The following is a 132,909-nucleotide window of genomic DNA, read 5'->3' as shown; positions in this document are numbered from 1 at the left end:
TCATCCTATTCTCTTTTCCCCATTATATGCTGCCCTTTCCCCTCTCTCCTCCTACATCTCTTCCCTTCATCCTCTCCCCTTCTCCCTCCAGTCAGACTTTTGCCTCTTCCCACACCTTCCATCTTTTCCTTGTTCTCCATTTCTCTTTCTGTTTGCCCCCTGTCAACATTCTTTTTCTTTCTCTATCCTATATCTTCTCTCTCCTTTTCTTTCTCCCATAATTTCTTGTCCCTCTTCAGCTCTTTTCTTTTCTCCTCTTTCCCTTTTCTTTTCCCATTTCTTAGTCTTTCCATTAGTGTATGAAAGAGCTTTTCATCATCTGGAAAATCAGGAACCTAAAATCTTTCCTCTGGTCTACCCAAGATTCTTAATTTACTTTTCTCTTTTTACAGAGGCAATTGAGGTTAAATGACTTGCCCACACAGGTAGGTGTAAAAGACTAGGACTGAGCAAATGCACTTGGATAATGGAGCACTTGAGACTAATTGCCAATTGGACAATTCTCTATTAACATGTTTGAAGGATGACCCTCCCCAACTATTTTCTGTGCTGGCTGTATCAGTGGGTGTGGACAAAGAAGGGAAAGTGACATGAGTGGGTGGAGTAGGGGGAGGAGATCGATTCATTCTCCTGGAGGTGGAGAGAGAGGAAGGACGTGTGGAGATTGCTAGATCTAATCTCCTGACCTCGACAGCAAAAGACCAAGACTTTTAATTATCCTGACTCCAGCTGATTTTAAGAGATCCAGGGTCCCAACATGTAGGAAGTGTTAAGTGTCTGAGGCTGGATCTGAACTCAGGTCATCCTGACTTCAGGATGACTGCCATTGAACTGCTTCTTCTACCCAATGACTCTTTAGCCAAGTATCTTCCCCTCTGTGAATTTATGTGAACTAGAGCAAATTATTTAATTTGTCAATTTGTATAAAACAGAGCTAATAATACTTATAAAACTTTCTAAACAAAATTTTTGGGAGAATCAAATCAATGTACATAAAGTGTTTTGCACTTTTTATAAACATATAAAGGTTATTGTTCTTGGGAGCTTTTGTTTCTGGGAGAAGCTTAAAGTTATTAAAATAAAATAATACTGCAATTTCCCAAATCAATTGTTTCTGCTTTCTTTTTCCTTTACAATTATGGACCCAGCTCTTTGTCCATTTGCAATGTATGTACAAAATATATATATTGGAGGACAAGTTTTATACATTGTATGTCCAAATACACATCACACCATATCATCATTCTTCATCTTTGAAGAGACTATGAAATTTATCTGGAAGGCTGAAATAACCTGTTACTTGAAGCAATAAAAACAAAACAGAAAATGGGGAATTGTTAAGAATGATGCCTATGTTTGAAGGAGCAGGTCAGTTCTCTGGAAAGCCCCCACAGCTGTGAATCATAAAACACCTGAAGGAATTGCAAAGCAGCCTTTACTAATTCAGATGTTGCTTGTGGATTGGACATGAAATAAATTGGAGGCAAGAGGGAAGAGGAGGCAAGTTAGAGAATGCAATTGCCTTTTAGTCTCCTTATATTGTTATCATCCATTCACATGAAAGGATCTATTCTGCTGGTCAGAAGTAGATCCCCAGCAGCTACTAACAGGAAGCTTCAGTAGCAAATGGCGCCCAAAGTGGGGCACAAGAAGCATAAGAAACAAAGAAGAATCAGCAGCAGCAGTGCTTGAGAGCTTTTCAGGAGTAGGATCCTCCCAGGAGACTTCATGCTATAGCCTGTGGGGAAGGAAAGGGAGAAGAGACCTGGTAAGACTTTTTCAGTTGGGGTAATTAAAATGGGCCAACACAACAAAGTGTTGAGCCAGGAGATTGATGAGAGACTTACAAAAAATGCCTGTTCTGACTACAGTTCTACTTCTCCATTTGTCAGAAAGTTTGCCTCCATGACATCTTACAAGATTCAATACCTGCTATTGTGTCTCATCCTGCAACCATCCAGATGAATAGGACAGAATAGACTCTGACAATCCTGTTTGCTTCCTTAGCATATGGACTCAGATAATAGCTGCTGCACAAACTTATTGATCATGCTGTTGTGGGAAAAATAATCCTGTTCCCATAAAACAAAAAATGAGTAATTATTGAGGACCATGTCTAAGTGTGAAGGGGCCAGTCATTTCTCTGAAAGCCCCCACAGCTGTGAATCATCACAGCCCTGAAGAAGTTGCAAATCAGCCTTTACTGAAAAAGTTGTTGCTTGTCATCCTCTCAGAAGCAACATCTGCATCAGTAAAGGCTGTTTTGGAATTCTTTCAAGTGTGTTATGATTCACAGTGTGAATCATAACTATTCCTCTGAATGGTTACAAGGTGAGATGCTACAGCAGGTGTTGAATTTTGTGAGATGTCATGGAGATAAACTCTCTGACAAATGGAGAAGTAGGATTGTATTTAGAGCAGGGATTTTCATAAGTCCCTCACTGTAAAGGGCTAGAACTGAGGAGATATATTTAACTCAGATGCAAGATAATCTAGCACTTGAGGCTAATCACCAATTGGACAATTCTCTATTAACTTGTTTGGAGGATGACCCTACTTAATTATTCTGGGCTGGCTGGATGGGTGGGTGTGGACAAAGAAGGGGAAGTGAGATCAGTGGGTGGAGTAGGAGGAGGAAATTCATTCTTTTGGCTGTGGTGTGAGGGGAAGGAGGCAGAGACTTTTGCTTATCCTGACTCCTGCTGATCCTAAGACATCCAGTCTCCCAGCTTTGCTCTTTGATGTATTGGTCCATTTTAATTACTCCAACTGAAAAAGTCTTACTAGGTCTCTTCTGTCTTTCCTTCTGAGCAAGTTACCAAAGGAACCTTCCTGAGAGGATCCTACTCAGGAACAGCTTTAGAGTACTACTGCTGCTGCTGCTTCTTGTACCCCATATTGGGTGCCATTTCCTACAGGAGCTTCTTGTTAGTGGCTGCTAGGGATCTAGTTCTAACCAGTAGAATAGATCCTTTCATGTGAGAACATGATAACAATACCAGGAGACAGAGAGGCAGTTGCCTTCTGTAACCCCTCTCCTCTCTTGCCTCCAATTTTTTAAATTCCCAATCCACAATTAACATCTGTGTCAGTAAAAGCTGATTTGCAATTCCTTCAGGGGTGTTATGATTCATAGCAGGGGCTTTTGGAGAATTTACTTCACACTTATCCATGGTCCTTAACAAATATAATTCCCAAGTAGAAGTTTCCAAAGTACACAGTTTGTTGCAAATCTAAGCTGGATCTCCCCCATTACTTGATGTTAAAGATCAGAGAGTCATTGAATAAGGATTCTTGCTTCCTCTTGATGAATGAATGGGAAACATCTTGTCTCTCTAGAGAGCCTTCAAGAATATTTTGCTATCCCAAATGAAATATTTTTTTTTCTATCCATATGTATATATCCATATATATTTACATGTAAAATTTTACTAAGTAATAATTAGGATCTGTATTTCCTACATACCTCACTCTATTGTAGACTATGAAAGATATGGTCAAGACTTTCTGATTGCCTTCCCTTTGTTCCCTTCTACTGCTCTCAATAAGAATGCCCAAGGGTGTGTGTGTGTGTGTGTGTGTGTGTGTGTGTGTGTGTGTATGTGTGTGTAGAATATTCTCATAAAATATTTAAATAAATAGGAAAGGAAACCTTCTGTGAGTTGGTAATGATTGATATCTTCTTTTGGTTGCTTTACTTGTAATGATATATTCTGAGAGGTTTTCTAACACTTTAAAATCTCCCCTCCCTTGGTTTCACATAGCCTGGGAACATCCTCTCAACATCTTCATGATTGGGTTGCCTCTAGTCCACATCTCTGTTTTCTTCTGTGCTGTTGCAATTTCCTTTCTTAGCACATCTGGGACTATGCTGTTAGAGGCCAGACATAGTATCTCTATTAACCTTGATAGCGAAAAGATTTAACCTGTGCCCCACACAGTGCCTTTGGGTTTTATTATTTGAGTATGGAAAACAGAGATATGCATTGGTCACCAATAACATGTCCATGAGTGTGGGGAAACATCATTACAGTGCTGTGGGATAATATCTTGTTGAATTAGAGCTCCATGACAAGAAGGCAAGTTTAACATTAGAGAAAGGAAGGGAGACTGTTGTTTTGCCTAAAATACATTTTCTCCCTTGTGTTCCCCTTTGATCTCAAGAGATATTTCCTGATACTCTTTGAAGATGTGGGGAATGGGGCAGGCAGTAGGGACTTTCTGTAATTAGGACTGTCCTGGGAGAGCTGGGACCACCAGATTGGACAACTACAGCAGTTTGAACAATCAAGACCCATGATAATGGTAGAGTAGTGGATAGAAGGTTCAGCTTTTGAAAATTCCTTTGGTCTGGAAGGAGATAGGAACATCCATCTACCACCCTCTCTTTCCACATCTTCCACTGATAATAGTTCTGTCCCTGAGGTGGGGTCTCAGACATACAACTCCCCTCCCCACTATTTCCCATAAATACACACTTGGTCTTTTCCATGACCTGCAGGGTCAGAGTATACATATTTTGAAATTGTCCCTCTGACAACTGAAAAAAAATGGCAATAACCTAGAAAAAAATAACAACAAAATTCATCTAGAAGAACAAAAAGTCAACAATTTCAAGGGAATTAATGAAAAAAAATCAAATGATGGTGGCCTAGATATACTTGATCTAAAACTATATTATAAAGCGGTGTTTACCAAAACCATTTGGTATTGGCTAAGAAATAAACTAGTTGATCAGTAGAATAGGTTAGGTTCACAGGACAAAATAGTTAATAACTACAGCAATCTAGTGTTTGGCAAACCCAAAGACCCCAACTTTTGGGATAATAATGTACTATTTGACAAAAACTGCTGGGAAAATTGGAAATTAGTATGGCAGAAACTAGGCGTTGACCTACACTTAACACCACACACCAAGATAAGATCAAAATGGGTTCATGATCTAGGCATAAAGAATGAGATTACAAATAAATTAAAAGAACATAGGATAGTTTATCTCTCAGACCTGTGGAGGAAGAAGGAATTTGTGACCAAAGAAGAACTAGAGATCTTTATTGATCAAAAGTAGAAAATTTTGATTATGTCAAGTTAAAAAGCTTTTTTTACAAATAAAACTAATGCAGACAAGATTAGAAAGGAAGCAGTAAACTGGGAAAACATCTTTACAATTAAAGGTTCTGATAAAGGCCTCATTTCCAAAACATAGAGAATTGACTCAAATTTATAAGAGATCAAGCCATTCTCCAATTGATAAATAAAATTGAGAAATCAAAAGATATGAACAATTTTCAGATGATGAAATTGAAACTATTTCTACCCATATGAAAAGGTGTTCCAAATCATTATTGTTCAGAGGAATGCATATTAAGAAAACTCTGAGATACCATATGTAGTGGTACCACTACATACCTCTCAGATTGGCTAAGGTGACAGGAAAAGATAGTGACAAATATTGGAGGGGATGTGGGGAAACTGGGATACTGATGCATTGTTGATGGAGTTGTGAATGGATCCAACCATTCTGGAGAGCAATTTGGAACTATGCTCAAAAAGTTGTCAAACTGTGCATACCTGTAATGTTCTGGTTGGTTTTCTGGAGGTCTTGGAGCAGCCTTCATTTCAGCAGATTAATCACCACAAGAATAGCCATGTATTCTTTATTATCTCCTTGCCTAGGGCCAGGGCTAGCTTGGTCTCAGTGGAGGAAATGCAGGAGGTCAGCCATCCCAGTGATGTGAGATAGAGTGAATCTCTCTCCTGGGCTCCGAGGGCTTGAGGTCCAGCCTCCAGTCCTCTGTCTTTTCGGAGTCTATCCCTGGCTAAATTTATCCCAGCTTATATGCTCTATTATAATTAGATCATTTATAGTATATGGAGTATAAACCAATCATTATGTCACTAGGGAACCATTATTTGTGGCAGTGTTATTACTGGGCTTATATCCCAAGGAAATAATACTAAAGAAGGGAAAGGTACCTGTATGTGCAAACATGTTTGTGGAAGCCGTCTTTGTAGTGGCCAGAAACTGGAAAATGAATGGATGCCAGACAGTTGCAGAATGGCTGGGTGAATTATGGTATATGAATGTTATGGAATATTATTGTTCTGTAAGAAATGACCAGCAGGATGAATAAAGAGAAGTCTGGAGAGACTTACATGAACTGATGCTGAGTGAAATGAGCAGAACCAAGAGATCATTATACACTCCAACAACAATACTATATGAGGATCAATTCTGTTAGAAGTGGCTCTCTTCAACAATGAGAGAATCCAAATCAGTTCCAATTGATCAGTAATGAACAGAATGAGCTACACCCAGCGAAAGAACACTGGGAAATGAGTGTGGACCACAACATAGCATTTATATTCTTTCTATTATTGTTTGCTTGCATTTTTGTTTTTCTTCCCAGGTCATTTTTACCCTCTTTCTAAATCTGATTTTTCTTGTGTAGTAAAACAACTATATAAATATGTATACATATAGTATTTAACATATACTTTAACATATTTAACATGTATGGGACTACCTGCCATCTAGAGGAGGGAGTGGAGGGAATGAGGGGAAAAGTTGGAACAGAAGCTTTTGCAAAGGTCAGTGTTGGAAAATTACCCATGCATATGTTTTGTCAATGAAAAGGTATAATTTTAAAAATGGCAATAAGGCAAGGAAAAGAAAGTTTAGGGATAGGTTTGGGGTTAAAATATTCCAAGCAAGCACACTGAACCCTTTTTCCTACATTTTTTTGTTATGTGGCCATAGTCTTATGAATTGAGAGAAAAGAAGTTGTTTCACCTGATAAAACTAAAGTCTAGATGAAGGGTTGGGGGACTTTGAGCTCTGTGAAGACCAATGATTTAATATTTTAATGTTTTTAATACTTCATAATCCTTTAATCTAAATTCAGAACCTAAGCAGAATAGATTTTCTTTTGGTCAATTTTGTTTTGGCTTACTTGCCCATTTGTTTAGAGGCAGACTGCTTAATGGCTTCCAGTTCAATCAGAGAAACTTCACTTCCTAAAAAGATCAAAGGATACAGACACTTTTACTCTATTGATGTCTTATTACCTTCTAACTATGACATTAAAAAGTTCAAGAGACATAGCTTCTGGGTAATTGATAATTTGATTATTGCTAGCAGATCCTTTTTTATTGATCTGAATACAAAATAAGAAAAAAACAGAATAGAAAAAGGACTGAAAAAGAAAGTAAAAACCAAAACAAAAAAATTGATGTGTCTAGTAGAGCATCAGAGAGATTCAAAATATATAATATTGAATTTCCACTTTGAGAAAACAGATATAACACTAGAAAATATTATTTTCATGAGGGTTCATATTTGCTTCCCTATAGGTTATACTTTTATTTTCTGCTGTGCACTTTTTACATTATTCTTTTTTCCCCCTTTCATTCTTCCCCATCTCCCTCAAGTAGGCTACTGTTAAGCAGATATAGATATATATATATATATATATATATATATATATTCACCCACACACATACTTACATATAGCAGCTAATTATTTAAAAGGGGTCTTTGACATTCAGGTCAGTGGCATTTCTGGTCAATGCTTGGAAAGTAGTTGTTCTTAAGGATGGCAATAGCTGATAGGTTAATAATTAATGAGATGAATTAATATTATAATGAGAGGTGGGCTTACTTTAATGAGGGAATGGGGGAACACCCTGGGAGGCCAGAAAGGGAGCCAACCAATACTTCTATGAGACTATAAAATTGTTTCCCATGGATCAGGTTATTTGTTTGGGGCTGGTTGTTTTTTGTTTTTTGTTTTTGTTTTTGTTTTTGTTTTTGTTTTTGTTTTTGTTTTGTTTTGTTTTTTAAACTGGTGTCTGTCTTCACTCTCCCTCAAGTCCCTCTGCCCCCATCCATTTCTTGGGAAAAGCAGGTCATGTGGGGCATCCTTTAGCCATGAATCCGAGGGATGTGGCGATGCGGGGTGTCACTCTACATGGATGCTCAGCTTCCTTTTGATTGCCCAGGGATAGAGACTTCTGATCCTTAGCTGCCTCCTTTCCCCAATTGGCCTCAAGTCCCAGCTCCTCCAATTTTTTTTTTTTTTTTTTTTTGGATCACTCAGACAAAAGGACTTTACTCTTATCCAAACTACCCCTGCCTAGGGCAATCTTGACAAAAGGGGGTCTGCCTCTACTCAATTTTGGCACAGAAGATTGGATTTCTTGGGACTAGAATCTCTTTGAAAGGTTTTCCTATTTGGATAAGGAAACAAATGCACCTAGACAGGATAGGTAGCCCATATTTTGGGTAAGGTCAGAAATCTCTGCAATAATTTGTTATTTAATAATCATTTTGCTCATTACCCTGTTTTCTGCCCCTTCGTTTACTTTATACTCCATCTTCCATTGATTTGATTGGGGAAGAGGAAGAACCAAATTAGTGTGTAAATACCATAGGGTCTTTGTTTTGCAAGGGAGGCAAAATGCACAAATTCCATGGACTGTCTTTTTTTTTTTTTTTTTTTTTTCATTTTTCCAAATTATCCCCTCCCTCCCTCCACTCCCTCCCCCCGATAGCAGGTAATCCCATACATTTTACATGTGTTACAATATAACCTAGATACAATATATGTGTGTAAATACCATTTTCTTGTTGCACATTAATTATTAGCTTCCGAAGGTATAAGTAACCTGGGTAGATAGACAGTAGTGCTAACAATTTACATTCACTTCCCAGTGTTCCTTCTCTGGGTGTAGTTGTTTCTGTCCATCATTGATCAACTGGAAGTGAGTTGGATCTTCTCTATGTTGAAGATTTCCACTTCCATCAGCATACATCCTCGTACAGTATCATTGTTGAAGTGTATAATGATCTTCTGGTTCTGCTCATTTCACTCAGCAACAGTTGATTTAAGTCTCTCCAAGCCTCTCTGTATTCCTCCTGCTGGTCATTTCTTACAGAGCAATAATATTCCATAACCTTCATATACCATCATTTACCCAACCGTTCTCCAATTGATGGACATCCATTCAACTTCCAGTTTCTAGCCACTACAAAAAGAGCTGCCACAAACATTTTGGCACATACAGGTCCCTTTCCACTCTTTAGTATTTCTTTGGGATATAATCCCAATAACAGCAATGCTGGGTCAAAGGATATGCACCGTTTGACAACTTTTTGGGCATAGTTCCAAATTGCTCTCCAGAATGGCTGGATTCTTTCACAACTCCACCAACAATGTATCAGTGTCCCAGTTTTCCCACAGTCCCTCCAACATTCATCATTATTTGTTCCTGTCATTTTAACCAATCTGACAGGTGTGTAGTGGTATCTCAGAGTTGTCTTAATTTGCATTTCTCTGATCAGTAGTGATTTGGAACACTCTTTCATATGAGTGGAAATAGTTTCAATTTCATCATCTGAGAATTGTCTGTTCATATCCCTTGACCATTTATCAATTGGGGAATGGTTTGGTTTCCTATAAATCAGGGTCAGTTCTCTATATATTTTGGAAATGAGACCTTTGTCAGAACCTTTACTTTTAAAAATATTTTCCCAATTTGTTACTTCCCTTCTAATCTTGTTTGCATTAGTATTGTTTGTACAGAAACTTTTTAGTTTGATGTAATCAAAATTTTCTATTTTGTGATCAATAATGATTTCTAATTCTCCTCTGGTCATAAATTCCTTCCTCCTCCACAGGTCTGAGAGGTAGACTATTCTCTGTTCCTCTAATCTATTTATGATCTCATTCTTTATGCCTAAATCATGGACCCATTTTGATCTTATCTTGGTATATGGTGTTAAGTGTGAGTCCATATCTAATTTCTGCCATACTAATTTCCAGTTTTCCCTACAGTTTCTTCCGAATAATGAATTTTTGTCCCTAATGTTGGTATCTTTGGGTTTGTCAAAGATTAGATTGCTATAGATGTACCCTTTTTTGTCCTTTGTATCTAATCTGTTCCACTGATCTACCGTTCTATTTCTTAGCCAGTACCAAATGGTTTTGGTGACTGCTGCTATATAATATAGCTTTAGATCAGGTACACTTAGACCACCTTCCTCTGACTTTTTTTTTCATTAGTTCCCTTGCAATTCTCGACCTTTTATTCTTCCATATGAATTTTGTTGTTATTTTTTCTAGGTCATTAAAATAGTTTCTTGGGAGTCTGATTGGTATAGCACTAAATAAGTAGATTAGTTTGGGGAGTATTGTCATCTTTATTATATTTGCTCGGCCTATCCAAGAGCACTGAATGTCTTTCCAATTATTTAAATCTGACTTTATTTTTGTGGCAAGTGTTTTGTAATTTTTCTCATCTAATTCCTGACTATTCTTTGGTAGATGGATTCCCAAATACTTTATACTCTCAACATTTGTTTGGAATGGAATTTCTCTTTGTATCTCTTGCTGTTGCATTTTGTTGGTGATATATAAGAATGCTGAGGATTTATGTGGATTTATTTTGTATCCTGCCACTTTGCTAAAATTCTGAATTATTTCTAATAGCTCTGTCTTCTTTTTCTAGGGAGGACATTGAATCAAGAAATCTCTTTATGTCCGATGCTCAAATACTCCAACAGGAGAACTCTTAACTTAGAAGTACTCACAGACAACTCTCCAAGTTGGCGCTACACAGATAATCTTCTCTTTATAATTCACAGAAATAGACACATGTATTGAGAGAGAGAGAGAGAGAGAGAGAGAGAGAGAGAGAGAGAGAGAGAGAGAGAGAGAGAGAGAGAGAGAGAGAGAGAGAGAGAGAAAGAGAGAGAGAGAGAAGGAAGAGAGCGAATGTGAGAGACAGAGAGAGGGAGAGAAGGAAGAGAGCGAATGTGAGAGACAGAGAGAGGGAGGGAGAGAAAGACAGAGAGAGACAGCAACAAAGAGAGACAGAGACATAGAGAGAGGGGAGAGAGAGAAACACTATAGTCTGTCTAGATTCTAGTTATGTCACGAAGGGACTCCAGCAAAAGATCATGTCTCTGGTAGCAACTCAGTATCTAAGTAAGTCCTAGTGAGTAGTAAGTTGACCCTATGGAGTTATCCTATACAGACAGAGCCATCCTATACTGATGCTGATAGTTATCTTATACAATTAGACACAATAAAGCTGTGCCCTGTGCCGTAACGTAGTGGCCATGAAAACAATAGAGACTCTCAGAGTAAGAAAAAGCAAAAAAGGATTTATTAAGATCTGGCGAGAAAGGGCAACTCCTAACTGACAAGATGTCAATTAAAGAAGTGCAAAGCCCAAACTGCAAAATACAAGATTAAATAGAACAGAAGGCCCCCTCTGGATCTTTTCTCTCATTATCTGGGAGTGTCCAGGCATATTCTCTAAACATGGAAATCTATCTCAGAAACAAAAGAATAAATTGCCTTTAAAAGAAGTACTTCAATGCTAATTAAGAGGTGATGGGAAACAGGAGGGGAATGTTCACTCCAGACAATTGAACAGCTGCAGCTTGTTAACTGTAGCTTAACTTATTGCAAAGTCTCAAATTATAATTAGGGGATAGATTGAAGCCACATTCTTATGAGAGAATCTTCACTTAGTTTATTCCATATAGACCCCTGATCTGGAGATAGTTTGAGCCCGTGAATTCATTCCAGAAGATTCTTTACTTTCATGACTTGTTGGACCTTATCCCTAAAGAATCTTCTATACAAGAGACTGGGGCTCAGGGATAGTACCCTTCTCAGTTTTCTTTGCCTCATCTACACCTTCTGGCCTCCCTTCTTTCTTCAAAAGCCAGATATAATTCTACTACAACGAGCCTTTCCCAATTCTATTTAATTTTGGTGCCTTCATTCTGATGATTTTTTTTCAAAATATTTTATTTTTCCAAATACATGGAAAGATAGTTTTTGAAATTCACCTCTGTAAAACCTTGTGTTCCATGTCTTTTTCCCTCCCCCCTCCCCCAAGCCAGTAAGTAAATCAATATAGGTTAAGCATGTTCTGCTGATTGTTTCCAATTCATCCTGAATACAGCTTGGTTTTTAGATTTGCAGTAACTTGCATCTCTTCCATTACACAGTAAATAGGAACTTTTACTTTTCTCTAGATATATAGTAGGATCTTAATAAATGTTTATTGACTAAGAGTGAGTACAAAGTTGTCTGGCACAGTATCTTTTTTGGGCATCAAGATGGTTGCCCAAAGTAGGTAGTGTGCCAGGTCTAGAATCAGGAAGACTTATTTTCCTAAGTTCAAATCTGACCTCAGAAACTTTCTAACTCAGATCTGGGCAAGTCCCTTATCTCAGAGTCTTCATCTATAAAATGAACAGGAGAAAGGATGGCAAACTGCTCCAGTATCTCTGCCCCAAAAAGCCACAAATGAAATTTCAAAGTATTGGATATGATTGAATAACAAAGTGCATTTTCGCTCATTCTTTTCATTCAAAATCCCTTTTCATCTGGAACAAGGTACACATAAAAAAATGAAAGAATCTAGAAAGCCTAGAATAGGAGGGATTTTCATAAGCTAGGAGAATAGACGATCTGCTTCAAGTTAATTAGGGAACTTTTCAAACTGATTAAGGGCTTCCTTGATCTACTCACCTCTTCTAGGCTAATTTTATTTATTTATTTTAAAGTTTTCAACATTTATTTTTATAGTATTTCAATTTCCACTTTTCTCTTCACTCTCATTTCCCTTTCCTAAGATGGCAAGCAATCTGACTTAGGTTATACATGTACATTCATATTACCTATTTCCATATTAGTCATGTTGTGAAAGAAGGCTCAGAACAAAAAGGAAAAATTATGAGAAAGAAAAAAACAACAACAAAGTGAAAATAATATGCTTGGATCTGCATTCAGACTCCATAGTTCTGAATACGGACAGCATTTTCTATCATGAGTCTTTTAGAATTGTCTTAGATCATTTTATTACTGAGAAGAGCTAAGTCAATTATATTTGATCATCATCTGATGTTGCTATTATTGTGTAAGATGTTCTCCTGGTTCTGCTCACTTCACTTAGCATCAGTTCATATTAGTCTTTCCAGGTATTTCTGAAATTTACCTCTGTGCTTATTTTAATCTCATGGAGAGCCAATTCAGGAATGATTTGTTTCTTGTTTTAGTGTGGAAGACTAGAAAATCAGAAGGTGGGTCTCTCCTTAAAAAAGAGGATGGGGTGAGGCAGAGGGAGAATGGGAGAAGGGGGGCAGTGTAACAGAAGATGTTTCGGGATGAAAAGACAGAGGGGAAGTTGGATATTTTCAGCACAAATATATGAAAAAATTCTATTTTATCCAACAATTATCATTTCCCTTTAAAAATAATCACTTTTTAAATTTTCAAAATGCATGCAAAGATAGTTTTCAACAATTACTCTTGAAAAACCCCACGTTCCAAATTTTTCTGTTTCCTTTCCCTAGACAGGTAGTAAGCCAATGTATGTTAAACATAATGTAATTCTTCCATACATATTTCCACAATTATGCTGTGCAAGAAAAAATCAAATCAAAAGGGGACAAAAATGAGAAAGAAAGAAAAAAAAAAAGGTAAACAAACAACCATGAAAAGAGTGAAAGTACTATGTTATGATCCACACTCAGTTCCCACAGTCCTTTCTCTGGGTGCAGATGGCTCTATCTATCACGTCTATTGAAACTGGCCTGAATCACCTCACTGTTGAAAAGAACCAAGTCCCTTAGAGTTTATCATAACATAACCTTGTTGCCACAGTGTACAATGCTCTCCTGGTTCTACTCATTTTACTTAGCATCAGTTCATGTAAGTCACTTCATGTCTTTCTGAAATCATCCTGCTGATCATTTCTTGTGAAATGCAGCTAGGTGGTGTAGTGGATAGAGCACCAGCCTTGAAGTCGGGAGGACCTGAGTTCAAATCAGACCTCAGAGATTTAACACTTCCTAGCTATATGACCTTGGGCAAGTCATTTAGCCCCAATTGCCTCAGGAAAAGAAAAAAGAACAATAATATTCCCTAACAAACACATACCATAACTTATTCAGCCATTCCCCAAGTGATGGGTATCCCCTCAATTTCTAGTTCCTTGCCACTATATAAAAAAAGCTGCTACAGACATCTTCGCATGTGGGTCCTTTCCCCTCTTTTATGATTTCTTTGGGATATAGACCTAATATAAAGACTGTTGGATCAAAGGGTATGTACAATTTGATAACCCTTTGGGCATAGTTCCAAATTGCTTTTCAAAATGGCTGTATCAGTTCACGATGTCACCAACAATGTATTAGTGTCCCAGTTTTCCCACATTCCCTCCAACATTTATAATTATCTTTTCCTAATTATCACTTTCCTTAAAAAAAAAAAAAAAAACTAAGAAAATCAATCTGATAACTGTGAGATTATCCTCAGAGTTGTAATTAGCATTTTTTCTAATTATTAGTCATCAGGAAGCCCTGAGTTCCAATCTAGTCTTAGAAACTTATTAGCTGTATGATACTGGGCACTTTGCTTCAGTTTCCTCATTTCTGTAAAATGATTTAGAGAAGGAAATGTCAAATCCCAAGAAAACCCCAAATGAGGTCATGGGGAAGGGTACATTAGTGAAACCCCTGAACAACAACTTATTATGGACTTTTTCATAGGATCATTTATAGCTTGCATTCTTCACTTTGAAAATGATCTATTAATACCCTTTAAAATTTGTTGAGGAAAAAATGTTGTTTACGGCTTCCCATAACCAGTGTCTTCTAGGTCTTTCCTCTAAAATAGTATTCATTGAGTGTGAGACTTCTTCTATTAGTTTTTGGACTATGTCATTCTTTATCCTGAACCACATTTCTCAATATTTTTGCCCTTCATTACAAAAGAAGGTGGCCTAGCTGTACCTAATCTAGAACTATATTATAAAGCAGCAGTCACCAAAACCATTTGGTATTGGCTAAGAAATAGACTAGTTGATCGGTGGAATAGGTTAGGTTCGCAGGACAAAATAGTCAATAACTTTAATAATCTAGTATTTGACAAACCCAAAGACCCCAGCTTTTGGGATAAGAACTCACTGCTTAACAAAAACTGCTGGGAAAATTGGAAACTAGTATGGCAGAAAGTAGGCATTGACCTACACCTAACACTGTAAACCAAGATAAGTTTGAAATGGGTTCATGATCTAGACATAAAGAATGATATAAACAAGTTAGAAGAACATAGGATAGTTTTACCTCTCAGATCTGTGGAGGAGAAAAGAATTTGTTACCAAAGAACTGGAGTTCATTATTGAACACAAAATAGATAATTTTGATTATATTAAGTTAAAAAGTTTTGTACAAAATTAATAGAAACAAAATTAGAAGGGAAGCAATAAATTGGAAAAACGTTTTTACATTCAAAAGTTTTGATAAAGCCCTCATTTCTAAAATATATAGAGAATGGACTCAAATTTATAAGAATTCAAGCCATTCTTCATTGATAAATGGTCAAAGGATATGAACAATTTTTAGATAAAGAAATTAAAACCATTTCCAGTCATGAAAAAGTGCTCTAAATCACTATTGATCAGAGAAATGCAGATTAAGACAACGCTGAATACCACTACACACCTGTCAGATTGGCTAAGATGACAGGAAAAGATAATGATGAATGTTTGGAGAGGATATTGAACTGAGAAAACTGGGACACTAATACATTGTTAGTGGGTTGTGAACTGATACAGCCATTTTGAAAAGCAATTAGGAACTATGACCAAAGGGCTATCAAATTGTGCATATCCTTTGACCCAGTTTCTACTGGACTTATTTGACAGAGAGATCTTAAAGGAAAAAAAGGGACCCATATATGCAAAAATATTTGTGGCAGCTCTTTTTTGTAGCTGAATGAATGTCCACCAATTGGAAAATGACTGAATAAGTTATGGTATGTGAATGTTATGGAATGTATTTGTTCTGTAAGAAATGACCAATAGGATGATTTTAGAGAGGCTTGGAGAGACTTACACGAACAGATGCTAAGTGAAATGAGCAGAACCCGGAAATCATTATACATGGCAACAAAAAGATTATAAGATGATCCAGACTGATGGACATGGCTCTCTTCAACTATGAGATGATTCAAACCAATTTCAATTGTTCAGTGATGAAGAGAGCCATCTACACCCAGAGAGAGGACTGTGGGAACTAAGTGTGGTTCACAACATAACGTTTTCACTCTTTGTTATTGTTGTTTGCTTGCATTTTATTTTGCTTCTCTCTTCTTGTGCAGCACAATTGTATAAACATATATACATATATTAGATTTAACATATTTCTACCATGTTTAACATATATTGGACTACTTGCCATCTGGGGAGGGCATGGGGGCAGGGGGGGATTAAAAGACAGGGTTTTGCAAGGGCTAATGTTGAAGAATTGGCTGCTGTTTTGAAAAATAAAAAGCTTTAATTAATAATAATATTTTTCCACTCTCACTTTTGCTTTGAAGTCACTGAGTTTCAGGACATATCTTGTTTTAATTTGGAAGTTTGGAGTTAATAATGAATGGGAAAGTATGTATTTGTTAAGAACTTACCTAAATGCCATGGACTATAATAAGCCAGAGGAACCAAAGATGAAAAAAAAGAGACATTTCAAATAATTCACTTTTTTCCTTTTTAAAAAAATTTTAAATAATAGCTTTTTGTTTTCAAAATGTATGCAAAATATTTTTAACATTCACCCTTGCAAAGCCTTGTGTTCCAAAATTTTTCTCCCTCCTTTCCCCCACCTCCTCCCCTAGATAGCAAGTAATCCAATATATGTTAAACATGTGCAATAAAGAATTTACTTTTTAAGAAAGCAATGACTATATGCGCATGTATGTATACTTACACATATACAGATTTGTACACCCACATACAAATATGTCTGTGTGTTTGTGTGTGTGTGTGTATGTATGAGGTGATTAGGGAAGGGAGTTTTCTTTTGAGAGTTTGAAAAGGTATAGGGGATAATTGAGCTTGTAGACAGCTCCTAGATGAGGGACAGCCCTGGAGTCAGGGGGACCTGAGTTCAAATATGACTTCAGAAACTGAACAAGTGTCTAGAATATTTAGGAAAATCTCTTTGACATCCAAGTGGATGATTATTTGGAGTGGGGAGAGACCTGAGATAGGAAGCTCAATCAGAAGGCAATCTTCCAAAGATGGGATGTTAAGGACCTGACCCAAGGCAGTGGCTTTATGAGTGGAGAAACCCAGAGACTCCAATGATGGGCAGATGCTCCAAGGTAATATTGACAAAAAGAAAGACTAGAGATAGCAAAATATTTATAGTAACACTTTTGTGTGTGTGGTAGTAACTAACTGGAAACAAAGTAAATGCTCATTGAATGGAGAATAACTAAATTGTATCAAATTATACTGATAAGGATTTTGTATCAAAGAGAGATTTCTAACCAACTAGCATAAATAGATAAGCTCCCAAAGCTGTTACAAAATAAAAAGTTATCAAAGGAAAATAGACTTCTCAAAAAGAGAGCAAACTATTAACCTAGGAAAGATTGTTTCAAGTCACTAATAATAGAGAAATACAACCATTCTCAAGTTTCACTTCATCCCAACTAACCCTAACGGGAAAAACGACAAAAATGGGAATAGGTAATAATTGAGATGTTGTGAAAAGATAAGTGTTCTAATGCATTGTTGGTGGAGCTATGAATCAACACAACTATACTGAGAGCAATTTGAAATTATACAAATAAAGTGATGAAAATGTCCGTATCCTCAAGGAAATTATTAAAAAGAAAGATTCTATATACACATATTTATATATCTATATTTACAGCATATTTACAGATGTATTTTTTGTGGTCACAAAAATCATGAAACAAAGAAGATGCTCATTGACAGGAAAATGGCTAAACAAATTGTGGTATATAAATATCATGAGTTATTACTGAATGATAAGCATTCATAAATATGAAAAGCACAGGAAGATTTATATGAACTGATTCAAAATAAATCATTTGAAGGAAGACAATACGCATAACTCTGATAACATACATGAAAGAACACCACTTAGGAAACAATAAAAAACTAATATAAAAATGTATTAAAATAATAACGTAAAAACATTATTAATAATAAATATTATAAATAATGATATTATTTAAATTTTTTAAGGAACTTGACCCCAAAAGAGATATATGACAAAAGGCTTCATTCCACCTCACCCTGTCACTCCATGGTGGGAAGTCCAGAGATGTGAAACATTACATATATTTTCAGATTTGTTCAAATATACTGGCTTTCCTTCTTCTTCCTCTTTTTCATTTTTTTTTTTTATCTTTAAGAAATGGTTCTCTGGGAGGGGTTGGTGCAGGTATACAGGGGCAATTTTTAAAAAAGCATAGCAACCAAATCTAGTGCTAAAAAGAGATTAGACAATTGTTGGAGAGGCTGCAAGAAAACAAGCACACTGGTGCACTATTGGTTGAGCTGTGAACTGGGCCAACTATTCTGACAAGGAAATTGGGATGATTCCCCCAAGTCATTTAAATAGTCTTTAAACTTGGCAATACCACTTCTAGGCCTATAACCCAAAGAGGTGGGGGGGAAAAGGAAAAAGACTCATGTTTACCCAAATATTTCTAGCAGCTTTTTATTATGATATATATATATATATATATATATATATATATATATATATATATATATATATATATACAGATTTGCACACACACATACAAAGACATTTCAAATGGAAGTGATTCCGTTTCCTGACATGGTGCTGGTAGACTGTCCAAGAACAGAAGCACTACTTAGTCAAGAGGTGGAAAGCATGCTTGATTGCATGTTCTCTGAAGACACTGATCATGGTTTTTAGGTCTTCGGAATCCAAGAAACCTAAGAAACCTAAGTGGTTTGTCTTTACAATCTTGTTGTTCTTGTAAGTACTGTACTTCTGTTTCCACTCACTTCACTCTGTATCAACTCATTCTGCCCAGGATTTTCTGCAAAACTGTCTCTCATCATTTCTTACAGTACAATAATGTTCCACTACATACATATACCATAATTTTATTCATCCATTTTCTAATTGATGATCACCTCTTCTCCTTCTGTCTCCTGCTTTTACTTTTATCCTTCATGATAGGGGAGTTTGTTTTCCTTGGTACTATTCCCTGCCTGATATTATCCTCTTTTTTAATGCCATGCTTTCATCCTTATTCTCTCCCCACTTGTCTCCTTATTGAGACACTACAGACACTATTGAGAACTACTTGTGTCTATTTGGCTTTTCCTGTATCAGATAAAAATAAGGTTCACCTAATGTCATACTCATTTCTCCATGTTTGTATATTCTCTATCTCTTAATTATGAAAAATAGTAAGCTCCATCCCTTGATTGCTCCTTTCTTGATATTCCTTTTTCCTTTTCTTTTCTCCCTTTTAAAATCCTTAAAACAGAACCAATGAACTCCCAAGAACTCTGTTTTTTCTATTTAACTCCCTCAGAGTCCTTTGAAGATATTAAAGTACTGAAGAGTCATCGGTTTCTTTTCTCCCATTTAGAATGTTAGCACTACATCATCACACAACTAATTCCAATTCCTCAAATACATTTAATTTTTTTTTCCTGAGGCTGGGGTTAAGTGACTTGCTCAGGGTCACACAGCTAGGAAGTGTTAAGTGTCTGAGACCAGATTTGAGCTCGGGTCCTCCTGAATTCAGGGCCGGTGCTCTATCCACTGTACCACCTAGCTGCCCAAATACATTTAATTTTTAAGATTTCTTTTGACTCTTGTGCTTGCACTTCAAAGTTCCTATTCAGTTCTGATCTTGTTGTTAGAAATGTTTTATAGTTCCCTTTTCCATTAAAGTTCATTTTTTTTTATCCTATAGGATAATACTCAACATTGTAGGGTAAATGATTATTTGTCATAAGTGTATAGATAACCTTTTGTAATATTGGATTTTAAGGTCTCTAGTTTATAGTACAAACTGCCAGGTCTTGTAGGATTCTATCTTGGTACATGAACTAGCTCTTTCTTGCTACTTACAACACTTTTTCTTTGATATTGAAACTCTGGATTTTTTAATGTGATACTCCTGGGACTTCTCCATTTGGAGTGATCACTAGATTATTTCTTCCTTCATCCTCTGGTTCTATTAAATCTGGGCAATTTTTGTTTTTTATGATTTCTCAAAATATAGTATTTTTTTTAAATCAGGGTTTTCAGAGTCTGGTTATCCTTAATCAGATATCTCTCCCCCCCCCCTCATTTTTCAGTCTTTTGGTTTATTCTAATACTTTTTACTGTCTCATGGAGTCATTGATTTCTGTTTCAACTCTTTTAGTTTTCAAATAGTCCATTACTAAATAAGGTTTACCCCTTTCTCTTCTAAATTTATTCTTCTTTTGACTCTTTCATGTAGAACTCTTAAAATTTTTTAACCTCTTTATTTCTTGTAAACCATATAGTGCTTGTGAGAAAATCTTCATTTACTTCCCCCCACCCTGCCACTTCTAACTTTAAGAGTTTCTGCTTGCAGTTGTTATGGAGTTATTTTCTTCTTTTGGGGGGGACTCTCTAGATTTAGAATCATTTTCAAATCTGGATGGCATCTTCTGGGATCTACTCATCTCTCCAAGTCTAGTTCCTGAAATTTTCAATGGTCAGATTTTAACTCTTACTGTGATAGTTCTGCTTGATCTCACAGTATTCCATGAGTTTCAAAGCTGACCTGTTTCTTCTGGGATTAGGTCCTCCTAGATCTTTGAGATTTAGAGCACTGCATCCATTTCAGGACTTTGAAGCCTTAGGGTACATGATCTTGGCTGTATTCATGTGGGCCTACCTTATTGTAGCTAATAGCTATTGCTTTCCAAGAGCTTCCAGAGATCTTTTGAGGGGTTATATTTTACCTGGGATTTTTTCAAAGCTATCCTTCTACTCCAGATATAGAATTCTCCAGATTATAATTGTTTCTTACCCTTCTCTCTCATGCTGGGATATTCCAGTCTTCTTTACCTGCAGTGGCTGTTTTCCTATTTCCTGTGGCCTGCTAGCTAGTTTCTTGGATTTCTGAATCATTATTTGGCTTTGTGAGAATTCCAGATTTTTGCTAGAGTAGGGATGGGGAGCTGGATGGTCTGCTTCCATTAAGGCAGCCATCTTGGCTTTGATTGGAAGTCTAATAGCCCCCTTTTAAGTATTTGAAGGACTGTCACATGAGACTCTGATCCAGTAACCCTGACTTCTTGGCTGCTCCATGAATAAGACACTGGATCTTTTCACTGTGGGCATTTTCTCTGGCTGGCTGTCCTCTATACCTGGAACGCCTTTCTTTCTCTGCTCTCCTAAGCTTCCTGTAGATCCCAGATAAATTTTTTTTCTTTCTATCTCTCTGTCTCTTTTTCTTTCCTCCCTTTCTCCTTTCTAATGTCTTTTATTTCTAGTGATTTCCCTTTATTAATTTATCATACTTAATTATGGAATTTATTAATAATTCCCTTAATTAATATACTATTAATTAATAATAGGGAATATTAATTCTCCAAATCAATAAATTAATTTATTATTAATTCATATTTATCCTGTATGTGACTTGTCTATATTTGTCTCCATGCTGTCTTCCCCCAGTTCATCGGGTAAAGGTAGGAACTATCTTTTGCCTCTTTTTGTATCCCAATGCTCAGCACAATGCCAGGCATGTAGTAGGCACTTAATAAATGTTCTTTGATTGATTAAAGTCAAGAAAGGAATAGACCCCAAATAACTGAGCCAAGAGAAATGGGTGGAAGTTGTGAAGGAGCCAACATATGAGAAAAAATTTCCTAACAATTGGAGCTGTCCCCATCAGGAATAGAATGGCTTGGAAGGTTTGAGTTCCTCCTCCTTAGAGGTCTTCAAGCAGGCAGATTTCCACTTCTTGGGTAAATTATAATAGGGATTGCTTTTTATTCATTTATTTTTTGATGGGTTGGACTAGATAGTGAGTGAGGTGTCTTTGAATTCAAGTTCTGTGATTCTGTAACATGATCTAATTGGGAAATGAGTAAGGAGGGATCAGCAAACCTGCAGATGAAAGTACAAAATGCTTTGGGGGCAGGGAGGCAGCAGAAGTGCCTGGGGAGAGGAGGAAATGGGTGGTGGCTCCTAAACTGATCTCTGGAGACAGCCAAGGAGGGGAGGAGTCTTTCTTCCTCAGTTACTCCTTTCCTCCCTTGGCTGGTCCCAATGTAATGCTTAACTTCTTAATGAGTACCCTTATCTTGAATGGCTGCCATGCTCTAGTTCCATTGCAGTGAGACAGCCACCAGTGCTTTATAGGAGCCTTCCCTGAGCTACAGTGATTGACCTCTTACATTCTCCTCAGATTTTTTTTTTTTTTTAACCCATTGTTTGAGTCTGAGTGGCAGCTCTCCAAAGCAGGGAACTCAGGTTCCCACACCATGTCTATATCTCTGACTCATTCCTGGAACCCAAGTATGTCAGACACTCCCGTTCCCACCTCCTTTCCCTTCTCCACCCCTCCCCCAACACCCAACATACAGACACTTTCTGTAGGAAAACAAAAACGAGAAATTTTTGGGAAGGTGCAATCACCCAGTGATTCAGGATTTGGTTACAGAATGAAACCTGGACCTCAGTCCTGCTCCTCCCCCTCTCTCCACTCCAAAACATTGCACTTCACTGTTTTGTTTTGTTTTGTTTTTTAATTAAAGTTTTTGTTTACCAGATATATGCATGGGTAATTTTACAGCATTGACATTTGCCAAACCTTTTGTTTCAACGTTTCCCCTCCTTCCTCCCTCCCCCTCCCCCATATGGCAGGTAGACCAATACATGTTAAATATGTTAAAGTATAAATTAAATACAATATATGTATATATGTCCAAACAGTTATTTTGCTGTACAAAAAGAATCCGACTTTGAAACAGTGTACATTTAGCCTGTGAAGGAAATAAAAAATGCAGGCGGACAAAAATAGGGGGATTGGGAATTCTATGCAGTGGTTCATAGTCGTCTCCCAGAATTCTTTCGCTGGATGTCGCTGGTTCGGTTCATTACTGCTCTATTGGAGCTGATTTGGTTCATCGCCCTGCACTATTTTTGATGGGACCCTGAGATTTTTAAGAATGTGTTGAAGACTTTGAGCTGCCATCCTGTAGGCCCGGAGCGGGTCTGCAAGGAGTGAGTTAAGAGACACCATCGGTTGTAAAAGTTTTATAAATAACAATAAATTATCATGGAAAAGAAGGGGAAGGAAATTCACTTAAAAAATAACATCTGTATCCTATTGACAGAATTATACCTCACAGAGGTGTCACAATCTACTCTTTACAAAGTACCGTATTTAGGAAACATTCTGCAAAAGTCAAGGCCCTTTCCCTATGTGCAACCTTAGGAGGTGGGCAGGATAGCGCCAATCACATTCGCAAAACCATGTCCTGGACAGAACACGTTTCTCACAACAATCTTGTGAGCTAAATACTTCAAGGATGATCTCCATGTTACAGGAGGAATGGCCGTCTGTCTGCTCGGGTAAGTGACGCAGTGTTCCGCAGTCATCACGAAGGCTGCAGACTCCAGGTCCATTTTCCTTTGCATCACATTCCGACGACTTGGTGTATCATCCCCATTTTCCAGATCGGATAATTTCTCCAAAGGGAAATCGGTAGACAATGACAAAGGCAGGATTTGAACCAAGATTTCCCGGTGGCAGGTGCCTCTCCAATTTCTACCTTTTTAAGTCCCATTTTACAACTGTGGTGATACTGAGGTCCCAGGAGATGCCGGGAATTGCCCAATGGGACCACCCGGATTTTTCTTATGAGGCAATCGGGGTTAAGTGACTTTTTTTTTTTTTTTTCTGAGGCTGGGGTTACGTGACTTGCCCAGGGTCACACAGCTAGGAAGTGTTAAGTGTCAGAGATCACTGAATTCCGGGCTGGTGCTCTATCCACTGCGCCACCTAGCTGCCCCGGGGTGAAGTGACTTTGCCGGGGTTACACAGCCAGTTCTGAGTGAAATCAGGTCCTCCTAAATCCAGGGCCTGGATTCTGTCCGCTGCGCCGCTAGCCGCCCCTCCCTCCGTGATTAGAACGTCCCCCATTCCCGCGCCCCTTACCTGGCCCCGGGCCTAGGGTTTTGAACCTGAGGCTCCGGGCCCGGCACAGATGCCCGGTCTCTCGCCGTCTGATGGTGTTCCCTGGAAATGAGCGCCGGCGAAGGCACAGCGGGGAGCCTGGCCCCCTCACTGGGCAGTTGGCGCAGGGACACAGCCTCGGACGGTGGAAAACGCCCGCGGAGCAAACCGCTTTGGAGCCCGGACTACTTAAGCTGAGGCGCAGGGCCCGGCGAGAATCGCCTTCTTCAGGTCCGACGTGAGCAGCTTGAGGAGGCCGAGAACGGTCTCCGCTTCGCGACATCGAGGACTTTCCTAGCGGAGAACGCGCGCATCTTCGCTTTTTTTCGCTTCGGGATCGCTCCCCTTCTCCTCCCCCTCCAACTTCCCCGCCCCCGATCTTCTGGCTCTCCTCCCTCCCGCCCAGGGCACTCTCACCGAGCTCGCCGCTTTATGTGTTCTTCTCTTTTTCTTGGAGCCCCGATCCACTCGGTCCAGCTTGCCGTGGCCTTGAGTGTCGAAATCTCGGGGCTGAGCCCCTCCCCCCCGTCCGGGGCGCGCGCTCTCCGAGGCCCGCGTCCCGGGCTGCGTCAGGGGGTGATTCTCCGCCAGCCGGGGTTCCGCTAAGCGGGCCGCTTCCCTGGATCTGCCCGCCCGCGCTCCGCCGTCAGCAGAGTCTGGACCGGCGGAAGACTGAGAGGGGGAGCCGAGGCTGGGCGGGCTCACACAGGCGAGCACATCGCTCCGCACGGCCCAGAGCAGCTCCAGGACCGGACCGGCGCTGGCAGCCAGAGCGGGGAGGCGCAGGTTCCGCACCACGGACTCGGCGGCGGCCAGAGCGAGCGCCACCTGACGCAGCCGGGCGCAGGGCTGGGGGAGACACACGCCACTTGGAGGGATGTCCCGGGAGCAGCCTCCCAAGGCTCCCTCCCCTCCCCCATGTCCTAGGGTCTCACCGTGACTTTCTGGGTTGCCTTTCGCCTAGAGAACGAGCAATTCCTCTTTTCCCAGCTCAGCATCTCTTGTTCCTGGGGGAGGAGGGGAGGAGGGGGAAGAGATGGTGGAAGAGGAGGAGGAGGAGGAAGAAAACCTTTAGGGAAGCAAGACTCCCGGGAGACTGGAAGGACGAGGCTGGAGTGTGCCTGAGACTCCGGGAGGCTTCGAATGTCCTAATAATAGAGCACTCAGGAATCCTGAGGCTGGGGGCTGCGGCGGCCAAGGGAGGTCAGCACTGCAGGGCCGTTTAGAGAATCACCTAGAACTCCCGGAGGTGACTTAGCCAGAGTCACCCGGCCAGGACGTGCCCCAGGTGACCCAACTCGAAGCCAGCTCGCGGCCTCCAGAGACTTCTCTGAGGCTCGCAAGGCTTTTCCCCTGTATTCTCTCCTTTGGCCTGGGCCACAACCCGGGGAGGACCGTGTCGGTCATCATCCTATTAAGGATCCTAGCCAAGGCTTATTCCACAGCTAGGCGACATCCCGGGCAGAATTCGAATACGAGTATCCCAGCATTCTCAGCGGTCTCCGCTCCACTATGCTGGCGAGCTGGCCACGTTTCCAGATACTTAAGTCCCTGAGCAGCTGGGGGCAAAAGGGGGGGAGCCTGTCTGAACCCCTGGCCTGGGAAGGGCTGGAGGGCTGGAGAAGTGGGCTTTCGGAAGTCCTGGCTCCGGGACTCACGTATAAATTGCTGAACGTTTTGACAACCGTCACTGCCTCGGGATTCAGCGAGTAATAATGCCCGAGGCTGCAGCGCCTTGGGCGCCGGACGCCGGGGTCGCCTGAGCCCCGAAGCACCCAGAGCGCCAGCATGAAGGAAATGGGGAAGCTGAGGCCCGATGGCATTGTGGAGGACAAAGCGGCTCCCTCCAGACTTCGTGCCCTGCAGTGCGAAGCCTCCTTCCCTCCTTGTCAAGTGCGATCAGGAGGTACCCAGGATCGTTTGCGCCTGGCTCCGGCCCCATGATGCTGGATTTTATCTTTTAGCGGTGAGGGGGCGGTCGGAGAGAAAACCAATAAAAACGTGCGAGGGCCAAGCCTGCCAAGACTTCCCCTGGCTTTTCAAACGGGCACGAGTCACGCTTTCACCACCAAAGCTAGGATTACGTCAGACCCCTCCCCCTCCCCCCTCTCTATCTCCTCTGTGCCGTTTCTGTCTCTTTGGGATTTTCTCTTATTGAGTTTGTTTCTTTGTCTGTTTCCCTTTCCTTTCTCTCTCCCAGCCCTCTGGGTGTATGTCATCTTCTCCTCCATCCTTCTATTTCTCCTGCAGTTCCTTTTTTCCCTTCCACCCCACCCCCACCCGACCTCTGTCCTACTGCTGTGATTTTCTGATTAAAGGATTATAGAGTTGGAAGGAAATCCGACTGGTTCAGTTTATTGGTAAGGAAACTGAGGCACAGAGAGGTGGGTTTGGGGAGAAGACAATGGGTTAAATGACTTGCCCAGGGTCACACAGCTAGCAAGTGTCCCAGATTTGATTTGAAGTCAGGTCCTCCTGCCGGAGAATCAGCATTTTAGCCACTGGTCCTCCTAACTGCCTTCACAGAGGGCTTTCTTTTTTAAGCCAAGGATGATACTTCCACCAGACTTCTAAAGGGAGTCTCAAACTTCCGAGTCTTAACAATCCACCTTGTATTTGGCTCTCTACTCCTGTGTTTCTCTTTCCTCCCATCTTCAATGACATAAGTAACCCTGTTGCCCAGTGGATAGAGCCTTGGGCCTAGAATCAGGAAGACCTTACTTCAAATCCTGCCTCTGACAATTATTAGCTGTGTGACCTTGGGCAAGTCACTTAATCCTGATCACCTCCCCCAAAAAATGTTCCTCTCTATGCCTCAGTTTCCTTGATTGTAACATGGGGTGGTAATAAGATCCATCATGCAGTTTTGTGAGGGTCAAATGAGCTATTTGTGAAATAGTAAATAAAGTGCCTGGCACATAGTAGGCACTTTATCGATGCTTCTTCCTCCCATGCCTACCCCACCTTACAGCTGGACTTCTCTGAGGGCCTCATCTGCCACCTGCAGCACAGACACCAACAAGACATCACTGTGCTCATTTTTCAGAGAGGATTCCCAGGGTCTCAAAGTGGGAGTGACAGCATTATTGAGGGACGGGTGACATTGAATTTAGAGTGTCTTTTTAGAGAAGGGGGCAGGGAGCTTGAAGGGTAAGCAATGGGGAAGTCCTTCCCAGGGGTTTTCCAATGACCTAACAGGTGACAACAACCTGTGACTTAGCTGTCTGTTGATTCTCCTGTGAGTCATTTTCTTTTTACACATTTTGTGTTTTATCGATAAAGGGATTCTCCAATCCGGGAGAACCCCGGGACTAAACAAGGGGGCGGGGCCTTTCTTCTGGGCTACGGGACAGCCACTCTGATGACAGCACAGGTGGAGAGTGGGGAGGGAGGGAAGATGGGGGCGGGGCTGGAAGGAGACTGGCAGGCTTGGCAGGCCTACAACTGTCACAATTCCCTAGGCAGGCGAGAAGGAAGTTTATCCAATTTGAGAGGGGAGGGAGTCTTTAAAGGGCTGCAAGCAGCTCTCCCACTGCTGCCCCTAAAGCTTCTTGTCCTGTTACTGGTTTAATTTCTGGATGGGCTCTCACAGGTGCAGAGACAGACACAGAAGCATAAGTAGCCCTGGGATTCCAGTCTGGATTCCCTGAATCCAAATCAAGGGCTCTGTCCACAACAGGATTCTAGATTTCAACCTGGAAGGGCTACCTAGTGCAATTCCACAATAGAATTCTAGATTTCAATCTGGAAGGGCAATCTGGAAAGGCTACCTAGTCCAATTCCACAACAAGATTCTAGATTTCAATCCGGAAGGACTACCTAGTCCAACTCTTTCATTTTACATGAGGAAACTGAAGCCCAGAGAAGTCAAATGACTTGCTTAAGGTCACACAGCTGGTATGAGATGAAAAACAGAATTTAAACTCAAGTCCTCGGACTTTAAATGCAGTGTGCTTACCTCTGAACCTCACATCTTCTCCATACCGTAGTATCACTTTTGGTGATACTTCAGAATCCTTGGACTGCTTGGGTTTGGGCACAGAAATGGCTTAAAAGAATGTCCATAATGCCTAAGTGGACCAGAATCTGGGCATGGCTTCTTTAGGAGAAAATGGTTTCAGAGTCATTGGGGGATAGGGTGAGCTGTAAACACAAAAATTCACTTTAATTCCAACTTTCCGTAAGGAGAGTATGAAGAGTTATTCCACACACTACACATTCAAAACCCCGTGTTTTGCAAAAATCCACCCTCACATTTATGCCATTGGAGTCAAGATTTATTTTCTGGCTCCTCGGAGTTTGCTCCTATCTCCCAGTCACCTTGTGGAGCCAGAGAAAAGCTCCCCAGTTAGCTGAAGCTAATGAGAAGGAAATTAGCCAATGTTGATGGAGACCTTCAGCCTTCTGGAAATCCACATTTCCAAGCACTGCCCTCTTGGCTAGTTTTGTCCTCGATCGTTAGTGTGGGGGCTTCCAAGTCCCAACTGGGACCTCTGCCAAGATGCTCTGATTTTAAAGTCAAGTAGTCTGCCTCTTGTGAAAGCGAGCCCAGTTCACAGGAGCATTCCAAGCTCTCGGTGATGGGTCCTAACCCCGCTCCCTTTCTGCCATTGTGGGCTTCACTTGGGGGTGTAGTACCTCCTCTTTGCAGTGGAGCCTACTGAGAGCTGGAGCTGGTTGGCAGAGACCTTGGGGCGTTCCAAAGTATGATTAAGGGGGCTCTGGGGAGAACCCATCAGGAGCTACTATGTCAAGTGAAAGCCTCCTTTGAATCCATCTTGGCCAAAATAACCTTTGTTGCTGCCGGCTTCCCTTTCTCTTTTAGCTGTGTTCCTCCTTTTTTTGAATCTATCTCCTTCCCTCTTTCTCTCTGCCTCCATTCTTAGCCTGACTCTCTCCCCCCAACGATTACTAGAACATTTATTGAGATGCTGTTGCCCCTGCAGGGTCTGTCTCTCCCCCTCTCCCCACCCCACTGTCTCTGTCCCTGCTTAGTTTCTCAGCCTCCCTGCTGGCCTCCCATCCCCCCTCTGCAGTCTGCAGTTGTTTCCATCCTCCCCTTCTCTCAAAGACGTCTCTGCTTCTATTTCTGTCTCTCTCCATCCCCCGCCTGCTTGGCCCCAAGGGGACATAGGGCTGGCTCTGCCCCCGGCAAACCCAGGAAACTGGGGCCTCATATATGCATCCCCAGACCAGGTAGGGAGGAGTTTTGAGTCCCTAAGGACACCCCTTCCCTGCCTCCCCTCACCATTTCTGTCTTCTGCCTTTTTGCTGATCCTTCCAGCTCTCCAAACCCTACCCTAGCTTGCCACTGCCACCAGGAGCTCTGCACCTCCTTACTGCTGGCCCCTTTACTCAGTCTGCCACTCACCTCCTCTTCCCATGTCCCCCAGCAGCAGCCCCATGGCTCTTCCCCTTCTAAAGAGGATTGTTTTCCCATGCTCCTCCGGGGATTTGCTGCCTTTCTGGGCACCATCTCTTGCCCTTTCCTGAACTCTAACCTCAATCCCTTCCCCACCCTCTCCACACACACATCACTCGGGGGCTCAGACACAGAAAAGTTTAATTCTGCTGCGACTGGAAGCCCCCGGCTAGGGGGAGGGGTGTGGATGGAAGAGGATTTGGTTTGGTTTGGGGTAGGTCCTAGTTCCAGGCCTACAAAGGGAAACCCTGAGTCCAAGGCCAGGACCAGCCCAGAATGAAGATGAGGAGGGAGAGTCAGGGGTGGGGAGGTCAGAGAGATGGGTATGATTGGGGGAGGGGGCAGAGAGATGAGGGTGATGGAAGTGACAGGGAAAGATGGGAGGACGAAGAGGAGGCAGTGTGGTGCATCGATCAGAGCCACAGCCTGGCTGTCGGGAGACCCCGATTCTAGCCCGGCTGTGCCACTAACTGGCTGTGTGTCCTCAGGCAAATCCCGTTCCCTCTCTGGGCGAGTTTCCCCGCATGTACAATGGAGCAGGGAGCACACTAGGGTGTCTCAGCCCCTTCCGGCTCGAACACTGTGATCCTTGGAGTCAGGGAGGGGATGAGTGAGGGTCCGTGGGGGCAGAGCGAGAGAGTGGCAGTGGGAGGAGGGGGATGATTACGGGGTCATGATTCGGGGAAACACGCGACAGAACAAGATCTAGTCCAGCCAGATACAATAAATAGGCCCCCCTCCCCCTCCCCACAACCCCCCTTCCCCTGCCCCGGTGGGCGCCTCCTCCCCGGAGGGCCTCCCGGAGCTGCATCCACCAGTCCCCGGTGGGGAGTGTCGTGTCTCAGTGCTGCTAAGTGTCCGCCCCGCGCTCCGCTGTGTAAGGCACCGGCTCCCGCGAGGTCCCGGAGCGCGCGTGAAGAACCCGGGGTGGGGTAGAAAAGGGAAGAGAGGAGACCCGACGCGTCCATGCTACTCCCCTCCCCCTCCAACCCAGCCCCTCCCCGCGCGTGGGCGAGGCCGGGCCGAGGAGGAGCGGGGCTTCCCTTGGGCTCCCTCCCCTCCCCTCTCCCCCCGGCCGGTCCCCCTTCTCCCCTCGGGTCCCAGGCGTCCAGATGGCCCAAGTGTCCCCCCGGAAGCCCCGGGCGTCCGCGCCTCGGGTGGAGAGGAGGGCACGCACTCCCCGCGGCTGGGGAGCGGGAGGCGCCCGCGGCCGGGCCGAGGTCCCGGGCTCCCGCTCACACGGTGCTCTCCAGCATCCACTCGGTGCTGGTGAAGGCGAGGCGGGCCCGCGCGGGGCTCAGGCCGCCCAAGCCCCCGTCCTCGTCCAGCAGGTGGGGCGTGGAGCGGTGGCGCTTTGTCCGCTTGGCCCGCCGCGGGTAGCTGTGGCTCTGGAAGAGTGCGCCATAGTCCCCGTCGAAAGAGTAGCGCTGCCGGGGGGGTCCGGCCCGGGGGAAGCGCGGGGGCTGAGGCCGGCGCCGAGGTCCCCAGGGGAGCCCCCGAGCGGCTTCGCCGCGGGCCCGCGGGTCCCAGCTGCGGCCGCCCGTCCTCCTCCGGCCCGCCCGTCGCCGCCTCGGTCCCCGAGGGCAGCAGGCAGAGCGACGTGGAGGAGCCGCCGCCGCCCAGCGGCCGGGCCGGGAGCCGCTCCGCCTCCACCGCCGCGGGCTGCGCCGCCACCGCCCCCTCGGCCTCGACCTTGACTTTCTCCTTGTCTGGCCCCGACGGCGCGGGCGCCAGCTCGTGCAGAGCCTCGTATTGGTCCAGAGCGGCGGGCGGGGGCGGGGCCGAGCCGGAGCCCGCGGCACCACCATTGGTCTGCGAGCACACGTGGCTGACGCGCGGCGGCGCCCCCTTGTGGCCAGAGCCGGCGTCGCCGCCAGCATAGACCTTGTAGCGGATCATGAGGATGACGATGAAGACGAGCACCGAGGCCACGATGACGCCGCCGATGACGATGATCATGGTGCCCCCCAGGAAGTGAGCGTGCAGCGGACGGCACGGAGTGACCTCCCCGGCCGTGGTGAACTGCACGCAGCCCACGACGCGCGTGGCGGTCAGCGCGGTCACTCCGTCGTCGTACACGGCCAGCACGCACAGGTCGTACGCCCGCCCCGCCGCCAGGTCGTTCACCAGGAACGTCTTGCTGCTCGACGGGATCATCCTGGGGTCCCGGGAGAGAGGAGGGGGGGGGGGAGAAACGGGAGTGAGCACCCGCCTCTCCCGTCCAGGAAGCCCCGCCCCTTCAAGCAAACCCCGGCTGCTCTTCCCTTCAGTCTAGACTGCACTAGGCTGTCGTAGGGCAGGCCCCGCCCCTTGACCAAACCCCAACCACCCGCCAACCAGGCCTCCTTCCCTAAACCCCGCCCCTCCGTGGAGCTGCCCAGATTCCTCCCCGCACGCCCCGCCCCTCAGTTTCAGAAGCCTTAGTCCAGGTAGTTTTCGGAACTGGCCCGGGGCCAGGCGGTCTGGGAAGCCCTGGGACCGATCCCCGACACCCCCTTGTCCGATTTCGAGCAGCGGACCTGGTTCCAAATCCGATTCCTCAGGTCTCTGCTCAAGTCCCACCTTCTCCAAGGCTTCCCTCTGAATCCCAGGGAGACAGTCTCGTGTCTCTGGCTCTACCCGCCACATCAGCCATCAGTGCCTCAGTGTCCTCTTCTGCAAAAGCGGGGCCTGGGCCTCTAAGGTCCCTTCGGGCCCTACATCTTCAACTGAGGAAACGCTAACCTCTTCAGGCTCTGGATCCCGGCCTTAGCCTTAATGAGTCCTCTGGCGGCTGGATGGAGCCGGGCCTCGGGGGTTCCTCCTGCCTCCCTCAGGACCCTCCCCTCCCACCTAGCTCGGGGCCTCAGGATGACAGCGCTTTATGGCTTCTTTCCAAATGCTTTGCGCGCAACAATCACCCTGTGGGGACAGGTATTGTCATGCGCAGGATCTGGATCTACCGCGTAACAGCGGGAGAGAGATTTCTTGACAAGGGAAATAAGTGCCCGAGGCAGCGATTTGAACCCCAGGCTTCCTGCCTCCAGGCGCAGCATTCTTTGCCCTACTCCCCGCGGCTCCTCCAGCCGGCCTCCCGAAACCGTGGCCATGGCGGGCAGCCTCCCTCAAACCCTGACCTTTCCCCACCGCCATGGGCCCGAAATACACTCAACGTGGAACCTCCTGTAAGTCCGTTAACCCCTAAACCACCAGGGGGCGTCCTCACTCCGAAAACCTGGCGCCCAGGTATCTGAGATTCCCTCTCTAATTCCCTTAATTCCTTTTGCTTTTCTCACGGCTAAAGCCAACGTGTCTAGCGCAAGGCTGAGTAATAGCGGTCATTATGGGCATCCTTGTTTCACCTTATCTGAGATTCTAAACCAGGCGGGGCGCCTCGGGTCGTGGTCCCCAGAGTCCGGGCCCAAGAATTAAGGGAAGAAAAGCACTTTGCAAACTCGAAAGTGCAATTAAAAGGCCATTACTATCATTGTGGCAATTATCATCCTTAAGGAGCTCGCTTTCCTTTATTCTGGCCTGAGGGGCTTCCCGCTCCTTCCCAAGGCCAACGTGTACCCCCAGGCGGCGAGGGCGACCCTAACCTGGACAGACAGCCACACTCCGCATCCGCCACGCCCCAGAAGCCTTCGCCTTCTCACAATACAGGGCCCTCCCCCTCTCTCCAAGAAATGTCAAATGCGAGAAACCCCGCCCACCGCTCTTCCTAAGCCCCGCCCCTCTCCCGGCCCCAGCCCTCTCTCCGCCCCACCTTCCCTGAAAGCCCCCTCGTCCAGGCGCGGGCTCTAAAGGGAAAGTCTTCCTCAGCCTCCAGATCGCCACTGAACTCCCTCCCCGAAACTTCGGGGATTCTTTCGGAATTAATCCGTCCGATTGGGCCCCCGGGCTCTTTAAAGACCCCTCCAGGCCCAAGAAGATCTGATTGGTCAGGAGCTTGCAGCCTGGAGTAAAAGATGGCTTCTGGTTGGGTGAGACCTCAGCCCATCTAGGCAGGCTTACAAATTAACCCTCACAGCACTGGGAGGGGGTGCTGGGGGAATCAGTGGGAGGGAAGGGAGGGTTTCAGCTGGTTCCCCACTTTATCATTCCTTGAAGGAACTGGAATTAGACCCATCCGCCCATTCTTGGTCCCAAGGGGGCTGGAGGAAGATGTGGGGGCGGGTTATTTTTGCACCCCAAACATGGCAGGGATATGGGAAGAGACAGAGACAGAAGAGATGGACTTTTCAATTTGGGGAGTCTTCCCGGTGTGACCAACAGAGCCCCGTCCCCTCCCTTGGTATCCATAAACCGAGGGGACGCCATGTCCCTTTTTTGTTCTGAGACTTCAGGAGACTAGGGAGGGGCGAAAGGGTCAAAGGGCCGTGCAGAGACAGAGACTGAGAAAGAAAGAAAAAGGGAACAAAAAACAGAGGTGGAGGGGGCAGCTGGGTGGATAGAGCATCAGTCCTGAAGTCAGGAGGACCTGAATTTAAATCTGACCTCAGAAACTTAACACTTCCTGGCTGTGTGACCCCAACTGCCTCAGCAACAAAAATAAAATTAAAAAAAAAAAAGAAAGAAAGAAAAAGGTGGAAGAGGAAGAAATGGAGAGACGGAGATGAAGAGACACAGAGTGAGAGTGGAAGAGAAAACGGATGATGGAGACAGAAAAAGAGACTTGGGTCCCAGCTGGAGGAACAGGTTCAGGTGCCCCGGAGGGGGTGAGCTCAGCACAAACTCACCTGTAGACCAGCGAGTCATCAGCAGAGCTGTTGTACTGCACCTGATACATGCGGATGCCGGGCACAGGCCTCTGGGCAGGCCAGCGAATGACCACCGAGCTGGAGGTGAGCTCCGCGGCCACCAGTCTCCGCTCGGCCCCGGCAGAGCCAGTCTCATTGGCCCCCGGCCGCCCCGGTGTGGCAATGTCCGAGGACCCGGGCTCACTGAGGGGGGGCGGCGCAGCAGGGGGCGGCGCCATGAGCGGCAGAGGCACCACGCACACCTCCACAGGGGCCGTGGCCTCCCCGGCCGCATTGGAGGCTATGCAAGTGAAGATGCCGCTGTCTCGGAGGGTGGTGATGGTCACTTCGAGGGTCCCGTCCCCCCGAACTCGAGTGCGGCTAGAGTTGCCCAGCAGCCGCCCGTCGGGGGCCACCCAGTGCACCACAGGCTCGGGGTCACCCACCGCCTTGCAGCGCAGGCTCACGGCCTGGCCTTCCACCACGAGGGCACGGCCGGCCGCCTGGCGTGTGATGAGGGGCGGCTCACAAAGAAATTCCTCCTCCGGGATGGACCAGAAGTAGCGGTCAGTCAGGTGCTCGGGTGTGGCGCACGTCTCCAGGTCATCCTCCCGGGTCAGCCTCCTCAGCCAGAGAAGTTCACAGTTGCAGTGCAGAGGGTTCCCCCCAAAGCTGACCGTCAGCGTGGACGGTGGCTTGGGGCCCGAGGCCTGAGCGCGCAGGAAGAGCCCGTCGGGGGGCAGCTTGTGCAGCCGGTTGGAGGTCATGTCCAGCCGGACCAGTTTGTGGAGCTGGACAAAGGTGCCCTCGGCGATGTGGTCGATGAGGTTGTGGTCCAGGGTGAGAGTGTTGAGGTTGACCATCTGGCCCACGGCCTCCCAGGGCAGAGACTCCAAGTTGTTGTAGGACAGGTCCAGGTCTTCCACGGTACCCAGAAAGGCATCGAAGGCGGCCGGCTCCACCCAGCGGATCTGGTTGTTGCCCAGGATGAGGTGTCTCAGGTTCACCAAGCCCCGCAGGTGGTCGCCCCGCACCTCCCCAAGGCGATTGCTGTCCAGATGGAGGGCGCGGAGGGTCCGGAGGTCGGCAAAGGCACCAGGGGCCACTTGGCCGATGGTGTTGCGGGACAGGGTGAGGTGGACCAGACTGGTCATGTTGGCGAAATCCCTGCGGCGCACGGCGGCGATGAAGTTGTCGGTCAGCCGTAACTCAACTACCCGGCGGTCGATGGCCGGTGGGACGAAAAGCAGGCCAGTCTTGGCACACAACATGGTCAGAGTCGGGGATACATTTTGGCAGATGCAACGGCCTGGGCAGGGCTGCCCAGTGGATGGGGGTGCCCCAGCCCACAGGAGGAGAAGGAGGGGCAGGGCTGGAGATGGAGGAGATGATGATGAAGAAGATCCTGGGGCCATGGTGGAGAACCTCAGTGACTGGTCCTAGAGGAGGAGGAGAAGAGAAAGCATTTGCGGTGTGGAAGGAGGGAGGGTCTCTCTGTCCTCCACTCTAATACAGCTGCCCTTCCCAGGAGTGTGGACTCCCCTTGCTCCCTCTTCCTCAACCCCTCCTCCTCAGGAGTAGAGGGGGCAGGCTTGGAGCATGTGCCACTGGCACACCAGGAAGTCAGAAACTGGGCCCTGGAGCTTGTGGATTGTGGGTAGTCTCTGTTGGTGTCTAACCTCCAACCCTCCCACTGCAGTGTCAGCCTACGGCTCTAATTGTGGGAATGCCTGCTCAGTCACAGACACACACACACACACACAGAGCCCCCCACTTGCTCCCGGCAAACTTTTCGTCTGGGAATCCCCCTGCGGCAGCTCCAGCCCACGGTGTGTCAGCTCCCATCACAACAGGGCCCGAGGAGGAGTGTGGAGGGAATGGGGAGAGATGGGGGGGGCATCCATATTCCACTTTACCTCATGTTCCCCACCCCGTGAGCCAGGGCTTTCCCAGGAAACGAGCACCCAAGAGGCCAGCAGGGCAAAGTTCCTGGCCCCTTTTTAGCCCCCTGGGAACCCTCCATGTCTTCACTTTACCTCTCTCTGTCTGTCTCTCTGTCTTTCTCCGTCTCTCTTTTCTCTTTCTCTCAGTTCTGTGTCTGTGTCTCTGTGTCTCCCAGTACTTCTATCTGTGTATGTCTGTCTCCCTATATCTGTCCGCCTCTATCTCTCCCTATGTCTGTCTCTTATCTCCGTCTCCCTCTCAGGTTTCTATGTCTGTTTGTCTCTGTGTGTCTGTCTCCCGGTGTCTGTTTCTCTCTGTCTCCCTCTCAGTTTTAAGTGTCTCTCTCTGTGTGTCTGTCTCCTTTCAGCTCCTGTGTCTGTCTCCCGATGTCCTCCTCTTCTCCCTTCCCCACCTCTGTTTCTGGCCCCTGTCTGGGAAGTCCCTGTGTCTCTCGGAATCTCCCAGTTCTTCTATCTCTGTTTTGGTCTCTGCTTCCGCCTGTCTCAGAGTCTCCATCTCTGTCTCTGACTCTTTCCTCTGGTTGTCTCCTGAACTTCAGTCCCCTTTGCTGGTTTCTCTCTCGGAGTTTGGACCAGCAGGGGTGAGACCGGGCCTCATGGTGCCCATTGCCTAGGAGGGAGGGAGCGGGCCCTTCGCTCACCACCTCCATAGTGTGGTGACCCCCAATCCCATCTCCCTGGAACTGGCCATCCATCACACAGCATGGATCCCGATCCCATTCCCTCTCCCCACCGCCTTCCCCGGGCCCACCTCTGTCTCTCCTTCCTCCCTTCACTTCATCATGAAGTTCCTAGTAGGGCTCTCCTTTGCACTGCCATAAGTGGCCATCCATGTGGTGAAAGATGACACCTGCCCCCCTCCCACTTCTCCAACCCTCCCCCTTCACATCCAGTCTAAGCTCCACCCTTCCCCCCAGACATGCTCCTCCCTGCCCCCCCCCCCCCAGCAGAGCATTGACCCAGGGCTCCTGAGGTTTAAACAAAATCCAAGCTGCCCCCTCCACAGCACCTGACTCCTCGCTCACCTCTCCTCACGAAATCATGGCCGGCACCACCTGGAAAGACAGCAACATTCTCCCATCAGCCCCACCTGGGGACTGGGAAAGTCCCCCCTGGGGTCCGCCTCTCAGCCCTCATGCTTCAGTTCCCCAGGCCCAGGGCTTCGGATCCCAGGCCCTCGGGAACAACTACTGCCTTTGATGGCCCCTCACAAGAGCCAGCATCCGAGTCTCACAAAGTCCTTTGGGGAGACACTGCCTGTCATTCCCCCCCACCCCAATTTTGCAAATGGTGAAACTGGGAATCGGTTGAATGGCTGGCCAGTGGTTTCAAGGCTAGGCTAGGAAGTGTCAGAGGCAGAATTTGCACACAGGACTCTGGGATCCAGGCTCAGCTCTACCTCCCCTGCCTCAAGCTGCCCCTCAGAAGGGGGTGAGTACCCCAAGCTCAGGCCCCCCAGGACTTCCGTGCCCACTGAGGAAGGAGGAGGGAAGTCCAGGGATGGGACGTCTTGGCTGACATGCAGCCCCCAGCACATGCTCGGACATGCTCCCCCAGGCCACCATTCCCAGTCCCCTGGGAAGGCCTGCCAGGCCTGCCCCGGGGACACACCTGGGTTTGTTCATACTCTGATACACACACACTCAACATGCGTCCCCCACGCGCACAGCAGGTGACAAAGAGCCCAGCCACTGAAAATGTGCTGGGACCTTGACACACAGAGACACAAAAAGCTGTGGAAAGGAGGAGACTGGCTGGTGGCACATGGTTCCTTACACACACACACACACACACACACACACACACACACACACTCACACTCACACCATCCCGGAGACACAGACCCTCGCCAGCCAGTACCCAGCACACACTCGCATCCCAGGATCTCGAGCTCCAGCCTCCACCTCACCTTGGTCCAGTACTCACCACCCCCAGGGGACGGTCTGGGCCAAACCCCAGCAGGGAGAGAGGCCCCGGGAATCTGGGCCTCTGGGAATCAAGAGTTAAGGAGCAGAGATGAGGGGTCAGAAGGTCAAGGCTCCTGAGATGGAAGTGGGGCAGGTAGGGCTGGGGCTGGGAAGGAGGGGGAGGGAGGGGGGGATGTCTGGGTTTGGGGAGGATGGGCTCCAGGGCGCTCTTACGGCTTCTCTCCAGGCCCAATCCCCAAACACTGAAATGTGCTGGGGGGTGGGGGGGAGGGAGGAGAGAATCCTGCAAAGAAAATCAGACCTGGGCCTGTGGCAGGGTCCCTCGGGCCCCCCTCCCTCTGGAGGCCTAGAGGATCCCAATGGATCCGGGCAGATTCTGAAGGATCCTGGGAGATCTGCTAGGAGGGGCAGGGTTGGGCAGGCCTCCCCTTGGCAAGGGGGGGGTAGTCTCCCGCGATTCCACCTTTCTCCCCGGGAGTCCGGGGCCATGTGTCCAGCCCCCGGCCCCCACTCAGCCCGGGGCCGCTCCCGGCCAGGGAGGAAATGACAGGGGGGGAAGCCCCAGGGACCCAGGCCCACGGTGCCCCCCCTCCCCTCCCCTCCACCCATCCCCCTCCCAAGGGCTTAAGGTAGGAGCTGTCCCCAGACACCTGGACACCCACGGAGGCACATGGACGGGTCGGAGCGCCGGGGAGACGTCCGGGCCGCGGGCGGACACACACGGCCCCTCACACGCAGACACACGGCAACACACAGATGCAGACAGACACACACGGACACACCAACGGGCGGACACATCCGCGGACACGCCGGAGCCCGCACGCTCCCACGAGCACCAGGCGCCGGGCACGCCAGACACCCGGGCCGGCGCGGCCGCGGACCCCCCGCCCTCCGCCCCCACCACCCGGCCCCCCCACGCGCACACAGACACACCCGGACACCCGGACCGGGGCGCCGCAGCGGCGCGGACACGCGCGCACACACATCCCACAGCGCACACATCCCACCGCCCCGGCGCCCGGCACCCAGCACACACGCTCCCGTCCCCCGCTTTCCCCACCCCGGGCCCCGAGCTCACCTCCGGGGGGGCCCGGCCCCGGCCCCGGCCCGGCCCCGGGCTCTGGCTCTGGCTCCGGCCGCCGCCGCCTCGGTCCGCGCCATGGCGGGGGGAGGGGAGGGGAGGGGACGGAGAGGGAAGGGGGATGGGGACGGAGGAGGGAGGGAGGGAAGGAGGGAGGGGGGCCGGGGCCGGGAGGGCTGGGGGGAGGGGGCGGGGGGGGCGCGGTACAGCCGGAGCTCGGCGCGCGGCTCCTCCCTCCGCACAGCGCGGGGCGCGTGCGCCCGATCTGCAAAGGGGGGGAGGGGAGCGGAAGGGAGGGGCGAGGGGGCGGGGAGGCGGGCGCGCCTGGGTCCCTCCCCTGCTCCCGGCCCCGGGAGCCGGAGCACGGCGGACCCCTCCCCACCCAGGCCCCCAGCCTAGTCGCAGCGCCCCCAACCATGGCGGTCGGGCTTTGGCCCCCTCTTCTCTCCGCAGAGGGAGGGGCCGTGCCAGGTCCGGGACCCTGGGATGTCAGGATACCTGGGTCCCCTGCCTACGGGGACCAGATGGACACACGTGGGGGCGAGATTCTGCTGCAGGAGGAGGAGGGCCCCGGTGGAGCGGGGAAGAGGGGGAAGAGATTGGGCCAGAGATGGAAGAGGAAGGCCCCAGGAAGAGCCAGGGAGCCCTGGAGGCTGAACCGGGAGGGACCCTGACCCCACCGACTGGCAGAGGGCACCCAGACAAAGCCAGGGAACGCCTGGGCCAGAGACAGCTATGGCTAGCAGCCCTTGTACACAGGAGGTGCTCAATAACTGTAGACAGGGAAAGGACATTTGGGGCTCCATCTTTGTGGTCTACCTCCCTGGCCCTCCTGGCCTCGCCCAAACCAACAGCCTTCTTTCCATAGTCTACCCGTCAGGCCTGCCGATTGGTCTATTTATGATAGGATGATTCAGTTCTTTCTTGAACACCCCCAAGAAGACCCCCACCTGGACTGAGCCTAAAAAGGATGGGATAGCCGGGGAGGAACAAAACCTGGAAAGCCAGGGCTCTGAGTCTGGTTCGGCAGAGGGGTGAGAAAGGGAGGAGGGAAGGTATACTTAGAACAGACTTCAGCCCACTCATCCCTCCCCAAGGCCTCTCTGCAATCCTGCTGCTCAGCATCCCCAGTCCCCCAAAAGCCTTTCACAGCATCCTCTCCATCTCCTGCTTCATCTGGTGGCTGCTCTAGTCCATTGCTCCAAGACACCCTCCAGGCTTGAGAGAATCTCAGAAGGAACCTTAAGGATGATAGGGGCACACCTGTAAGCCAAAAGGGGGCTAGGTCACCTGGGCCAAGCCTTCCCATTCAACTGAGTCGGAAGCTAAGGGACAAAGTAACAAGGTGATTGGACAGAACCCTTCGAGTGGCCTTGAGCGAGCCATCAGGAGAGGAGTCCTGTACTTTTGCTCTGTACTGGCCATTCCTGAGCAGAAGCCTACTCGGTACCTTTTCCAACTGGTCCTCAGATCACACCCTGCTCTACTCAACCTGGATTGGACAAAAGCCTCTGAAATGTCTCTTCTGATTAGTCATTCTACCATCCGATTGGCCCTGCCCAGTTCGGGTTCCTTTCTTACACCCTTGTCTAAAGGACTCCAAGTACATGGGAAGGGGCAAGTTACCCCAAGCCTCCAGGGGCAGAGAAATCGAAAGGTACTCCATGAGCATTCCTTTTCCCTCCTAAAATCCATCAAGAATCCGATTTTTCTTTCTAAGGTGGTGGTTTTTACTAAGTCATGGAAAACTTTTTCTCTGGAAGGCCTTAAGCCTTCCATCTCTGGCCTTCAGAGTCTCTCAGTCCAACACCCTGACACCTTTGCCCAGCAAGAAATCAGAAAAAAATCGATGAGATCACAGAACATTAAAACATGCCCATTTTCGGGTTCAGGAAGCTGGGACCCAATGAAGGTGGACAGTCCACCCTGTGATCAGGGAAATGGTTTCATGTGGAGGGGAGGAAAACTGAGTCTGCCTCTGTGCTCCATCACAAGACTTCTGTCCTTTGAAGAGAGCCCCAGTACTAACATCTCCATCCTGGCTTTCTCTCTCCTTACTTTGTGAGGATGAGATGGAAGAGTTAAGAAGGGAAGGAAGGGAAGGAAAGGGAAGGGAAGGGAAGGGGGAGGAGGGAAGGACCGGGTTGGAAACTCTTGCCCCTCCTCTGTGAAACCTCAATCAATGGTGAAATGGTGAAAAGGTGGCTGGGGGCCCAAGGTCACTGTCATTATTTCCATGGCAACGGCCACCAGGTCCCTTCCAGTAATGAAGGGGCTTTCCTGGCACTAGAGACTCAGAGAAGGTTAACACTGGGATCCTTTGGTTCTCTTTCCCCAACTGTGGTTTTCCAGGCTTCTTTGTCATGGGGTCCACTTGGACCCCATCCTCCTTTCAGGCAAGGTGGGTAATCTTGGAAGATCAGTCCCCTCCCCTCCCTCTAATTTCCCCATTCCCTGAAGCAATTAAATTGTTTGGTGACTTTACTGCTTTAATCTCCTCCTGCTGCCACCTCCTCCTTTGCATGCTAATTCTCAGATTGACAAGTCCTGCTTCTAGTAGGCGAGTGCTTCCTTCTGCCTGCCCCCCCCCCAAGTTTGGGGAATAATAGAGGTCATAGGAACTCTCTTTAACCAAGGAAGGGAAGAAAGGAGGATGTGAGGTAGGGATGGAGGTCACCTTTGGAGGAAAATGGGGAGAGCTCTGCTTCAGTCTCCCCTCTTTTCTTCCCCCCCATCAAGATTTAGGGATTGCTTCTGTGAGTGGGGACAGGTAGGTTTATACCCAACAAAGAGAGAATTTGAGTTCCTTTCTTGCCCCTGGGTCCCAGGGTGGAGTCCCCTCATCTGGAGCTTGGAGACACAGTTCTCTGGCCTGGAGACCTGGGGATGGTAGCTGGTTGCCATGGCAACATGGCCTCAGCTTCAGCAGCAGCAGCATGTTCTGGACCAGGGTGTACCTTGCTCTCTGAGGGGGGTGGGGCACAGACCTGGCCCCTGCACTATGGCCTCCAGGTTCTTCCCTTGCTGCCTCCCTTCTCCCTCCTCCTCCTCCCTCTGCTCCTCCCCCCCCCCTAAAGTGGACTTGTGAAAGGAGGGAGTAGAAGGCAGCCCCCGACCCCAAGGACAGCGGCTGGAGGGCAGGAAGCACTTCCAGGGGGCTCTACTCCCTCTCTGATGGCTGGTTTTGAGTCTCCTTCCATATCTCCCCAAGATCTTTCCCTGAGTGTCAGTTCCCATACTGAGTCCTTCCTTGAAGGAAAAGGAAAAGTTTAAAAGGACTGGCAGGCTCTTCCAAAAATATCTCCCCCTCCCTACAGCCTCCTTTTCTAGGGAACCCAGGGGTCCTGCCTCCCAGATCTCCAGGATTGCCGGGCCTCTGCCCTTTAACACCCAAGTGGCTCATCCTTCGGCGCTCTCCCCTTTCAGGGTAGTCAGTGTCCTTTCCCCAAGCCTCTCGGAGTGGGACCCGGATGCCCTGTGCTCCGCCTCCCCTTCTGCGATCGCTGACTGACCTCTGCTGGCCACCGGGAGCCCTGCAGAGCTGCGTGGGTGGAGTCGTGCTAACCAAGGGGACCAGTCCAGATTCCCTGGTTTATTTGTCTCAGGATATTGAATTTCCCAGGGCCCCCCGGTGTCCCGCCTCTGGATCCTTGGACAGCTGGATCCCCCCAGCTCCAGACACCCCCAGCTAACGGAAGAAGGCCAATTTCTCCTGAAGCCAAGTCTCTGTCAGGTCATCCGTGGTGCGGATCTCAAACACCTAATGAGAGATGGAGAAAACGACCTGGAGATCGAGGGTGCCCAGGGGAGGGTCAGCCATCTGTCTTCATGTATCTCCAATGCCCTCGATTGGAAGGAAAATTACCCCTGTGACCCCAGAGCAGGAAGAGGGGGAAGTTACAAAGAGGCCGAAGGGAAACCTCCTGAACCCCTCAAACTGCCCCAAGAGCAGTAGTGAGCTGCCTGCTTAGGGAGGACTCTGGACAGAGAGGCCTCTGAGGGTCTGGCCCCCAAACCCCACAGATTCCCCCCCCCCATACACCCAATCCCCTTTCTGAACCCAAGGCTCCTGACCTTGGTAAGCTCAGCAGTCTGTACCAGCCGGTTTTTGCTTCCTGCATACATCATCTGCTGCTCAGGCTTACAGCCTGGTACGGGTTAATGGGAGAAAGGTTAGGTGAGAAGGTATTACTGGGAACAGGACTGTTAGAATCAGGAATTAGGAAGGACGGTGGATCAGCGGAGTCGGTGTTGGGGTTCTGAGAGCTCCCGGGGATGGGAGTGGGTATCAAATGAGGAGGCTTTACCTACGGGGCTCGAGAAGATGAAGCAGAGTGGATAGGACACTCGTCCATCTTCGTGGAGCCATTTGTAGCTGTAAACTATGAACCTGGTGCAAGGAAAACGAAAGCTTGAGACAGAGCTCCGAAGGGAAAGATGGACCCCCTCAGCACCTCCCTCTTGTTCTTTCCCCAGGCCTGATCCTCCCTTCAAGACCGGTTTCTTCTAGGGGATGAGGGGGGGAATAGTTGCTGGCTCCTGGGGTACCTGGGCTGTCTCTCAGGCAGCTCATCCCTCAGTTCCTCAGGGGAAATATTCTATGGATATCAAGGAAAACAGCAGTAAATTGGGGGCCTCCTCCCTGTCTGGCCCCAGCCCAGGCCTTCCCCTACCACTCCCTCCACCTTGTTACCTGAAATTCTTCCTCCATCACCACCATTTGCCGGTCTTTGTCCACCTTCACTGGAGGAATCCCAGGGGGAAGGACAGAGAAACTATTAGACTTCCCGCCTGCCCAGGAAATCTAAATTTCTTAGAGGTTTCCGTCTCCAATTTTGGGGAGGACAGGCTACCCTTGAGTTTCTCCTTCTCCATAGTGAGGCTGGAAGACCTGCCATCACAATCCCCCAGGGGACGGGGACCACTCACTGATGATGGCCGCGTTGGTCGTGTCTTTCCGGAAGCGGAACCTTCGGAGTTTCTCCTTCAGCTCTGGGTCTACCTCACACACCACCAAGGAGTCTGCCTGAATCCAGAATGAACGACAGTGGAGAGAGGTGGGGCGCCAGGGAGGCAGCTGGTGACAAGGCCCCTCTTGCCATCCCAGGGCCTAGAGGGCACCCTGTGGGCTTTTAGCCGGGGGCTGCTGTCTCCATCTACTTATTAAGGAGAATGTGGCAACCCTGGGGAAGAACTGGCCTCCTCAAAATGAGGGTCCCAAATGGAAGTCAGCAATCTAGAAGGACAGGGGGACAACACTGACTCTCAAACCTTCAGGAGTCCTTCCTGCCCATGCACCCCCGGGGTGGGAAGAGGGCCAGTTAGGGTCTCAGGGAAGCTTGGGCCCGTCTCCTCATAGCATCCTTTGCTTCCAGTCTCGCCCCACTCTATAAGTGTACAATGTCCTTCCTTTTTCTTTCCTCCATGACTGTCCCCCTTCGTGGAGCCCTCCCCCATCTCTTTGCTTCTCCTCCCCTTTCTCCAATCCTCCAGCGTCTGCCCTGTCCTGTCCTCCCTCCCTCCATCTCTCCTCCCCTCCCCTTCCATCTTTCTCCCCCCTCCATCTCTCTCTCCTCCCCCCTGCACCTACCCTTTCATTTTTTGACCTCTTCTACTTCTCCCCAACCCCACAGCTGTGTCCCAGTATCTGTCTCTTGAGTCCCCTAGTCTTGTCCTTCCCTCACGCCTGTCCCCAGGCCTTCTGGGACCTTCTCCGCCGTTTCCTCCCCCCATCCCCGAATACTCTAACCATGGTCCCAAGGATGTCTCCCTTGGGTTGATTCCTGCCTTCCGAGGAGGAGGGAAAGTCTGCTCTGATACCACATCCTGTTTATATCAGTCCTGGGGTAACTGTTGCCTGAGCCCCTCCTCTTCCCTTATGCCCCGTCATACTTCCTCTTCCCATACTTCCTCCCCATCCCCAAACTTCTGTACTCCAGGCCTTATTTTCAGGCCTCCAATGTCCATTCTGTCCTGACTTCTTCCAGGAAGTCCTCCCAGATCCACTGACTCTTCCAGGCTCTAAATCAAAGGAGTCTTAGGATTCATGATGAAGGGATCTGGGAATTTGGATGGAAAAAAAAAATACTTCTTTAGTTCAATCCAATTGCTTTTGCTTTTTAATCCAGTTTCATTTTGTAATTTAAAAACAGGATTCTGAGGAGTCCAGACATACACAGCCCTGCTCCAGATTGTCTCCAGGACTACAATTCTAAGGTTAATAAGGGACCTTGGACTTCACTTCTCAGTCTGCCTAAAGGGAAACTAAGGGCTTGGGAGGTCTAGGCAGGGTCCTCCAGGAAGCCAGAGCACCCCCATCTCTCTGGACAAGAACACTGTAACACCTGTGGCCCACACCCGCCCCACTTTCTTTATCCTGTCTCCCACTTCTCGTGGCACACACCCGAGTTCTGCTTCCCTTGCTCCCACGTCTCCACATCCTTAAATGAAGGGTTGTGGGTCAGGTGGGCTGAGAGAGGAGGCTGGGGAGGGGGCAGCCTGACGGAAGGAGGACAAGCGGCACTGGAAGGGCTGCTAAGGGTTTTACGGGGATGGAGAGAGAAGGGGTCTGGGGGAAAGGATGTCAGGTAGTTTAAAGGTAACATGGAAAGAGACAGGGAGGCAGAGGTTTGGGGAAAATGTATTGAAAAGAAGACTCGGAGACAGGGGAGGAGAACACATGGGATAACGCCGGGGGATCTGGGGTGGACAAGAACTCAAGGAGGTTCTCAAGAGACGGGGGTCAGAGGCACTGACAGGATGGGGGGCACGGGGGCTTCTGGAAGCGCGGATTTGAGGAGGAAGAGTAGGGAGGGTTTGGGTAAGCGCGGGCTGAAGGAGATGAGGGTGTGGCCCGGGGTGTGAGGACGGAGCTGGGGGGGGGGGGGATTTCTGAGAGGGGATGGAGGAGGATTGGAAGGAAGGCTTTGAGCAGAGGAGATGGAGAGAATTGGAGGCTGGGATCTGGGAGGGATCGGAGGAGACGCGGAAGAAGGGACCGAGGGAAGGGGAACAGAAGAGGGGCGAGCATTTTAGAGGAGGGGGAGTAGGGAGACTGGAGCACTGAGAAGGGGAAGAGGGAGGATAAGAGGGAGGCCGCGGGATTGGCCGGAGGGATGGGAAGAGTGGAGGAATCTCAGAGAAGGGAGGGGGGAGACGAGCTAGAAACGTGGGGAGGGGCGAACAGGGACTTGGGTAAAGGGAGTTAGGGGGGGATTAGAAAATCATAGATTTGTCCCTAGGAGGGTCTCCACGGGTCCGGAGGGTTCATTTTACTGACTCAAAGGAGTGAAGTGTTTGTGAAAGTGACAGAAGTGGGGGCCAGGTTAAAAAGGAAGGGCCTAAGGGAGGAGGAGGCCCAGAGGAAGGGGGAGGGGGCCCGGCTGGAAGAGGGGCGGGGCCTGCCCAAGGGGAGGGTCTGGCAGGGGGCAGGGGCCGGCTGAAGGGGGCCCGGCTGAGGGCGGGGAGGTCCGTGCAGAGGGAGGGGAGCCGCGGACCGGGGAGGCTCCGTGTGGGAGAAAGGGATTTGTCGAGGGAGGAGGGAACGTGAGAGGAGAGGGGTTTAATAAAGGAGGAGGGGGAGAGGCGAGGGGAGTCCAGAAGATGGGGTGTGGAGCGCTGAGCCGGCGGGGGAAGCGTCGATCTGAGCCCGCCTCCTGCAGGGCGGAGGCCCGAAGCCCAGTACAGCCCGAGCCGTTGGCATGGCAACGCTCCAGACAGCGCGGTCCTGCCTCCCTCCCTTCTTTTCCCCAGTCCTCCGCCTTTCCCTTTCCGTCTGCCAATCATGCGACGTCCAGCCTATCCTCGCCCGGATCTGGAGGCGGGCCCTTCCCCGCCGGCGCTTCAGCTAACCCCGTGGCGTTCTTCTCCTCACCCTTTCTCGGTTTCCGACCCCTGCGGCACCCATTGGTTGAAAGGCCGTCCATCCGCAAAGCACTACCCAATGAGAGGGCGCGCCGAGTAGGAGGCGGCGGTGAGGGCGGAACGACGGCGCGAGCTGGGCGGAGAGGGAGGAGGGGTGACGCAGCGGCGCGGTGACGCAGCGTGGCGGCGGCGACGGCGGCGGCAGCGGCGGCGTCGGTCGGTGTGAGGAGAGAGGGAGGGAAGGCGGAGAGAGCGAGGCGAGTGAGGGCGGCGGTGGCGCGGGCCCGAGGCGGTGAGTCCCGAGTGACCTGAAGAGGCCTCCCCACTTCGGGGAGCGGGCGGGAGGAAGGGAGGGACGGACGGGCAGCTACCCACCCTCTCCTCACCGCGGCGCAGCTCCGGGGAGAAGGGAGGGAGAGGCGCGAGGCCGCCCGGCCCCGCCCCCCCGCGCGCGTGCGCGGCGCGAGCCCGACCCCCCAGCCGCGCGGCCCCGCCCCTCGGGGACCCCCGGCCGCCGGGCCGCGGCCCGTACCCCGCCCCCAAGAGGACCCCCCGGCCCTCCCGCAAGAGGCCCCACCTCCCTAGAAGTTCCCCCAGCCTGTCCCCAATCCCCTTCAGAAGGTCCTACAAGCCCCCCACTTTCCTTGGTGGCCCCCATCAGCCTGTTGTTCTTCCCTTTCAGAGAGTACCACGCTCCCCTTAGTAATGCCCCTCAGCTTGTTTCTCCCCCCTCCTCCCCTTTAGTGACCCCCCCCCAGCCTGTCCCAGTCCCCGTCCGAGGGTCCTACAAACCCAGTTCCGTTGGTGACCTCCATTAGCCTGTTCTTTTTCTCCTTCAGAGGGTCCTACCCGATCCCATTCCCCTTAGTAAAGTCCCTCAGGTTGTTTCTTCCCCCAAGAGGGTCCTGCAGGCCCTCTCCTCCCTTTTGTGACCCCCCCCAGCCTGTCCCCAATCCCCTGCAGGGGGGCCTGTGGGACCCTCCCACTTCCATTGGTGACGCCCATCAGCCTGTCCCCATTCCTCTTCAGAGGGTCCTACACAACCCCCACTCCCCTAAGTAATGCCCCTCAGGCTGTCTCTTCCCCTTAAAGAAGGTCCTACAGGCCCCCCTCCCTTTAGTGACCCCCAGCCTGCCCTGTGCCCCTTTCACAGGGTCCTACAGGTCCCCCACTCCCCTTAGTGACTCCCCTCAGCCTGTTTACTCCCCCTTTTAGTAATGTCCTTCGGCTTGTCTCTTTCCCCTTTGAGGGTCCTGCAGGCCCCCATTCCCTCTTCTCCAGTCAGCTTCCTTGTTGTTGTCCATGGACCTTTCACAGCCCTGGGGGCGGGGTGTCCCTTTTGCCAGTCTTTCCAGATCGCTCCCTAGAGTCCTTGATGTCGGTGTGCTTGTCCTCCCCTGTTTCCCATCCTTCCCAGCTCTCTTTCAGGCCCCATCTTCGGTTCCCAAGTCTCCATCCCTGACAAACTCATTCTAAAAAATGAGCCCGCACTATCGTCCTCCCCCGAGACCTTTGGGAGAGCACTGCCCCAGACCTTCTTTCCTAAAGAGACTCAGGTTGTATCTTTACTTAGGTCCTTTTGTCCCAGACCAGCCTTCCGTCTCTCCCTCCCAAAGCCTTTACTACCTCTCTGCTTCAGAGCTTTGACCGCCTTTCCTCCTGCTCCTGTCCATCTTCTCAAGGTTGGGATTCCACTCCTGGTCTTGCTCTCTGTCCTCCCTTCAATTCAGCAAACATTTATTAGGCACTGATGATGGACAGAGCACTTGGACATTCCCTGAGGAAAGAGGAAAACGAGCTTTTAGCCTCAAGGAGCTTTTGTTCTAATGGAGTGATAAAACAGGTGCCCAAACTGGCACAGTCCAAGGAAAATGGAGGGGAGGAGTGCATGCTTGCAAGAAGGTGGAATTAAAGAAGGCTTTCCAGAAGAGAGGAGCTGAGGTTCAGTGGAAGACTGAGCTTCAGACTAATGGGCGTGAGGAAGGATGACGCCCTAGGCATGAGGAACGGTTGATGTGGGAGCCGAGAGAGGGCAGATTCTAGAGTTTGGGGTATGCTCATAGTCTGGAGAATGAATGACTGGATCAGAGTATTAGGAAGTAGTGCTGGAAAGTTAGGTGGGAGTCAGATTATGGAGGGATTTCATTGCCCATCTAATGTACATATGGGACCTCGGGAAGCTTTTTTGATCAGGGAAGTGGCCAGCACTAGGTTTTAAGATTATTTTGGCAACCAAGTGAAAGATGGTTTGGAGAAAGAAGAGACAAGAAATGAGGTTAATGAAGACTAAATAGTCTAGGCAGGACTTTCTGAAACCTAATTTAGGAGGGATAGAAAGGGAAAGAGGAATGTGGGAAGGTAAAAGTTTTTTCCTCATTTCCTTATCATCCTCCACCCTCCAGCAGACACCACTTGCCATTTCTTTTCCCCATCTCATCAGCCTTTATTGGTCCCTTAGAGAGACCTCTCTTCTAGACCAGGGATTCTCAAACTAAGGTTTCTGAACTTTTTTCCCTCCACTCTTTGGTAACTATACTTCTACATAAGTGATTTCCTTTATAATCCTATGTATTTTGTTTTATCCATTTAAAAACATGCTGAAGGAGTCTATGGACTTTTCCAGACATGAGACAGAAAAGATTTTAGAACTTTCTAGTCTAGTCCTATTAATTCTTTGCCAGGGCTTCTTCCCCCACTTCTGCCCTCTGACCATTTCTCAAGTTAATTTAAAGTCTTCACTCTTCCCTTAAAATTATTCACAACTTCCATACTTTTGCCTCCCCTCATCACCTTGGTTTCTTAATCCATTGAATTCTACTCTTAAGCTGTACCCCTTTGAACACTCACAACTTTTTCTAAAGTTCCTTTTCATTGGTGCAGCTCTGTTCCCCTTTCTGTGTATGTCCTCTTCTTCCTTTAAATCTTTTCTCTCTGATTTCTCCTTACCTCCATCAGGCCTTCTCCAGCACTTTAAGAGAACTTATCCTCTACCGTGTTCTTACCAATACCTGTTTTTTGTTTTGTTTTGTTTTGTTTTTTCCCTTTGTGCCACACTGTTCTGCCCATAGAAGCCAGGAGCTCCCTGCCCTTGGACATCCTTTCTGCTCCTCCAGCCCTGTCTCCTCTGAGGGTTGGGCCAGAGTAGTCCAGGTCAGGCAGACCCCTGGGCCTCCAAGGAGAGAAGGATTTTCTTATGGGACCTTGACATTGGAAAGGGATTTGAGAGATTACCTGGTCCATTCTTCTCAGTGTAAGGATCCCCTCTTCCACGTGTTTGAGAAGGAACACCCCTGCTTGAATATAGCACAGAATGAGGAGCCCTTGGTCTGATGAGATTTCTCATGATTACTTTAGTTGAGCAGAAGCCTGCTTCCTTTTGGTCTCCAGTCACTGGGCTCATAACTGCCCTGTAGAAGCAAGTGAGAGTTGGCTCCCATTTCTGTGTGACAGGCACTCGGGGATTCTAGGCATCAGTGAGGAGATCCCCTAAATCCTTACTCCCGGGACCTAAACACCTCTCATTCCTTCAGCCATTTCTCCTCTGAGATGATTTCTAAACCCTGGCTCCACCCTGGCTAGTTCTCCAGTTTGATAGTATCTTTGTCAAAACGTGCTATCGAGAAATGAACCCCAGAATCTTTCTGCACTCTTAACTTGGGCAGGCACTTCCCTTGATATCCGTTAATGTATCCTAAACTTCTCACCCTGCCACTTCTCCAGAATTATAATTTTTCCCACCCTAGTGGGAAGGAGGAAAGAGGGTCTTTTTCATGTCTAACTTCCCTTGTCCTTTCCTGTCCTCACTGCCCAACATCTGGAGTGTTTCTTCCTCATCCTGTCAGTTCTCTTTTTAAACACTAGAGTCTTTAGTTCATTTCTCATTCCAGAGGAATTGGAGTAGATGACCTTCCAACCAGTGATTCTTAATCAGGACCACAATGGGCAGAGGTACCTAATGTCTTTAGATTCTTTGTATGCTCCAGATTATCCCTTTACCCTTTCTGTGCCTCATTTTCTTTTCCTCACTCTGAAAGAATCCTTTCTGAACATTCCTGTTGAATAGTGAAACATGAGAGGGAATAAACTGTACAGTGCTTTGAGCTCTCTTGCCCATAGATGAGAAGTCTGTACATGGATCCTAGATAGCCAACACGTTATTTTAAACAAGAAAGGGGAATGGAATAGGAGAAAGGCTATCCTTAGTAGTCATTGTATCATTTAGTTTTGTTGAAAATCCTGTCTTGGCCAAGACCTTCATCACTGTCCATTGGTCTCAACTTGTTGGTTGAGCTGGGAATCTGGAGCTGTTCAGTACATAGTTCTTCTTCATTTGCTTTTCTGAACTCTTCCTAGAATACTTGCTGTTGAAAAGCCACACCAACTCTTAGTGCTTAATTAAAAGAAAGAGGTTGGGCTTCACATCTTGGGAGTATAGAAGTAGGACCAGAGGGCACCTTGTGCAGGTGAGGAGAGCCAGGAGGTGGAATGACTTGTCCAGAGTCATACGGGTAATAGGAGCAGAGTAGGTCTTTGGATGAAATGCAAGCCTCTTTTTCACTGTGGAATTCTGTCTCCCAACTTAACCTCTTGGACCCAGCTTCCTTTGCTCTTGATTTGGGGAAACAATATCTGTAGGACCCACAGCACAAGTCTGCTGTGAGATCAGAGGGGATGACGGAATTGCTAGCTGTGTTGGCTAACTTGACTGATTGAACCATCATGGCCTTTTCTCCAGGCTTAAAGAAGAGCTGAATGAAGAGTCCATTCTGGTGGGAGCATCATCCATAGCCAGCATTCCTGGTGCCCAGCCATTCTTTCTTCACTCTTAGGTTGGGCTCCGTGATTTCTCTGACATTCTCTCAGTATAATCACTTGGGCTCAGAGTAGTGGATGGACTAGAGGAAGATCTCTGTAGGTGGAATAAAGTGTTGATTTTTTTTTTTTTTTTAACTGTCAGGTTTCTGTGCAGTGGACTCTTTCAGAGGTTGAGTAATATATAAAATAGTAATTGAGCAGAAAGCTTATGGTGGGGACTACAAGAGGTCAGGAATGCCAGGAAACTCTTGAAGACAAACCAGATTAACATGTTATTGGGACACATGTAGGAAAGTAAATAAGAATACAGTGCAGCATAGAGAATGTGAATTTGTAGTTTTCTGAGCAGCCTTTCATTTCTCTTTGAGTTTGACATCATTGAGCAGAGGATAGAAAAGTTGAATCGAGAGTTCGCTAGCCACTGGATAGATTCTGAGCTCAGAAGAAACATGTGTTGATATCATTTTACAAGGAAGCCTTGCAGGAATGGGAGTGATGAACAGTGGAAATGGCATTTGGAGATGATCCTCGAGACGGAGGACCTTCCTTCATCATTGCTATTCCTCTTAGGCATGGGTGAGCTAGGATGACAAGTATGGTTAAGTGCCTGTCTTCAGGGGACTTGAATTACATAGTAAGTTAACACATGGCCAGAAAAAAATAATAGTATATGCTAGCTTATTATGGAAGGAGAGATGAGTGGTACAGATCAATGTATGCTATAGCCATTCAGAGGAAAAATGACATTGCTGTGGCCACAGAAGGTTTTATGGAGGAAGTGGAGTTAAAATGAGCATGATTCAGGTAAACTAAAAGGATTTCAGCTGGGCAGGGGTCTGGTGTAAGCAAAGGGCAGAGCTGGCAGTTTGTGAGGTGCTTTCTATGTGAGGGTGTTAGAGCATCAGTTTGGCTGGAGCAATGGAGATTGGATAGTTTGGGTTAGGTGAGCGATTAAGAATTTCTCTTTCAGGCAGTACGAAGCCATTTTTGATTTTGGGACAGGGGAGTCACATAATGAAAATGGTGTTTTAGAAAAATGACTCCAGCAGCCAAGTGTACTGTGGTTTCAAGGAGGGAGAAAAATGGGACTGTTTAGACCAGCTGAGTAGGCTTGGTGTGAAGTGGTGAGAATGTGGTCTTGGGGCGGTGAGGAAGGAAGAGTTGTTATGTTGAATGGATATGGGGGGAAGGGTTCCAGGGAGAGAGAAGGTATATCAGGAATGAATGGGACCCCAGAGTTCCTCTGATCTAATCTGTACTTAACGAAAATCCCCTCTGCAACATACTTGATGAGCCAGCATTCAGCTTCCTTAGATGGGGAGTTTGCTATTTATGGAGGAAGCCCCTTCCATTTCTGGACGGCTTTAGTCATCAGGTAGTTTTTTTTTTTTTTTTTTTCCCTATACAGTAACCTCTCTTTCTTTGCAGCTTAACTCATTGCTCTTAATTCAGGACAGTGGCCAAGATACAAAAGGCACTTCCAATCTGAAGAGAACTAGCTTTTCTTTCCTCAGTTCTCTTTTCTGTAGCTAAAAATCCCAAGTCCTTTAGTTCATCTTTATATGTCACGGTCTTATGTTCTCCTCACATGCTCCAGTTTGTTAGTTTCCTTCTTAAAAGTGACCAAACTAAACACAGAACAACAAATGGTTCTCACTTTATGTAAGTGTGAAGCAATTTTTGTGTAATGTGAATTTACTTATAGACATGGGGAAGGGAGGGAGGGAGGCAGAAAGGGGACAGCGTATCCATGAAGGAAGGGGACTGGTTTAAGGATATTTGGGGACTAGAGATGGACAAGAGAGAGTTGGAGGAAGAATAAGCAGGGCCCAGACACGGACACAGACAGGAGAAGACACTTGGTACCTGAGGGCTGACAGAAAACAGACATGCTGGTGGTAGAGCAGGGCAAAGGGGTCTCTTCTCTCAAGTCAAGTCTGTTATTCACTATGGTGACAGTGGTGGTCTCATATGCTTTCACTTGAAGGGGATTGTTTTATGGGGGAGACCTAGGAGTGCTGAGCCAAGAAGCAGCAGTAGGGAGGGAGAGAGCGAACTTGGGAGCATGGACACAGTACTGTACAGCAAAGTTAACATAGGTTTTTTGGAATGCAGATTTCTTTCAAAATTCTTTATGTAAAGTCAAATTTGTGTAAGATGAGAACTGAGAACTATCTGTATTCCAAACGTATTCTAATCAGAGCAGAATACAACAGAACTATTCATGTCAATAAGCATTGATGGGTACCTAATACTGTGCTAGGACTGGGTTTACAAAGAAAGGCAGAAACAGTCCTTGCTCTTCAAGGAGCTTTCAGTCAAATGGGGACAACTGGTAAGGAAGAGAGAGATATGGGTAGTACACAACTTTAAATTTAAACTGTATTCTTAACTTTTTCTGTATCTCTTTCTTAAATCTAGACAATCAGAAAAACAAACAAGCCTTGATTTTCAGTGTTTGTTGATTTCCATTGTGTAAATGCTCATACTGAAAATGGCTTTCATGATCAAGCTGGCTCTAGCAAATTCCTGGACAGCATGCAGACAGCCATGCACAAATGAGACTTTGCAGGCTAAAATGGCAATGTTTTCAGAAGGCACTGGCATCAAGGGGGTCGGGAAAGACTTCTTGAACAAGGGAGGATTTTAGCATTGATTCAAAGAAAGCCAGGAGGCAGTGGTGAGGAAGGAGAGAATTGCCGGGCCAGTCAGTGAAAACCACAGTCAGGAGATGAAGGGTCTTGTTCACAGAATAGCCAAGATACCAGGTTTACTGGATTGAAGAGTATGGGCGAGGGAGCACCCTGGAAGAAGTCTAGAAGAGTAGGAGGGGAGGACAAGATAATGAAGAGTTTTGAACTCCAAGCAGAGGATTTTATATTTGATCCTGAAAGTAATGAGAAGCCAACTGGAAGTTCTTGAAAGACTGGGGTGTGTGAAGTGAGGGGTGGCCATGGTCAGACTTGTGTTTTAGGATACCTCTGACAGCTGAGTGATGGTTGGGATGAAACAGGAAGAGCCCAACTTAGCAGGTCAGTGAGGACCTGCATGATAGGCCTGAACGTGAATCGGAAATTCCAAGTCTGGGTGCTGGGAGAATGGGGATCCCACTGTGACAGAAAAGAGATGTTATGTAGAGAAGCCAATTTGAGGGTAAGACAACGAGAGTACTGTTAGTCATAACTACTAAATGTTTATTGCCTGACATGTTAAAGTTGAAGTACAGATGATATGTTCCACTAGCAGGCATCTGGAATTAAAAACAAGGGTTGGAGAGTCTGGGGGCTCATAAAGGAGGTATCTGCCCCATGAGAAAGAACGGGCTTCCCAAGAGAGCAAGTGTGTGATAGAGAAGAGCTGAATCTGCAGCACAGAGCTTTAGGAGCCATTTGCTCATGGCAGGTAGGACCCAAGAGGAACCAGCGCTGTTTGCTCTCTTTCAAGGATTTCCAAGGAATTCCTGTGCTCTGGTCATTTCCCAAGAAGCTCTGCTCATCTCTTATTTTTTACCCTTATGATAATTTCCCTCCCTGTAGCAAGATCTTCCTTTTCTCATGGCAAGTCTGTGCCCTTTAGAAATGCCTAGCAAAAAAATCACATTTCAGTACTGCTCAAGACCTGGAGTTGTTTCCTTGGCTTTGGTTTTCACTTGATGATTGCTTTCTTCTGTTAGGATAGGCAGCTGCCTTCAGTTACTGACCTGTTAATACGTAAGAGGCAGTAAGGGTGAGGGGAGGCATCCGTGCCACCTTGTTTGTTCAGGTGGTGTTGGCGTACGTGGGGTATGAGACTGCCAGTAGGAGCCAGGAAAATGAGCAGCACTCTGGATCCTCTTTGGCCTCTTCTCTTGGAACAGGGCCCTCTTGTCTTCTCTGTAAGAGTTATGAAGAAAAAAACATCTCAGGATCACCTGTTGGTCTGACTAGGTGATTTCCTGGATAATCCCTCTGACCTTCACTTTTGGGATTAGCAAGTACCTCCTCAGTGTCAAGCTCCTTGTTTACGCACAGATATTGGCGGGGAGCTTGATGAATTCTCTTGAGAGGACTTTTACCTTAAGGATTCCCTGTGATGCCTGTTCATCTGTGACATCCAAGGATTCTGTTCTGGCCATGTTTGAAGCTAAGGCAGCTTTTGTCCTCATGCCAAGCAGGCTGTCCTTCCCAGTGGCCGCAGAGTAGCTAGGACTGGGTGAGCATCAGGTTGTAGCAGGGAATGAATCCCCCGTGATGAGGGATCTCATCATTTGGTTGTGTTCCAAACATTTAGATAGCCCTCAACTCCTGAAAGGAGCTGCAGATTTCCTCATTAGATGAAGTTTTAATATTGCTGATTTTAAAACTACCTTTTTCCCCAAAGTCTGTTTGCAGATGACGGTCAGGCCCTCTTGCATTATTCCGGACTTTTCTTAGCTAATCCTTCCTCCATTTCTCCTGTTTTCCTTTACTGTTGGAGATTTTTTTTTTTTTTTTTTTTGGCCTTGTTGATGGCAGCATAACCCCTAAAAATCATCTAGACCAATCCCCTCATTTTATAGATGGGGAAACTGAGGCTTAGGAGGAGGAATTTTGCCCATGGTTATAGGTATTTATAACAGAGATCTGGGAAGAGAGGCTTTTCCCTTTTTCCATTCCTGGATGAAGCTTGTCCTTTTTGTTCATTGGGTTTTCTGTTAATGGAGACGAAGAAACAAATTTGTTTCTTGTTCTTGAAAATCTTTTGGTGGTTTGAAGAAATGATTGGGTCATCTATCTTCCCCTATTTAAGAACTTTCTCCATTTTTCTACCTCCAGTTTTCTCAACTGTGTTTCATAGTTTCTAGATTCACTTTTCCTTTCTGTGGACACTTATGTCATGCCCATTGATATCTGTACGTTGCTTTATTTGCAGAGTGTTTTGCATTCATCTTATCTGAGCCTTATAACAATACTATGAAGTAGATATTACAGATATTATTGTCCTCGTTTTTATAGAGAATGGTATCACACACAGTAAGCATGGGAATTTGAACCCAGGTCTTTCCAACATTACTACTTAAAAATCTTGATTTTCCCCAAATCCCATTAAATAAGCAAAGAACTGTACCTGCTCCCACCCCCTCAGGGGTACAAGGAATATTACTAGTTAGATCACATTGTTCCATCCAAAAGAGCTACAAGGTAATTTCCCCCTTCCCACCTGTAGGCATTAGCTTGCTGAGCAAGCTGTGACCACTTTGAATTTCTAGCAAGGGCCAGGCACATCAAACTCAGTGAAGTTGGTGTTAGCTTTTCTGACTCCAGTCTTCAGTCATTAACAAGGGGACCCAAGAGCCTGGCCCCTTTGACCTTTTGCCAATCATTCATGTGTGCCTGGTACTGTACTGGGTGCTGGAGTGCAACAAATAATGTCGGGATTGATCTCTGTGCCCCCAAAATTGAACATTTAAGGGGAAGCACAAGGGCATAGGACAAACACAAAATTAATATAAGTTTGGAAGGGAGGGTATAATAGAGTTGAGGAAAGATCTCATATAGAAGATAGTTTTGGGGCCAACTCTTGAAAAAAGAGATTCTAGAAAGAAGAAGGAAGTAGGGATGAGTGCCAGGCCTTGATTTCAGGCCATGTGGTCAGTTGAAAAAATTCGAAGGTGGCGGAGACTTAAGGGGCATAATGTTTGTCTTCAGGTGGGCTTCTCTTTTGGAAAAGGCTATATATAGCTATGTCCTGCTTGGCCCTAAAGGAAAGAGCCAGGAGCTTTTCCTGTAGACAGTGCTTCAGTAGGGAGACCTGGTTGACCTCTTGGATGTTGCATGGGACTTTTTTTTTTCAGCTCCTGGTTGGACCAGGTAGCCACTGAATATTCTTATTGGAGAGGAGGCTGTATGTGACAATCCAGGAATTTGTAGGTAACTGGTTAGCATGGTGCCCAGACTGGAGTTAAGATCTAAGTTTACAGCTAGCCTCAGATGCGTCCCAGATTTGAGACCCTGGACAACTTCCTTATGCTCTCTGTTCCTATTTCCTTAGGTGTAAAAGGGTTAAACTAATAGTATTTACCTTGCAGGGATATTGTTTGTCCTTCCATTCCTTTCCAAGAGGACTCTGACATCAGGGAGGGTCTGCCATGACCTGCAATTGGATTTAAGTGAGGGAGGGCTGTGCAAGATCGCCAGCCTTTGACTGAGGCTGTACCCATTGAGTGATTCAGTGCTAGATAGCAACTGAGGCAAAGAATCTGCTCTTTCACTTAGTCCCCCCCCCAAAAAAAAAAAACCCTATTTAAATAGATGAATCTGGGAAGTGAAGGGTTCTTGTGAGAAACAAATGAAATAATATTTGCAAAGCACTGAGTACAGTGTCAAGCATGTAGTAGGTGCTTAATAAATGGTTTTTCCTTTCTGCCTTCCCTGCCTGAAATCAGAGAGTCAGGGAAGTGGACTCACCCCTGAAGGAAGTTATAAGTCTCTCTACTCAGCAGTCTCTCAGAGTGGCCCAAATCTAGAAAGAAAGAATATTTTACAAAGGCAAAAGATGCTTTTTATGAAAGCTCTCTGAAGAGATCATTCAGTTTGTCCTCTTGCTTTGGGACAGGAGCTCATCTTGAGATAAACCTCTCATGTTCTTCAGGACCCCCTTTGAGGGACCTTTCAGAGGCTCTTACTCATGGGATTAGAGAACTTTACAGATAGTATTTAAGCCAAAAAGGGTTAAAGAGATTGTCTCCTTCAGGCAGGTTAGGTATGAGGCAGCTAAAATCCAGGCAGTTAGGGAAGTGACACCCCAGGTTGCAAAATCAGTCACTTGTGAGCCAGAACTCGGGTGACCTGCTTCCTGGTGGAATGCTCTGGCATTTCTGCCCTCCTGGATGGCCGAGGCTTTTTGAAAGCTCTTGGGTCAGCCAGACCGTGTGTGTCTTACTGCATTTTGAGCTTGGTTCTTCAGAATGTGAATGAGTGGGTCAGCATTCTCATGTGGCAGTATGGGAGTGGCCAGTTAAGTCAACTCTTTTGGCCTAGGGGACCTGGGGACACAGTTAAGGGGACATCCGTTCCGCTTTCTTTCTTCCCGGCAGCTCAGCTGCTGACTTGGCTCTGCATGCTGAGACACCAAGGCCTCCGAAGCTCTTGGACTGGGTCTGATACCCTCTTTTCTCTCTTCTAGGAGCCCATGGAAACCTCCCTGATGTGAGCAGGCCTCTGCCCCCGCTGCCCCTCCCGGGATTTTCTAAGCACCCTGATCCCCTGGGGAGAGACCACAAGATTCTGGAGCCGAGACCATGTGACAGCGTTGCCCTGCCCCACCATTCCCCCACCCCCGGCCTCTGCCGGTGCCAAGCCCAGGCCCTGGCCACGGCACCATGATGTTCCGAGACCAGGTTGGCATCCTTGCCGGCTGGTTCAAGGGCTGGAATGAGTGTGAGCAGACGGTGGCCTTGCTGTCCCTGTTGAAGCGGGTCACCCGAACCCAGGCCCGATTTCTGCAGCTTTGCCTGGAGCACTCCTTGGCAGATTGTAACGACATCCACCTTCTGGAGTCAGAGGCCAACAGTGCTGGTGAGTCTGTGGCCCTCTCAGACCAAGGTCTGCCCCAGAGCCGGGAGGCAGAGAGCTTCCTTGACATTATCCTCCTCCTGTCTCCCATTTCTGGGATTTTCATATTGTGTGTCAAGTAGCGAAGTCATGAAAAAGGTCTCGATTCTTGGGTGTGTGGTCAGAGTCTAGGAGGGGAAAGCTGTCTTTGTGCACTGTCATGGCCCAGCAGCAGTTCAGTGAGATCCACATTAAGTGCCTTTGGTAAACACTCACCCTAGGCCTTGATTATGATTTCTAGGATAATCAGACAATCAGACTCAGGCTAGAAATGAGGCACATAAGCACAAAATGGAATCATAGACTCCAGAACTGGAACAGACAATTGGGGTCTGTCATGCGACTCATGAAGAGCATGGCGAGGTGTCCTTAGGCCTGTGCACCAACTTCCAAGCCACCACTGAGGTGCCTGCCAGGACTTCTACCAGTTAGGACAAGTGCTTGAGGAAGATTGGAGCACAAAGAGGTCCCAAGGCTCAGGGCATGTGGAGGCCGGGTACCAGTGGAGATTTCTTTTATGGTCATGGAAGGCAATAGGGGCTGAGGGGGAAGAACTTTACCCGAGGAAGTGGCTGGTAACAATACCTGGTCATCCTGACCTCAGTCCCGAAATTGAATCATCCTTTCTCTTGCCACCTTGCAAATATTTGGCCCCAGAAAGGGGCTCCTAGCTCTCTTCAGTCTTCCCTCTCCCTGTTTCCCCTTGGATCCACCCCACCCCAGCCCCCTCATTGCTGGGCTCTGGATGCTGGAGTATTTGGGCTTTTTAATCTGTGGTTATGGAAAAGGAAAGCGGACAGAAAGTCCCAGTCAGATCAGCTTCTAGCTGAAATGTGGAGGGATGTCATCCAGCCCTGCCCAGCTAACTCAAGGGCCAGGTCTGGAGGCAAGGAGAGTGCTCTGAGAGAAAATTCTGCCCTGCTGTGTTAGCAACTCATTCATCCTCTCTTTTCACATCAGTGATAAAATGGGGACAATGAGGAGTCATGAAAAGTCTCTGTCCCTGGGGGTTTGGGGGTATTAGAAGGGATATTGGGTATGAAGCCCTTTGTGAGCCTTAGAGGGCTCAGTCACTGTCTGCTTCCCCTCTGGAGCCGAATACAGAACACTGGGCATGGAGGAAGGAAGACTCATCTCACTGAGTTCTAACACAGCTTCAGACTTATTAGCTGGGTGAGCCTGGGCAAGTCATTGCCTCATCTGTAAAATGTGCTGGAGAAGGAAATGGCCAACCCTTCCAGTATCTGCTGAGAAAACCGGAATGGGGCTGCAGAGAAGCGTCGGAAGAGACTGAACAACCACGAAACCTCCGTCCGGGGCATCTTCTAACTTAGCCAAATGCCTATGGCTGCAAAGGGATAACCAAAAGAATATCTTATTGGGAAGTCAGGACTCCTTCAAAAAAAGGTAGCAGATCAGCTGGCCTGTTTAGTTAAGTCAAAGGCCTCGAGCATGTTCAGCCCAGTGCAGTAAAGAGCAGAGAGGGCCTCGGGGGGTGGGCTAGTCCAGAAGGAGAAAGAGAAAGGAAGAGACTGGGATGGCTGTCATCTAAGACAGGGCAGTCCAGGCCTGCATATAAGTCACCCATAGAGAAAAGGGTGCAAGTCTGAGAAGGTAGTTAGATTGTTGAAGGGCCTAGAATGTCAACCTCAGGAAGTAAATGAGACTGTGTCCTTGCTCTGGACACAGGGGTCCTTAGGCTAAACACAAGAACCCCATGTTCCTTTCGTTGTGGTGCTGGGGAATATGTTGGTGAAGTCCATGAGGACCTGCCCAGGATTTCATGAAGGTGGTCAGAATGGAGTTTGTCTTTTTGTACACAGAGCCTATGGGTGTTCTTCCTCCATCAGAGGATTCCCAGACCCTCCAAGTTTATACCCTAAAACTGGAGCTGTTGCTATAGTGCTCTGGCATTCCCCTGGCACAGGCGGAGGGCACTGTTGGGTAGAATCCAGGGTGCTTCCTTCATAGGAACAAAGTGGGGGTGTTATGTGATCAACTCGGGAATGAAGAACGTTCCTGTCCAACCTTTGCTCTGTGTCAAGACGTCCCCTTTGGCAGTTAAGTGAAACCCGTGGATCCATTATCATCAGAATGGAAGGAAAGCGGAAGGAATAAGCTTTTATTAGCACCTACCATATGCTGAGAACAGTGCTAAGAGTTTTACAAATATTATTTCATTTGATTCTGACAACAGTCCTAAGAGGTAGGAGCATTTAATAGTCCCACTTATAAAAGAGGAAACTGAGGCAGGCAGAGGTGAATCAACTTAGCCAGCGTCACACGGCTAAATGTCTGGGGCTGCATTTGTACCCAAATCTTGACTTCAAGCCCATAGCTCTGGTTCACTGCTACCTTTAAGCATAATATAAAATCCCTAAGATTTCAAAGGTAACAGTTATCCAGTATTTAAAAAAAAAAAAAAAAAAGGTGTTCATGGGCCTCAGACTGAGTCCATTTGGTGATCTATCTGTGTGAGAGTTTGTACCTAGAAAGAAGGATTCCCACTAAGGCAGCTTGAGAGACTGCACCTTGCTCTGGGGTCCAGGGCAATTGGCAGAGGGTCGTCTCCCTTTCCCTTGAGAATCTGAGGAAACTTTGGCCAACTTCCTATTTTGCCCTGGGAATGAGAGCTGGTTTCATAGCATCTTCATGGAGGTATCTCGATATCAAGAAGTGGGAAGATACAGATGGTCTGAGGATCTGGGAGTTAGTAGCTTCATCCCTTTTCCTTTTCCTTCTCTACTCCCATTCTGTCTTCCTAGCTATGATCCAGCTGTGAGCAAATGACATAAATTTAGGCCTCCTTGGAAGGTCAGAGCCAGGCAGACTTGGACGGGGTTGTCTCTGGCTCCGGGATGGGGGAGGAGCCTGGGGAGAGATGAACTGGACTCCATTTCTTGCCCCTAAAGTTCCCTGAGCAACACTCCCAGTATGCCTCCTGCCTGTATTGAGTTCTGTGAATCAGAGACTGTCCTCTCCCTGCCCTCCCTTCCCCAGTCCCTCTCTGAAAACAAACAAACAAACAAATCTACCTCTAGCTTAGGATTGTTCTATTTACCTTCCTTTCTGCCTTGCTGTTCTGCTTCACTCTAGCTCAGTCTGGGTGGGGAAACTGAGGTCAGGAAAGGGACAGTGAGTCACTAGATCAGGCACCTGATCCCCGGCCAGATCATCACCCCCACATACACCATACACCCTGGGGTGGAGCTTAGGGAAACCTCATCTTTCTCCTTTTCCCGTCAGAGTGAGCCCAGCAATGCTGTTCTTTCATGAGTTCCTTCAGTCCACTTCATTATACAAAAATGTGAGCCTCCCTCTTGTCCTATTTCCCCTCACTCCTCCCCCTTCTCCCCCAGACAGCAATGGCTGGAGCATGGGGAATGGGCAGTTGTTCTCAGCCAAACCTCAGCCCCTCTGGCAGCTGCCCAGCATGATTGCAACAGTAAGGGATATAAAAATGGGTTTGGCTTCATCAGAGCCTCAAAGATATATTTGGCCCCCGAAAGCTGCCAAGCCTCAGGGTCGTGCCCTACTTAGCTCTAGTTGGCCCTCTTCTTGCTGTTGCCACCTCCATATGGGGCCTGCCCACTCGCCACCCCTGCCAGGAGCAGCCCTTCTCCCTGTCCAAACCCTGCCTCCACCCCCTTCCTCATCAGTACTTGTGGCTTCATGAAAGATGGAGACGGAACATGGTGCTCCATTCTCCCCTCCTCCCTCTGTACCCCTGGAGTCGTCTGCCTTTAGAGGACCCCCAAAATAACACATTTGTGAGCGAGATCCAAGTTGGCTCATCATTCTCGGATGGGGAAGGGACCAGGTATGTTATGTTCCCCACAAGGTCTCCCACCCTGCTTTTTGGATGGGTGAGGGTTCTCCCAGAATAAGGGGTGAGGTCCCAGAATGCATTACCCTCCTAGGTAAGCCCCCACTATTGTGGACAGCCTGCTGAATGCCTAGTTTTGTTATAGGTGACCCCGAAAGAACAATTCCCACCCATTATCCATCGTCTCAATGGGGGTGGCTTCTCGAGGGCCCCCCCCCATTCAAGTTCCTTGGAGGAGTTCCTCCACCATCTTGCTGTTTCGGGGAGGGAGGGAGGCAGAGAGGCTTGGGGATGGCCCCTCCCAGGATTCCATGAGGGAGTATGGTTTGACCGAGTCTCAAGATCAGGTATAAGGACTGAAGTGGGAGGAAGGGTGAGGAGCTCAGGACAGAGATTGGGAGGGAAACAAAGCCTTCTTCCCTTTATCCTAAACCAGGGGGCATCTTTGCCCAGCTCCTGTGTCCAGGGGCTTGTCATTTTCTCAGAGGTTTGTGTCCACAAGCTTGGGGGGGAGGGAGATTGACAAGCTGAAAGGTTGAAGCTTTTGGGAAGACAAGAGGTTGAGCAGAAAGAGCTGGGCTTCAGGAGAGTTCGGGTGGGAAGGCCTCTCAGTGTGAGCCCATGCTGTGGACTTGGCACACTCGTTTTGTCTGATCAATTGTTGGAATCCCAGGTGCTAAAATTAGGCTTTGCCTCCACTTCACAATTGGGTCAAGGGTTAAGTAGGCTTAGGCCAAATAAAAGCACCTCATTAATCCAGGGAGGGGGTAGAGGTTCTGGGAGATTGGAGCTTCCTTCCATTCCCTCTCTCCCTCCCTGGCCATGTAACCCCAGGCAAGTCATTGAACTTCCTCTGCCTCAGCACTAGGAGACCAGATGGGGTCCCGAGTAAGGAGCTTTTTGGGTGACTGTGGAGTGGGGCTCAGTCCAGGAAGACCTTGCTGCTGCTCAATATATAGCGCCAGGCTCTCCGATTACCTCTGAGGTCCCTTCTAAGCTCTAAATCTGTTATCTGCCCTGTATTAGCTATCCCCAAGAGATAGCTGAAGAATCTGGGAGTTCAGGAAGAATTCAGCTCTATTTCTGAATGACCCCGAAGCTGGGATTGAGGAAAGCTTGTGGTATTTGGGGATGTCCCAGGCCATTTGTTCCCCTTTGAGAGATTGCAGGCCCGAGGCCAACGTGGAGTGTTTTTGGGGTCATGTGAGGTCCAGGCAGTGGATGCTGTCCATGGCTGATGGGCAGGAAGGAGGGAGAGGACAGGAATGGGGAATGGGGAGGCAAGGCAAGAAGCAAGTTGGGGGGGGAAAGCTCCTTTTGAGAATTTACTGTGGGGGTGGGGGGTTTGGAGCCTCATTGGGAAGACCAGCAGGATATGGGACTATTTGGGATTCCCAGAGGCCGGGGCACTTTGCTGCTTCAGATGCTGGCCTCCTGTTGTAATTGGCGAGATCCCATTCCCTTTCTGTGCTTGCACACTCAGCGTGCAAATTTGATGCGCCTCTTGGGTCGGCCTGTTTCTTTGTGAATGGAAGACAGTTGTTAACTTGGGGAGGGTGGGGAACGGTACGGGGGAAAGGCAGGGTTATGGTTCTGCTCAGAGACACTTAACTCTGTGTCTAGGAGGTCAGGGCGGCAGGTACATTCCCCTGGCCCTCCTTGGTTTGCAGTATTTCTGAATTAGTACCAGAGTACAGCTGCTTGGGAAGTGCTGTAGATGTGCCTGGAGCCCTTGAGAGTTGCAGGCCCAGATCGACAGTTTTCCGGGCTCTCGTCTCTGCTTTCTGAAAAATACCAATGATGTTGCCAGTGAAATGGCATTTGTCCCCTTTTCTGAGGGGGACTCTATTTGCTAAGTTTGGCTAAAAGGAAATGACAAAAAAACTGAAAGGAAGCCTGAGATCTGTAGCCCTCTTTCCCTAAGGAGCTCACTCTCCAAGTGAGGAGATGGGTCACACTATGGAGAAGTGGGGAGGCTGGACTCTGGATAAGAGCTGCTTGTTTCAGTTGCTCAGAGAAGGTTGGGGTCACTGTGGACAAGGATGATTGGAGAAAACTTCTGGCAGAGGTGAGATATGCGGAGGGAAAGAGCTCCTAGATCAGTGCTTTAGGAAATGCTGAGCTGCCTCCTCTGGGGCTTCCAATGGGGGGCAGTGGGAAAGAAGCCTGGGATCCCGGGCTTGAGAATGTGTGGTCGGGACTGACCGTGGCGTCCATGACAGAGCAAAGAGAAGGGCACCCCACAGCTGTCTGAGGAGGACCCTCTGCCAGGTGAATCGGGAGAGGAAGGCAAGCCCAGGGATGCAGGGAAGATGCAGGGGTGGATTTGGAGTCAGAGAAGCTGCTTCTGTGCCCTGCTCTCCTCTTCAGATTGAGGAGGTGGGATGGGAAAGCAGTGATCTAGTAGTAAGAGTCCTGTGGCTGGGAGGGGGAGGCCTAGCCTAGTGTAGAAGGGTTAGAGGAGGGGGCTGTGGGAGGATAGGATTTTGTGGGGAGGAGAAGCCCAGCTCAGGCTGTGGGGATGAGAGGCTCGGAGATGGAGCCAGAATCCAGAAGTTAGCAGACTTCCCATCGCCTTTCCCAGGATCCTTCACCATGAGCCCTTCACCTACTCCTCTGTTTGCCTTTTCTCCTCAGCCATCATCAACCAATGGCAGCAAGAGTCCAAAGAGAAGGTAGTCTCCCTCTTGTTGTCCCATCTGCCCCTGCTCCAGCCCGGCAACACAGAGGCCAAGTCCGAGTACATGAAGCTGCTGCAGAAGGTGCTGGCCTATTCCATAGAGAACAACGCCTTCATTGAGGAGAGTCGGCAGTTGCTGTCCTACGCCCTCATCCACCCGGCCACCACGCTGGAGGACCGAAACTCGCTAGCTCTCTGGCTCAGCCACCTCGAGGAACGGCTGGCTGGGGGCTTCCGGACCCGCGCGGAGACGGCCTACCACTCCCGCCAGGGCTCAGATGAGTGGGGTGGCCCCGGGGAGGCTGGCCCTGGCGAGCTCGGGCCGGGCTGGCAGGACAAGCCGCCGCGAGAAAACGGACATGTGCCCTTCCACCCTTCTGGTGCGGTGCCATCCACCATCAACAGTATTGGGAGCAACGCAAATGCAGGTGAGGCCCGGCCCATGGCCATCCCTTAGCAGCTGTGGGTCCAGGGCCTGAGCCCGAACTTGGTAGGGAGCCCTTCAGATGCAGCGCCAGCTCCCAGACCTAGAACACTGGAACAAAGGCATCCCAGACTGGTAGCAGGAGATGGAGTTGTAGAGATCTTGAGGCCTGTCTTTTACCTTCCAAATGAGAAACTGGGGAGCAGTGCTTTGCCTGCAGGCACACAGTGGTGGCCGTGCGGGTCACCTGGTCTTGTTAAGGGCCGGGGGCGTGCCTAGGAGCAGTCTGAGAAGACTTCCTGGAAGGATTGGAGGAATGGGTGCAGTGGGAAGGAGAGGGGAAGGCTTGATGGAGAGAGGAGGTGGAGGCAAAAATGAGTAGAGGGCTTCCTTGGGGAACAGAAGGCTGCATTAGGTAGATTGAGGGCCAGGCTTTAATGGTTAGGAGGAGCAAGTTTGTCTTGATGCAGCAGGAAATTAGAATCTTCCATGGTTTCTTGAGCAGAGGAGTAATGTAGTAAAAGCAGTATTTAAGGAAAATTATCCTGTCAGATGTGCGGGATAAACTGGAGGTGGGAAACAGACAGGAGTTTGATGAAAAGTTTAAAGCTCTCAGTGAGAGGATTCGTATTCTTTTTATTCTGTGGTCACTCTTAGGTCTTGTGTAGGGACAGAATGTTCACTCCCATCTCTCCCTTCCATCCGGCCTCACTGCTCTGGCCTTCCTTTCTTTGTCCTCCCCACCCCTAAATGGTCCTGGGATCTGGGGAGGGAGATGGGGAGGGGTCCGTGTTCATGGGGGCAGAGGAGACTGAACACCACAGGCAGGTGGAAGATGGGGCTGAAGGGTGTCACGACTTGGTTCTGAAGAGAGTTTTCCCTGCCAGTGTCAAGCATCTTCTCCCATGTTCCCATTCCGCTCCATTCAAGATCCTGGAAACCTTGCCCTCCCCTGGCCTGGGATCTGTCTAGCATCTTCCTCTTTGAGAACTCATTATGCCTGAGGGGGCAGAAGCCGGGAATAGGGGAGCCTGGACTTCAGGGTTCTCCTGCAGAGAAGGAAGATACAAAGGATGAGATGAAAGGGCCTGGAAAAAGGAGGCAAGGTTAGAATTTTATTCATAAAGTGAAAAGCCAGCAGCAGGTGTCTAGCGACTACTCAGGCCTCTGAGTTAGCATCAGGTTAGTGCTTCCATCTGCAGAGATGCTTGAGCACAGTCCTCTGTGTGAGAGTATTCAGAGCCAGGCCTCGCAGTGCCCCTGGCCCCCAGAGCTGAGCAACCCCAGGGGCTCTTGGGGATTAGGTCTGCCTGCACATGGCTTCTGGGAGCTCTGCTGAGCTGGGAGTTAGAAGATGTGGGGTTCAATCTTCCCTCTATCTTAGGCAAGTCAACTTTCTGTGTCTCAGTTTCCTTGTTTGGGAGAAGGGTATAATAATACTTGGCCAACCTGCAACTCGCAGGCTCCTGTGAAGGTCAAAGGTGATGATGGATGGGAGAGGACTGAACTGGAATAGCACTGCTAGCCCTGTAGGGTAATTGCCTGTGATGGTGGCTGGGCTTCCCGGCACCCAAGCTCTAGGAGGCTGACCCCCTTCTTCTCCCCCCTGCACTTCTTCCCTAGGCCTCCCCTGCCAAATCCACCCAAGCCCGCTGAAGCGGTCCATGTCGCTCATCCCCACGAGCCCACAGGGCCCTGGTGAATGGCTGAACCCAGAGGAACTGGGGGCAAGAGCCGCCTTTGCCCCACCCGACCACGCGCCCCTCTCACCCCAGAGCAGTGTGGCTTCCTCAGGCAGCGAGCAGACGGAGGAGCAGGGCTCCAGCCGGAACACTTTTCAGGAGGACGGTAGTGGTATGAAAGGTGAGCTGGGGAGTCTGGGATGGGAAGCACTCTACCCTTGCTGGTTCCAGGAAAAGGAAATGGAGTAGGCCGCCTTCCTTTAGCCGGCCTGGCCCCTTGGCAGGCAGGATAGCCAGAGCCATGGAATTCTTAGAGAAAGCCGGGGAAATGCCAGCCTGCTCATGGAAGCAGAGACTGGGCTCTTCAGAGGACGTGGCCTTCGGAAAGACTGGGCCCCTGTATATTGGGGATGGGGGTGGGGGAGACCTCGCTCAGAGATAGGCTCTCCTAGCCCTGCCTCTCCTACCCTGCAGACTCCCAAAGCAAAGCATGTAGTGGCAAAGAACCTCATCTTCAGTCACTTAGGATGTCCTTCCTGGGTCCCAGGCTCCATCCTCAGCTCTGGGGGTACACAGACAAAGCTAAAACAGCGCCTGCCCGCACTTGATTGGGGAGCCAGCCACGTGCTTCCCTCTGTGTATGCAAAGATAAAAACAAAGGGGTGAATTTGAGGGGAGGACGAGGGCCGTCATAAAGCAAAGCAGGGAGGGTCTTCTTGACGTAGGGGGTCAGCTGGCGCAAAGGGACCACCCACAGGAGATGGGACCCCTCGTCTTCCCTCCACAGATGTGCCATTGTGGCTCAAGAGTCTTCGCTTACATAAGTACGCAGCCCTCTTCTCCCAGATGAGCTACGAGGAGATGATGACCCTGACAGAGCAGCATCTGGAATCTCAGGTGAGCCCCCACTTTTTTCTGCCAGCGCCAGAGGGATCCCGAAGTGGCCTCTCCTATGCTACCCTGAAGGCCCTGGGCCTCGGTCCGGCCTCTGGCAGGACATCTGAAGGCATTTCAGGGGAACCCGGCCCATTCCAGACCCTCCTCCTCAACTCTGGCTCTGCTGGAGCCTGGGAGGCCCTCTCTGGGTTCCTCTGAGACTTCCTTCTCCCTACACAGAACGTGACCAAAGGTGCCCGTCACAAGATTGCCCTGAGCATTCAGAAGCTGCGTGAGAGGCAGAGTGTCCTCAAGTCCCTGGAGAAGGTGACGACTCGGAGTGGGGGCGGGGCACCTGAAGGCCAAGCCAGGTTGGGTACTTAGATCGTCAGACTCAGCACTTTTGGCTTTAAAGTTCAGGACCCTAGGAGCCCAAGAGCCCTGCAGGGAGCACCCGAGAGACCGCCCACCTGAGATGTTATTAAGCCCCTAGCGGTCCGGGTCAGGCTACGTCTGTGGGGGAGAGAAAGGAAGAGTGGGCTCAGAGTCACAGGTTTTAGACAGGCAAGGAAGAGGAGGCCCTCGTATGCCCCCTGCGACCCAGGGATCCTTGGATTTCTTTCTGTCTCGCCCCGGGCTCTCATGTGTCTTCTGACGCTCTTTCTACCCATCATCAGGATGTCCTGGAAGGTGGGAACCTGAGGAATGCATTACAGGAGCTCCAGCAGATCATCGTTACACCTATCAAGGCCTACAGCATCCTGCAGGCAGCTGTGGTGGCTGCAGCCAAGGAGGGGGGAAGGGGGGAGCCGCCGCTGGGCGCCGAGCCCCCCCCAGCTCGCCCCGGCCCGGAGAAAACCCCGGAGACCAAGGATTCCCCAGCAGAAAGCTATCCCCCCCAGCCGGCCCCCGCCCCCAGTGACGGCAGCGAGCCGGCCACAGCCCCCGTCGCCGATGGAGACCTCCCTAGCCAGTTTACCCGAGTGATGGGCAAAGGTGAGAATGCCTTCCTGGATACCACCTAAGCCATCAGCCTTCCCAAGCACAGGGCCTGAGGCCAGGAGTGAGGGAACAGAGATGAAAACTGGGGCCCTGCTGCCTGCCCCCTTGACTCAGGTTACTGAATCTAGAGCAGGGCCAAGGATGCTTCAGGGGCAGGGCTAGATCAGCCCCTTCCCGCACAGGGTCCTTTGTACTTTCAGTACTTCCCCTGTGCCCTCTGCTTTGTTTGTCTGGGCTCGTCTTCCCCGGTACATGGGGAGCTCCCTGAGGTCAGGGGCTCACTTCCTCTTTGCTTTGGTAGTGACCACTTAGGGTGGAGGTGATTGGATCACCTTGTGCTATTGAATGGAGAGCAAGTAGAGTCCTGAGGTGGGGGCTCTCAGACACGAGGCCAGGAGTTTCTGTCTTAGGGGCCACGGAGGGGCGGGGATGAATGCTCCAGGAACTGAGAGTTGCCCAGAGCCTGGAGCATGGCTGGAGCTTCCTCCCGGAGTAAATGTCTCTGGCCCGCTCCCCTGCCGTCCTGCTGCAGAGCCATGTGCCAGCATGAGTCTCCTGGAGTGCGCTCCCCTTGAACCCCAGTGCAGACAGGGCCCCCGCTCAGTTCTTCCCCTTCCTCCTTCTCTGAGCAGTGTGCACCCAGCTGCTGGTGTCCCGGCCAGATGAGGAAAACATTACCAGTTACCTCCAGCTCATCGAAAAGTGCCTGACACATGAGGTGAGGCTTCCCAGCGTCCCCCTGGGGCTCCTCCCCAGCTCCTGGCCAGCCCGCTCACCTGCTCCCTTCCCCCCAGGCTTTCACCGAGACACAGAAGAAACGCCTGCTGTCCTGGAAGCAGCAGGTCCTCAAGCTGCTCCGAACCTTTCCCAGAAAAGCTGCCCTAGAGATGCAGAACTACCGGCAGCAGCAGAAGGGGTAAGAGACGAGCAGGGGCAGCCCCGGCCCAGCTCCCAGCGTGCCCCTTGCACGAGAGCACTGATGACTGCCAACATAGACTGCTGCGGGTGGCCAAGAGCTCCCAGCTGTACTTTTAACTTGTGGCCTTGGCTGGGGGTGCATTCAATCGCAGCCCCTTCCTGCTGAGCCTCCCAAACGGTGGGCCACACGGCCCTCTTCAGGGTGGGAAGCAGGACAAGGAGGGATGGTCATCCCCCCTTACCTCCTCGCCCTTCTGTTTTGGCAGCTGGGCTTTTGGCTCCAACTCGCTCCCCATAGCTGGTTCTGTGGGGATGGGAGTGACCCGACGGGCCCAGCGCCAATTCCAGATGCCCCCTCGGGCCCTGCCGCCTAGCCGAATGGGTATCCTGAGCCCTGCGGGCATTGGGGGCGTCTCACCTCGGCATGCCCTCACCAGCCCTAGTCTCGGGGGACAAGGACGACAGGTATGGCTAGGTCAGGGCGGGAGTTCAGGGAGGTATCCCCTTTGCGTCAGGTGGGGAGTGCTCCAGAGAGGGAGGTCCTCCCCACCCTTTTCACCCGTCTCTCTGCGCCCAATATCTCACCTACAGAACCTGTGGTTTGCCAACCCTGGAGGCAGTAACAGCATGCCCAGCCAGAGCCGGAGCTCCGTGCAGCGCACCCACTCCCTCCCTGTGCATTCCTCCCCCCAGGCTCTCCTCATGTTCCCACCAGGTGAGCCTCTCTCTTCGTGGGCCTGGGCTCTGGCGCGCTTCTTCTCAAGTTCAGGGATTGATTCCTCTCCCTGTTCTTTTCTTCTCTGCCTCTTTCCTTCCTCTTTTTCTTGTTTTCTCTTTGCCTCATGGCATTTTGAGATCTCATGTTTTCATTGTGCCTTAATCTTTTCAAGTTCATCTTTGCTTCTGCATGTCAGGTTAAAACTCGCATGTCATTGCTGTAGATTGAGGTGTGGATTTCGTGACCTCAGAGGTCCCTTTTTGACCTGAGATTCTGTGACTACATTTAAAGGACAAGTAGATATGTGGACAAAAGGAAAGTAAATGGGATGTCATCAAAAGCCGTTAGCAGAGTTTCACTTGCTGAGAGACATCTTTTTTTAATGTTTCATCTGGAATTAGGGAGGTGCGGGCTGTTTGTCATAATAATTGATTGGTTTTTGAAACAGAAAAGAAAGAGGGGAAAGAAAAGGCCACTTCTCTGGTTAGAGTAGACTGTGAGGTCTCAGTTAAGACTTGGAGACTCGGAGCAGTGCTGGGATGATCCTGTTGGTGTTCCATGGTTTCCACTCTTTGTGACTCCGTGGACGTTTTCACCTAAGCCACTACTGGCCGTGAATTTCTCTTGATTCAGGCAGTAGAATGATTTACCAGTTTCTTCCTCAGTGGATTAAAGCAGTCAGAAGTGAAAGCACTCATTCCAGCTCTGGTGCTCTAACCCTTGAACCACTCGGCCGCCTGAATAAACAAAAGATCTAGAAATTATATAGTCAGGTGGAGTCTCCTAAGCTTATAAGTGATGTTCATGGAGTTAAATGCCAGTCCATTGCTCATAAAATACAGGGATATTCACAAGCCTGAATGGAGAGGAAAAGTAACTTGAATTTCCCAGCACACAAGTTTGACCTCATGCAATTAGGGACTGCCTTTTCCCTCTTTTTGTGTCTGCAGAGCTGAGCACAGCACCTAGCATACAGCTAAATATATATTATAATAATATATTAATAATCAGTATATTATATATTTTATAATAATAAATATGAATAATAAATGAAAATAAATATAAATAAATGGTGGTTGGCTTTGGATTATGCTTGTGAAATGCACAGTGCTGGTTATCTATGTTCATATGAAAAGAAGGTGCTCTAGAGAAATGCAAGTTAAGACAACTCTGAGATACCATACACACCTGTCTGATTGGCTAAGACGACAGGAAAGGACAATGACGAATGTCGGAGGGGATGTGGGAAAATGGGGACACTGATGCATTGTTGGTGGAGTTGTGAACAGATCCAGGTATTCTGGAGAGCAATAGGGTACTATGCCCAAAGGGCTACCACACTGTGCATGCTCTTTGATGCTGCAGTGTCTCTGCTGGGGCCTATATCCCAAAGAGATCAAGGAGAGAAAAGGACCCACATGTGCAAAAATGCTTGTGGCGCCCCTTTTTTAAAGTAATGGTATGTGAATGTTACGGAATATTACTGTTCCATAAGAAACGATCCACAGGATGATTTTAGAAAAAGGTGGAAAGACTGACGTGAACTGGTGCTGAGAGAAGGGAGCATTGTACATGGTCAGCTGGGGTGGGTTTAGCTCTTCTCAGCAATTCCGTGATCCAAGGCAATCCCTGAGAAACTTTCTTGGAAAATGCCAGCTGCATCCAGAGAGAGATGGATTCAGATGGAGACTGAATGTGGATCGCCGTGTACTATTTTCATCGTTTTCTTTCTTCTGTTCCTTTTTCTCTCTGGGGTTTTCCCTTCTGATTTTTCTCTCCCAACATGATGATTCATGGAAATATGTGCAAATGTCCTGTATCATCATGTATGTACGTAGATGTGCTGGAGTCAACCCCACGCTGGAGTCTCTCTGCCTCAGCATGACGGAGCACGCCTTGGGTGGTGAGAGCTCTTCCCCTTTCTCCAGAATATTCCCTGGATCTTCCCCTGGTGGCAGCCCCCTGGGCAGGAGGCCCAAGTCCCAGGGAGGCTGGGAGGGCGGGAGGCCCGCATCTCCGCTTCAGCTCCTGACTTCCCTCCTCTCTCTCTCTCTCTCTCTCTCTCTCACACACACACGGCAGATGGGACAGACAAAACCTCCACGATCTGATGTGACTGAGAGCCCAGCGGACACGTCGTCCCCTTGGGATGGGGAGAGGGGCCGCCTATCCCCTCAGTGACAGAGGGGTGGTGTTGGCTCAGTTATATGTTCTAATATTTTTCTACTTTATTATCCCTTTAACTCTGGTTTAATATTGATATACACCATTCGCCCCCCTCCCCCGGAAGCCCACGTTGCTATGACGCAGGGTATAGAGGGGGATCTCTGCTGAGGGCCAGGGCATGGTAGGGAGGGGAGCCAGGGCAATTGCCCTGGGCACCTCCTCTTTCCCCTGCGTCCGTTCCGGACGATGGCCACCCCTCCCCAGGGAAACTGACTCCAAAGGAGCTCACCAGATTCCCCCCACCCCCCTTGGGGGGGGCCTGCCTGAGAGCAGTGGGGGGTGACAGAGCACAGATCTGCCTGCTCTGGTCAACACTTTGTGGGAGGAGACAAAAGTCTTGTTTTCTTCCATCATTCTCCCCCTTTCTCACAGACACACACACCTTCCCCCAAGGATCGGGGGACCACCTCCCTCTTTCTCTCTCCCTCTTTCTCCCTCTTTCTTTCTTTCTCACTTTCTTTCTCTCTCTCTCTTTCTCTCTCTCTCTCTTTCTCTCTCTCTCCTCTCTCTCTCTCTCTCTCTCTCTCTCTCTCTCTCTCTCTCTCTCTTTCTCTCTCTCTATCTCTCTCTCTCTCCCCCCTCTCCCTCTGCCTCTCTCTCTCTCTCTCTCTCTCTCTCCTTCCCAGAGTTTCCGTACGATTAATTTCTTAGGCCTATTTAAGACATATATTTATATAGTTCTTAGCGGTTTCTCTGTCTCTCTTTCAATCACACTCTCCCTTCCTCTCATTTTTAATCTCTTCATCGGGTCTCTCTGAGCCATGATGTGTGGAGGGAGGGCGACAGGGGAGGCTGAGGGTTTGGGGGATGGAACCAGGGCAGAAGGCAGCGCCTTCTTGCCCCCATCCTCCTTCCACCCTGCCCCCCAGACTCCCCTCTACCCCCTGCCTAGCTCCTGGAGGCCCCCGGGGGGGAGGTAGGGCAGGGCAAATAGGTGGGGGAGCGGCCAGTGGGGTCAGAAAGTCTGTTGCCTTAATGCCCCCTCCCTTCACACACACCCCTTCTGTAGCCCCACCCAAAGCAGGTGAGAGACTGGGGGTGGGCAGTGGAAGGGCTTCTCTTTAAGTTTTTTTGTTTTCTTCTAACCCTCTCCCTGCTCTGTCGTGACCTCACTGAAGTGGAACACTACATCATAGCCTAGAGTCCCACCCCCGGCCCCTTGGGGGGGGAGAGAGCGGGGGCGCCGGAGGAGAGCCGGCGGAGCCCCGGCCCTCTCCTCCCCCGCCCCAAGGTGGGCCTCTTCTTGGTACAGAAGCCTTTCCCACCCTCCCCCCTTCCTGCTGGGACTCTCTCAAGCTTTTCACACAGAAAAGGAAAAAAAATGTTATTTTTAGATACATTTTATGAATAACTTTTGTTATGACTATGGCTGGTAACCATTACGTATGTTATTAAAGAAACAAAATGTTGGAAAAAAAAAAAAACCAAAAATCCCCCCCACCCCAGACCTCCTGGCCCCTCCCTTCCCAACAGCCACCAGTCTGGTGCCCCTGGCTCCGCTTCCCCTTCTCGGCTCCTGGTCCCTTCCCCCTTCCTGCCCTCCTTTTTTGCCCAGGGAGGGAGGGGGCAGGGAATCCCAGGGGCCTCATCTCCAGGGGGGCCTCCCCACACCCTGGCTGGGGGGAGGGGTGGGGAGGGGCTCGGGTTTATTTATGTACCTCTTGCACTCATCAACCTATGCAAGCCCCTCTCCCCCATCCCCTCCATATTGCTGTGCCTTTGCCTGTCCCCCGTCTCCTGGGGATCCTCACCCCAAGGGGGGGACAGGGGACACCACGATTTGGAATCAGCAGAATGGTGTTTTGTGGGGTAGGGGTTCCTGTCCACTCTAGGTTACCCCCCCTGCCCCCTCCCCAGCCGGGTCCCATCCCATCAAACTGTTAGGCATGAGCCGGCTCAGTCTAGCAGCGAGGACCTCCCTATTGGAAGGGGGTGGGGACCCCCAGAGAGGAGAAAACCATCCTCTCGCCACCCTCCAGCCTGACACCAGAGTGTGGGACGCAGGCGGCCCCCACCCCGACGGGCAGGACCCAGTCCCCCGTCCCCTCTCTCCCCTCCCTCCCGGGCCCTCCATGGTTTCAGCACCCCCATCTTTCCCCAGCCCCACTGGCAGAAGCAGCTTTGAGTAACTGTACACAGTTTTTCTCTCTGTTGGAGAAAACACATTTGTTGGAGTTTCACTTGTTTAATGGTCCGGGCTTATTTTGGAAAAAAAAAATTCTGACCTTTGTTATAATACATTTAATGAAAACCCAAAATTACTCTGACCCGATCTTTGGCCGCCTTCTTCTTGGGATAGGGCCCCATAGTGTGGAGTGGGGGAATGTGTGTATGTGGTGGGGGTGAGTCCCCTTTCCCCTCTGTCTGCAAAGAGGGAAGGGATGGGGATGGCCATCCCAGCATCCTTTGTGGGAGAAAGGGAGAAGTGTGTTGGGATAAAGGGAACAAATGGGATTCCTGGCTTTCAACTTGTAAACACATCGCTTTTATTGACAGCAAAAGTTTAAAAAAAAAAGAATAGGTATTTTCTGTTTGTCCTGAGAATGGTGCCTGAGCTGGAGAGGCCCAGCCCCTCCGGGCCTGCTTGGCGGCCTCAGTCACTGTCGCTGGCCTCCTCGCTGGAGTCTGAGGCGCCCCCTTCGCTGCCATCCTCCTGGGCCGAGTGGTCGCTGGCACTGAGGAAGGAGGGGCTGGGACTGCGGCTGCGCCGCCCAGGCCCAGCTTCACTGCCGCTCTCTTCCTCCTCCTCCTCCTCCTCCCCACTGCCCCTGGCCCGGCCTCCCCCATCGTCGTCCTCCTCTTCCTCTTCTTCCTCCTCCTCGTCTTCCGAATCTGCGTCACTGCCGAAGATCTCCTCCTTGTCTCGCGCAGCGCGGGCCTCGTCCTCGCTGCTCTCCTCCTCAGCCTCGTCTTCCCCGCTGCCGCTCTTGTCACTCTCCTCCTTCTCCTCCTCTCCCCGGTCACTCTCGCTCCCTGAGCGCTCCTCCTCCTCCTCCTCCTCCTCACTGGCTTCCTTTTCACTGCCGCTCCCCTTTTCCCGATCTTCATCTGAGGAGAGGAGGAGGAGGAGTTTGGTGCCCTGCTTCCCTCCCTAGCTTCTGCTGGGTATACCAGCAGGCCCCCGGAGCACTTACCAGAGCCTGGGGCTTCCTTGTCCAGCTCCAGCTCTTCTTCCTCCTCCTCTTCTGGCTCATGGTTCTCAAGCTGGGCCTTTCTAGCTTCCTGAGGTGGGAAAGGACCAAAAGCTCAGGAAATTGCTTCCCCTCCCCCTTCCTGGTCACACCTGGATGCCCAGCACCTTTACCTGCGCTTCCAGCTCCTTCTCATTCATGTCCCGGTGTTTGACCACCAGCAAGGCATTGGTGCCGGACTGCACTCCGGCCTTGGCCCGACGTTTGCTGAGACGGACCCTACGGGGAGGACAGAAGGAGGTCAGGGAGCCCTACTGCTGCCGAGCCTGAGCTCTGGGGGGCCGGGCTGACACCCCCTGCACACCTGGTTTCCAGTTCGTTGTAGTAGACACCATCACCTTCTCGGAAGATGAAGAAGTAGTTTTCTTCATAGCCCTTGCTAGCCTTGTTCTTGACGTTCCAGTTGTACTCCCTGGCAATCTTGTAATCGTAGCTGGGGAAGGAAGGCCAAAGTGTGGTCAACTCTCCTCCGGCTCCTGCCCTCCGGCCCGGTGACCCTCCGTCCCCTCCAACTTACACGTCATCTGGCGCATAGTCCATCTCTTCTTCCTGATCCCGCTTGCGCTTCCTCATAGTCTCTTCCACTGGCAGAAAGTAGGCCACAAACTGGTTGCCCTCCTCGTCCATCATTCCCCTGGAAGGTGGAGGGAGGGTGTTGGAAGGGAAGGAGCCACAGCCTGGAGGGCACGGCACCATTTCTCCCGACTTGCCTGATCATGGCTTGAGACATCATCTCTAGGGCCGCAGGGCCACTGGTATCCTTGGGGGCTGGGTCCGAGTCAAAGATCACTTGGGCACACGGATTGATCCACATCTGAGAAGAGCCGGGAGAGGGGGCTCAGAAAAGGCCAGGGAACCGCTGCTTCCCTCCCACCTCCGGATTCTCTGAGACTGACCTTGAAGTCTGGGAAAACGGGCATCACCTCCACCGGAGTGACCCTAGGCTTGCTGTAGTGTTGAGAAATCTGAGGAGCAGAAGAATCCATAAAAATGGGGCTCCCAGGCCCTCCCCCGCTCTGAGGCGGCTCCCGGCCTTCACCCCGCCATTACCGACTTCTGGGCATCCTCAAAAGTCTTCTCGATGGCCGTGATCTGGCTGTCTCGATCCTTGTAGATCTCCTCCTCGGTGAACTGCTGCTTCACAGACACCCCGATCCTAGGGGAGAGAAAGGAGTAGGGATGGCGGCCTGGGAGCCGGACGGCACGGACCCCCTGCCCGCAGCCGCTCCTTCCCCCGGCCCCGCTCACTTGACTTCGGGCTTCTCATTAGAGACTCCGTAACGGTTGAACTCCGTGGAGATATATTCTGTCTTTCTCATCCAGGGTACCACTTTGGCATGCTGCTGGGACCTGGAGGCAGGAGGAAGGAGCGGCTTGAGCTCCAGGACTTCCTCAGGCCTGCAGCCGCCCCTTCCCTTGACAGCTCCCCTCCCAGTCACCTTTTAGAACTGGTTGGGGCCTGGATCTCCTCTTCCAGTAACTTCTCATCTGCCGGATCTAGAAGAACTGGAGCAGGTGGTGGTGTGAGGAAGTGGAGGGGGGCAGCCTGAGCGGGCTCCTCCCAGTCTTTGCCCATCTCCCCTGGGGGCCTCACCGTTAGGGTCGATCCGGTAGGTATCGGGGTTAATGAGATCAATGGTGACGCCCAGGTCTGGCTCCGTGAGCAGATCATGTTTGTGCTGCTTTTCTAGAGAGGTCGCCTTGTACTGGACAAACCTGGGGGGGGAGGGGTAAGAGAGCTTCCTGGAGGAAGGGCCTGCCATCTTTTGTGCCCGGTGCCCCCCCCCAGCCGCCCTGGTCCTTCTCAGACGCGGTGTCAGGAACTTCCTCTTCGTCCCTCCCCCTTGCAGAGCAGGAGAGGTGGGGGCGAGACCTGGAGGCGCCAAGCTTGGAAGCCTGGAGGGCCGGGCCAGAGCTCACCTGTTCTGGTCGAAGGGGTAGGTGATGAACTTGGGATCAAAAGGGATGTCTGGAAGACTGTTGCAGTACTTAACTCGACAGACCACGCCGGACCTAAGAGCAAACGACTCAGAACAGGGGCGCTCCCCTGCGGCCCCCCTCCCACATGCACCTCGGACTCTGCTGTACCTCTGGTACTCAGGCACTCAGCCCTCCTCTGCTGCCCCAGGGATCCCCACTCCCCCACAGTATACATGATGCGCAGAACCTCCTCTGCACATGCTGGTCAGCCCCACATCTGCTGCCCCGCGGGGGGGGGGGGGGGGGGGGCGGGGGGTCCTGACTCCTCCCCACTACACATGCAGGTCAGAGCCGCACTCACCTCTCCGGCAGAGTCCTGTGAGAGTTGGGTCTGGGGGGGGACACAAGGATTCGGGTCATTCTTGCCCCGTGCGGGACGGCCCCTCCCCCCACGCCCCCCCCCCTGAGTTGGAGCCCCTCTACAGGGAGTCCGAGGATGCGATCTCAAAGCGTAGAATGAAGCACCCAAGGGTGAGAGGGGGGTCGCAAAGCGTTGACTGGGCTAGAGCCTCCGGAGGCCTCCCGAGCGAGGAAGAGGAAAGAAACCCGGGATTCCAAATGGGGAAAGGGGGTAGCAACCCAGGATGGAGCTCGGTGACGTCACCCAGAACCAGGGGTGCGCGGACGTCACGGGGAGGGCCAGTGACGTCGGCCGCGCACTGCCGGCCCGGCGCAGCGAGGCTCCCGGGCTGGGGGCGGTTCCTAAAAGGAGGGGGGGGGGGGGACGCAGCGCTCTCTCACCTGTGGCCGTCCTCCCGCTGGGCCTGGGTCTGGATGGTGGGCGCCATGACGACGACGAAGACTGCTAGTCACGAAAGGGCCAGCCCCGGCCCGCGAGCCACGCAGGCGGCTCTCCAGGCAACCCTGTGAGCCGCTCCGCCTCCCGGCCTCCCAGTCGGCGGCGGCAGCGAGGACCCCGCGGGACTCCAGGGCCAAACTATCTACCGCCTATAAAATGCTTTCTGGGAAACGTAGTTCGGATTAGGTCTTTTTTTTTTTTTTTTTTTTTTTTAATCGGGACGGATTGGCCACAGTGGAAGGAGGCGGGTTTTTGAGGAAGGAGAGTTTCGTGATTGGGCGGACGTGCACAGACGGGAATGATGACGAGGGAAGAGGCGGTCCCAATGCAACCTCGGAGTTTGGGATTGATCGGTTCGCTAAGGCTAGGCCTAAAAGTGACGCATATCCGCGGTCGCCTTGAGTGATTGAGGCTGTGACCAACTGGCGGCGGCGCATATAAGGAAGAAAAGATGGCGGCACCGCCACCAGCGCAGGGGGCCCCGCAGCCTCCGCCACCACCTACGGCCGGCGTGTCCGGCCCGGGATCCGCTGGTGCCTCTGTTCCGGGGGCTCAGCAGCCTCAGGCGCCGCAGCAGCAACAGCCTTCCTCTGCACAGCTTGTAGCAGCCTCACAAATTCAGGCCGCACAGAACAGCCTCCTGCAGCAGCAACAACAAGATTTCGACCCGGTACAGCGTTACAAGCTGCTGATTCCGCAGCTCAAAGAGAGCCTCCAGGTGATTGGCCCACAGCCCCGATCCGGCACTAGGCGGGGATGGCAATTGGTGGGTGGGCTTCTGAGGGGGCGTGATTCGATAAAGAGCCTAGTCTGTGTGTTTGAGGACGCTAACCCTGGGATTGACCCTGAACACGGGAGAAGGCGGGACCAGGAGAGCGCTGGAGTGTGCGCATGCGGACTGGGGGAGGTAGTGAAGAGTCGGTGGGAGCCCGTCGGCCGTGTGTTGTGAAGGTGGAGCTAGGCTGATGATGGGGTCGAGGATTGGCTCGATAGTTAGAAAAGAGGCGGTGCTTGAAGGTCAGAGTTTGACCTGCCATTGGCGGGGAGGGAGAGTTGGGCCCGCCTTGGGCGTGGTTTTCCGGACGTGACCCCGCCTTTTTCATTCCATCCCAGAACCTGATGAAGGTGGCCGCCCAGAACCTGGTGCAGAATACCAACATCGACAACGGACAGTGAGTAGCCCTCCCTTGCTCAGGGCCCCGAGGCGCCTCTGGGAGATCCCTGGAAGCCCGGGCTTCCCTCTCTGAGCCACTTTCTCTGTTCCATCCCAGGAAGAGCAGCGAAGGCGGGCTGCAGCGCTTCGACAAGAGCCTGGAGGAGTTCTATGCCCTCTGTGACCAGCTGGAGCTCTGCCTGGTAAGAGGAGGCTGGAGGTAGTCCCCTTCCCTGGGGTCAAAGGCCCCCAGGGGGGCCCCCAAGCCCGAGGGTACGAAAGGGGCTGCTCTCTAAGACCAAGACCCTTTGTAGTGGGCTTCCGAGGCCCGGGCCAGCGGAGTGATTCAGGATTGGAAGGGAGGATGAGATCAGGCCCGCCAAAGCCAGGATGATGAGATCTTAGTTTTCCAAGGAGCTCCAGAGCCCCCCCCCCCCCCCCCCCCCCCCCCCCCCCGTGCAGCCCCGTTTTGCAGAGGCGAAAATTGAGGCTGGGAGAAAGCCTATGTTTGCTCCATATAACATGCAGTAAATGACGAGGCTGGGTTTTGAATCCAGGGCATTTCCAAATCCACTGCCCCAGAGAACCAGGACTGAGGCGTGTCACTGGGGAACGAGTCCAGGCTTGGGTTGAGGTGGAGTGGACTCTGGAGGAGAAGACTGCCAGGGCCATTGAAGGATGAGGCGGCACAAAGGGCGCCTCAGGGGCCGCAGCACCCCCATTCAGGGCTTCGCCAGTTTTAAGTTGGCCTTTGCTATGCTGGTGTGGAGAAGTCCTCCTGTCAGTGACAGCATTTTCTCTGCAGCATAAGAGACTTAGAGAATGGAAAGTCTTCAATTAGCCACTTTCATAATGATTCTCTGCTCTATTTGTTTCCCGCGACTTCCCTTCCCATCACCAGGGGCTGCCACCTCTACTGAACAGCTTAAACATTCACCACATCCAAAGCCAAACAGTCATCTTGTCCCACTTTCCATGCGCCCCCGTTACCGTCCAGACCCTGCCATTCTCCCAGACTCAAAAGAAAAGGATCCTCCATGAGCACTGCTCCCTTGCTCTCAATCCCCCCATCCAAACACTTGCCAAGACCTGTCACTTCAGCTTCCCCGGCATCTGGCCAGCAGCCCCCTTGTCTCCAGTGACACCGCTGTAGTTCATCATGGCTTCATTCTTGGGCTTTTGCGGTGACCGGTGGGGGGTCTGCCTGTCTCTCCCCTCTCCACTCAGCTACAGAAACGGTCTTCCTAAATCACCCCTCTTTTCTGTAACCTCCAGGATTAATAAGCTCTGCCTCGGCTTGGCTTTTAAAGCTCTTTTTTACCGGCCCCCCTTCAACCCTTCTGCTGTCCTTACACTCGAACACAAACTCGGTGATCGAGCTGCACCGGCCTCCTTGCTGCTCCTCTGTCAGATGCTCCACTTCCAGGCTCCAGGCATTTCTTTGGCTGCCAAACCGCCCTCCCTCACAGATAAAATCCCTTTTCCTTTAGGAGAATCTTTCCTGATCTCCTTTAAAGTTTGCCCTTCCCCTTGGGCCTGCTCTCTTTGCCTCCTTTTTCCAGTGTCAGGTTCATAGTAAGAGCTTAATCAATGCTGGGTGACTGGAATTGGCTACCCCAGGGACACACAGACACAGGGGTGAATCTGAGGCAGGTCATCCTGCCAGCATGGTCAGTGGGGGGAGCCTCCAATGGCCAGCAAGCAGCAGGCTGTTCAGTCATTTGTCACTTGACCCCTTGTTGGGACTTTCTTGGCAAAGGCTATTTCCTTTTCTAGTTCATTTTACAGATGAGGAAACTGAGACAGACAGGATCACCTGACTATGAAGTGTCTTGTGGCTGGATTTGAATCTTCCACTCTTTATTGCGGCGCCCCCTAGCGAGTCGTTTGACCTGGTGTAAATCCCTTGGCCTCTCTCCCTGGGTTTTACCACTTGTAAAGTTAAAGAGGTAGAATCAGTGACTCCCCCTTCAGCTCTCAGGTCCCCACTTCGTCTTTAAGACTCAGACCATTTTGTCCTAACTCTGCTTGTCCGGTCATTCCTAGCCAACTCTGAGTTCCTCTCCAAGCCTGGGAACTTGCCTCCCTTTGGCTCTGTTTCCAGAAACAGCTTTTCTTTTCAAATTTTTCATCTTCCTTCCCTCTTTGCTCTTAGAAAACAGGACTTCAGGCCATTCACCTGAAAGGTTTTGTTCTAATATTTACTAAGCGTTCTCACTGTCAGGTCCTGTGCCAAAAGCAGCTGGAAAATCAAACCCCAGCACAGACTCCTGAGGAGTTCTAGGGACGACGAGGGGGAGCCAGGCCTTGGCCCATCTTTTCAGTCACCAGTTCCTAGATGTAAATACTGAGATGGTGAGGGAGGCAAGGGTCACTGGTCACTTCCTCCATCTGCCTCAGTTTCCTCCTCTGTAAAATGAGCTGAGGAAGGAAATGGCAAGCCCCTCCAGTATCTCTGCTATGAAAGCCCAAAGGGGGTCTGGGAGAGCTGGACATGAGTGAGCTACCGCTGAAGGATATTGGCCCAGCCTGAGGCTCTTTGGGGACCAAGGGCTAGGCCTGGCTTCCCACCGGGGTAGCTGCTTAGAGGCCTACTCCTGAAAAGCTGGCTGAATTTCCCTGTTCTCACCTTTTTGGGCAGTTCTAGCACTAGTTCTAGCCGCCTTCTATTGGGATGCAAGATTCCTGGGGCTGCCTTTCTTTGGGAACAGAAGGGCTCTTTGAGGGGAGGTATGATAAGTTTACTTGACTGACAAGACTTTGTCTCTCCCCCTCCCCCCTTCTCTCCTCCTGTGTCTCCTCCTCTCCTTCCCCCTGTTCTCTTTCTTTGCCCTTTCACTCTCCTTGTCTTTCTCCCTCCCCCTCTGCTCCTTCTTTGCCCCTCCTCTCCCCCCTTCTGTGCCTCTCTCCCCCTCCCCTTTCCTCTCTTTGCCCTCCCCCATCTCTTTCTCTGTCCCTGTGTCCCCTCCCCCCAGCGCCTGGCCTATGAGTGTTTGTCCCAGAGCTACGACAGCGCCAAGCACTCCCCGACGCTGGTGCCCACGGCCACGAAACCGGACGCGGTGCAGGCCGAGAGCCTGCCCTACCCGCAGTACTTGAGCATGATCAAAGCCCAGATCGGCTGTGCTAAGGACATCCACAACGCCTTGCTGGAGTGCTCCAACAAGGTCACGGGCAAGCTGCCGGCCCCGGGAGGCCTCTGACCCCGGGAAACCCACGGCGAGCCGGGGAGGGGGGGAGGGGGGAGATTTAAAGGATGGGGTTAGATTTTTTTTTTTTTTTTTTATTAAAAGTTCCTGAGTCAAGGCTCTTTCTCCTCTCTGGGGTTGGACCTTCAGGACCGGGGGCAGGGAAAGGGGTGACCCGCCCGGGTCTGGGAGAAGGGCAGCCCCGCTTCTTGCAGCAGGGGGCGCCAGAGGACGACCATCTGTTGGGTGGCCCCGCCCATCTGGCGTCTGCATCTGCGCCTGCGCCTCCTCCCAGGGGCAAAAAGGTGGGAGGGAGGAGAGAGCCTGGAACCCTTGTCAGTTACGCCCGACTCGTTCTCCCCTCCCCCCCTTCCCGTCCCTCTTCCCGGAACCGAGTCATTTCCCCTGGATCTCTGTGCTGGGACTCTCTTTGGGGCTCTCTCTCTTCCCGGGCCGCGGGATTCTGGCCGGCCGCTCTGCCGGCGCTCTCTCTAACTGGACCTCGCTCTCCTTCCTGCCTTTGCCGGGGACTGCCCCTGGCTGGGGCCCTGTGACCGCCCGCCGGCCTCTGGCCGGGGCGCTCTGTCTCTGCAGGAGGCCCCGGACCTCCGCCCTGCCCCCGCCCCTTCTGTCTCCTTTCACCAGGAAACTTGGGACATGGAGGAGTGAAGAGCTCTGGGGTGAAAGCCTGGGTCCCCGACAGGGGAAGGAAGAGGAGGGGGAGGGGCGGGAGCTTGGGTCCTGGCCAGGCCAGCTCTGCTGACACAGCTCCTGACTCACCCGGCTCCCAGGAGGAGGAAATCCCCCAGTTATATAATCACAGCTCCAGCGCCCCCCAGCGCCCGCGCCTCCACCTCGGGCTGGATCCCGGGGGGCTCCTCCGGGGAGCCGGAGTGCAGGCGCTACGAAGCCTGGGTTTGGGGGCCCTGGGCCAGACGCCACCTTCCTCTCACTGAGGGCCGGGTCTGGTTGACCTCTTGAGATCCCCTTTAGGGCCTCTGACCCCAGGAGCCTGAAAAGAGGAAGGATGGCCCAGCCTGGGGCAGGGGGGGTTTGGAGAAGTCCCTGGGGGGGGGGGGCTGTGACGCTAATTCCTAGTCAGCCGCCCCGAGCTCCCAGTTTAGGGGAAGCCTCAGTGCCTGCTTTGGGGAAAGGGAACCAGGACTGGGAAGTGAGGGCTGGGGCCCGAGCCGGGTAGGCAGGGATCACGGAGTTACTCTTCCTCTTCCCCAGATTTCTCCCCACGCTGGCCTTCACCAGCGGCCTTGGGGGCTGGGGGGAGTCTCAGGCCCCTCCTAGGCCTGCCTGCGTCACCCGCTGATTGTGCAAGGGGGGTGGGGCCCGGGCGCCGGGGTCGGGAGTATTTTTAGCCCCAAAGGAGAAGTGAGAAGGGCGGAGCAGTGTCCTGCAACTGTGCCCACTGCTGGGGAGGGGGGTGTCCTGACCCAGCTTCTCCGGGAACATCTGGGAGCCAGCTGTGGCCGCCCCTACGGGAGGGTCCCTGCCCTTCTGCCAGGCCTGGGAAATTCCTCTGGCCCCTTAGCCAGGGGGAGGGAGGACACGCAGCTTAGGACAAAGTGTCCTCTCCCCCCGCCTGTGGGGGGGGGCACATGCGGTCATGAGGCGAGGTGTCACTGGGCCCCACCAGAGGCCCTCAAAGGCAGACGCCCCGAGGACCCCCCTCTGTGTAACTGAGCAACCCCTCCCCCCTCCTCCCAGTTCAGCCCATCTCACCCGAAAGGTACAGTGAGGCACAGACACACGCTCTGGCCCGGCCTGTGGCCTGTGTGTGTGAGCTGTCTGACACTTGAGGGCTGCAGTCACCCCCTCCCTCTCAACCTTCCTCTGTCTCCTTCCCTCTCCTCTCTCCGTCTCTCTCTTCTCTCCCGTCTCTGCCTGTCGGTCTGTCTCTTTCTCAATCTCTCATTCTCTCAGGCCTTGGCGGTTTCCGGTCCTGGCCTCCCTCTCCCTTGTTGTTCTGGAAACTCTGCCCACCTTCTGGGCCGGAAACTTGATGATATTTTTAGATCCGACAATTTCCGCCCCCTCCCCAACCCCTCCCCCATCCCAGGGCCCTGGCCCCCAGTCCCACCCTTTCCCCAACCTCATTCCAGAGGGGATTCCCATCAGCTCCTAGAGCCAGACTTCCCAAATCGGGACTTTCCCTCTTAACATCTCCAGGCACCTCACTTCCTGGGCCAGGGACCGGAGGCTACCTGGAGTGTTCACGGGCCAGAGGAAGCCAGTGTTGCTGAAGAGAACGTGAGCTAAGTCCAACCCAGAACAAGCATATGCCGTGTGCTAAGGGAAAGGACAAAAAGCGCTTAATCCTAGATCCTCCAAAGGAGGTGATGCTGTCCCCAATTCAATAATTTATTAAGTGCTTACTGTATGTAAATTCCTACGAGGGAACCCAAGGGCTGGCTTTGAGTATGGGGAGGCCCCCCCACCAAGGATTCCACGGAGGGATTCTGGGAGATCCCGGAAAATGAGATCTGATCTGGCCCTAAAGGCTAGGTAGTGGCTGATGGGTAAGAAGGATACCCGAGGGGTCAGAGGCTGGGGATCTGGCACCTGTAACTGTCAAGGGGTTGGGGAGAAGGGGAGAAGACCCTGAAATCTTAGAAACTTGGGAGGCTTTAGAATTTCAGGAGTTCCGCAGGTTGGGCTAGCGTCGGAGGAGGGGACCCAAATTTGGAAGGAGAGTGAAACCCTTTCTATGGGCCTCAGAAGGAGGAAACTGTAAAATGTCCACTCTGTGCAGGTCTTGGTGCTAGCACTAGAAATAGAAGGATTCCTGAGGCGGGAGAAATCTGAGCCTAAGGCTGCAGATGCCAGGCTGAAAACTTGGGACCCCAAGAAGTCGGGCCGGATGGCGGAACGGGCTTCTCAGAACATAGCTTTAGAGCAGGAGGGGAGCTTGGCATGGCCCCGCTCTGGTGCCATCCTAACCCATAGGACTGAAAACCTGAAGGGAATTCGTTTGACTTTCAGAAAAGGAAACAGACTAGGAAGGCTGTTGGATTAGCTTGAGGTCATCCGGCTAATAAGTGTGTGAGGTACAATTTCAATCCAGGTCTTTGTATGTTTACTCATACTCCAAACCAAGCTGCCAGAAGCCTTGAAATTAAATATCCATATATATATATAAATTTACATGTGTGTGTGTGTGTATATACATACATATATTATATATATGTATGTATACACACACACACACACACACACACACACACACATTTTATGCAGGAGGGCAAAGAGAGCCTGGATCCCTGAGCACAGCAGCCAGGTGTGATCTTTGATTGAGACAAATTCAGTGGGAGTCACAGACCGGCCCTCTGCACCTTGCCTCCGTAAAGCTGGGCCTAGACCCAGGCGTCCTAGTGCTGAGGCACGGTGAGGAAAGGCTCTGGGTTAGGGGGTGGAGCATGGGGAGCTCAGAGCATAGCTAGAATGAGTCAGGATGCTGGAATGTACCCACAAGCTCCGATCCCAAGAGCAAGACAAACCAATCCTGCTCGAGGCTGACTGGGAAGTGGGGAAGGGGCTTGGCAAAGGAGCTTCCTTCAGGACCTTGGGGAACCTCTGGGTGAAGGGAGTGGGGGCGGGCCATTCCATCTTGCCTGTCAGGGGGCAGTGGCCTTGTCTTTGAGTCAGTGTCACCTGCTTTTTGAGATGGAATCGAGGCTCAGATCTAAAGAGCACCCTGAGGAACTGGGTCCCTCAGCTCTGTTTACAAAGAGAGAGGAACCCCAACATAGACCAGGCCCCCCTCCCTGCCCTTACGTCACCTGATTCCAGGAAGGGCCCCCACACATAACACACCCTGCGGTGGGTGAGTCACTGTGGAGCGTGAGAGCCAGCCACTCGACTGGCAGGTGAAACTTAAAGACCACAGGCTCACGGGACCCAGGGAGACTTGGGGAGGTCCCAGCTCCTGGGAAGGTCCCTCCTGGCCAACCCCTCTTCCCCAGAGAAGCTTCCCATAAGCTCCCAGGTCTCCAGCCTAACCCAAGTCTCCGTTCTGTTGGAGGAAAAGTCTTCATCTGGGAAAATGAAAGATTTCTGTTAGGTGAAAAGTTCAGATCAAAGACAGACCCCAGCACAGGCTTAGAATCGGACAGTTCCCCACTGGAGAGGCGAGCTCCCCAAAAAACTCCCTCAGAAAGGTGGAGCTTACCCCGAGAACTCTGGGCTTCAGTCCTGACACTGCCCAGATCCCTGACCTCAGTTTCCTTTTCTTTTTGGAAAAGTTAAGCCTGTCTCCCGGCTCTCTCTCCTGGCTGGGGTTAGATGATAAACTGGCTTTGGGGCGCTCTCTTTGGGTGTCTCCCGCTGGGCTCGGGTTTGACTTTCAGGACTTAGTATCTCAGTCTTTTGGTTCTGGCTCCAACACTCTAACGGGGGTTTCCACTTCTGACCTTTAGCTCACCCCTCAGATAAAAGAGGGAGTTTGGCCCTTTCTGGGTCTCAGGTTCCCCTCCTGGGGAAAAAAAAAAAAAAAAAAAAAGGTTGGAAGCCGAGCGAGTTCCCTTCAGGTTTTCAGCCCTATGGGTTACTAGGCAGTAACTGGGAGGGACCTGTTAGGGCCAGCTTTTCGCCCAGACTAAGGTGCTGGGCCTCCCCCGCCCCGCCCGGGGCTCTCAGTCCGGGAATCGCCCCTCCCCCGAGTCCTCCCTCGGCCCCGCCCTTTCCCGGTTCCCCGCCTCCCTCTCCCCCCAGTTCTCTCTAGCTCCTGGAGCTCCCCTGATGGTGGGTTCTGGGCGGCACCGGGAGGCCCCGCCCCCAAACCCGTCCCTTCAAGAAGAGCGCGCCGGCCACCCTCCCCACAGTCCTGGATACGCTCACGGCCAAAGCACCTACGGATGGACGCAAGCGCCGCCGCAGGCGGGAAGCCCAAGTCCGCGGGCATGGATCTGTGTACCCTGTACGAGGTGAGCCGCCCCGCTCCGTGCCCCACCTTTCTTTGCCTCCCTCCTTCCCTCTCTAGGGCTACGACCTCTGGCACCGGCCGCCTCCGCCTGCGGTCTCGTGGCGGCGGCGGTCACGGCCAGCTTCTGCCCTTTTCTTTTCTGGGGCGGGAGTCCGGGCGCTGGGGTCCGCGTGCCCTTCTTGGGTCACTTAAGTTGGTGGCTAGGAAACTGGGGGCCCCCGGGTCAGAGAACGCCCCTCGGGACGGGAGTCCAAGCTTTGGCGGGGGGCTGCTTCCTCAGCGGAGGTGTGAGTGCGTGTCAGTGTCAGTGCGTGTGCGTGCGCGCGCGTGGGGGGTGTCGGGGCTAAGAGCCGGGGTTCTTTAAGTTGAGGTGTTGAGAGAAACTTAGGATTCCACTTTCGTAGCTGCCTGGGTGGAGTCCTGTGGGGGCAAAGCTCGCCTGGGTCCGGGCCCGCAGCCCCCCCATTTTGGGGTGGGGCTGGGTTTGGGGGAGCCCTCCCGAGCCAGGACGGAACTTTGTCGGGCTCCGAAGTGGAGCTGGGTGGGCTCGGCGCGGCGACCTTGGGTTCGACGGTCGCTCGGTCCCTGAGCCTGTCCTCGCCCTTCTCCCACAGAGGCTCCTGTCGCTGAGTCCGGACCTGGCGCTGGCGGCGCGTGGGGAGCTGGAGCCCGAGCTGGGCTGGGGCTCCCGGAGCCCCTGGAGTCCCAGCCTCGCAGACCTGGAGTCGCCCTCCCCGCCGCGGGCCTCGGCGCCCTTGGCCCCTCGGCTCCCCGGCCGCTCTACCAGCCTGGTGGAGAGCCGCGCCTGGGTCCCCCCGCCGCCGGGCTTTGAGCCCCTGCCGCCCAGGGCCGCGCCGGCCGCCGGCGCCGCGCCCTCGGAAGGCGCTCCCGGCTGCGGCTCCCCGGGCGGGGCGGCCTCCTCGTCCAGATACAAGACGGAGCTGTGCCGGACCTTCTCGGAGAGCGGCAAGTGCCGCTACGGCTCCAAGTGCCAGTTCGCCCACGGGCCCGCGGAGCTGCGGCCCGCCAGCCGCCACCCCAAGTACAAGACGGAGCTGTGCCGCAAGTTCTTGCTCCTGGGCGCTTGTCCGTACGGCGCCCGCTGCCATTTCATCCACGCCCCGTACGACGTCCTGGCGGCGGGGTCGGCGCACCCTCCCCTGCTCCGGCAGAGCCTCAGCTTCTCCGGAATGCCGTCCGCCCGGCGCCGGGGCTCCCCCACCCTGAGCCCCCCGGGGCTGCCGGACCTGTCCTCCCCCTCGGGTTTCTTCTCCCCTCCTTCTTCTCCGCCCCCACTGGCCGCCGCCCCCGGCGAGGTCCCGTTCTCCCCCTCGGCCTTCTCGGCCGCCCCCGGCCCGGTGCCCCGGGGAGCCACGGCGGGAGAAGTCTGCTGCCCCTCCTGCCGCCAGACCGCGGGCTCATGGGGGCCCACCAGGGATGGCCTGGGCCTGGGGCTGGGGCTAGGGCTGGGGCTGGCCCGAAGCCCTTCCGCTCACTCCCTGGGCTCGGAGCCCGACGACCAGGCCAGCAGTGGGGGAAGCAGCCTGGGGGGCTCGGATTCCCCGGTGTTCGAGGTGTCAGTGGGGGGCGCCTTCGCCCCCTCCAGCGCTCAGCTCCTGACCCCGGTGACCCCCCGGCGCCTCCCCATCTTCAATCGGCTCTCCGTGTCCGACTGAACACCCTGTGCCTCCAAGCTTAGAGACGGGCTTCAGGAATCTTCCTCCCCCTTGCCAGTCGTGCCCAGACGTGGGGCGCTCTCACCTGCTTAGCCCCCAGAGCATTAAGCCAATGTCTAGACTCCCCGGGGCAGGTCCCCATGGAGAGCAAAACCCTCAAAAAGGTGTTCTGGGGGTGGTTCTTTTTTCAAATGTAGCATACTGAAACGACCTATATATGTACAGCGTGTCCCAAAAGTCTTAATGCAGTTGGAAGCATTATTAGGTTAAAATTGTACTGTCTTTGAGACACCCTGTTATGGGGGGGAGGTCCGGATAAAATTCTCCCCCCCTTTTCTTCATGCTGTGAACAGGCTTCCCCAAGTCTCCCCTGGATGGGGCTCTCCCCAATCCTGGTGCTCAAACCCCCCACCTAACCAGACCAAATCCAAGTTTCCCAGCCTCCCCTCGGGGCCCCTTTATTTATGGTGACGACGTTATTTATTCCGACGGGTTTTATAGTATTTATATATGCAGTCGTCCCTTCTCCCTTTTGGTTAATATTGGGAGATTGCTGCCACTATAATATATATTTGAAATATATTATAAATATATATATATTGTTAGCTAAACAAAAAAGAAATCTCTATTTTTGTCTTTGGTGGAGTTTTTTTTTTTTTAATTAAAACTAATACAATACACAAAAGAGGACTCTCGGGCGTGTTGGTGTCTGTCTCCTGGGGTGCAGGGCGGGGAGGGCTATCCCGGGACCTCGGCGGCCGGTCTAGCTGGTTCCTGACTCCCCTGGCTCCGGGGTAGGGCGGGTCCAGGTGAACTCACCGGGGAGGGGAGGGCGCTCCCCCTTCACCTGAGGAGGCGGCTCGGGTGAGGTCACCGGGAAGGACTGCGCTCGGGTTTCCTGAAGCTCCGAACGGGTTACTCCGCCGGCCGGCTTTCAAAGTGGGTGGTGCTGGGGCGGCCGGGCTGGGCCCCTCCACACTCCTCAACCCTTCTCCCTTTCTCTGGCCTGCTCTCCACACTTCCTGTGTCGTCTCTCCCCCTCCCGCCCCCCCTTATCTGGAGTGTCCTCGGCCTTCCGAATCGGCGACTACGAGCTCGCTTTCTTCTCAACCTTGGGAGGGTGGGGGTGGGGGCGGGGCCGGAGGAATGTCTGTCTCCTCCGGGTCTCTGCCTTGCCCTCCCTCCGAGCCTTATCCTAGAAATCCCCAGCCTCCCGAAGTTTTCCCTCCTCTCACTGCCTCTGGGGAATCCGTGTCTCGGCCTCCCTCCCCCCGGGGTGATTCCGGAGCCTCCACAATCCAGTGAGAGGTTTGTAAAGCGATTAGCCCGGCGCCCGGTACTCAGTAGGCTCTTAATAAAGGCTTCTTCTCTTTCCTGTAACTCGTCCTTCCCTGCCAATCTCTGCTTCCACTTCCTTGTTTCTTAAAGTTGTTCTCGCCTTTCCACGTCACTCGGCAGACATTAAGCGCCTACTGCGTGCACGGTCCTGAAAGGCCAAGATAGACCATGGCCTCAAGAGGCTCCCAGTCTACCACGCCACCCACTCGGGACAAACGAGCTGCCCCAAGTAAAGGGCTGCGGGTCTCTGCGGCCGTGGGTGGGGACGGGAAGTTTCCGTCTCGCGGGCCGCTGGGGAAGGAGGAGGGGGCGGAGACGGAATGTGCCCCAGCCCTGGCTGGGAGGGAGGCGACGTGTCAGTGACGCGGTGGGTGCGTGTGTTTGTGCGCGCGTGTGCCCCGGAGACTCCGCCCTCACAAGGCGGGGGGGGGGGGAGGGGGTGCTCCGTCCCGGGGCCGCCTGGACCTCTAATGCCCATGTAAGGCCAGGAGGCCTCCCCGGGGGCGGGGTCTCGGCGTCAGCACGACTCGGAGGCTGGAGCCCCGACCCTTCTCTGGGCCTCCGGTGACCTTCGGTCTCTTCTTCTGGGAAGGAGGGCAAGGATGGAGGGAGTCCTAGAAACTCTGGGATCTAGAAGGAGATCGGATGAGACGGAACTGAGGGACACTGACCAAGGGGGAGGGGTGCAGAGACGGGGGGGGGGGCGGGGGGAGGCGGGAGCAGAGACCCGGGACAGACCATCACAGAGGCAGAAGAAGCAGTGAGAGGCGAAATGTCACAGCGGGAGGCGGAGCTCCCGGGACCGAAAGGAAGGGGCGGGGATGGGCCGGGAACCGAGGCCTGCCCTGCGTCCGACTCGCGCGCCCCCAGCCTCGATTCCCGGAACCTGGCGGGCACACGAGTCTTTTAATTTTAAAATATTAAAGTGAAAAGAAAAAAAAAAAATCTGTGCTCCAGGTGAGGATCGAACTCACAACCTCGGCATCGCTACGGCCGCACTGCTGTATAAGTACCGCGCGCTAACCGATTGCGCCACTGGAGCTTCGGCCGCGCTTCCGCGGAGCGGGCCCCTTCAGGCTTAGCCACGTGACCCTTATCCGGTGTTCTCTTCGTCTCTCGTTTCTTGCGCCTGCGTGACACCGCCCGTGACGTCCCTTAGATTCTTCACGGGACATTTCACCATCGCGCGTAGGTGCTCCGGAGACGCATGCGCATACCCACCCCACTTTCGCCTTGCACATATTACAGAACGCCCCTGCCCCCTGGTGGCCAGTGAGAAAAACACTCTTCGGTGCCCTGTCTCCATTGGCTGACAACAAACCAGGGGTGGGGTTCGGGAGAAAAGATTGGTCCTGGGATTTCGGGGTTTAGGAGGCTGAGTGAGTGCTCTAACGCCTTTTCCGCGGGTTAACTAGTAAATGGGAGTTAGGGTTGCTTGAGGGCAGGTTGCTCCCAGACCCCACCTAGATAGGAGCGCTTGGGAACACTCTCCCTTCTTATCTAGGCTGTCATTTCACATTCCCCGGGTTGAGCAACCGCCACGTGGCTGTCCCGGGTACCCTTTGGGGTTCTGACCTCCGAATCTGAAGAAAACGAAACGCACGAGACTTAGGCCCCCCTCCCCCTTCCGATTAGCGTTCTTTCTGAATAAGTGAGTCATTCTCGCCCAGACATAGCTCCGCCCCTCAATGCCGGCTCCGGGAGGGTTGGCACCTATATGCTTTGTTCTTTGCAGCCTCCCACAGTACCCCTTAGCCGGGTGCTGAGCGTTCAGTTACCGGCCGCCAGTGGGACGGACGGAGCTAATGCCGGAGGCTCTTTGTAAATTCCTGGTGAAACCAGAAGTTTCCCTTTCCGGCCCACGGGGCAGTAAGGGAGAGACCCTGGCTGGCCTCGGGATGGTTCCAGCCTTATCTCCAAAATTACTTCGTCCTTCCTTATCTGTTGACCTTTATTCCCCCACAGCCTCACCCTTCCCCTCACGAATGGAGTGTTTTATGGGGTCAGATCTTTGTGGAACCAGTGACCACCACGGCGGGGTTAATTAGTCCAAACGGGGCAGATCGATGGCACAGTGCCCTGAAGTCAAGAGGACCCGAGTTCAAATCTGGTCTCAGACACTTCACACTTCCTAGCTGTGTGACCCTGGGCAAGTCACTTAACCCCAACTACCTGGGGGGGGGGGGAAACAACTCTATACGAATAGACTTCTTAATAGTCTATTAATATAGGCCGGTCCCTGATCTATTCTGATTATGAAGAGGGAAAAAAATCCCTGTCCCCGAGAAGCTTACACTCTAATCGCGAGACTAGCGAGCACCAACCCGGCACCCACGAGTACATCCGGGACAAATAGGAAGGGACAAAGTTTGGCCTTATGGGAAAGGGTCGCAAGTGGGACCCTTCCGTCGGGCCATTGCCCTCCATCCGGTTTTAGGGTTACAAAGTCAGTCCCGGCTGATGGCGGTGAAAGAAAAGCACGCCCGGAGGACGCGGTTGATCTCTGAAGTGGGAGAATTGGGAAGTCAAAGGTTAAAACCGGCGTAATTCTCCAGAGCTGATCTTGGTTCCGAGCCGTCATCTCTGGCACAATCGTCCTCGGCTCTGAAACTTAGAAGCCCGGAGCTCAGGCCGACCTGAGTGCCGGAGGCGTGATCGTGGCCTAGTCACTTAAAGTGCCGCAAGCGTTCATGGGAAGAGAGCTTTGTAGAGGCTGACAGCGAAGGGAGACAGACACCAGGGAGCCACAAAGAGACCAGTCAGAGGCGCTCCGGAGGGAAAGCGCACGCAGCAGGAGCTCGGGCCGGACCGCTCCGGGAGCCCCAGGCCCCTCCTCCTCCTGTTCCCACGCTCCCGGCCCGGACCCAGGGTTTTAAAAGGGAAACTTCCAGGTGTGAAGAGAGAGGGAGCCAGAGGCCGGTCTGGGGCTCCCCACAGCCCAAGAAAGGGGGAGGGTGTGCCGGACCGGTGGGCCCCCTCCCGGCGGGACTCGGCCGGGCCGGGGAAGTGGGCGAGGGCTTCCCTCGTGAATATTCATAAGGCACGTTCCCCGCCGGCGGTCCGGCTCCGTTTAACCCCACCCTCTCCCCAGTCCCCCGCTGGCGGGAACAGGATGTCTGGGCGGGAGGGGGCGGGGATGGAGGGGAGGAGCCAGGCCCCCTGCCTGCCTGCCCGCCCGCCCGCCTAGTCCCCTCCTCCCGGCCCACAGCTGGAGCCGGCCCCCCTCCCCAGATGTGGCGCCGCCGCCGCCCCCCGGCCCGGCCCGGCCCCGCGCCCAGGGACTGACGGACCCGAGGAGGCAGACAGACAGACGGACAGACCGACCGCTGGCCGCCCGGCCCGACCCTGGGCTGCCACCGGAGCCTGCTCGGACCTCCGGCCAGAGTCGGCCCCGCCGGGCCCCTCGGCTGCTGCGGGACGGACGCGCCGGCCCCCTCGGCCGGCCCCGCTCCAACTCCACTTGCGGACACTCCCGGAGCGGGACACGCGCTGCCGGCTGCTGCAAGCTCCGGCCCCGCAGGGGTCCCGGGGTCTGGGCCTCGCCAGCCCCCCAGGAGGAGGTGAGATCCGGGGGGCAGCAGGGGAGAGGCGGCCGGAGGAGGAGGAGGGGGAGGCTGAGAGGGGAAGCGGAGGGAAGCGGGGGAGGGGCGGCTCCGGCCCGGGAACAATGAACAGGGGGCGAGCGGGCGGGCGGGGAGGGGGCGGGGCCGGCGCCGGACCCAGGAGAGCCCCGCTCCCCCTTCCTCTGGCTGCCTTCCTCCGCGGCCCCCTCCCTCCTCTCCTCCCTGAGCCGAGAGACGGCTCGGGAGTCGCCCCGATCCCTGCGTCCCTTGGGTGGGCGTGGGGACTAGACTCTCAATGCTGCTGCGATTCAGACCCCGCAGCGCCGTTGCGCGCCCGAGGGGACCTTTGTGCGGAGCCGGAGCCCGGACGCGCCCCTCTCCCTCCAGATCCGGCTCCCGGCGCGCCGGCTCCCTCGGCTGGTCCCGGGGCTCGCAGGGGCGGACGCAGGAAGTCCCTCAGCCGGGCCTTGGGAGGAATGGTGGGCTCATCGGCCCGGGGGTGACTGCGCTCCCCGCCCCGAGGTAACGCACTGCTGGGGCGGGCCAACTTTAGCCCCGGGAGATGGGTCACTTCTCACAGTCCAGAAGTAGACAGGAGGGGACACCGAGGCAGCGGCGGGCAGGCAGAAACAGCGAGGGTGGGAGGGGGAAGGCTCAGCTGGGACCCTGGCATCCGGCCTCCCAGCCTCCTTCTCCTTTCCCCTGGGGACCCTCGGAGGCTCACGCCCCCGCAACCTTTCCCAGCCCCTCCCCTCAGACCCACTTCGCCTCCCTCCTCCCGCTTCTTTCTCTTTTGCTCTCTTCTCTCTCTCCCTTCCCTTCTCCTTCAAGGGACAGCAAGACAGAAAACAAATCTTTTGCTGTCTCTGTCTCTTTCATTTTCCCTTTCTTTTTCCTTCACTCTATCTTTCTCTTTCTCTTTTCCTCTTTTTTCTCTCTCCCTTCTCTTCTCATATCCCTCTTCTTCAAGGGGCCACAAGCCAGAAAACAGGAGTCTTTCGCTGTCTCTCAGTCACATTTTCCCTTTGTTTTTCCATCTCTGGCGCTCCCTCTTTCCCTCAGACTCTGCTTCTCTTGGTCTCTCCAGTCCCCTCCTTCCGCCGGACAGATTTCTCCCTCGCCAAGGCCGGCCAGTCCTGGCTCTGGGGGAGCCCCTGGCTGGGAGGCGAGTGTGTGTGGGTCCCCAAGCCCGTGGGGGTTTCCAACCGTCCCTGCCACTGCCCCTGACTTTCCCCACACGCCAGCGGCCTCTCTCCTTCTGCTGCCCCCAGGACGGTGCTTTGAGATCTGCCAGTCATGCCTGAGGGAGCCCACCGCCTGAGCCTCAGCAAACCCAGCCCGACCCCCAGCCCCGGGTGTAGCCATCGAGGTGACTGAAGGTGTTTGTGCTCCGGCTGGGACGGGAGGGGCCGAGGGGACCCTGCTGCTGAGCCTCGCCTGGTCTCTCCTTCCCACAGGACTTCCCCCGGCCCTGCCCATGGCCTCCCCCCGAGGATCTGGGAGCTCTACATCCCTGAGTACTGTGGGCTCTGAGGGGGAGCCTCATGCAGGCCCCAGCCCAGGCCCCAGCTCCAGCCAGGCCTGTCCTGTGCCGACCTTGGAGCCCCCACCGGGCCCCCCCATTCGTCTGCACCTGACTCCCGTGGGGCCTCGAGGGGAGCCAGGGCAAGGGACCAAGAAGCCCTCACACCTGGAGCGTGTGGTCCGGGAAATCGTGGAGACCGAGCGGGCTTACGTGAGGGACCTGAGGAGCATTGTGGAGGTGAGGAGGCCCTTCCTCAGCCTCCCCAAATCTAGTGCCCATCCGCGTCCCCCAGAAATCTCTTCTGATTTAGCTCTCCCAGGACCTCTCAGTCCCATGCCCCCCAACCCCCTGCTTTCCATCGCCTCCAGTTCCTGCCCCCGCTCGCAGGCTGAGCTTGGGGACGAGGGCTTGGGAGACCTGAGTATCTTCCCCGCAGGATTACCTGGGCTGTCTGGTGGCCAATGGCCCCCCCGGGCTGAATCCAGAACATCTCGGGACCCTCTTCTCCAACATCGAAGATATCTACGAGTTTAGCAGGTCAGAAGGGACCCGGTTGGCTTGGAATTGTGGGGCATCCTCTCCTCCCCTTAGCCACTCTGTAGTCCGTTCTCCCTCTCCCCACGTAGCGGTGCCGCGAAGCCAGATCCCACACTAGATCCCAAATCCTGCTGCATTTCGCAGATGAGAAAACTGGCTCCCAGACAGTCACTGGTTGGCTTGGGATCTCCCAGCTGCTAAATGTCTGAGGCAGGATTTGAACGCAAATCTTTCTAGTTTTATTCTACACTCGAGCCACCATGCTGGGGGGGAAAGGGGAGCTCAATCAGGGCCCTTATAGATGGCCTTCCCATAGCCCCCCCTTCCCCGGAATCTTCATCAGCTCTGAAAACTGAATTTCCGGGCCCGGGATCTGGGGGAGTGGTATCATTGACCCTTGATGCAGCCTGCCAGGGTGGGATCTGAGGCCTGGATATACACTGAATATGGGGGTACTGAGGTCTCCTGGACTTAAGGAGAGAAGGCTAAGGGGGCCTCTCTTCAAGATGAGGATCTTGTGTCCCAACATGGAGGTTCCTGTTGTGACTGGCCCTTTCCTGTCCCTGCCCCCTGCCCTACAGTGAACTCTTGGAAGACCTGGAGAGCAGCAGCAGCGCCCATGGCATCGCAGATTGCTTTGTGCAAAGGGTGAGTGTCGGCCAAGTGCCAGGGATCCCCTCACTAGAGTCAGGGCGCTGCTGGGGGCCCGGAGCCCTTGGGGGGGGAAGGGCAGCCAGACATCTGGGTGCCCTGCTGACACACTCATTGCCCACAGAGCGAAGAGTTTGACATCTATACCCTCTACTGTATGAACTACCCAAGGTACGCCCATTCTCCCTCCCCCTCCGGCTCCTTCTGGGCCTCCTTCATCTCCAACTGCCGGGATTTTTCCTTCCCTGACCCTGCATGACACGTAATTGTTGCTGTTGAAAAGCCAGCCTCCCCCATGATCTAGTCCCCCAAAAGACTCCCCAGTCATCCCCCCAGACCCCCATCTCCCTTTGTAACTCCTCTGACTTCTGCCCCTTCCCAGCTCCATGGCCTTACTTCGGGACCTTTCCCTCTCCCCTCCTGTGGCCCAGTGGCTCCAGGAGCGCCAGGCCCAGCTTCGTCATTCGCTGCCCCTGCAGAGCTTCCTCCTCAAACCCGTCCAGCGAATCTTGAAGTATCACCTCTTGCTGCAGGTGCAAACTTGGGACCGGGGATGGCGAGGGGCTGAGGGGCCCCCTGTCACGAGGGGAGAATCGGGCAGCTCCGGGGAGCAGGGGTTGGGGAGAGAACCCAAGTGAAGGGTGGGGGGCGGCCATTGGAGGGTGGTCTGATCAGAGAGATTTCATTCTATAAGACCCCCGTGGACAGGGCCCATGACCGGGGTTAGGGAAGGGAAACCCCAAACCTTGGCAGACTGGCGGGCTAGCCTTGGAACTGGAGTCGCTGGAGAAGCCTGGAACCAGGAGTCCAGAGCCAGGGACACGTAGAGACTGAAGCAGAGGGAGACAAGCGAGCAGATGGGGGCTGAGGAGAGCTTCTGCAGCTCATTTCCTTCCTTCCTCCCCCTCCCCCTATGACCTCAGGAGCTGGGCAAACACTGGCCGGAGGGAGCCGGGCCCGAGCAAGGGCCCGGGGGCCGAGAGGTGGTGGAAGACGCCATTGTGTCCATGACAGCTGTGGCTTGGTACATCAATGACATGAAGAGGAAACAGGAGCACGCGGCCCGTCTGCAGGTGGGCCTGGGGGTTGGGGGGCCGGGCAGGGTGCACACCCCAGGGACCTGAGGCCAGAGCCGCCTCCGACGGCCGCTGCTGTTCCTGGTGGACCGCCTCTCAGTGCATGCCCGTGTGTGTCTCCATGTACTGCAGGAAGTGCAGCGGCGGTTGGGAGGCTGGGGGGGCCCGGAGCTGAGTGCCTTTGGGGAGCTGGTCCTGGAGGGCGTGTTCCGAGGCGGAGGCGGCCCCCGGCTTCGAGGGGGCCAGCGCCTCCTGTTCCTCTTCTCTCGAATGCTCCTGGTGGCCAAAAGACGAGGGCCCGGCTATAATTACAAGGGGCACATCTTTGTGAGTCTGGGGCTTCCCCGGGCTGGTGGGGGATGCGGGGACTAGGGAGGAAGGGTGTCCCAGCAGGCTGGAGCTGAGGCCCTGAAGGGTGGGGAGCCCAGAGACCCAGACATCTTTGGGTTAGGAGGCTGGAAGGAGGTGAGCCATTCTCAGGGGTGGGAAGCTAAGAGCTTTAGGACAAGAGAAGGGATTAGACACTTGGGGGGCTGGGGGCCTGGAGGCTAGCTCTGGGAGCCAGGCTTCCTTCCATCACCCTTCCCCTAACCCTCCAGTGCTGTAACCTGTCGGTGAGCGAGAGTCCCAAAGATCCTCTGAGCTTTAAGGTGGCAGATGTGACCATCCCGAAGCACCAGCACCTGCTGCAGGTAACCAGAAACCTCAGGGCCGGGTGCTGGGCCCGGCTCCTCCCAGAGCCCCAGCCCTTATCTGTCTCTCTTCCCTTTAACTTCACACCCCAGGCCAAGAACCATGAGGAGAAACGCCTGTGGCTCCATTACCTGCAGCGCTTAATAGTGGAAAACCACCCGGCGTCCATCCCTGCTAAGGTGAGACGGTCCCCAGCCCAGCCAGCCCCTGGCTCTGCCCGGAGACCCCGGGGAGCCCCCCTTGCAGCCACTTCTCTCGGTCTCTTTCAGGCAAAGCAAGTCCTCTTGGAAAACACTTTCCACTGTGAGTGAGAAACTTGACTCTCCCCAATCCCCCCGGAGGAGGAGGGTGAGGAGGGGATAAAGGAGACCTGTGTGGGATACGATGAGGCCCTGACTCCCAGCTGCCTCTGCAGGTGCCCCAGAAGGCCAGCCTAGCTGTGAGCCTCTGACTCCCCCGCTCGGATCCCCCCGCCTCCCCGAAGGCCGAAACTTCAGCGGACGAAGGAAAACAGGTAGAGAGCACTTGGGCGGCTCGCCCCACCAGCCTTCCCCCAGCAGCACTTGGCCCCACCCTGGTCTCCCCCGGACCCGAGGCCCTGGCCCCCCGTCCTCCAATGGGCCCGTTCCTCCGCTGGGACCTAATTAAGGGGGGGAGGGGAGAGCAGTAAGGAGAAGGTAGAAGACTAGCAGCTCCTTCTTCTCCACAGACCCCTCCCCGTCTCTGACCAGCCCCGCGGGGGCCTCCCCGGGCCGCAGAGGCCGGAGGCAGTCCGGTAAGTGGGGGGCCCGGACAAGCGGGGTTGGGCGGGGATAGGGACTGTGGGGGCGCAGCTAGCCCCCAGTCACTTATCTCACCCCACCCACCCCCACAGAGCCAGCAAAGGAATGTCACCTCATGTTTTCGAAGATCGGTCAGTGTCCCCCACCCGGGGCCTCCTCTGGGGCTGGTTCCTATGTGTCCGTGTGTGATTGTGAGTGTGTGTCTATGTGTGATTGTGTTTTTGTGTCTGTGTGTGATTATGTGTGAGTGTGATTGTGTCTGTCCCTTGTCCCTACTTCTAGGGGGGCTGGGTTTGGGCCTGAGCAGTCATCCAGGAGCTTCCTAACCTTTTTGTTCTCTTCTCGCTCCCCTCCAGCTGGATCCAGGCTCAAGGTAAGAGAAGCAGCTGTTCCAGGGACGCAGTCTCCCGACTCTGGGGGGTGGGGGGCTGGGCCCTGGCTGTGGCCCCGTGGTCTCACTGTTCACCCCTGTAGCACGCCGGCAGCGAGGGGGAGTTGTTCCCGATGTCGCAGTCCCTCTGCAAGGCCCCGACCCCAGAGCCGGCCCTGGCCTCAGGAGCCCCTGAAGACGTAGAGGAGCCAGCTCCCCCCACCCTGGGCCCCCCAGGGCTCTCGATCACCGAGGAGATCATGGAGCTGTTGACGCAGAGAGGTCTCCAGGAACCCGGGGTGAGCCCATGGCAGCCCCTGGGTCCTTGCCGGGGCTGGTGGTGTCAGAGACGACCCGGATTCGGGACCCATTCCGTCCAAAGATCAGCTGCCCGGCCCTGATCTTTTTCCTCTCCTTCCTCCAGCTTTCTCCTGTGGAAGTTCCTGAAGCTCCCAGATTCCGGGAGGAGCCCGCGTCTCCAAATCAGACTGGGAACGTTGGCCCTGAGACCCCAGCCCCATTAAGCGGGGAGTCCTCTGAAGAAGAGGAGGGGAAAAGGCCGAAAGACCAACAGTCGTCCCCACTCCACGTCCTTGAGAGGCTGGACGACACGGACGTTTGTGGCAGCTCTGAAATCCCCGGAACTGTAGCAGTTTCTGACACTCCCGGGCTTCCAGACACTCCCCCAATTCCCAGCTGTGAGCCCAGTCCCAGGATCCCTGAGCCCCCCTCGGAACAAGGGGAGCCCTGCGCCAAGGCCTCGGCTCAAGAGGAGGATTTGGAGGCTGCTTCGTCAGCGATGGCAGTCTCGTTGGAAAAAGTGGACGATGGAGCCCAGTCCAGACAGGAGAGCCAGTCCTCTTGGACAGAGGAAGAGGAGGAAGAGGAGGAGGAGGAGGAGGAGGAGGAGGCCGAAGAGTCCGAAGGACAGCCATCTCCCAGCTCTCCCACCAAGCCTGAGAGTTTAGAGACTGCCGAGTTCCACTCGTGCTCAGAGATCCGGAGAGCTTGGCAGGCCCTGGAGGCGAGGGGCTCCCAGGGCACCCTTCTGGAGCCCTTGCTCATCCTGGAAGAGTCCGATTTCAGGGCAAGCTGCCAAGTAGGCTCCCTGTCCCAGCTCCTGGTGGGTGGCGAAGGGAGCAGGAATGGGGACGGCCCCGGGGGAGCCGCTGGCTCGGAGAGAGTGGCTACTCGGGTGCGCGAGTTAGCCCGGATGTACAGTGACCGCATTGAGAGACTCCAGAGGGCCGGGAACCAGGCGGCTGGCGCCGGCTCCCGGAGGAGAGCCCGGGGCCTGGTGCATTCCCGCCAGCTCCTGGTCCCCCCAGAGGAGGAAGAGGAACTTCAGCCCGGTAAGCCCCCTGGGGACCAAGGAGCCTTGGGTGGGAGCGCAAGCCAAGGCCAAGGTGGGCAGAGGGAGGTGGAGGAAACGGGGAAGGTGACTCTTGCTCTGGCTCTCTCCCTCCAGGGCCTCTCCCTGCTTTTGGTCACATTCTAGTCCGGGAGGCGAACTTACCCATGGCCTGCGCTCAGGCTTCTGTGGCTCTGGTCCCTGCGCTGCGATCCCATGCTCCCGCCCCTTTGGCCACTCAGAGGCCTGAGCCTCCCCCCGTTGGAAAGCATCACCCCACCGAGGCCGATGGACTCCTAGAGGCCGAGGCCCCCGAGGAGGAAGCCTGGAACCCTCCTGTTCCAGAGGCTGTTCAGCCAGCCCCCGAAGCCCTGCCCCCTCCCCTGGCCCCAAGCCTACCTCCTCAGGGACGCCAGCTCTTAGGGTCAAGTGCAGCCGCCTTGTCCAGGTATCTGGCCGCTTCTTGTATCAGCCAGAGTCTGGCAAGGAGAGGGGCGGGGATCCCAGAAGGGGAGACTCCTGCGGCCTGGAGGCCTTCCACAGCCCGGGGGCCCTGGGCCTCGGCCCCCTCTTCCCGAGCCCCATCACCACCCCCTGTGGCTCGGCCCAGCTACTCTACCACTGTCAGCATCCGAGTGGGGGGAGGGGGGAGGCTGGGTCCGACTAAGGCCCAGGTCCGCCTGAATCACGCCCCTCTGCTGGCCTCCCTGGATCTCCCAGGCCAGCGGCGGGTGCAGGGTGCTGCTGAGGGCACCCCTAGAACGTGAGCTGAGGCAGGTTCGGGGCTCTCCAAAAAAGACTTGAAGATATCAAAGGGCCTGTGAGGATCTGAACATTCGGGGCCCGCTCTGGAGCGGACTCGGTGCCTCGGGTTCCTGGACCCTCCCCATGTGTCCATACAGAGGTCTGCTGGGCCCATCAAGTGCTTTGAAAACCCACAGGGGGCTGCCTTTAATGTAATTAATAATTAATGTTATTTTCTATGTTTGCACATGGGGGCGTTTTCTATTGTACAGCTCCATCCAAATACTGTCCACCCCACCGCCTCCCCCAAAACTCTGCGGGAAGGGGATTCTCCGAAGGGCATGGGGGCTTGGGGATCTGGGTAAGGAAATGCCCCGTATTTCACCTAACCTTGAAGGGGGAGTGCTCCCTAACTCCCAAGCCCCCTCTTTATCCCAGCACTGACCCCAGCCCCTCACTTCCTTTCCAGAACACAAGATCCCCACCCCCCCAATAAATGGATTTAAGCTCTTTCATTCTTAGTGGCTGGATATGGCCCCCCCCCCCCATGTGCTTTGGGGAAGCTTCTGGTCCCAGGGCAGACACAAGCCTCCTGGGAGCCTGAAACCTGGTCTAGTGGGAAGAGCTGGACGTGGGCCAGAGACCTTGTAGGTTTAAAGCCTATGAGCAATTCAGGAGCTGGAGTGTTCTCCCTATCTTTGAAGATCAGTGCCTTGGAGCCTTCGGAATCCAGAGGAGCAAAGCCAGGGGCTCTGACTTCAAAACAAGCACTCCTGTTGCTTCATCAAACAGGCTTCCAGAGCTCAGGGAGATTTGATTCTTTCAGTCCAGAATGTCCCCCTTGAATGGCCTTCCTTTCCTTCTAGAGTGTATGTAGCTAGATTTCAAGTAGCGCCCCTGACACTTGTTAGCTACCTGACCCCCAAGTCTCGTCACTTGCCAGTTTCCTATCTGTAAAATGGACCTATTTCACCCGGTGGTGTGGATGAAATGAGAAACAGGGAGCGAGCCGCCCATGGGCAGCAGCTTTCTGAGAAGTACTCAGGGGAACTTCAGCCAGGGCCCTGGCCCCTGTGCTCCGGGACCCCCAGCTTCCCAGGCCTAAGGGTGGAGTGCTGCTCAGCAGTCCCTACTCTGACCCTGGAGTCCAAGCCACTTTGCCAGTCCCTCTGCTTCAGGCTGGGTCAAGTGGGCTGAGCCCTGGCACTGACTGGTACATCTGACCCAGGATGGGCAATCCTGAGCTTGTCTTAGGGCTTCTCCGCCTGCAGGTCCTGCCTACCTCAAACCCACAGGCGGGGACGTGGACAATCTGGGCCTTCTCTGGACTCTCCAGCCAGCCCAGCTGCAGGATTAGAAGCTCCCACCCACGGTGCTCTGTGGGTGATGGGCTCCCTCTGCAGCTAGGGGGGAGGGAAGGCTTGGCCTAGGGACCGACCGTATAAGGGCTATTCCCAGGCCATGCTTCTCCCGCCCCCGGCTTTCCAGGATGCCATCCAAGGGAAGGAAGGAAAATTCCCAGCCAACGCTCCCAGTCAGGAGCATTCCCAGCATTCCACTCCCCCCCTTCAACTAAGGCAAGTAGGAGGGGGGGAATTCTGTTTTGCATCTTCCTCCTCCCCTTAGGGGGAAGAGGGTGGGGCATACAGGCAGTCATTCAGCCCCAGATGCATCCCAGCTGTTCCTGGTGAGGGAAGAGGCAAGACATCCCTCTAAAACTCAGAGCCACAGGGAGGCCCAGATGTCTAGTTTGAGGTTGGAAGGAACCTGGTCAGAGGCCAAGACCTCTATCTGAGGAAAGGTGTGGCAAGTGAGAAAATAGGGGCTTCCCTTGGAGGATTCCTACCCACAAGCCGGCTCCCTGGGAAATCTAGTTCAAGTCATTTAAGGCACATCAGGTGCCTGAACTCTTCCAGTTTCTGTTCTCTCATAAAACCTCTTTCATTTCTGGGTAGGAAAGTGCTCATTTGTCATTTCCGCCCCCTCTGCAATCTGGCTCCTGTCCCTGTTCTGGATCGGCTAAATAACAATTCTTCCCAAACCCAATAGCCCAAATCCAAATAATGGCTGTGGCAATGAAGTCCAGACATTTCAGAGCTAGGACTTGGTAAGTGAACACATCGGAGGGTGATGGTGCTGAGGGGCTGGACCCTCAGCCAAGCAAGAAGGCAAATGCTCTCAGAGCTCTCTCCCTGGAGCTTTTAGGACCCAAACTTCAGAGGTGGAAGGGATGTCAGCTGGTCCCACTTATTCTAAAGAGGAAATGTCTGAGGCTACTTGTCCAGGGCCACCTGCCCCCACAAGATCTTTGGCTCCATCCTTTGCTCTCCCATTCAAATTTCTAGCCCTGGGAGGGTTGATTCTCCTCCCTCAAAAAAAAAAAAAAAAAAAAAAAAAAAAAAAAAAAAAAAAAAATCAATCCTCAAGGGATTGTCTTCCCAGGCCTATCACATAACCTACCCAAGCCAGGCCAGGCCCTGGCTTAACTGACACCCTTCAGACCCTGCACTCTGACAATCTCAAGAGGCTTCATCCAAAAGCCATTAGTGGTCTCCACTCCTGTCCTGTTTCCAGAGGGCAAGTGTATCCTCATTTTTCTTGGGTCAGTGCCAGATGTGGCCTGCAGCCAGTGCCGGAGCCCTGATCTTTCCTGAAGGACCCTCAGGCCCATCACCAATCCCGTCTTCTAACCTTGCCCTGCAAGGCCTTCCAGGATCATTCCATCCTTCTATATGGAACGGAATTGTCCATTTCTGCATCATTTCCCATCTCTCCTGACTAATCCTGCCCCTTGTCCCTGACTCCCTGGGAGTCAACAGAATCAAGAGAGGAAGATGTGATAAATAGGACTGAACAAGCAATTTCCTAAGTGATGGCTTCCTGAGGGCAAGGACCTGGACCTTTGGCTTTTAAGGCCTAAGGGAAAGGACTCAAACCCACATGTAGAAGGTGACTATGGAAAACAACTGCTACTTCAGATTGGAGCCTCCACATGGGTAGGGTCAGAGATCCAGGGTTCAGCTCTAGTACTGTCCTCTTAGAACAGAGATCCCATCCACATTCAAACTTCTTAAACCTCAAAAGGTTTATACCAAATTTATTGCAAAAAACCCCACAATGGTAGCAGTTGCCTTAACGATAGGATTTCTGGTAGCGAGCCCGGGCCCCAGGTCCACCAAACTTCTTGGACTCGCAGCGCCGAGGATCAGCCACCAGCAGAGTGCGGTCATACTGGATAAGGATGTCTTTGATTTCCTTCTTGGAGGCCTCATCCACATCTGGAAGGAGGGAAGAGGGCAGACTGTGACTGCATGACCGCTTGGCCAGCACATTTAGGTTCACCCTTATTTGTCCCCAAGTACAAACACTGTATTAGAGGCAGTTGCCAAGGGACCCAGAGTAAATCCTGATCTCTCAGATTTCCTCACCTCCAAACGGAGTCAAAAATCGCACCTACCAACCCACAGGTTGTGATGGCCAAACGAGGTTAAATCCCAACCAGTTTACCTGCCCTCGCTATAGAAAGCATTCCAGGGAATCACCCACCAACCACACTCCCTAAAGAGGAATTAATGGGCCAATTTCAAACCATACTTTTTCAAGACATGACCCCCAGAGCCCAACAGTGGTACAGAGGAATCAGGTGGTTATGGAAATGAATTTCAGTCACTCAGCCTTCACTTACATTTCTGGTAATAGGCCACCAGGGCTTTGGAAATGGACTGCCGGATAGCTGTAGGGAAAGGAGGAGGCAGAGGGGGAAGTTAGCAATTATTATACATACTCCCAGCCCCATCAGCCTGTTGGCTTGCAGAAAAATTCCAAGGCTCCTCCTTCCACTTAAACTCACCATAAATCTGGGCGACATGACCTCCTCCTTTTACACGGACCCGGATATCTACACCAGCAAAACGTTCTTTGCCCAGTAGAAGGACAGGCTCCAGCAGCTGCAAGACAGGAGAACCCCAAATCAGGAGCTGGCCAGTATCAGCAGTCTCTCCTTGGATACCACAGGAGTGAAAGTGACCAGTGAAATGATCTGCTCTCCTACTATGATGGCCTTCCACTCAAAGAAGACTCAAATGAGTCTTAAAATCAAATCCTGCCTTAAAAGGGACCCCTGGACACTATTTTGTGACACAATTGTACCAACTACAAACAAGACATGGTGCCTGAATGACAAAGGTAAATGGAAATAGCCCCAGTTCTTGAAGAGATAACACTTGGTGATGAGAACCTGTAAAGAATCAGTTATGTAATGATTGACAGAAAGAGGGCTTAGAGTCCCTTTCAACATCTGTAAAAGCCTGAACCTGCCTGGAATCACACAAGCCGTCCTCCCTAGCCTTAGCTACCTTCTGATTCTGGAATATCTCCTATCCCTTGGGCCCTCCTTTTTTTGGGGGGTGGGGGGGAGGGCTTAAAGCAGCCATCCTTCCTGAGGTTTCAGGATCTCCTCATCCCTCTCTTATGTGTTGTCTTCTCTCATAGGTTCTGGACAGCCAGGGCTTTCTTGCTTGTACCTCTACTTCCAAAGCACAAGCTTAATAAATGCTTGCCAGCCAAATATAGGGGGGGGGTCAGTATATAAGACACCATCTGAAGATTCAGACAATTTTTGTAGTTTCTTCCAAAGGTCATGAGTAAGTGGAAGAATGATACCTTCTGCTGATTAGCTCATAATCAGAGGACCACCTTGCTTTAGCTCAATGTCTTAACAGAAGGAACAGCTGCTCCCCCCTCACTCTAAGGAAGCTGGGATTGCCTTTGCCTTTTCTCTTCCCAAAAGAGAGCTAAAGGAGTCAGGCAGATGTGGAGGATGTTCGGGTTAGGGCGATGGCAGCCAGTCCAGGTACCTTGTACTGTAGAGTGCGAGGCTCAATCATCTCCAGTGGTCTCCCATTCACCTTGATCAGCCCATTGCCTCTCTTGCAGTGGGCCACAGCGGTGGCAGTTTTCTGGGAAGAAAAACAACTCGTATTTCTATGTGGCTTTAAGGACTAAAGTCCTTTTCTCACAATAACAATAAAAGTTGGGTTCTAAAAGTAGTCTCTCCATTTTCTAGACCCAAAATGTGGTAGCCTGCTCAGCACTGCTGAAGGGCCAACATCAGAAGTCCCTTTATTGTGTTTTTTTGGACAGATTTTCCCTATGTAGTGTTTAAAATGTGCTAAGAGCACCTTTTGGGAAAACCCAGCAAGGTAGGCAGGAATATTATACCCATTTTAAAGATATAGAAACAGGCAAAACGCCAGAGATTCAGTTATACAGATAGGAGGAATGCAAACTCACCAAGTCTCACAGTTAAACATTTAAAAGCTTTAGTTTTTAAAAGTTCCCAATCAAAACCCTTCATTTCACTGAGGAAAATGGGCCAAGGCCTTGTGGAGGAGTGTGGCATAGCACAACACCCCACAGCACCGAGAATTCAGGAAAACAGGATTCGCCCTGCCCTGGATGCTACTTAGTGACTGCTGAATGTAACACACACAAGGCCTGTAACTTACAGGTTTGAAGGCATACATAGCGCTCTTCCCCCTCCTCTGACCTCACTTTTGCCACTAAGAAAAAAGGGGCCATTAGACCCCTGCCAGGCCAACGTCCTTCAGTGCTGAGACGGACAAATAGTCACCATGCCTGGGAGGGCCGGGGAGCCGCCAGGCGCGAGGAAGGCTCTAGAACTAGCACTGGGAGAAGAGCCGCCGTCAAGCTGGGGGAGGGTCCGGTGTGAGTGAGACACAACGGCCCCCATCTGGCAGGTGACTATTTCCCTGCAAGAGGGGGGATGGTCCGCAGACATGCCCCACAAGGGGGCCCCATCAATCTCTTGCGAAGTTGAAGTTGGGGGGAGATTAGGGGGCACGGGGGTCTGCAAACTTCGATGATATATCCGCATACGCGTGCGCGCACATGTGCACGTGGGAGGTAGGGGAAGCCAGAGGCCCTGGGCAGGTTACGGGGAAGGAGGTGCCTGAGAGCAAAGGCGGGCCCGATTCCACAGCTTTCGCCTCTAGGGTTCTCCTAGAGCTTCGTCCCAGTTTTCCACGGAGCCGCGCTCCTTTCCCAGCAGTCCCCAGTCACGCCACTACATCCCCCACCCCAAGGAGTGAACACGAACGGACCGGAGCGTCAAAGGCGAGCTCAGAAGCGCCCCGGCGACCCCCCCAGGAGCAAACACGTGGGCCCGGGCCCGGCGGAACCGGAAGTCCCTCTCCCCCCTCCCCCACCGCGCGGACCTCGCGTCTACCTTTCGTCCGAAGACCTGGACGGACTGGAGCGGCCCCTTGGACGGCATGCTGTTGATTGGCGACGCGGGCGCAGAGCAGAGATGGAGGTGGCGGAGGCGGCGGCGGCGGCGGCGGCGACAGAAGCCGAAGACGTGAGCTCCTCACCCGCGCGGCGCCGAAGCACGAAAGGAACGGGCGGCGATGCGAGGGCTGTTTTCCAGAGTTTGCGCAGGCGCAGACGCTCTGTAAAGCCGCTCGGCGGAGAAAGAGGGCTGGACCTTGGAAGTACGACGGTGGCACTTTACGGTAGGGGCGGAGCAGAGCCTTTCTGTACGAGGGAGAGACCAATAACCCAGCCGCAGGAAGTGATGTCGGTCCTTATTGGCTGAGTCTCCTGTCATTTACATGGTCACCTCTTGAGCCCGCCCCCTACCTTTCCAATCCTGGCCCTTCCTCCCAGACTCCCATCTCTCTCCAGACTCCTGCCTGTCTCTCTTTCCTCTCCCCAACTTCCCCCGTGAAGATTCCTTTACCCCCCCCCGACCTCCGACCCGCCCCCAACCCCAAGAGTTCTGCCTCCAGATTCTCCTCCCGAGACCCCCTCCAACCCTCCCAGGCCCCTCCCCCTCCGGACCCTCTCCACTTTAAGCTTCTCCTTCTTCCTTCATCTCCTCTCTTGTGGAGATCCTCGGGTCCACCCCAGACCCTTCTCCCCAAACTCTCCGCAAGCCCCCAGCCCCCCCCCGGAAGCCAGCCCTTCCCATCCCTGTTGCTCAGTTGGGGGAGGGGCCCCTCTTCCTTTGAGCCACCTCAGTTTCCCCAGCTTCCCCTTCTCCCCGGGGAGGTCAAAGGTAGGAGGGGGCGTGTCCATGTGTCCCGACACCCCGAAGACCTCTGGCACTTTACCTTCTCTGGCTGCCCGGCCGGAGGGGAAGGGGCCGCCTCCCAGTCCAGCCAGAAAGCTCCCTCGGGTCACTCCTAGCTGAAGCCGAGCAGAGGATCCCCCTAGATGAAGGATGAGTGAGTGATGGGGGGAGGGGAGAGAAAGGGGCCCGCGCGGGCCCCGCTCCTGCCTCGGGAGACCCGCTCCTGACAGAGGCCCCAGATCCAGAGAGTCGGCCCGCGGGAAGGTTTGCAAAGCACTGCACGAGTAGGACCCCCCCCTCCGTGAAAGGAGGAAACTGAGGCAGGCAAGTGCTCCCGCTGGGGAGGAAGTGCTCCCCGCTGCCTAAGTCAGTGCCAACATGGGGCAGCCTGCATGGGGGGGGGCTGGGCCCCCTCCCCCACCCCCAGGCTGGGAGGGCACTGGGAGCCTCCCCAAAGTTTGGGTTCTGGGGTTTCTGTGCACAGCACTCAGAACGCTGCCCTTCCCCCCTGCACTCTAACCCCTGCCCCTCCCACCATCTGTCTCCTGCAGGCGCCTGAGTCTCCGCTCCGCAGGCCAGGGAGATGGGTCCCAGCGGCCCTCCCCTCACCGCCGCCGCCCATGTGGCTCTTCTGGGCCTTGCTTGTGTTGACCCACTCCGCGGGGGGCCCCAGCTGCCCTTGGGAGCCCTTCGAGGGACTTGTAGCTCTCATGGAGGCCCTAGTGAGTGGCAGGCTGGGGGGGTGGGGTGGTGGGCACGGGTCGGCAGGGCACGTTGGCAAAGAAGCCTGGGCATTCCGGTGGCCAGCTCTTGCCCCTCCAATCCCAGGGCAGTGGAAATGATGGGACCCTTTATACTCCGGACAGCCTCTCTGTGAGTACACTCTCCTTACCAGCCGGTCCCGAGGGGGCCGTGCTTCTCTTTGCTGTTTGGAGGGGAGGAGAAAGTCAGGGGCAAACCTGCCGGCCCGGACCTGAGGCAAGTGCCCCCCCAGCCGCTCCCCTTGGATTTCCCTCTGGGGAGGGGGCGTGCCTCAAGTTGGCGGTTTGGGTCTTGGGGGCGCATTTTGAGGAGCCGCTGCTCGCGCCCTGGCAGGACCCCTTGGGGGGTGTGGTTAGTCTCCATTAGCCTCCGTTCTTCCAGGGATGGAGTTTAGGGCATCTCTGCCAGGGCTCCCGCAGGGCAGGACGGAGGCAGTGGGCCCGCAATGGCACGTCAAGCCGGGGAATGCCAGGGGCTGGGACTGGGTCCAGTTCTGTGCCCGGGGAGCCCCAGGGCAGGATGGAAATGCGGTCTCTGTAGGTGTGCCCCATGGAGAGTCTGCACTGCTTTGTCCTGGAGCTGTCTGTGATTGGCTACGAGGAGGCTCCGCTGACAGGGAGGATCGTGAGCCGGCTGCAGCGCTCCTTGAAAGCCCTGGGGCCCCACCTGTGGGGAGTCAGGGGGGGAGCTGTCTCGGGGCCCTGCCCCATCTGCGAAGGACACCCTGAGAGGCCTGTCCCCCAATTCTTGGCCAAACTTCTGGAGTTACTGCAGGCTGCCTGTGCTGGAGCCCATCAGGCTGGGTGAGGGGCGATGGCCAAGGTACCCGCCCTCCAGATCCCAGGAGAGGCCCCAGGTATCCCTCAGGGAAGGAGGGTGGGGAGGAAAGGGCTCCCTTAATCCAGTCTTGACACCGAATTTTTACCTCCGCCCTTGCCTTTGGGCTCTAGAAGCCCCCCTTACCACTTCTACATCTGGAATGCCAGTAGGCCTGAGGGTGGGGAGGAACTAGGGAAGACCCATCCCTACAGGGAGGGCCTGAGTAGGAGCTCAGGTGCCAGGGGCTCCTTCCCATGGGAGAAGGAGGAGTGGGCTTGAGGTCAGAGCCCGGCCCTGTCTGTGACTGCCATCGCCCTTTCCTTCCACCTTCGGTCTAGGATTCCCCAGTGCCCCTTTCTGCCCGCTCTTCACAAGCCCCCAGCGCTTGGTGAGGCACTGAGTTGGCACTTAAGTGTTCATAAGGAGTGATCACCTGTTAACTCCCGAGACCCTCCTTTGCCCTCGATCCTTTCTGGTCCCATCTCTTCGCTCCAGCCCCGAGCACCTCTTACCTCCCCAAAGAGGGTGCCAGGGTTCCCGGCCTCAGCTTCCCTCCTCCTAGAATGACCCCCGCTAACTTCACTCTCCCTGTCCACATCCCACCCCCTCGTCCTTCAAAGCCATCGTGTTGGAGTGGAAAGAAGGCTGAGCTTCTGGGATCAGCTGAGGGACCCTGGGCAAGTCCTCCTGTGACCGTCCTTGAGGGGCTGCCTTCTCCCGGGCCTTGGCTAAGGTTACCACCCATGGGTGGTTCCTCCCGTCCTGCCTCCTGGACTCTGGTTGGAGGCCGGGCCTAACTGTGACTGACCCAGCAAACATAGACACGTGGAAAGAGGAACGGTTCAATCACATTTAGGGGATCTTATAAAGCATTTCTGAGGCCCACACAAGTTGTCTGGACGCCCCCCCCCCTGATTCCACAGTTTAAATGACCGCAAAGCAATTATTTTTCCTCCTAGTTATTATTATTCTTCCAAATTGACCAGTTTCAAAACACTGTTCACAGGGGACAAAAGTCACCAGGATCCTGGAATTATTGCCCAAGACTTTTGGGGGTGGGGAGGATGGGACTCTGCCTTACATGTGTGGTGGAGAGAGGAGCAAGACTGATGGGGCCACCCAGTTTTAGGGGCTGTCTCTGATACTTTGGAGAGGCCAGATCAAGGGGCCCTAGGATAGCAATGAGCAGTAAGGAAGGAGGTGGAGGAAGGGTCACCTGCCCTTGCCCCTGTCTGAAGTGCCAAGCCCTGTGCTGGGACATAAAGGAGCCCCAAGGGCCGCCCTTCTAGAACCCACTGTGGATGTTTACCTTGATCAATCCTTGCCCGACAGGGAGGAGACAACCAGTTCACATAAGTAGCTAGTCACTGTCATGTCCTAGTACTTTTGCCAGATGCCCCTGAAGGTAGCCTGGAAAGGTCATGCCATCCTCCCCAGTACCAGGTTCCAAAGGTGGAGTCCCTGTCCAGAGTCCGGGTCTCTACCCAGATGGATGGTGATTCCATCTAATTGCTCTTAGAATCATTACACTTTCTAACCTTGTCATTCCATGAATAAATATGTATTAAGCACCTACTAAGTGCCTCACTCTAAGTACTAAGCCCTGGGAATGCAGATAGGAAAAAAAACATTGTCCCTGAGTTTTGGGAACTGACACTACTAAGACTGGGTGGGACTGGGTGGAGAGCTCTTTTTACAGATGTGAAAACTGAAGTGGCTTGCCCTGGTCACACAACTATTTAGTGCCAGGGCCAGATTTGAACCCCGGAAGATGGCTTGGGTTTCTGCTTTGGGTACTGATGAGCACGGTCAAGCTGTGAATGGCACCGAAGGGGTAAAAAAAAAGACCAGAAGCGATAACATGAAGTATATTTGGGAGAGCGTAAAGATTCAATCTACACAAGGAATTATGTCATAAGCGTCCATCACGGGTTACAAAGATTTACTACTTTTATGTGAAATAGCTTCATGGGCTCAAGCAAGAACAAATGGGAAAGGCAGCCATACTCAATGAGCAATTTGTTTTATAGCTTTATAGCTCAGGGGGAGCAGGATCCGGAAGTAACAGATGTGTATTGAGATGTTGAGTTTGTCCCAAAGATACTCTGAAAAAAACGAAGTTCCTTTTGTTTTATCTGAAAGACACTGACTAGATGGTCTCAAAAAGGCCCTTTGGGTCGGGGAGTAAGCCCACCACTTCCCCAGCTGCAAGCTCATGCGGGAGCACTCCTTTAGGGTGACTCTCCCAGGGAGACACATTGAATGTAGGAGCCAGCAAGCCACCCTTCAAGGCCCAGATTACAAAATTACCCTTGGCCGGATTTGCACCTTTACGCACCCTGTATTCACCCTAGTCTGTGTAGGCCCAGGCCCTTTTGTCAGGAACTGTTGCTTAGCCAGTTCACAGACTCGCCTGGTGATCATTTGGAGATCTCTCCACCAGATACTTCACCCTCCATCCTGTTTTGACAATATTTGTGAAGACCTAACTTCTCATACAATGCATGACAGCCTCTGAGACCATGATTTAATCAAGTATTTCTGCTTCATATGACTGAGAGAATGAAGACTGAATCCTGATTAACAGTTTCTGCCTCTCATTCTATGCCCTGAGACAGTCTGGGAGAACTGACCTGAGGATAAGTTAGGAAGTTTCACATCACTATCACTCAAGGAAGGCCCAACCTCCTCATCATTTCTTCCCTTTTCACCTCCATTTCCCCACGTAGGATTAGAGCTTCTGGGAAGGGCTTTGACAAAGTGACTCAATTCATCAATGATCAATTTATTTATGGCTCTGTGCAGGATGAAGGTGGTACTTTGACTCATGCTCTCACGCAAAGTTAATAACACAATGACAAATTTTCTTCAGTAAATTAGGGCAAATGAATTAAAAATCAATTGGGAACCAAAGAATTTGTGAGTTAAAGAGCAAACCGTGGAAATGATTTATCATTTCATTACCACTCTGGGACAATATATCAATGTTGCTAGGATACAGATAAAGCTGCCCTGTGGGGAAAATATATCTTTCTAAACACAGATCAACAAAAGGAAGGACAGTTGAATAAATGGGCATGCAAGTAAAACAAATCTTAGAAAATCACCGAATTTAATGAGCCCAATTTAGCTCCAAAATAAAAATTCCAGAGATCAAAGAGAATAAAATTGACAGCAAAACCCCATTGAATTACTAAAATCAGCACTCAAGTTAAAGTCACTGGAATAAAAACCTCATCGAAATTTTTAATTGGAAAATCAAATTTCCAGTAACTAAAATGATAAAGGAAAGTACTTGTAAAAAAGAAAGGAAATTATTTGGAAGTATTTTGCCCCAATATATGTCAAGAAAACTGACAATTGAATTGATATGGATAATTACAAAAATATAAAGTGCTCAGACTAACAGAATAAGTAGAGAATATAAATGATGTAAATAATCTTGGAAAAACAAATTAAACAGACTTCATTCCCCTCTCCTCCCATGGAAGCTGTGGCCTGTCAAGTTCTCTTCTGACACTGCCACTCCCCTAGTGCTGACCCTCTTTAACTCACACCTGGATTATTGCCATTGCTACTTGGGGGACGGGTGTCTCTCCCCACTCCAATCTACTCATTCAGCCACCAGTGATTTTCCTAAAGCACAGGCCTGATTAAGCCATCACCCCCACTCAATAAACTCCTGGGGCTCCCTTTTGCTTCTAGTATCAAATACAAACTATTTGGCCTTCAAAGCCTCTCATAATCTGATCCCTCCTGCCTTTACAGACTTCTTAGACTTTACTCTCAACTCCCCCCCTCCCCCCACATTGGATCTCAATCCAATGACACTCAAGGGAAAAAACAAAACAAAACAAGACTTCATTTGCAGACTCTAGGCATTCTTTCTAGCTATGTACCCTGACCCCCAATTCCAATCCAGGTCTGGAATACCAGGTGATCTACCTGCCTACTGACCTCCTGGTTTCCCTTAAGTCCCAACTAAAATCCCACCTTCTATAGAAAGCCCTCCCTTAAAAATGACCACCAGGATGATTTCAGAGAGGCCTGGAAAGACAGAACTGATGCTGAGTGAAGTGAGTAGAACTGGGAGATCATTATACACGGCAACAACAAGACTATACCATGATCAATTCTGATAGACGCGGATCTTTTCAACAATGAGATGAACCAAATCAATTCCAATTATTCAATGATGAAGAAGAGAGCCAGCTACACCCAGAGAGAGGATAGTGGGAACCTTGTGTGGATCCCAACATAACATTCTTACTCTTTCTGTTGTTGTTCATTTGCATTTTGTTTTTTCTCATTTTTTTCCTTTCTGATTTGATTTTTCTTTTGTAGCAAGATAACTGTTTAAATATGTAAAAATATATTGGATTTAACATATATTTAACATCTTTAGCATGTATTGGAGGGGATGGGGAGGAAGGAGGGGAAAAATTGGACAAAAGGTTTTGCAAGGATTGATGTTGAAAAATTACCTATGCATATGTTTTGTAAATAAAAAGCTTTAATAATAATAAAAAAGGAAAGCCTTCCCTAACATCTCCTATGCTCCAGTACCTTCCTTCAGTTAATTTTAATTTCCTATTTATCGTGTATATACCTTATTTTGCATATATCTCCATTATTGATAAGCTCCCCAAGGCCAAGGACTGATTGGCCTTTTTTGTTATCCCCTATGTTTTAACATCAAGCTTGGTACCTGAGACTAATAGTTGCTTAATAAATATTTACTGATTGATTCAAAAAATTCAAAATATATTTATAATATTAATAGTATGGGAAAATATGAGATACTAAACAAATGCCTTCTACTAGACAAGTGTGTGTGGTCTTGATGCCTAAATCAGGGAGAGTCAAAACAGAGAAAGTTAATTATAGGCGACTTCCTAATGAATATAGATGCAAAATTTGGAAGAAAACATTGACAGAGGCTTCAATGTCATATTAGAAAGGATAGACATTCTGTTGTGTTTCTACTGTAAGTACAGTATTTCTTCACTAGTAGGAAAACTTAAAATAACAGACCATATGAAGAATAAGAAAAAACAAATCATACTACTATAGCAATAGATGCAGAAAAGAAGAGCTTTTGACAAAATACAACACCCATTTCTGTTAAAAATACTAAAAAATATAGGAATAAATGTATTCATCTTTAATATGGTAAATAGCATCTTGCTGTCCCCAAGAGTTAATATTATATGTGATGAAAATAAACTTGAGGCTTTTCTAGTAAGATCAGGGATAAAGTCTATTATCAACCCTCTTACTTGATATTTTTTAGAAATTTCAGCCCAGAGTCAGGTAATTTCATCTTCCTGAGTTCAAACCCAGCCTCAGATACTGATTAGCTATATGATGTTGGGCAACTCACTTTACCTTGTTTGCCTCAGTTTTCTCATCTGTAAAATGAGCAGGAAAAAGAAATGGCAAACCATGCCAGTGTCCTTGCCAAGAAAATTCCCAAATGGGATCATGAAGAGTTGGATACCACTGAACAACATTGGGATAATAATTATAGACTTAAAATTTGGGAAAAGATACTGGCAAAACTGGAAGTTTGCCAGAAACTAGACTTAGTTAGACTCACAATTCACACTATGTATCAAAGTAAACAAACACTAAATGGATTCATATGTTAAATAGAAAATGTCACATTATAAACAAATTGGGAGAGCAAGGAAAAAATTTGCTTTCAGATCTGGGGAAAGAGTTTTATGATCAAATGTGGATAGAAAAAATTTTAAAATGAAGATAAAGAGATGAAACAAAATAAGATAAAAAGGGAAATTTAATTACATAAAATGAAATAATTTTTGCACAAACAAAACCAATCCAGTGAAGGTTATAAGGGAAAGTTATTTGGGGAAAAATCTTTGCATAAAATTGATCTGATGTCATTTCCAAGATATACAAGGAATTAATTTAAATCGATGAGAGCAAGAGCTATTCTCCCATAGAGAAGTGGTTAAAGGATGTGAAACTCAATTTTCAAGGGGAAAAAAAAAATCCAGGTTATTAAAAAAAATTTTTTTTGGAAAAATAAATGCTCCAAATTTCTAATTAAGAAGTTTAACTTTGCCCATCCTCAGCAGATTGGCAACGTAAGCCATAAGAAATGACGAAACTAGGGGCAGCTAGGTGGCGCAGTGGATAGAGCACCAGCCCTGAATTCAGGAGGACCCGAGTTCAAATTTGATCTCAGACACTTAACACTTCCTAGCTGTGTGAACCTGGGCAAGTCACTTAACCCTAGCCTCAGAAAAAGAAAAAAAAAAAAATTACGAAACTGAGAGTTTCTGAGAAAGGATTGAACAAATGAAGAATTAAATGGAAATATCAATTTACATGGTGATAAACAGCAGCATAGAGACAAAGTTTCTCATAGACTGCCCAACCTCGTGACCGGACATTCAGGACTTGCCATAGGGAGACGTACTTTTTTCGGTTTTTTAGGCAATCTAGCTGAGGTGACTTGCTCCGGGTTCTATGTAGAGTGTCAGCGTGTAGTTTGGATCTCTTGGCCTCGGGACTTCGGAGCTTTATGGGCTGAACCACCTAGATGTCGGCTAGACACACCCCTTTGTTCTGATTTTTTTTTTTTTCCACTACGTGACTACGTAGCAATGTTTAAGATAATTATGCATGCATAACATACACCAGATTGCGTGCAGGGGGGAGGGGAGAGAAAAAACTTTGGACTCAAAATCTTATAAAAATGCAAAGTTGAAGACTAGTTTTATACATACTTGGAAAAGCAAAATACTGTTTTTAAAAGCAGACATTTTTGACCCCGACATTGCAAGATTTTGTTCTTCTTGAGTAGGAAAGTGTGTTCCAATTTTTTTTCCAATGCAAGGGAAGGGAGACAAAAAATGCTGGCTAGAGAAAAATGTAAAACATAACCAAAAAACCACCCCCAAAGCCACGGGCTGCGAGGAGCGGAAAGGTCCCCATTGGCCGAAGTCACACTCTCGGCCTCAGTTTCCTTTTTTGTAAAATGTAGGATGAAATAATGATGCCATTTTCCTTGGCCCGGAGGTAGGAACGAGGGGCAAGAGCGTTTTGAGAAAGGAAAGGCAAACAGCGTCTCGGCAAGCGGTGACGCACAAAAGGAGGGCTCCGCCATCCCGGACGCGGAACGCGAAGAAGCACTCCAGGCCCTTAGGCTCCCCCCGGAGTTTGGCCCTTCTGTGACGTCACAGGAACCCCTCCCCCCTCGCTCCAGAGCCCACGTGCGCTCCTCGCACGTCAGACGTCCTCTTTTTCTCTTCGGCTCCAGCCTGCCCCCACGCTCTTCCGTCTTTCCCCGCCTCCTTCTTTGCGTCACGTCCGGTCTCCTGTGCCTCTCCTAAGATGGCGCCCCTCGGCCGGAAGTCGGTGTTGTTTTCTTGCCTCTCCCAAGGTGGCCGTCGCGGTTCCGGTTCTCGCGAATTCTCGAGAGATAAGCCGCCCCAGTCACCGCCGCCGCCGTCGCCGTCGCCGCCGCTTCGTCTGACGTCGCGTCCGCCGGAGCCGGAGCCGAAGCCGCGCAACCCGGGAGTGGGCGAAGCTGACCCGCCCGGGGGTAAGGCCCGCGGCTGGAGGGACCGGGAGGAGCTGTGCGTGTGCCTGTGAGGGGCGAGTGGGGCCTGGCGACCCCGGGAGGGCGGGGGGGAGGGGGAGGTGTTCGGCGAAGTGTGAAAATAAGTGTGTCGGGGCGCCCCGCGGGGGCGACTGCGCGAGGATGAGCGTGTCCGGGGAGGGCGGGGGAGGGAGAGAAGTGTGTCAGGGAGACCCCGCGGGGGCCCTTGCGCGAGGACGTCCGGGGTAGTGTAAACATTAGTGTGTCGGAGGCCTGAGGGCGAGTGTGTCAGGGGAGGCTCCGCGAGCGTGTGTGGGGAGGAGACGAGTACTAGGGATCCCCGAGGACGGGAGGGGGGGCTGTTAGGATGCGATGGGGAGCGGCCAGAGGAAGGCCACAGGAAGAGCAAGTGTGTGCAGTTTGTGTGTGTGTGGGGGGGCGGCTGTCACGGCCTGTGGCCCTGGTGTGTGTGTGTGTGCAGGGGGGCGGGCGTGTGAGGCAGGATGCCGGCCCAGGAGGGTCCCTGGGAAGAAGGGGAACTGGGGGGGCATGGCCCCTCCCCCCCCTGGAGGGGATGCACCCTTGACCCAACCCCCCTATCGTAGGGTCCCCGGTCCTTTTCACCTTGATTAATCAACCCCAGTTTGGGACCCCCAAAGGCTCCCCTCCCCCTTCTGGACAGCCTTTGCTGATTGGCCCAGTTGTCAACACCCCTCCCCCACATATTGGGGTTACTTTGTGTTTATTTTTGCTCTCACTGTGTCTGGCTGCTGTATTGCATTTGGAACTCAGAGCTCAGAATGGGAGGGGTGCGCCTCGAGCCTGGGGGAAGAGGAGTTGTGTATGGGGGGGGCAGGGCGGTCCTCAATGGCTCCTTTGTGTGTTTGGAGGCAGAAACTGGGGGTTTGTGGGTAATGGGAGCAGAGGGGGCGTGAGGATTGGCCCCCTGGGGGCCCTCTTGGTGTGAGAAATGAGAGGGGTGGGGAGCCCTTGGCCCTGACTCAGACCCTCTCCCTCCAGTCTGACCTAAAAACCCAGAAGATGTCTGACAGTGATGACAGCAACTTCTCTGAGGAGGAGGAGGAGGACAGTGAGCGGAGCAGCGAGGAGGCAGAGGAGGTGGAGGTGAGGGTTGGGGAGGTGGGGGGCCCCACCTTTGGAGGTGCTCGCCAGCCCCCTCTGCTGGCTTCCGGAAGCTTCTGCTGCTCAGAGCATCCTGGGAAGGACCCCCCCTGCACCTGCAGCCCTTTGGCCCAGGCCTGGGCCTGTGATTGGTGGAGGAAGGGAGGAAGGGGGGGGGCTCAAATAGAGAGAGGACTTTGGAGGCAGCTAGGAGGAGCAGTGGATGGAGCACTAGCCCTGAAGTCAGGAGGACCTGAGTTCAAATCCAACCTCAGACACTTAATACTTCCTAGCTGTGTGACCCTGGGCAAGTCACTTAACCCCAACTGCCTCAGGGGAAAAAATTAAAACAAAAACAAAGGTGGGGCTTTGGCTGTAGGATCAGCTCCAACCTCTGGCTCTGAGATCCCAGGCCCTCTGAAGATCCTCCCAGCTCCGGGATTCTATGTACGGACACCTTGGCCGTAGTCCCAAGGAGTAGAGGTGGGCCTCAGGGGGTCGTCTGGATACGCTTTTCTTCTGTCTCCCCAATCATCACCTCCATCCTTCTAGCAGGTAGAGGAGGAGCGAAGGAGTGTGGCGGGCAGTGAAAAGGAGGAGGAGCCTGAGGAGGAAGAGGAGGAGGAGGAAGAAGAGGAGTATGATGAAGAGGAAGAGGAAGAAGATGATGACCGTCCCCCTAAAAAGCCAAGACATGGGGGGTTCATCCTGGATGAAGCTGGTGAGTTGAGGCGTGGGCCGCACTGGGGAGCAGGCCTGCGCTCTGCGCACATGCCTGGAAAATGTTGGATTTGGGGAGATGAGGTCCATGGACACTGCCCAGGACCCAGATGTCTCCAGCTCGTTTCTTTGCCCCTTTTGCTAAGGTTGACGCTCTGAACCTCTTGTATGTGCACGTTTTTTAAAAAACATTTGACTTTTTCTGTATTTCCATAGAATTGGTAGTTTTCCATATTTTATGCAAGTAGCAAGTAGTAGCTTTTCCCAGACTGCTGAGGGGTCCACAGTGCAGCAGGAGCCTTTTGCTCCCAGGGCCTAGGCTCAGGAAAAGCCCTTCAGCCCCTTTCTTCTCCTGGCTCTCAGTGGGCTGGGCTTTTTGGGGGTGGGCTATAAAGCACCCCCATCTCAGTTCCCTTCCTTCTGGGGCCTTTTCAGATGTGGATGATGAGTATGAAGATGAAGACCAGTGGGAAGATGGAGCGGAGGACATTCTGGAGAAGGGTAAGTGGCAAAAAGAGGCCAGCCTGCTGTGTCCCCCAGCTCTGCTGGTCCTGGGGGGTTTGGGGAGGCCCCCGGATTGGGGCTCAGCTGGGCAGGGTGGGGATCTTAAGCTGGCCTCTACTTCCTGGACAGGCCGAGGAAGAAGGGGAAGGAAAGGGGGGGGGGGGGGCGGGAAGATGGAGCATCTGAGATTCTAAGACAGGGCCCTTCGGGGGAGGAAAGCCTAGAGCCTCTCTCCCCTTGTTCTGCATCCCCCTCCTTGAACACCCTGCTTCTTTCTGCTGCTACATGAGAGACAGCTCTCATACCCATTTCTTTTAGGCACGTGAATGGGGGGGGCCTTAGGAGTGGGTATATTGGGGAACTTTGGGAATACTGACCTCCTAGAGAGGTGTGTCATTTGGGGATTGGGGGTGGGTCCTGCCCTCTCTGGGTTTCTCTTCTCTTCCTGTGCCCTTTGGCCCACCTCAAGCTGCCCCCCCGCCCCTCCCCTTGTTTTCTCGTGCTGTGCGATTCATACATTTCGGCTTTCCCTGTGCCTCGCCTTCAATTTTGATTTTTGTCCTTCCTATGTTCCTTTACCCATTATTCCCGGTCCCTTCCCTGGCCTGATCCCACCCCACCTTGGTTGATTTTGCTGATATAATTTGGCTCATATTGTGTCTGCTCACGCCCTCCACCACCACCACCACCACCACCACCACCACCACCTCCACCTCCACCTCCTCCGAGTAGAAGAGATTGAAGGTAAGAGTCTGGGGTGTTTCACCCCCCAACCCTTCCCCTTCCTCCTGCTGTCCCCTCTACAGCGTAGCCTCCTGATGGCAGGGGAGGGAGGAGGACCCTGGTCTGGGGCTCATCGGTACCAGGGAAAAATCTGTTTGCAGTTTAGGATTCTGGGATGTTCGTGTGTATTTACTGAGGGGCGTGCATCAGTGACAAGCACGGTCCAGCTAGCTGGCCCATGGGTCTCTGCTCTAGGTACCCATGGGCTGGACAGGTCAGGGCTGGCCAGGCTCAAGGCACTTCTTAGCCTTGATTATCATCCAGGTTTTCTCACCCCCTTCCCCAATTGGGAGCCGCTGTGCTTTGGCCAGCTCCTTCCCCTGGCCAAGCTCAGCGGCCATTTGCAGGGATGCAGGTCATCCTGTTCTCCCGTCCCCTGTCCCGCTCACTACCACGCCGAGCTTCTGTCCCACTGGCTCTTGGTCTCTCTTGCAGCATCCAACATTGACAATGTCGTTCTGGATGAGGACCGCTCTGGGGCCCGGCGCCTACAGAATCTCTGGAGGTAACTGGGGTGCATGGGGCAGGCCTTTAGCTTTTAGAGACCGGTCTCAGTTCTGCCATACTGGGAGACCGTGGCAGGTCTTTTCTGTAAAACGCAGCTACTGATGGTTTCTGGTCCAGTCTCAGTCCTGCAATTTGTAGGTAATGTTTGCCTTGCCGTCACAGGGACCAGCGAGAGGAGGAACTGGGCGAGTATTACATGAAGAAATATGCTAAATCATCTGTGGGAGAAACGTAAGTGGGGCAAGGCCGGGGGTCAAGGAGGTGGGATGCTGGGGGGCAGACTTGGGGATTCCTGAGTTTGACCTCTTCTCTCTCCTCACAGTGTGTATGGAGGGTCGGATGAGCTCTCAGATGACATCACTCAACAACAGCTGCTGCCTGGGGTCAAGTACGTGGGGTTGGAAGGAAGGGATGGTGGAGGGGATCTCAGGGATCCAGGCTGGGGACCCGTGGCCCTGAGAGACAAGCCAGCTGGAAGGGCCCTGTTGGGCCAGGCTGAGGGTATGGGGGCAGTGACTTCTGGGATGCCGACTGGTTGTGAGAGGATCAGGAAGGGGGTGGCTTTGGGGCTGGGTCCTTAGGGGAAAGGAGAAGCTTCCTCTAGAATTTTCCAGGTAGGGAGGTGATAGAGGGAGCTCTACTGTGGGGGGGTTGGACCTCAGGAATGGCCTCCTTTCTTTTTTCTCAGGGACCCCAATCTGTGGACTGTGAAATGTAAGGTGAGTCTTCTGGCCTGGGGAATGGTATTGAGCCATAGGGTGGGCTGAGACAGGCCCATTTTTTCTCGACCTTGTCTTACTTTGGACTGTCTTTCCTAGATTGGGGAGGAACGAGCCACGGCAATCGCCCTCATGAGAAAGTTCATTGCCTACCAGTTCACAGACACAGTAAGTGGTGGTTGCTGGGAAGAGCCAGGAGGATGTTCCTGGTAGGGATGGTCAGTAATGGAGGATGGGCAGGGAGCCTGCCCCTTCCATCCTTCTGAATGGAACCCCAAAATGGGGGAATCTGGATCAGGGTACAGAGAGTGAGATTCCCCTTCCTCAAAAGAAGTTGTTTCTGCTCCTGGAAGGTCCCCTGTGACTCTCCCCCAGGTTTGGGGTAATAGTGAATAGTTAGGCTTTAGTGGGGAGGCTACCTGCTGCTGCGCTGAGGTGGGAGAGGCCTTCAGGAGCTCTGACATGCAGTGCCCTCCTGGTTGCAGCCTGGGAGAACTCGCTTTCCCCCCATCTGACCAATGGGGCCGGCCTTCTTGCTTTCCTCCCATGAGGTGTCCGAGGAGCTTATTCAGATTTGGCTTTCCAGAGGACTGTACCCTTTCTGGAGAGCAGTTGTGTCTGAATGCCTGCCCTGTACCCAGGCTTCCAAGGCTATGATTAGCTAGATTGACCGATTTGGTGACTCTCAAGAGTTGAAAGGGGCCTTGAGTAAACATGGATGGGGGGTTGAGGGGCTTGTCCTTGGAGGGTCCCCTGGCCCAGGCAGGCAAGGACAGCCCCCTCCTGGGCTGCCATCTCATGGGAGGCATTTCCTCTCACAGCCATTACAGATCAAGTCAGTGGTGGCTCCAGAACATGTCAAGGGTTACATCTACGTGGAGGCCTACAAGCAAACCCACGTGAAGCAGGCCATCGAGGGGGTGGGCAACCTGCGCCTGGGCTACTGGAACCAGCAGATGGTGCCCATCAAGGAAATGACGGATGTGCTCAAAGTGGTTAAGGAGGTCACCAACCTCAAGCCCAAGTCCTGGGTCCGCCTCAAGAGGGGCATCTACAAAGACGACATCGCCCAGGTATCGAGGCTAGGGAGGGGCCTCCCTGGGAGTGCCCCCTAAGCTGGCTCGGTCAGAAGACGCCTGTGCCAGGGGTTGGGCCTGCGTGGTGGTGACCCTACATTCTGCTGGTGCATGGGGGGGAGGGTGGACTGGAAGTGCACGGAAAGTGACCGTAGTCTGACCTGAGCTCTGCCACGAGGCCGTTTCCCTGGACTTGGGTAAATTAAACATCTTTCCATCTTCTTCTTTGGGTCTTGTAGCAAACTTGTGGTGGGGGAAAATGTAGGAAAAATGAGCCCATTCTACAGATTAGGAAACTGGGGCTCCCTGAAGTGACTTGCCCAGAATCACATAGTCTTCCAGTGTTGGATGCCAGAAATCCAGACTCCCCCGTGTCCCAGGCAGCTTGAAGGCAGCCCTGGGTGCCTCCTTGACGTGCCTCCCCCTCCTTCCAGGTGGATTACGTAGAGCCCAGCCAGAATACCATCTCCCTCAAGATGATTCCTCGCATTGACTATGACCGCATCAAAGCCCGAATGAGTCTGGTAGGGAGGCTGAGGTGGGCCTGAGGGGGGTTCTGCCGTGGGGCTCTCTCACACTCAGAATTGGTGCTCAGCGTCCTTCCCTCTTCCTACATCCTCACAGAAAGACTGGTTTGCCAAGAGGAAGAAGTTCAAGAGACCCCCACAGCGATTGTTTGATGCTGAAAAAATACGGTAAAATTCATCTGGGAACTGATTGTGGGCTGCCCCTTGACTTCCTGCTTCTGCCCCCTCCTGCCATCTTTGCAGGGCGCCGTGGCCTTGGAGGGAGGCTCTCCAGGTTGCTCCTCGGTGAGGGCTGCCATGCTCCCCTGAGGAACTCTTGGGGGTTTCCCCTCATTTTCTGTCACCTCATGGTCTTCCCATTCTAGTTCCCTGGGAGGAGATGTGGCTTCTGATGGAGATTTCCTGATCTTTGAAGGGAACCGTTACAGCCGAAAAGGCTTCCTATTCAAAAGCTTCGCGATGTCAGCAGTGGTGAGTGTCTGCGGGGGCTGCCAGGCTCTTGTGGCAAAATTGCTCTCTCAGGCCCGGGCTATCGGGGCCCAGGACGCTTCTAGGCTGCTTCTGCGGCCTGGCTTCTGGAGCTTGGGCCCATGAGCACTTGCATGTCCCCAGCCTCCTTTCTGGAGGACACAGGAGGGGTCACGTTCTTGTGCGCTCTGCACCCCTCTTCCTGTGGCTCCCTGGGGTGAGGACGCACTGGCAGTCGCGGGCCCTCTTCGATTATCCCCTGTCCCTCTCTTCTCCTTAGATCACAGAGGGTGTGAAGCCCACACTTTCAGAGCTGGAAAAGTTTGAGGACCAGCCAGAGGGAATTGACTTGGAGGTGGTGACTGAGAGCACAGGTAGGAGCCTTGTCCCTGGGCCGCAGGAAACCCCCACTCGCAGGAGACCCCAGCCCCCGCTGCTGTCCTCACACCCCTCCCTCTCCACTCTAGGGAAGGAACGGGAACACAACTTCCAGCCTGGGGACAACGTGGAGGTGTGCGAAGGCGAGCTGATCAATCTCCAGGGCAAGATCCTGAGTGTGGATGGCAACAAGATCACCATCATGCCCAAGCATGAGGACCTGAAGGTGGGCTGGTTGGCCCGGGAGGGGGGGGCTCCCAGGGCAGGGAGCAGCAGCCCTCACGAGCCTTTGGCCAACTTTCCCAGGACATGCTCGAGTTCCCAGCCCAGGAGCTGCGGAAATACTTCAAGATGGGGGACCACGTGAAAGTGATTGCTGGGCGATTCGAGGGCGACACGGGCCTCATTGTGCGCGTCGAGGAGAACTTTGTGATCCTCTTCTCCGACCTCACCATGCATGAGGTAGGGGCGGCCTGTGGTGTGGGGGGAGGGAGGGTCTGGCCAGGGGCGCCTCCTTCATGCCTCATCTCTCCTCACAGCTGAAAGTGCTTCCCAGGGACCTGCAGCTCTGTTCTGAGACAGCCTCGGGCGTGGATGTGGGGGGCCAGCACGAGTGGGGAGAGCTGGTGCAGCTAGATCCCCAGACTGTGGGAGTCATCGTTCGGCTGGAGCGGGAGACCTTCCAGGTAGGTGAGGGGAGGCCGAAGGGGGAGCCCCAGGATGCTCTGGGCGCTCACCCCAGCCCTCTGGCCCCTCTAGGTCCTGAACATGTACGGGAAGGTGGTGACGGTGCGGCACCAGGCAGTGACTCGCAAGAAGGACAACCGCTTTGCCGTGGCCTTGGACTCTGAGCAGAACAACATCCACGTCAAAGACATCGTGAAGGTCATTGACGGCCCCCATTCGGTAAGGATGGGGCCGGACGCCTGAGGGAAGCGGGGGAGGCCCAGGGCCACATTGACTCTGGTTGTCTTCTCAGGGCAGAGAGGGAGAGATCAGGCATCTGTTCCGGGGATTTGCATTTCTCCACTGCAAGAAGCTGGTGGAAAATGGCGGCATGTTCGTCTGCAAGACCCGCCACTTGGTGTTGGCAGGAGGCTCCAAGGTAGGGGGGGGCTGGAGACCATCTTGGAGGAGTAACTAGGGTGGCCCTCATGCCATAGAGATTTTGAAAGTGGGGGAGGAGGATGGGAAAGGACACCCCAACTCCTGCCCTCCATCTTTCTCGCCTAGCCTCGAGACGTCACCAACTTCACCGTGGGGGGCTTTGCCCCTATGAGCCCTCGGATCAGCAGTCCCATGCACCCTAGTGCTGGAGGTGAGTGGAGTGGGGGGGCCAAGATGGGTGGAAGCAGTGGAGCAGCGTGGGCAGAAAATAGACGAATCTCTGGTCATCCCCTCTCCTAGGTCAGCGGGGAGGATTTGGCAACGCCGGCGGCGGGGGGATGAGCCGGGGCCGAGGCCGGAGAGATAATGACCTGATAGGACAGACTGTGCGCATCTCTCAGGGGCCTTATAAAGGTGAGACTCAGTGGGGGTTGGGGGGTGGGGGATCCTGATTGGCTCTTGAAGATGCAGAGCACGGACAAGCCCCAATCCCTCCTGCTCCTTCCTCACCCAGGTTACATCGGGGTGGTGAAGGACGCCACGGAGTCGACGGCCCGAGTTGAGCTTCACTCGACCTGCCAGACCATCTCTGTGGATCGTCAGCGACTCACCACTGTGTCAGTAGGAGGGGGTGGGTCTGGGCTTGGGAGGAGTCCCTTGTGTTCCCTTTTCGGGGGCCCTGACCCCTTTGTCCATCAACTGTACATCTCCTCACGCCACCTTCCTGTGTTTGCCCACAGTGGCTCCAGGCGTCCAGGGGGCATGACTTCTGCCTATGGACGGACCCCGATGTATGGCTCTCAGACGCCCATGTATGTCCAAGGTTCCCGGACCCCCATGTACAGTTCACAGACCCCTCTACATGATGGTAAGACCCCTCATCCTGGGGCTGTCAGAGGGCTGGGAAAAAGAAGGGGGGTGAATGTGTCAGCACAGTCGCCTGCCCTCGAGGCTGATGTGAGCACAGGGGGGCTGGGGTGGGATCTGAAGGACCCTTTGCTCCCCACGCAGGCAGTCGCACTCCACATTACGGTTCCCAGACGCCCCTTCATGATGGCAGCCGCACGCCAGCCCAGAGCGGTGCTTGGGACCCCAACAACCCCAACACGCCATCCAGGTAAGGTGTGGTCTGGGCGGGGGGCTCCGGAGCTGCTGTGGGGGCGTGTGAAGGGGCAAGAACGCTTCCCCTTACCAACCTTCCTTTTCTCCCCATGCAGGGCAGAGGAGGAGTATGAGTATGCCTTTGATGATGAGCCCACACCATCCCCCCAGGCCTATGGTGGGACCCCCAACCCACAGACACCAGGCTATCCAGACCCTTCATCCCCACAGGTCAACGCGCAGTATAACCCCCAGACTCCTGGAACTCCCGCCATGTAAGTAAGCAGGCCCACCCACCCACTTTTCCACTTTCCCCAGATCTCTCCGACCTTCAGGTTCTTTGTCTTGGGGCCTCCCCATCTTTGACCCTTGTCCAGGCTTTTCAGCCTTTACTATTGGCAGGGCACAGTCTTAGCAAATGTTTAACAACCCAGCTGAAAGCCCAGGAGGGGAGTTATGGGAAGTGGTCCCATCCGGCCGCTGCCCACCCCCTCCTCCCTGGGCCGCTGGCTGAGTTGGGGCTTCCTTCTGGCTTCTCCCTAGGTACAACACGGACCAGTTCTCACCCTATGCAGCCCCCTCACCACAAGGGTCCTACCAGCCCAGCCCCCAGAGTTACCATCAGGTGGCACCGAGTCCTGCTGGCTACCAGAACACCCACTCACCGGCCAGCTACCACCCCACGCCCTCGCCCATGGCGTACCAGGTGCTGACCAGAGACCTCTGGGGAGAACAAGAGCCAAGTGGGAATGGGCCGAGATCCCTGAGGGACTTGGTGCACAGTAGGTGCTTCATGATGTTTATTGAATCAAACGATAGACCATAGCTGGACTAACTGGGGCATCCTTCTTTCCTTTCTGACTCCAGGCTAGTCCTAGCCCTAGTCCAGTGGGCTACAGTCCAATGACCCCTGGGGCTCCATCCCCTGGTGGCTACAACCCTCACACACCAGGCTCTGGTATTGAGCAGAACTCCAGCGACTGGGTGACCACAGACATCCAGGTGAAGGTCCGAGACACCTACTTGGACAGCCAGGTGGTGGGACAGACAGGCGTCATCCGCAGCGTCACGGTAAGGAGCAGTCCCAGGCGGCCGCTTGAGGGGGCGCTTATTTCTGGGGAGTAGTTGAAGGGGGGGGCAGTGGGAGTGGGCTTCCTGAGGTTGGGCCTCGGGCCTGCAGGGGGACTGATTGTCAGATGCTGTTTCTCCCCCCCAGGGTGGCATGTGCTCCGTGTATTTGAAAGACAGTGAGAAGGTGGTCAGCATCTCTAGTGAACACCTGGAGCCCATCACTCCCACGAAGAGCAATAAGGTGAGGGCATGGGGCCCTGAGGGCGGCGGCACAGCCCGGCCGGCAGCCCTTTGCCTCCTTTCCCAAAAAGGCAGGCCCCCTTCCCCCCTCCCAGTGGGGTCTAGCTCCTTGTGCTTTTCTGCAGGTGAAGGTGATCTTGGGAGAGGACCGGGAAGCCACTGGAGACCTGTTGAGCATTGACGGGGAGGACGGGATCGTGCGCATGGACCTGGACGAGCAGCTCAAGATCCTCAATCTGCGCTTCCTCGGGAAGCTCCTGGAAGCCTAGGGGAGCCAGACGCCCCCCAGCCAGCTGCCCTGGGAGACCCAGCCCCCCACTATTTTTGTTTATCCCTTTTTGGAGAGTCTCTGCCCACCTCCCACTGCCCAAAACAGGGCCGGAGCCTCCCAGGCAGCCCCCCACCCAGCTGGCCCCCTCTGTGCTCTGAATAAAAGATGGTTTGATCACTACTGTCCTCATGAGTCTGTGGGGATTGGGGGGGGGGTTAAGGGGATGGGGGGCATGGGAGGGGTTAAGGGGATGAGGGGGAGATTGGGAGTCCCCTCCCCGGGATCTCGCTGCCCCATCCCCTCTCCATGAGGTCCCTCTCCTGCCTCTTGTGGCCCCTGGGAGGAACTCTTAGAACACTGGCCCCAGGCCGCCCTCCCGGCCCTGTCGGTGAATCCCCCTTGTGATATCCTTGTCCAGTTAAGTCCCACATCAGCCTCCTGCTCCCAGAGCCCCCACCTGCAGACTTCATCCGGGAGTCTCACCCAGGGGCTCCCACGCCTTCAGCGCCCAATGGGAGCTCCCCCCAGAGGTCAAGGCCCTTCCTATCCCCCCAGCCCCCACCCCGCCTTCCCCGGGACGGGCTAAGTCTCCTCCCTTTTGGCTTCCTGCCCCCTCCGAGGTCATTCATCGAGGCCCCGTGCTGGGCAGCGCCGAGGTCGGGACTCCCGCAGCCCAGGCGGGGGGAAGAGCCTTATCTGGGCTCCGACACCCCGGGAACGCGTGAACTTGCCCGCTTCGGCCGCCCGAAGCTCTTTTGGTCCTCTCTGGGTCCCGTCGCGACCAACTTCGCACTCCCAGCACGCAGGTGTTTAGGGGCGGGAGAAGAAAGGTCCGAATTAGGGGGAGGGGGAGAAATGTAGAAGACGAAGGCCTCTCATTGGCGGAAACCGCGGCCCTTTCCCAGAGTCCATTGGCTGTTCGTGAGGGGGCGGGAAAAAGGGGATTGTGTTTCTTCATTGGTCAAAGTGCGGGGCCCGCTCCGTGCGCTCATTGGTTGGTCCCCCTGAGAGAGGATCGGACGGGGCGGGGCCTGGAGGCGGCGGCGGTAGCGTCCGAGCAAGATGGCGGCCTCGGTGGCGGCGGTGGCGCTGCCCTCACGCCTGCTGAGCGGGCACTGGCTGCGGCTGCGGTTGCGGCTGCGGCCCCAGCTCGGTCTCGTGCCCTTGCCCCGGTCCTTGTGGCGCGCGGATGGTGACCGCGCCGCGCGGCCCAGGACAGGTGAGCACTGCGCGTGCGCGCGGGAAGCGGGCAAAGGGGCGCGAGGAGGGAGGAGGAGGTGCGGCGCGAGCCCGGGTTGGGTTCTAGGTTGGCCAGGTTCTAAGCCTAGTCCGCCGGCCCCCCACGCCACCGCGTGGCTGGCTCCCACGTGGAACCTAGGACCTGCTGGGCCCCGCCCCTAGGTGTCTATTGCCAGGATCCCCCGCTGTCCTGACCACCACCACCCCCCCCCCCCGTCTTTCCCTCCCCCAGTGTCCCTGGCGTCCTGGCCCCCGGTGCCCCCCTTCCCCAGTGTCCCTGGCGTCCTGGCCCCCGGCTTTCCCTCCCCCGGTGTCCCTGGCGTCCTGGCTCCCGGTGCCCCCCTCCCCCAGTGTCCCTGGCGTCCTGGCCCCCGGTGCCCCCCTTCCCCAGTGTCCCTGGCGTCCTGGCCCCCGGCTTTCCCTCCCCCAGTGTCCCTGGCGTCCTGACCCCCGGTGCCCCTCCCCCAGTGTCCCTGGCGTCCTGGCCCCCGGTGCCCCTCCCCCGGTGTCCCTGGCGTCCTGACCCCCGGTGCCCCTCCCCCGGTGTCCCTGGCGTCCTGACCCCCGGTGCCCCTCCCCCAGTGTCCCTGGCGTCCTGGCCCCCGGTGCCCCCCTCCCCCGGTGTCCCTGGCGTCCTGACCCCCGGTGCCCCTCCCCCAGTGTCCCTCGCGTCCTGACCCCCGGTGCCCCCCTCCCCCAGTGTCCCTGGCGTCCTGGCCCCCGGTGCCCCCCTCCCCCAGTGTCCCTGGCGTCCTGACCCCCGGCTTTCCCTCCCCCGGTGTCCCTGGCGTCCTGGCCCCCGGTGCCCCCCTCCCCCAGTGTCCCTGGCGTCCTGACCCCCGGCTTTCCCTCCCCCGGTGTCCCTGGCGTCCTGGCCCCCGGTGTCCCTGGCGTCCTGACCCCCGGCTTTCCCTCCCCCGGTGTCCCTGGCGTCCTGGCCCCCGGTGCCCCCCTCCCCCAGTGTCCCTGGCGTCCTGATTTCCCAGCGTCCCCTCCCCCAGCGCCCCAATCTATTTTCCCAAACCTTTCAGGAACTCTGGCCGCCCCCCAGGCCTGAGCGCCCCCCAGGGTGCACATATTGATAGGCCCAGGAGGGGTCTTTGGGGGGGCAGGTGTGGGAGGCTGCCGGCCAGGTGAGCCCCCCCAGCCCTCCCGGTCCCTCCGGCGGAGACCATAGAGGCCTCAGTGTGTCCTCTGTAAAGAGGGGGAATTAAGCTGTTAAAATGCTTAGGATGGAGCCCGGTACACAGCAGGCGTTTAATAAGTGCCATAAACACGCACCAGGCAGTCTGGCTCCCAGCTGCGCCGCGGTTCAGGTTCCCCGGGGCCTGCTGGGGACGGTTCGGGGCCGTTGGGTTACTTCCGTGGCGGCTGGGGGGGGGGGCACGGCCTGCCCAGGTCACAGGAGACCCCCTGGCTCCCCCGCAGGGTTTGTTTCCAGTTCTCTGCTTTTCCACAAGGTGGCCCCGGCCCCGGGCCCTCCCCAGTTACGGGTGACCTGCCTGGCCCCGG

General features: G+C 52.6%; 12 protein-coding genes and 1 non-coding gene across 40 annotated transcripts in view; 7 read left to right on the top strand and 6 right to left on the bottom strand.

Annotated features, from left to right (window-relative positions):
- Positions 1-22,709: 22,709 nt before the first annotated feature.
- LOC141562583 (interferon lambda-4-like) lies at positions 22,710-25,876 on the bottom strand. Its single transcript, XM_074302587.1, has 3 exons — positions 25,712-25,876; positions 24,471-25,013; positions 22,710-24,347 (listed from the first exon to the last, which is right to left on the bottom strand). Exons 1-3 carry the CDS (start codon positions 25,874-25,876, stop codon positions 24,243-24,245), a joined length of 813 nt encoding a protein of 270 aa, XP_074158688.1. The 3' UTR covers positions 22,710-24,242.
- Positions 25,877-30,568: 4,692 nt separating this feature from the next.
- On the bottom strand, positions 30,569-39,385 carry LRFN1 (leucine rich repeat and fibronectin type III domain containing 1). Its single transcript, XM_074306865.1, is given in 5 exon segments — positions 30,569-30,912; positions 30,914-31,633; positions 34,194-35,632; positions 37,183-37,212; positions 39,164-39,385. Coding segments are annotated over 3 exon segments (2,337 nt in total). The 5' UTR covers positions 35,609-35,632; positions 37,183-37,212; positions 39,164-39,385; the 3' UTR covers positions 30,569-30,710.
- A 3,342-nt stretch (positions 39,386-42,727) lies between these two features.
- Positions 42,728-47,218, bottom strand: GMFG (glia maturation factor gamma). 9 transcript variants are annotated; one of them, XM_074306856.1, is made up of 8 exons: positions 44,916-45,020; positions 44,438-44,553; positions 44,096-44,192; positions 43,860-43,909; positions 43,715-43,764; positions 43,474-43,556; positions 43,241-43,314; positions 42,728-42,926 (listed from the first exon to the last, which is right to left on the bottom strand). In XM_074306856.1, exons 1-8 carry the CDS (start codon positions 44,989-44,991, stop codon positions 42,855-42,857), a joined length of 618 nt encoding a protein of 205 aa, XP_074162957.1. In that variant the 5' UTR covers positions 44,992-45,020; the 3' UTR covers positions 42,728-42,854. The 9 variants fall into 9 exon arrangements, with proteins under 9 accessions (XP_074162957.1, XP_074162961.1, XP_074162960.1 ...); XM_074306860.1 differs by lacking the exons at positions 44,438-44,553; positions 44,916-45,020 and adding an exon at positions 47,040-47,218; XM_074306859.1 differs by lacking the exons at positions 44,438-44,553; positions 44,916-45,020 and adding an exon at positions 45,570-46,859.
- Positions 47,204-76,025, top strand: SAMD4B (sterile alpha motif domain containing 4B). 2 transcript variants are annotated; one of them, XM_074306849.1, is made up of 13 exons: positions 47,204-47,321; positions 58,988-59,379; positions 65,879-66,349; positions 67,969-68,208; positions 68,815-68,924; positions 69,144-69,230; positions 69,581-69,899; positions 70,538-70,623; positions 70,700-70,821; positions 71,090-71,288; positions 71,415-71,538; positions 73,380-73,444; positions 73,624-76,025. In XM_074306849.1, exons 2-12 carry the CDS (start codon positions 59,184-59,186, stop codon positions 73,424-73,426), a joined length of 2,001 nt encoding a protein of 666 aa, XP_074162950.1. In that variant the 5' UTR covers positions 47,204-47,321; positions 58,988-59,183; the 3' UTR covers positions 73,427-73,444; positions 73,624-76,025. The 2 variants fall into 2 exon arrangements, with proteins under 2 accessions (XP_074162950.1, XP_074162949.1); XM_074306848.1 differs by lacking the exons at positions 73,380-73,444; positions 73,624-76,025 and having other exon boundaries at positions 71,415-72,499.
- Positions 75,994-79,887, bottom strand: PAF1 (PAF1 homolog, Paf1/RNA polymerase II complex component). 2 transcript variants are annotated; one of them, XM_074306850.1, is made up of 14 exons: positions 79,680-79,886; positions 79,240-79,269; positions 78,879-78,971; positions 78,553-78,674; positions 78,398-78,464; positions 78,207-78,308; positions 78,009-78,114; positions 77,855-77,923; positions 77,669-77,772; positions 77,476-77,592; positions 77,263-77,391; positions 77,072-77,177; positions 76,898-76,989; positions 75,994-76,510 (listed from the first exon to the last, which is right to left on the bottom strand). In XM_074306850.1, exons 1-14 carry the CDS (start codon positions 79,724-79,726, stop codon positions 76,009-76,011), a joined length of 1,686 nt encoding a protein of 561 aa, XP_074162951.1. In that variant the 5' UTR covers positions 79,727-79,886; the 3' UTR covers positions 75,994-76,008. The 2 variants fall into 2 exon arrangements, with proteins under 2 accessions (XP_074162951.1, XP_074162952.1); XM_074306851.1 differs by having other exon boundaries at positions 76,230-76,815; positions 76,902-76,989; positions 79,680-79,887.
- A 145-nt stretch (positions 79,888-80,032) lies between these two features.
- On the top strand, positions 80,033-86,465 carry MED29 (mediator complex subunit 29). 2 transcript variants are annotated; one of them, XM_074306854.1, is made up of 5 exons: positions 80,034-80,455; positions 80,851-80,909; positions 81,009-81,093; positions 83,866-84,057; positions 86,260-86,465. In XM_074306854.1, exons 1-5 carry the CDS (start codon positions 80,189-80,191, stop codon positions 86,347-86,349), a joined length of 693 nt encoding a protein of 230 aa, XP_074162955.1. In that variant the 5' UTR covers positions 80,034-80,188; the 3' UTR covers positions 86,350-86,465. The 2 variants fall into 2 exon arrangements, with proteins under 2 accessions (XP_074162956.1, XP_074162955.1); XM_074306855.1 differs by lacking the exon at positions 86,260-86,465 and having other exon boundaries at positions 80,033-80,455; positions 83,866-84,195.
- Positions 86,466-88,881: 2,416 nt separating this feature from the next.
- On the top strand, positions 88,882-94,209 carry ZFP36 (ZFP36 ring finger protein). The gene is made up of 3 exons (XM_074306852.1): positions 88,882-89,012; positions 89,626-92,254; positions 93,991-94,209. Exons 1-2 carry the CDS (start codon positions 88,944-88,946, stop codon positions 90,685-90,687), a joined length of 1,131 nt encoding a protein of 376 aa, XP_074162953.1. The 5' UTR covers positions 88,882-88,943; the 3' UTR covers positions 90,688-92,254; positions 93,991-94,209.
- Positions 88,916-103,832, top strand: PLEKHG2 (pleckstrin homology and RhoGEF domain containing G2). 5 transcript variants are annotated; one of them, XM_074306843.1, is made up of 21 exons: positions 94,354-94,916; positions 95,234-95,585; positions 95,901-96,110; positions 96,860-96,957; positions 97,046-97,350; positions 97,550-97,650; positions 98,232-98,298; positions 98,426-98,472; positions 98,684-98,834; positions 99,225-99,374; positions 99,510-99,704; positions 99,977-100,069; positions 100,163-100,249; positions 100,340-100,373; positions 100,486-100,584; positions 100,780-100,845; positions 100,945-100,983; positions 101,209-101,225; positions 101,327-101,521; positions 101,647-102,574; positions 102,691-103,832. In XM_074306843.1, exons 4-21 carry the CDS (start codon positions 96,885-96,887, stop codon positions 103,338-103,340), a joined length of 3,297 nt encoding a protein of 1,098 aa, XP_074162944.1. In that variant the 5' UTR covers positions 94,354-94,916; positions 95,234-95,585; positions 95,901-96,110; positions 96,860-96,884; the 3' UTR covers positions 103,341-103,832. The 5 variants fall into 5 exon arrangements, with proteins under 5 accessions (XP_074162947.1, XP_074162944.1, XP_074162945.1 ...); XM_074306844.1 differs by lacking the exon at positions 94,354-94,916 and having other exon boundaries at positions 95,168-95,585; positions 95,976-96,110; XM_074306846.1 differs by lacking the exons at positions 94,354-94,916; positions 95,234-95,585; positions 95,901-96,110 and adding an exon at positions 88,916-89,012.
- Positions 92,975-93,067, bottom strand: TRNAI-UAU (transfer RNA isoleucine (anticodon UAU)). Its single transcript is given in 2 exon segments — positions 92,975-93,010; positions 93,030-93,067. It is a non-coding gene; the product is annotated as a tRNA-Ile (tRNA).
- A 2,552-nt stretch (positions 103,833-106,384) lies between the features above and the next one.
- On the bottom strand, positions 106,385-109,750 carry RPS16 (ribosomal protein S16). Of its 2 annotated transcripts, none has more exons than XM_074306833.1 (5): positions 109,565-109,750; positions 108,174-108,275; positions 107,164-107,264; positions 107,003-107,117; positions 106,385-106,595 (listed from the first exon to the last, which is right to left on the bottom strand). In XM_074306833.1, exons 1-5 carry the CDS (start codon positions 109,610-109,612, stop codon positions 106,404-106,406), a joined length of 558 nt encoding a protein of 185 aa, XP_074162934.1. In that variant the 5' UTR covers positions 109,613-109,750; the 3' UTR covers positions 106,385-106,403. The 2 variants fall into 2 exon arrangements, with proteins under 2 accessions (XP_074162934.1, XP_074162933.1); XM_074306832.1 differs by having other exon boundaries at positions 107,003-107,050; positions 107,168-107,264; positions 109,565-109,701.
- On the top strand, positions 109,735-113,566 carry LOC141564392 (uncharacterized). 6 transcript variants are annotated; one of them, XM_074306831.1, is made up of 5 exons: positions 109,735-109,850; positions 110,962-111,132; positions 111,239-111,283; positions 111,713-112,028; positions 112,612-113,566. In XM_074306831.1, exons 2-4 carry the CDS (start codon positions 111,031-111,033, stop codon positions 111,977-111,979), a joined length of 414 nt encoding a protein of 137 aa, XP_074162932.1. In that variant the 5' UTR covers positions 109,735-109,850; positions 110,962-111,030; the 3' UTR covers positions 111,980-112,028; positions 112,612-113,566. The 6 variants fall into 6 exon arrangements, 4 of the variants coding, with proteins under 4 accessions (XP_074162932.1, XP_074162931.1, XP_074162930.1 ...); XM_074306830.1 differs by lacking the exon at positions 109,735-109,850 and adding an exon at positions 109,861-110,564; XM_074306829.1 differs by lacking the exon at positions 109,735-109,850 and adding an exon at positions 109,861-110,734.
- A 5,865-nt stretch (positions 113,567-119,431) lies between these two features.
- On the top strand, positions 119,432-130,335 carry SUPT5H (SPT5 homolog, DSIF elongation factor subunit). 7 transcript variants are annotated; one of them, XM_074306836.1, is made up of 30 exons: positions 119,436-119,567; positions 120,585-120,689; positions 121,242-121,407; positions 121,842-121,907; positions 122,643-122,654; positions 123,129-123,198; positions 123,363-123,431; positions 123,523-123,588; positions 123,889-123,919; positions 124,019-124,087; positions 124,741-124,992; positions 125,430-125,519; positions 125,620-125,690; positions 125,888-125,993; positions 126,271-126,364; positions 126,458-126,594; positions 126,675-126,830; positions 126,908-127,054; positions 127,128-127,274; positions 127,348-127,473; positions 127,602-127,686; positions 127,776-127,889; positions 127,990-128,092; positions 128,216-128,343; positions 128,487-128,592; positions 128,693-128,851; positions 129,120-129,282; positions 129,444-129,647; positions 129,793-129,888; positions 130,013-130,335. In XM_074306836.1, the coding sequence occupies exons 2-30, from the start codon at positions 120,606-120,608 to the stop codon at positions 130,154-130,156; spliced, it is 3,261 nt and encodes a 1,086-aa protein (XP_074162937.1). In that variant the 5' UTR covers positions 119,436-119,567; positions 120,585-120,605; the 3' UTR covers positions 130,157-130,335. The 7 variants fall into 7 exon arrangements, with proteins under 7 accessions (XP_074162939.1, XP_074162941.1, XP_074162937.1 ...); XM_074306834.1 differs by having other exon boundaries at positions 121,239-121,407; XM_074306835.1 differs by lacking the exon at positions 119,436-119,567 and adding an exon at positions 119,589-119,607 and having other exon boundaries at positions 121,239-121,407.
- Positions 130,336-131,188: 853 nt separating this feature from the next.
- The window catches only part of TIMM50 (translocase of inner mitochondrial membrane 50), a 6,302-nt gene continuing 4,581 nt past the window's right edge, over positions 131,189-132,909 (top strand). The window contains 2 exon segments of the mRNA XM_074306842.1: positions 131,189-131,340; positions 131,342-131,377. Of these exon segments, the coding sequence (XP_074162943.1) occupies positions 131,221-131,340; positions 131,342-131,377 (156 nt within the window). The 5' untranslated portion in view covers positions 131,189-131,220.

The sequence above is a fragment of the Sminthopsis crassicaudata genome, chromosome 3 (genome assembly GCF_048593235.1).
Source record: "Sminthopsis crassicaudata isolate SCR6 chromosome 3, ASM4859323v1, whole genome shotgun sequence".
NCBI lineage: Eukaryota > Metazoa > Chordata > Mammalia > Dasyuromorphia > Dasyuridae > Sminthopsis > Sminthopsis crassicaudata.
Note: the sequence above shows the minus strand (reverse complement) of the source record. Positions and strands in the feature narration are given on the sequence as shown.

Coding starts and splice junctions, on each gene's coding strand:
- LOC141562583 (XM_074302587.1), bottom strand. CDS start 25,876: ATGCCATCGGGCCTCAGCTTCCCCATTTCCTTCATGCTGGCGCTCTGG. Junction 25,014..25,711: donor AAACGTTCAGCAATTTATAC/GTGAGTCCCGGA, acceptor CTCGTTCTCTAG/GCGAAAGGCAACCCAGAAAG. Junction 24,348..24,470: donor CACATAAAGCGGCGAGCTCG/GTGAGAGTGCCC, acceptor GTTCTCCGCTAG/GAAAGTCCTCGATGTCGCGA.
- GMFG (XM_074306856.1), bottom strand. CDS start 44,991: ATGTGGTATCAGAGCAGACTTTCCCTCCTCCTCGGAAGGCAGGAATCA. Junction 44,193..44,437: donor GGCAGGAAGGACTCCTGAAG/GTTTGAGAGTCA, acceptor TTCTGGATTCAG/GCAGACTCCTTGGTGGTGTG. Junction 43,557..43,714: donor CTGCCTGAGAGACAGCCCAG/GTACCCCAGGAG, acceptor TCCTTGCACCAG/GTTCATAGTTTACAGCTACA.
- SAMD4B (XM_074306848.1), top strand. CDS start 59,184: ATGATGTTCCGAGACCAGGTTGGCATCCTTGCCGGCTGGTTCAAGGGC. Junction 68,209..68,814: donor GGACGGTAGTGGTATGAAAG/GTGAGCTGGGGA, acceptor TTCCCTCCACAG/ATGTGCCATTGTGGCTCAAG. Junction 69,900..70,537: donor TACCCGAGTGATGGGCAAAG/GTGAGAATGCCT, acceptor TTCTCTGAGCAG/TGTGCACCCAGCTGCTGGTG.
- PAF1 (XM_074306850.1), bottom strand. CDS start 79,726: ATGGCGCCCACCATCCAGACCCAGGCCCAGCGGGAGGACGGCCACAG. Junction 78,675..78,878: donor TACCCCTTCGACCAGAACAG/GTGAGCTCTGGC, acceptor CTCCCCCCCCAG/GTTTGTCCAGTACAAGGCGA. Junction 76,511..76,897: donor GAAGCCCCAGGCTCTGGTAA/GTGCTCCGGGGG, acceptor GAGGAGGAGGAG/GAGGAAGAGAGCGGCAGTGA.
- MED29 (XM_074306854.1), top strand. CDS start 80,189: ATGGCGGCACCGCCACCAGCGCAGGGGGCCCCGCAGCCTCCGCCACCA. Junction 80,456..80,850: donor AGCTCAAAGAGAGCCTCCAG/GTGATTGGCCCA, acceptor ATTCCATCCCAG/AACCTGATGAAGGTGGCCGC. Junction 81,094..83,865: donor ACCAGCTGGAGCTCTGCCTG/GTAAGAGGAGGC, acceptor CCCTCCCCCCAG/CGCCTGGCCTATGAGTGTTT.
- ZFP36 (XM_074306852.1), top strand. CDS start 88,944: ATGGACGCAAGCGCCGCCGCAGGCGGGAAGCCCAAGTCCGCGGGCATG. Junction 89,013..89,625: donor ATCTGTGTACCCTGTACGAG/GTGAGCCGCCCC, acceptor CTTCTCCCACAG/AGGCTCCTGTCGCTGAGTCC.
- PLEKHG2 (XM_074306846.1), top strand. CDS start 96,885: ATGCCTGAGGGAGCCCACCGCCTGAGCCTCAGCAAACCCAGCCCGACC. Junction 97,351..97,549: donor ACCTGAGGAGCATTGTGGAG/GTGAGGAGGCCC, acceptor TCTTCCCCGCAG/GATTACCTGGGCTGTCTGGT. Junction 100,374..100,485: donor CTTGGAAAACACTTTCCACT/GTGAGTGAGAAA, acceptor CTGCCTCTGCAG/GTGCCCCAGAAGGCCAGCCT.
- RPS16 (XM_074306833.1), bottom strand. CDS start 109,612: ATGCCGTCCAAGGGGCCGCTCCAGTCCGTCCAGGTCTTCGGACGAAAG. Junction 107,265..108,173: donor CTCGCACTCTACAGTACAAG/GTACCTGGACTG, acceptor CCTGTCTTGCAG/CTGCTGGAGCCTGTCCTTCT. Junction 107,118..107,163: donor GTCGCCCAGATTTATGGTGA/GTTTAAGTGGAA, acceptor GCAAGCCAACAG/GCTGATGGGGCTGGGAGTAT.
- LOC141564392 (XM_074306828.1), top strand. CDS start 110,803: ATGGGGGGGGGCTGGGCCCCCTCCCCCACCCCCAGGCTGGGAGGGCAC. Junction 111,133..111,238: donor TAGCTCTCATGGAGGCCCTA/GTGAGTGGCAGG, acceptor CTCCAATCCCAG/GGCAGTGGAAATGATGGGAC. Junction 111,284..111,712: donor ATACTCCGGACAGCCTCTCT/GTGAGTACACTC, acceptor CGGTCTCTGTAG/GTGTGCCCCATGGAGAGTCT.
- SUPT5H (XM_074306834.1), top strand. CDS start 120,606: ATGTCTGACAGTGATGACAGCAACTTCTCTGAGGAGGAGGAGGAGGAC. Junction 127,055..127,127: donor TGGAGCGGGAGACCTTCCAG/GTAGGTGAGGGG, acceptor TGGCCCCTCTAG/GTCCTGAACATGTACGGGAA. Junction 128,093..128,215: donor CGTCAGCGACTCACCACTGT/GTCAGTAGGAGG, acceptor GTTTGCCCACAG/TGGCTCCAGGCGTCCAGGGG.